General features: G+C 40.8%; 6 protein-coding genes across 11 annotated transcripts in view; 4 read left to right on the top strand and 2 right to left on the bottom strand.

Moving 5' to 3' along the window:
• The window catches only part of CEP43 (centrosomal protein 43), a 39,976-nt gene extending 27,750 nt beyond the window's left edge, over positions 1-12,226 (top strand). For both annotated transcript variants that reach the window (XM_020808529.3, XM_020808521.3), the window contains 5 exons: positions 481-698; positions 2,845-2,954; positions 3,915-3,948; positions 7,701-7,794; positions 11,292-12,226. In XM_020808529.3, the coding sequence (XP_020664188.3) occupies positions 481-698; positions 2,845-2,954; positions 3,915-3,948; positions 7,701-7,794; positions 11,292-11,366 (531 nt within the window). In that variant the 3' untranslated portion in view covers positions 11,367-12,226. The remainder of the gene's footprint in view (positions 1-480; positions 699-2,844; positions 2,955-3,914; positions 3,949-7,700; positions 7,795-11,291) is intronic.
• A 10,559-nt stretch (positions 12,227-22,785) lies between these two features.
• On the top strand, positions 22,786-38,928 carry CCR6 (C-C motif chemokine receptor 6). 2 transcript variants are annotated; one of them, XM_072994223.2, is made up of 3 exons: positions 22,786-29,713; positions 32,919-33,004; positions 35,936-38,928. In XM_072994223.2, exons 2-3 carry the CDS (start codon positions 32,996-32,998, stop codon positions 36,986-36,988), a joined length of 1,062 nt encoding a protein of 353 aa, XP_072850324.2. In that variant the 5' UTR covers positions 22,786-29,713; positions 32,919-32,995; the 3' UTR covers positions 36,989-38,928. The 2 variants fall into 2 exon arrangements, with proteins under 2 accessions (XP_072850324.2, XP_078239318.1); XM_078383192.1 differs by having other exon boundaries at positions 22,786-33,004.
• A 5,673-nt stretch (positions 38,929-44,601) lies between these two features.
• Positions 44,602-61,934, top strand: LOC110087055 (uncharacterized). The gene is made up of 9 exons (XM_020808481.3): positions 44,602-44,743; positions 46,402-46,664; positions 47,669-47,884; positions 49,349-49,558; positions 51,287-51,441; positions 53,372-53,534; positions 56,407-56,610; positions 56,993-57,195; positions 59,905-61,934. Exons 2-9 carry the CDS (start codon positions 46,418-46,420, stop codon positions 61,387-61,389), a joined length of 2,883 nt encoding a protein of 960 aa, XP_020664140.3. The 5' UTR covers positions 44,602-44,743; positions 46,402-46,417; the 3' UTR covers positions 61,390-61,934.
• Positions 61,935-66,183: 4,249 nt separating this feature from the next.
• LOC110087049 (uncharacterized) lies at positions 66,184-96,763 on the top strand. Of its 3 annotated transcripts, none has more exons than XR_013540507.1 (21): positions 66,184-66,303; positions 67,567-68,130; positions 68,861-68,957; positions 69,814-69,993; positions 71,421-71,516; positions 72,003-72,126; positions 72,676-72,775; positions 74,489-75,914; positions 76,454-76,580; positions 77,148-77,304; positions 79,406-79,621; positions 80,347-80,493; positions 81,859-82,008; positions 83,535-83,646; positions 83,822-83,922; positions 84,329-84,460; positions 84,633-84,734; positions 90,481-90,621; positions 91,715-91,783; positions 93,361-93,481; positions 95,252-96,763. XR_013540507.1 is itself a non-coding variant. In XM_078383191.1 (21 exons), the coding sequence occupies exons 2-21, from the start codon at positions 67,714-67,716 to the stop codon at positions 95,436-95,438; spliced, it is 4,209 nt and encodes a 1,402-aa protein (XP_078239317.1). In that variant the 5' UTR covers positions 66,185-66,303; positions 67,567-67,713; the 3' UTR covers positions 95,439-96,763. The 3 variants fall into 3 exon arrangements, 2 of the variants coding, with proteins under 2 accessions (XP_078239317.1, XP_078239316.1); XM_078383191.1 differs by having other exon boundaries at positions 66,185-66,303; positions 81,859-81,999; positions 91,699-91,783; XM_078383190.1 differs by having other exon boundaries at positions 66,185-66,303; positions 91,699-91,783.
• Positions 96,371-106,051, bottom strand: TTLL2 (tubulin tyrosine ligase like 2). Its single transcript, XM_072994213.2, has 3 exons — positions 105,916-106,051; positions 100,694-100,731; positions 96,371-100,061 (listed from the first exon to the last, which is right to left on the bottom strand). Exons 1-3 carry the CDS (start codon positions 105,984-105,986, stop codon positions 98,416-98,418), a joined length of 1,755 nt encoding a protein of 584 aa, XP_072850314.2. The 5' UTR covers positions 105,987-106,051; the 3' UTR covers positions 96,371-98,415.
• Positions 102,289-143,322, bottom strand: UNC93A (unc-93 homolog A). 2 transcript variants are annotated; one of them, XM_020809789.3, is made up of 9 exons: positions 143,270-143,322; positions 133,832-134,034; positions 132,227-132,408; positions 127,333-127,562; positions 126,059-126,193; positions 123,413-123,624; positions 121,814-121,949; positions 119,671-119,802; positions 102,289-110,172 (listed from the first exon to the last, which is right to left on the bottom strand). In XM_020809789.3, exons 2-9 carry the CDS (start codon positions 133,916-133,918, stop codon positions 109,901-109,903), a joined length of 1,386 nt encoding a protein of 461 aa, XP_020665448.3. In that variant the 5' UTR covers positions 133,919-134,034; positions 143,270-143,322; the 3' UTR covers positions 102,289-109,900. The 2 variants fall into 2 exon arrangements, with proteins under 2 accessions (XP_020665448.3, XP_072850284.2); XM_072994183.2 differs by lacking the exon at positions 143,270-143,322 and adding an exon at positions 142,729-143,258.
• Positions 143,323-143,876: the final 554 nt, after the last annotated feature.

The following is a 143,876-nucleotide window of genomic DNA, read 5'->3' as shown; positions in this document are numbered from 1 at the left end:
ACAATGTTTTCACATAACGATGTTTTTAATGGAACCAATTAACATCGGTATGCGAGGCACCACTGTATTTTGTTTTCCTTTTGTTAATTTAATGGTTTTAGTTGTGCTTTTGTTTGACAGTGATGGTTCAAAATCTCATTTGTATATCATTTTGAGTACACTTATGATGAAATTGTGATTGTCAGGTTTTATAAGTGTATAAAATAAAGCTTCCAAGTAAACCTGTTAGGGCTCTTTAATTGATTGTGATGGTATGGAACTTTAAAACTTTATAGTTAACCAGATTTCTTTACATTTTTCTGAAACTGGGATTTCTGCCTACGTTTTCATTTGACTGGAAATCCTATTATGTATGTGACATTGTGGCCATATAAGCTATGTACTGTTTGTTCTTTGGTTTACTATATTTAAAAATGGAAGGCAGCTCGACAGATACTGAACTTGAGAATGTTGTATAATGGAATATTTGTTCTTTTTAAGGTTGCTGAAATCAGTCATAGTGATACAAACATCTTGTCCGGAGACCCAAAGAACAAAGATAGCAGTCATTCATTACCCAATGAAATAAAACTAAATTCTCAACCAAACGATAATGTAGGTACCAAAGAAAAAAATAATCTAGCAGAAGATGAAGATGATGCTGAGGGAGATTCATTTTTTGATGATCCTATACCAAAACCAGAACGACCTTACAGCTGGTAAGTTAAATATACTTCTGACATAAATATTTCTTTATACTATAGATCTCTCCAAAATTTCAAACTGAAAGCAGAAATAATTGGAAAATATTTTCAAAACTTGGAAAATAACTCTCCTTTTTAAAATAAAACTCAAAAATAGCTGTCTGTCTGTCTGTCTGTCTGTCTGTCTGTCTGTCTGTCTGTCTGTCTGTCTGTCTGTCTGTCTGTATCTATCTATCTATCTATCTATCTATCTATCTATCTATCTATCTATCTATCTATCTATCTATCTATCTATCTATCTATCTATCTATCTATCTATCATTTAAATACTGCCTCAATGCTAGAGCACTTTTTGGGCGGGTTTACAACACCATTATGCAAATAACACTTTGCCCCTCAGGGAGTTGGGTACTCAAATTACCAACCTCAGAAGAATGGCTGGCAGAGTCAACATTAAGCCAGCTATCTGAACCCATCAGGATCAAACTCAGGTTGTGAGCAGAGGATTGACTGGAGTTCTGCAGTTTAACCATTGTGCAATGGGGCTTGCTATCTGTATCTTTATTTATGTAGGTACATTTGATCATAATCAAGCAATAAAGGTTTTGTGTTTCTGTAAAGGATGATAATGCTGGAAAACCAGGTTTTCAGTTCAATGTACTACATTTTGTAAATATAGCACAGCATCAAAAAAGTCTTTCTAATACAGTGGCTTTGTGTATCATCCAGTTAAGCTGTCAACATTTGATACTTTGTCTCTTTAAGCATGTTAGAATAATTATGGGAGGTATAGAAAATTGCTCTGAGACTGCCCTAAAAGTATAGTGCTTTAAAATTTGTGGCATGAAAACATTGTAAGATAACTGAGAACATAACAATTCTTTGGCAATCACCTGCTTTGTTTTGCTTTCTAATATATAAACAAGAGATACGAAAATAAGAAACACATAGCAGCTGCAAATAATTGTTTTGAAAGGGGTGATGTGGATATGTTTTCATAGACACTTTAAAGTTTTAGATGCTGGGCAGTGACAGATTTGATTGATTGATTGATTGATTGGATTTCTATCCTATCCATCTAGACCAAAGGTCTACTCTGGGCGGTTTACAAATTTAAAAACAATAAAACCAAAAAACATATATTATAGATCCAAGGTGGCGAAAGTATAAGACATTAAAATATGGGAAAGCCTGCCCAAATAGCCAGGTTTTAAGTTTATTCCTGAAAACCCGCTCTGCCAGATATCAAGGTCCTAAACCATTTCGGGCTTTATATGTAAGACCTTTGAAATCAACGTGGAAATGAATGGGCAGCCAATGCAAGGTGGCCAGAGTGGGGGACAAAGTGAACGACCGCAGCCAGACAAGTAGCAGATAACTACTGCTTCCTTGCAGGTTAGAAAAACAAAATTTAGAATATAAATAAATCATGTTTCTCACACTCTCATCAGAAGAATCCCACTCCCAAGGAACTCTCTTACATTGTGTTGAAGGATGTATCTATTCCAAAACCTCATGTTTTAGAAACAGCCTCCAACACAATGTAAGAAAGTTATTTGAGACTGAGAAAGACAGTGTATATACTCAAGATATTACATATCCTAAAGGGTCTTTTATATTATAAGTTAACCCAATTTATAGGTACAGTATGCTCACCTTCAAGAAAAGGAATGGAGCTAACCAGATGATGGCTACTAGAGACCATTTTCTAGCAGTGGTTCCCAAACATGGTTCCCAGATGTTCTTGGATTACAACTTTCAGAAATCCTAGCCAGCACACTTGGCAGTGATGGCTTCTGGAAGTTTTAGTCTGGTAACATCTGGGGACCCAAGGCAGGGAACTACTGTTCTACAGGTTCAAGGAATAGGTCTCCCTGTACATGATTGCTCACTCATACAGCTTTCTTCTGAATTATCAGTGATGATCTTTTGCAGGAGCTGAAGAATCTCACTCTATTTGAAGGCAGGCAGAAATTTTGTAAGAAGCCTGTATTGCCATTTCTAGTGGTAGAGTCAACTGCTCATTATTCGGTTGATGTCATTAGTACCTATTGTTGTCTTAGTGTACAACTATATAGCCCTTGTTTCTGTTTTGCTGGATAAAGTACCTGAATGAAAGTATGTAAAAATGACTTCATCTCCCATGACCTTTTTATTAAAGGAAAAATGACTCCAGTAAAGAAGGAAATGTTGCATCTCTTTCTGATGCACCACCCTTAAAGAGTGGCCTGGGTTCTTTGACTGGAGCACCCCTACTGAAGGAAACTGACAGTAAGTGTAATGTGTTGATTCCCTTGGTATTACGAAAAGAGTGAGAATTTGCAGTGTTGTTATTACTTGTAGCCACATTGCTTCCAAGTTACAGAACCTTATGAATTAATGACATGCACAAGGTCCTGTGATTAACATCCTTGCCCATGTCTTGCAAACTAAAGTCTGTGTCCTTTCTTCATTGAGTTAGTCCATTTCATGTTAAGTCTTCCTCCTTTCCTATTCCTTTCCCTTGCATTATTGTCTTTTCCTGTGAATTTAAAGTTTGCAGTTACATGCTGTAATGATTGTTATTGTGATTTTGCACTTTAATAACTTTTTTTAGTTCCAGCAGAGGCAATAATTTAATCTATAAAGAATTTCAGTCATTTAAAAAAAAGGAAGAGAATAAATGCCCAGTTGGCTTTGACAGAGGCACAGGATTATAGTGCTTTCTGCTCACACAGAACTTTTCAGTGCAGTCTTTGACAACAAATTAACATTAGGATTTTAGATTTATTATCTCTTTGATATCTTATCTGATTAAGAAGCCTTTAAAATGTTGGTGTTGTATGAGCCTAGTGGCCATTGCTCAACTTACTCATTGTTGATGCAAACTCAATTATGGAAGATGGTGGTGGATTCTAGATTTGGGTCCAGAGATCTAGGCAAGTATTTCTTCTGCAGAAGATAGCATACAGCACTTTTCATTGTCATATCTAGTCTTAAGAATTGTTCAGATTAAAGATGTTGGTTCTGTGTGTAGTTGAAGTGTAGCCTTTCCAGGAATTCATATACCTCACCATTTGGTCTGACTCTTGCAGCATATTAACAGCTATTCTCTTGTTAAATCTGCCATTTTTTGTTAGAAAAATGCCACGAAGGTTTGTTTTTATTATCAAGTAATATATGTTTCTGGTGGGTCTCTTTAATTAAAAATTGAATTTCAAGTCTTCTAATGTTCCTTTTAATTACAAATAGGGGAAGAAGATGAGTATGCTGATGATTTCAACAGGTAAGAATAAAATACATCCCTACAATGCTGTATTTTAGGAAGGTGTGATGCCTGGTTAAATTTAAATGTACTGTTTATATGGTTTGGTAAGTATGTGATGGGAGGGAGTAAGTGAAAAACATGGAATGTTGGTAAGAATGGTTCTAATTGGCCAGGAGAAACTATGAGTAGAGTCTTGATTCTGATATAAAAGAGTTGGATATGAAAAGATTAGAAGAGGATGGCTCTGCAGTTTGAGATGGAGTTGAAATGGAAAGGTGATAGATTGAAGAATTGTCCTGAAATAACTTAAAGCTTAGGAATAGACAGTGTTCTTGTAACACTGTTATTTTACTAAAACCTTATTTATTCTATTCATGATTAGTTTTATTGCGTTCTTACCTGAGGATTGGCTATGTGGAGAATATTATAGGGGTATGAGTGAAGGGACACTTGCATACCCATTGTGGCTATTGAAGTTCAGTGACAATGGAAGGTGATAGACTATTGAAGAGTATTAATAAAAGAATAAATGAAGAGTATTAAAGAAAATTCATACAGTGATTTAAAGAGACCATTATGTAAACAGTCATATGACAAGGCAAAGGAAGGTTGGACATTGGCATCAGAGAAAAGAGATATAAGAGTTTTGTGGTAGCTGTTGAGATATGAATTCATGATTGAGTTGAATTTAAAAGTTGAACATTTGGGAAACTATGATGCCTGGTTATATTTGAACCTTGAGGAGCTATGAGCCTTTTAAATATTAAACAATCCAATATAAAGTTATAATAAACAGTCTTCCAAGTGAAATTCAGCACAGAACAGTGGGGTGTTTTCACTCCTATACAGGAAAACAAGTATTGGCTGAAGTTAGAGGCCAAAGAGGCAATTACAACTGACAAGTCTAACAATTTTTGAAGTTATCCACTGTTGTGAGGGAAGAAAATAAAGCTGATTAAAAATGGCAAAGATTTTTTTAAAGGATGCGATCACTGAAAGCTGTAAACAGCAGGGAGTTGAATATGGAAAATTGGTCAAAGAGCTAAATCAAATTATATGGAAGAAACCTGAGGAAGTTTTGAATAAAAATCCTGTTTTTATTTTTGAAGGCTCTGTTAAATTAGAAATTCTGAGAGAACAAAATAGAATGAAGATTAGAGATGGGGGTATTCATATATGAATATCCCCCCCCAAACAGGTGCAGATAACGAGGATCCAGCCCACTGGGGCCAGACCGACCACTCACAATTCCTCTGTTGCCACGAGCTCCACGGTGCCTTCTTAGCTCTCCGTTGCTTGCGATGGTTTAGCCGTTCTGCGACCTGGCAGAGAGGCTCGTTGTCCCATGGGGCTTGTGGCAGCAGCGGAATCGTGAGTGGTCGGTCTGGCCCCAGGGCGCTGGACCCTCATTATCTGTACCTATGGGGGGGTATTCGTATAGGAATACCCCTATCTCTAATGAAGATGTTTGAAATGGAAACTAAAGAAAGAGAATTAATAGTAGAAAAGAGTGGGAAGCCAGGAAGAGAGAATTAAGATTCCATGCTGAAATGAAAGAGAGAGTTAAGGCTCTAGGCTGAAGGCAGGGAAAGGGAATTAAGGATTTATAATGAATTTAAAGAGAGAGAATATCAGTGGGAGATGGGGAGATTAAAATTGGAACAGGTCAGGATTCAAAATGAGAAATGGAGGAAGACAGAATATGAAGTTCTTACAAAGAGGAAAAAATAATCTCCAAAGATTTTAATTCCTATCTGTCTGGTGAGGATCCTAATTTATTTTTGACCAATTTTGAAAAGACTGCTCTAGGATTGGATATTTCTGAATCAGAATATACGAAATTTCTCCCTAGCCTTATAAAAGTGAAATTAGTCCAAGTTTACAACAACCTTCCTTCTAATGTTCTTATTATCTATGAAACTTTTAAAGAAGCTCCTTTTCAGATGTTCAGACCAGGACCTGAGCATTTCAGGAAGAAATTCTTGTTTTATCAATTTCAGCAGGGAAAGTCAGGGCAATTTAAAAATAAGCAGTTATGATCCCCATAGCAGAGCTCAGTAACTAAAGAAGAGACCTTGAAGCAATGCTATATAAAACAGTTTATAGTAAATGCATAGATAAGAAGTATTTGTAATGTCATAAATGGGGTTGTGCAAAATATTCTTGTGAGGAAAATTTACAAAGAAATCCCAGTATCTCAGGAAACATTGTGAAAATTGTGGAAGAGGTTTCTGAGGAGGTTCAAATGTGTTGAGTTGAAGTCATAAAAACCAGAAATTAGAGACTGATTTCCATGGGCATGCTATCTTAAATGATGATGATAGTCATCATCATCGTCATAGAACTGCAGGGCTGGAAGGGACTCCGTGGATCGGGTCCAACCCCTGTCAAGGAGGCACAGTGGGGAATCGAACTCTGACTCTGCATTGAGATGCTTAAACCATTGAGCTACCCAGCAGTTCTCATAAAACTCATAAAATGACTATGCTATCTTAAATGATAAAAGAGTTTTGGCATTTGCAGACACTAGAGTAGCAATATGACACTAATGTACAGTAACTTTTGTGAGAAAGGCAATAACTGATCCCTCAAAATTAGACTAAATAAAACTGTGGCCCTAAAGGGAATAAATAGGAGGCCAACTAAGACTTCCTTAGCAAAAGTTAAACTGGGGTGAAAAGAAGAAAAAACAAGTCAAACACTTACCTTCAATGTCCCCTCCAAGCTGTGTGGCCATGCTGTGCTGGATCGGGATTGCCCATTTGCTTCTGGTGACAGCCAGAACTCTGTGTGCACTGGGTGGGGCTTCCATGCAGGACTATGGAAAATTCGAGGGAATGTTAATTTTCTGAGTTTACTATACAGCTGCAAATACACACATTGCTTTAAAAAGCTATTCCAAATAATTACCCATAGCATAAGAATATTGCTTTTACCATATTTCTGAAAGATCTGCTGTTTTATTAATTTCTTGATATTCTAGTATTTTCTTGTATCCTTTGCATTATAATGCATATGTATTATTTAAACAAAGCTAACTGCATTGATCAATTCAGTTCTATATTGCAATTCAGTACAGTTTTTAAAACTGATGTGAAAATGAAAATCAATTTGGCTGAAGTACTCATGATTTCAGCCTTTTTTCATACATTCATTCTGCAAGTTAGTTCCTTGTGAAACGGTGAAATTTCTGGTACAGATACCTAGAGTTTAAGGTACAAGTTTATGAACTTTGTTTTATGCAGATGAACTACTTCTGTTTATTGGTCTAGGCAGAAATACTGCTTTATACCTATTTATATTCCCAATAATTATTTCAAAAAGAAATTAAACTTCTAAAATTATTTTGTATCAAGTATCTTTTCTTATATATTCCTGATAATCAAATGTAATCTTTGAGGCTTAAGATAGAATTCTGTTGGATTTTTATGTGCATGCAAGAAAACTGCTGAATTGCAACTAATTGTGATTAATTAATGACATGCTGGGCATGTAACCGGGCACATGACTGACACGAGACCAGGACCTCATCCATTAGCAGCGGTGACTTCCACAATTCATGTTGCGCGCGCGCGCGCGCACGCACGCACGCACGCACGCACGCACGCACACACACACACACACACACACACACACACACACACACACACAACCCAATAGTATTCTGATCTTAGGAATTTTTGTCCTATCCATTTCAGCTTATAAGTTGTTATTCACCACAGGGGACAAAGGTTCATCATTCTGATCTTCTAACTTTTCCCTTTTCTTAGTACCAGTCATCGGTCAGAAAAAAGTGAAGTCAGCATTGGTGAAGAAATAGATGAGATTTCTGTGGACTTAGAAGACTTCAATGCTAGTGATAAAGTATGACGTTTGTATCTTATATGGGTTGGATGTTTATGCACTTTAGTACGTAGTATATCATTACGGAAAGCTTTTGAGGCATAGAATTTCATATGTTTAGAATCTTCCCTATGCTTCTTGCAGGCATATGGTTATTTTGAAAAACTGTAGCTCTAAACAAGACTTGCTCTAACTTTTCCAGGGCTAGTTACAGGGAGGCCTTTGGCAGGAGGGTGGCTTCAGGAATCTGTGTTGTAATGCAACAGTTCCCGAAGTACCATTATTTCAGAACATGGTGAGAAATTTAGATGGTTTCTGTTCGGCCATTAAACACTAATTAGATGAGCAGGAAAATGTGCATTAAAGGAAAGCCCAGAGAATGCATCAGTGTTGGATCCCCTGCAGGGATGTATGGAACACTGTGGAACACATATATAACTGGGCCTTATTCAGTTGAGCTTTGAAATTTATCATGAAATTAACTACTGTTAACAGTGGTAAATACAGCAAGCTCAACATCTACAAGAACTGAACATTTCTGTTAGACTAAATCTTTAGAATACAAATCGATAAAGTTTTGATCTGCATTGCTTGAGTACAAAATCCAGCTGTAAAACAGAAGGCATTTTAAATGAAAATTGTATGTAATTACGTTGTTTCTCATGTTTTGGCATAGGAGAGGGGAATGCCAACCTCTAAAAGCCTCATTCTTTTCCCCAACCACCTTTCTCTATGAAGAAAGTAATGTGTGAATTGGGATGCTCCTACTTTATCTGAATAGGAGATGCCCCTAATGTACATCCATTCATTCTCTGAGTGCAGGAGCTGTAAGTTATGTGGAATTCTGTCAGCAAGGTGATGTCTCTGCTTTTTAAGATGCTGTCTAGGTTTCTCATTGCTTTCCTCCCAAGAAGCAGGTGTCTTAATTTTGTGGCTGCTGTCACCATCTGCAATGATCATAGAGCCTAAGAAAGTAAAATATGTCACTGCCTCCATATCTTCCCCTTCTATTTGCCAGCTGGTGATGGGACCAGTAACCATGATCTTAGTTTTTTTTGAGATACAATGGCTTAAATCCTCTTCCACAGTTTGTACCGAAAAAGGCTGATAACACCAGCTGTACCAATTTTTCAGAAATTAAACATTTCTGATTCCCCACCAAAGGTCCTAAGACTCAATTTGGAGATCTCTTTCTTCATGGAGAAGCTGTTGGGAGCTGTGACCAAAGGTGAAAGTCTTTAATTTCTAAAGATCACTGCTGCTGGTAAAATAATGCCAGCTATAATTTTTGGAAGTTAAAGATTTCCTCTTGTCCTGTGTCCCTCCACCAACTTCCCCACAGCAAAAGGAATCCCTAGGGATCCTTGATACCTTTGTAGGTATATGTGTGCGATCAGGAATTTTTACTTCTAAAAAATCACTGTGCCTCCCTATTAAAATTCCTTGCTTGACAGCCAAGTAAAAGCTTGCCAGAACACAAAGGTCTTTGCCTGTTCATGAAAGCATCGCTAAGATGGAGCCAGGCCAGTCAAAGGGAGTTCTGTAGTCCAAGAGCAGCCAACAAAAATGTGAACAGACCTCACATCAGGTGCCTTTCAAAACTTGTACAGTGGTGCCTCACTAGACGATGATAATCCATTCCAATGAAATCGGTGTTTAGCGAAATCATTGTCTAGCGAAAAGCATTTCCCCATTGGAATGCATTGAAACCTGTTTAATGCGTTCCAATGGGGAAGAATCGGCGTTGTCTAGCCAGGATCGGCCATAGGAAAGCCGCTTTGCAAACCGCCGATCAGCTGTTTAAATCGCTGTCTTGCGAGCGCGGAGGGAGCTGTCAAAATCGTCGTCTAGCGAAAAACAGTTTGTGAAGCAGGGACCAAACATTGTCCAGCGAAATTCCCCCATAGGGATCACTGTTTTGCGAATCGCTATAGCGATCGCAAAAAGTCGATGTCTAGCGAAAAAACTGTTATGCGGGCTGTCTAGCAAGGCACCACTGTAATTTAGGATTGTAGCAGATCCGGCTTTGCTGTAAATACCATATGGAACTTGTTCCCATTTGGCTCCTGTCGTTAGCAGAAGTAGCTGAATTAACCAGAAATCAAAAGCTTGCTCTGGTGTCAGAAACCTTTGTGCCAATTTGTTATTCATAAATGAAACAGGATTTTTAGGTCAAGAACGAACTGTGGTTTAAAATGTCCCTTGTGAAATAAAATGTATGTCATACCTTTTCATTTCTGCATAGCATAGCTGCTCACTGTAGCAGGACCAGGTTACGTTAAGCTGAGCAGTAATAAACAACCCATGTATACTAGCATACAGCTCATTCACAGTAAGCAGTATAAAGACTAATGTGCTCATATTGAGAGTATATTATCCTACTGTCTCTGTGTATGGTTCACGAGCTGCACAGTGGCAGAGAAAAAGGCAATTCAAGGGGTGATCAAGACGGCCCAAAACATCATTGGCTGTTCACTCCCCTCTTTGGAAGAATTGTATAAGAACAGATGTAAGAGGAAGATATCTAACATACTGAAAGACTCCTCTCATCCGGGATATCAGCTCTTTAAACTATTACCATCAGGAAGGAGATTCAGGGTATTGAAAGCAAGGACAAGCAGATTCAAGAACAGTTTTTACCCAAGTGCAGTATTGAGTTTAAATGCGGGGCCATAAGTTTTTGGTGGACTTTTTAATTGCTGAGAGAAAACGGGGTATCTATATTTGGATGATGAAAGTTGTGTATATTTTAACTTTTTTTTGTAGTGTTGTCCAGTTTTACCTTGGGGAAGAGCACCTCATTTCGTTGCACCCACTTGTGAGCGCAATGACAAATAAATTTCTTATGTCTTATGTCTTATGTCTTATAATAAACTTAATTCTAACAAAATTCTGTACTTGCAGTTCAGGTAGCAGAACACACTGTTCAGCAGTTCTCAACTGTGCTTTATACATGTAGCAGTGCAGTTTAATTCTTCATTTTGCTGAAGTATTAAGTATTTTTTCAGTGAATACTCTATTCCTGCCATCTTTGAAAATTAAGTGTAACCTATTTCACTTTTATGAACTTTGAATAGCTGTTTCCAGCTCAGTTTTTATTTTTAAATCCTGATCAACATTTTGCATTTTAGTTAAAGTTAGAATTGCAATTTGCATGTATATTTTTATCATAGTTCATAGTTTCCCTAATGAAAATAGTCAAATAATTTTAGAAAAGGATAACCATTACATATTAAAGTTTGTAATGGTTGTAAGTTGCTGACAGCTTTTAATAGGTCTTCCATTGTTATGTTAGTGGAAAATTTAGGATACTAGGGCTGCACTCTTCAGAATACATCTGATTTAGTTTCATAAAATGTGTATATCGGATTGTTGTACTGGTGGACTTGAAGAGGATGTGGACTTGAAATGTTGTTAGGCATTTAAAAGGAGATGGGACTTTTTAAAAGATGGGACTTTTTATAAACAGCTTTAGATTCAAATTTCAGTTAATGTTTTCTCCTTTTCCCCCCTTCTAGCTTGAAGATCTCACCCAAGACCTCACCATTTCTCATTTAAGTGGTGATGCTGATTACTTAGAAGATGTTGCATGAGTACAGAGCAGAAATCATCATTTGTTGCATTGTGAGCCTTTGTAGACTATATTTTAAGACAATCACTCTGCTGAAATGTCCCCTCCCAAATTGTGCCTTGTGTTTCAAAGGGAGAAAAACAACCACCAACGAATCTGGAGAGGGGAATAGAGCTTCTAAACTTGCAAGGAGTAGGGAAAAATGCTCTTGCTATCTTGTTCAGCTAAACCTTTCATGCAAGATATTGGATAATTCCCTGGAAGAAATCTGTTGCAGGCAACAGACATGAATAATTTGTAGTGGAGGAGATCAGCAAAGCAGATGAAGAGTGAAAATCAGAATTTAATATTATAGTTAACGTCTGACTTTTTGCTGAAGAAAACAGGATGATTCAGTATTTGAACTTGTTCTTCTGAGACCCAATTGTAAGTATTGGTTTTCAGTACAATTTCTCTTTCATAACTATAGAAGTTACTTCATTGGTCAGGGGATCTTCAAAAAGGATTTATTAGGATGCCTATCCTGAGGCATATGAAAATACACTAGTGTCAGAACTAAGAATCCCCCCATGGTTTCTAGTAATTTGGTCCCTTGTTGCAACATAGGTGCTTAGTTCTTTGTACCCAAGGTCACAAGGTACTTCTGAAAATTGCAGCTGGAATATGAGCCTTAACTTTAAACTTATTTTTATATATTTAAACATTTGTTACTCTAAGCTAGCCCTTTGTTTAATTTAATGAAAACTGCAAATGGTTATTAGCATGAGTTTTTTTCTTTGAAACAGCTTAATACAGAATAAAAATACTGTTGCAAGAGTGGCTGTTAAAAGTTTGGGAATGTTCTGTGATATGAATCTTTCATTTAAAATAATATTGAGTGTATGTGTGTGTGTCATTTTTTAAAAAAATATGGGATAGCATTTAGTCTGATTCTGTGCATCACAACCACATCTTTTTAAAAAACTTGAATATATAAAAAGAGGAAACATCTAAAGCTCCTTATCTTCAGTTCATGTAAAGTAGGGCTATAGAACTTCCAGTCTTCCAGATGTTGTTGGGCCCCAGCTCCCATTAGCCCTACCCAGTGTGGTCATTGGCCAGAAATTATAGGCATTGTAATCCCCTTTACAAATGAGACATCATCCTTATTTTACAGTGGTGCCCCGCATGACAATGACACTGCTAAACAACAAATCCGCAGGACAATGACTTTTTGTGATCGCTATAGCAATTCGCAAAACAGTGATTTCAATGGGGGATTTTCACTTCACAACAATTAGGTCTGTGCTTCGCGAACCATTTGTTCGCAAGACAATTTTTCCAGCTGATTGTCGGGTTCCTAAAATGTCTGCCCTGTGTTTTCCGGACCCATGCTTTGCAGGGCAGCCATTTTAACAACTGATCGTCGCTCGGAAAATGGCTTCCCTATGGGCGATCTTCGCTGGACGACCAGGTATTTTCCCCATTGGAACGCATTAAATGGGTTTCAGTGCATTCCAATGGGGAATTGTTTTTCGCATGACGACAATTTCGCTTAACAGCGATTTCAGGGGAACAGATTATCGTCGTCATGCGGGGCACCACTGTATTTTTAAAAGACAATTGTGCAGGATTGCAGACAGGGTACAGCCTACCAAAGACTGAAAACACAAAAGCAGTTGTCAGTATGAGGGGAAACAGCTGTAACAGTTGATGAACTCAAGAGCAGCCCCAGCCACCAATACAGTGGAAATTGCTTGGGAAAGTGGCAACAGAGGTTCTTCTTCATGGCCCCTGTGAATCACACCCTGGGCGATTCGCACCTGCGTGGAGCCTCATCAGAAGATTCTAGAGCTTCTGTGGTAGCAATAAACACACTAGAATATTTATTTATTTATTTATTGGACTTATATACCGCCCCATAGCGCTACAAGCACTCTCCGGGCGGTTTACAATTTTAATTATAAAGGCTACACATTGCCCCCCCAGCAAGCTGGGTACTCATTTTACCGACCTCGGAAGGATGGAAGGCTGAGTCAACCTTGAGCCGGCTACCTGGGATTTGAACCCCAGGTCGTGAGCACAGTTTTAGCTGCAGTACAGCGTTTTAACCACTGCGCCACGAGGCTCATATAAGTATCTTGGCACCAAGTGTCCCCTTTCAGTTTCTTTCAAATGCCTCATTGAGCGCCTCACTGCTTCTGTGACTAAAAGAGAAAGAGAGCTTATTTTTGATTCCTTCCTGTTATCAATCTTTTTTCTTTTAAACTATTAGATCAAACTCATTATCAGAGATTTTTCCTTTCCCCTCGCTCGCCCTCCTGCTGCAACACCCCCTCTTCAATCATCGTTTTTTTTATCAATTTTTTCCCTCCTTTTCATGGCCCCTTTGGGCCCATTTAAGCACTGTGTTGTCTGTGATAATAAGATCCCACTTTCTGATGGACATGCTAAATGCCTTTTGTGTTTGAGAGAACATCAAACCTCCTCCTGTACCCACTGCAAAAAATTTTAAGCCCGGAGTTCTTCGGTCTTGCCTCTTGAGGCTAAAACTCCAACTTTGGGAACAATCCTTATAACCAGTTCAAATGGCCTACCTCCCTGTAGGGCCACTTCCCAAACCAAAGCAATGGAAAAAGCTGTTACTGAATCATCGAAACAACGTCCATGGGCAACACCAGCTCATTCCGATTCTCCATCTGCATCGTCTAAGACCTCAGAGACACACAAATCGAAACCCTCGATACTGAAGTCCTCGTCTTTGAAGACAGCTTCTAAATGTCAGAGACCTACTGAAGCTGCTCCAGCCTGTTTCTCCTAAATGAGCTAAACATTCTAAGCCTACAGACATCCCACTACAACCACAACAACTCTCCGAATCAATTTTGGTCAAATCTCCCTCAGATGATGACAGACCTTGTCCCATCAACCCTGTTCTCAGTCTCCAGAATGGGATGATAGAGTCGACCGACTAATGTTCGCTCCTCCCAGTCCACAACCTTCCATTCCTTCCAGCAGTCCTTTGGTTATTCCATTGCCCGAGGATTCCCATCCCGAACGGCTCAACACAGTTCTAAATTCGATGCTCTCAGATAGCCCACCAATCCCTAACCAGAACCGTCGACATCAACAATCTCAGCAGCTCGCTTCATCGCATGTGGTTCAAACTCACGCTCAGCACATGCATCAGGTTGCCATTTTCCCCAACCAGTGCTCTGCTCAACAAACTGCACCAACTAGTCGACCAGGTGTTTTCCCGGTTTGATAATACCATCTAATAGTTAGCCTACCTCTCAACAACCGTCGGTGTCGAAGCGGCCACATCACCGAGAGGTGGCTATACCTCAACCTGCTCCCCACTTGTTATTGAAAAAAACTCAGACGGTTGAGCAGATTTCATCCACACATGAGGCTTTTGCAGCCCCAGCCTCCCGATACTTTCCTACTACAATAGATGACAGAAATCACTCTTCATGCACGGCATCGCCCGTGCCCGTTTATTCAACTGCTGTGCTATCACATCACAGAGACACAGGTTCTGATATTGAGAATCCTTTATATCCATCCTGGTCCATGGATACACACTCCATTCCACTACAGCAACACAGTTCCTGTCCTCTGGTAAATCCAAGTCATTGACACCAAGCTCAACATTGAGGTCCATCCCTACCAATCAAGATCCGTCGATGCTCAACCACCATTTTTGATGTCAGCGATCCTCGACATCGGCAGATGGACATGCCACCTCCATCTCATAACCGGCAATACTATGAAACTCAGCCTGTTGACACCAATGTTGATCAACAGTCCATCAACTCCAGATGCAACCTCGATGGCTCTGACCATGGATCTCAGCCTCAGACTCTATAGGTATTACTTACCTCTCCAGAGTCAGACATTGTAGATACTGACCTGCTGTCACTGGCAGAGGATTTCTAGGATGCCCAACTTATTATTCACATGGCTAAATCCCTTGATCTGCAAATCCACCAACCATCGACAGGACCAGCTGATCATCTATATGATCCAATCTCTTAAAATACAACCACTCCAGTACACATAGCAATGTTGCCATCAATACTGTACAAGGATCCTGGACAAAACCAGCTTCCTCCCATACCATGTCTAAGTGGATTGATAACCTCTATAAAATCCATGACCCAGAACCATTTTCCTCCAAAAACAACCAGCTCCAAATTCTATATTTGTCGAAGCCTCTCAATTGAGATCTCGACACCGACAATCTCTCATACCACCAGATAAAGATAGCCGACGAATAGACTCCATGAGTAGAGGGCTTTACTCTTCCACAGTCTTCACCATGCGAGTCACTAAATATCAAGGAGCCATGGGAACTTACCAACACTTCATCTGGGACAACATGTCCACCTTTATTAAATCCCTGCCAGAGGATAAAAAGATACTAGCTCAAACCTTCCAACAAGAAGGTCTGTCTGCTGCTAAACAACAGATGCTTTCTGCCTGCCACACTGAAGACACTACAGCCAACTCCATGGCCACTTCAGTAACCCTACGCCATTTTTCCTGGCTCAGAACAGTCAGCTTAGCTGAAGATGCTCGGGCACGTATCGAAGACCTCCCCTTCGATGGAGCAGGTCTTTTTCATGCAGAAACTGACGATATACTAGAGGACATACAAAAAAAAGTTGAGCAGCCAGACATTGGGGAGTTTACCCTTCCTACCAGCAATGTCCTCAGGAAAATCAATGGAAATGACTCTATAACTCGTACCAGAGGTTCCAACGAGACCCTCCACGATAAACCTCTTAGAATCCATACTTCAAAAAACAAAGAGCCAAAACCCGGCAACAGCCTGCCACTAGGTGGAATGACTGGAAACCCAAACACCATGTTTGACGTTCCTTTGACTGAGATTGCCACCCACCCCACCAACCCTGCCCTCTGGAAACATCTACATGGGAATCCATCACCACAGATTCCTGGGTATTCTACATCATCAAAAATGGCTACCGCATCCACTTCTTCCAACTTTCTCCGACAGCACATGTCGTTACTCCTCTGTCACAATCTCTGGAAGAAGAAATAACGAATTTACTTCTCAAAGATGCCATACAACCCATCAAAACAGCACCAGGTTTTTCTCTCGCTATTTCACAGTCCCCAAGAAAGACAGGAGCCTTTGCCCTATTCTAGATGTAAGATTATTAAACAACTACATTGTCACCACAAAATTCTGGATGGTTACTCTAGAATCAGTTCTTCCCTTCGAAAAACGACTGGTTCACCGTCATAGACCTAAGAGATGCTTACTTTCATATTGCAATGCATATTGCACAAAGAAAATTCTTTTGTTTCCAATTTGGATCACAAGCATACCAATTCAGAAGACTCCCATTCGGCCTTGCAACAGCTCCGAGAACGTTCACCAAGTGCATGGCGCCGATAGCAACCTACCACAGACTTCAAAACATTCTTGTCTTTCCGTATATCAACGACTGGCGCCTTGTAGCACACTCCAGTCACAAAGCTTGCTCTTCTTCGTGATCTTGGTCTAATTATCAATGAACAGAAATCAAAATTAAAATTTACAAGGACTATACATTACATAGGTGCACTCATAGACTCTACACAAGCTTGCACGTTCCTCCCTGCAAAATCTCTTCATCTTATTTTGCAGCTTCACTCTGCATGCCTTGATAACTGCCTTAACGGTGCAACGAGTTCTAGGCACCATGGCCTCTATGACGACAGTTGTACAGCATGTGCGTCTCAAAATGAGATCCCTCCAATTCTGGTTTCTGGCCCTATTCGATCCACTAACAGACTCTCCCCACACTCTCCTAAGAGTGACTCCAGAACTGGCATCTCAACTTCAATGGTGGCATTCCCATACCAACCTTTCTATTGGGTGACTGTTGCAACAACCTCACCTGCGAATACAAGTCACTACCAACACCAAATCCCTCACAGTCCACACCAAATGGTCTCACAGAGAAAAACTGCTCCACATAAATGAGTTGTAGCTACTAGCCATCATAAAGTCCTGCAAGGCTTTCAGAAACCTCCTTGTAGGAAAAATGGTACAGATCGCCACCAACAACACCACGGTGATGTACTACATTCTAAAACAAGGCGGCATCCGCTCCCCAGGTCTCCTCTATCTAGCGGTCGACCTCTGGGAGTGGTGTCTGCAACATCATATCTGTCTCACAGCCTTACACAACTCTGGTCAAGACAATGACCTAGCAGATTCGCTCAGCCGTACAGATGCCAAGCTCACGAGTGGGAACTAGATCAATCAGTATTTCGCCAACTATGCCAGAAATGGGGCACAGCGACTCTCAATCTCTTTGCCTCCCGAGTGAATCCGAAATGCCAACTGTATTGCTCCCAAGCAGGAATAGGAAAACATTTCCAGGCACACACGTTTGTCGGCTGTTAGCCCAAGACTCCTACCAGCTTTTTTCCGCCATTCCCTCTCCTCCACAAAGTTGTTGTCCGTCTGCAAGACAAAACCAATGCCAGAGTGGTCCGGTGGTCCAGATAGGCGGGGTATAAATAAAAATAAATAAATAAATAAATCGTTATAGCCCCTTGGGTGGCCGAGACAGACTTGGTTCTGAGTGCTCCGCAGTCTCTCATCAGACATCCACCATCTCCCCTGCCTGCCACACCTCACACAGAACAACTCCCAAGTCCTACACCCAGACTTATCTGTTCCGCACGTGGCAGGGTGGAGGATTCTCCCTCATTAATGAAGATTTCTCATCATGACAAAAAACCATCCACAAGGAAAGCCTACCTGTACAAATGGAAGAAATTTCAATCCTTTACCAAATGTTCCTCATCATCCTGCATCAATCAATTACTTTCCACTTTCTCCGCTTCCTCCTACATCTTAAATCCAAGGGCCCCTCCATCTCATCCTTGAGAGCCTACCTTTCAGCAATAATATCATTGTTGTTGTTTAGTCGTTAAGTCGTGTTTGACTCTTTGTGACCCCATGGACCAGAGCATGCCAGGCCCTCTTGGCTTCAACTACCTCCCGGAGTTGGGTCAAATTCATGTTGGTAGCTTCAGTGACACTGTCCATCCATCTCATCCTCTGTCGTCCCCTTCTCCTCTTGCCTTCACACTTTCCCTACATCATGGTGTTTTCCAGGGAGTCTTCTCTTCTCGTGAGATGGCCAAAGTATTGGCATCTCAGCTTCAGGATCTGTCCTTCCAGTGAGCACTCAGGATTGATTTCCTTCAGAATGAATAGGTTTGTTCTTCTTACAATGCAGGGGACACTCAAGAGTTTCCTCCAGCACCACAATTCAAAAGCATCAATTCTTCGGTGGTCAGCCTTCTTTATGGTCCAGCTCTCACTTCCATACATCACTATTGGAAAAACCATAGCTTTGACTATGCGGACCTTTGTCGGCAAGGTGATGTCCCTACTTTTTAAGATGCTGTCTAGATTTCTCATCACTTTCCTCCCAAGAAGCAGGAGTCTTTTAATTTTGTAGCTGCAGTGATCATGGAGCCCAAGAAAGTAAAATCTGTCATTGCCTCCATATCTTCCCCTTCTATTTACAGTACCTGGTGGTGATGGGACCAGTGGCCATGATCTTAGTTTTTTTGATGTTGAGCCTTAGACCATTTTTTGGCGCTCTCCTCTTTTACCCTCATTAAGAGGTTCTTTAATTCCCCTTCACTTTCTGCCATCAGAGTGGTATCATCTGCATATCTGAGGTTGTTGATGTTTCTTCCGGCAATCTTAATTTCGGTTTGGGATTCATCCAGTCCAGCCTTTCGCATGATGTATTCTGCATATACAGTGGTGCCTCGCTTAATGAGCGCACCGTATAACGACAAAATCGCATAGCGATCCATTTTTTTGGATCGCTAATGCGATCGCTCAACGTCGTTTAGATAGGGCGAAAATCGCTTTACGAAGATCGGTAAGCGTTTCGCTTACCGATCTTCGCAAAACGAAGCCCCGACGATCAGCTGTTCGGCGGACAAAATGGCCGCCGGAAGCTCCATAATGGCCACGCGCAGCGTTTTCGCGCCCTCCCCTTGCTTAACGAGGGCGCGAAAATGGCTGCCGGCCATAGGAAACCTCGCTGAACTGTGAGTAAAGGAGCCTTTTGGAACGCATTAAACAATGTTTAATGCATTCCAATGGCTTTCCCTGTCCCGTTCAGCAATGTTTCGCTATAGCGAAGGTTAATCTGGAACGGATTAACCTCGCTATGCGAGGCACCACTGTAAATTAAATAAGCAGGGAAAAATTATCATACCAACCTCCAAATTCTCCAGCAGCAAACTTCTTCAAACATTGATCAAAACATTTCCTGAAACGTTTCATATCTACCCCAATACTCAACCTCCCTGTCCACAGTGGTCACTAACTCTTGTTTTGAAACAGCTTGCCAAAGCTCCTTTTGAGCCATTAGCTACAACTGACTTGAGACTCCTCACCTTTAAAACAGCTTTTCTCAGCTCGACGAGCTAGTGAATGGGCAACTTTACACTATGACTACCCTTATCTACATTTTTTCCCGATAAATTTCCTTCCTCCCCAAAATTGTCTTTTATTTTCACCTTTCCCAGCCAATTGTCCTTCATTTTTTTCCGTCACCTTTTTCAAACCAAGAAAAAATACTCCATATGTTGGAGGTAAGAAGAGCTCTTGCTTTTTATCTCCAACGTACCCAGCCTTTTAGACAGTCATCTTGTCTCTTCATAAGCCATCGGCTACCTACAAAAGGCCGCCAGGTGACTTCTCAATCTATCTCCAGATGGGTCGCCTCTACCATTCATTTGGCTTATCAACCTCCTCAACAACCAGCCCTTAGAGTGGTTCGCCCTCACTCCACCAGGTCAGTGGCAGCCTCTACAGCCTTTCTCTGCGGCATACCTCTTCTGGATGTCGGTGCCTCTGCCACTTGGACACAGCCGTCCACATTTATCCATCTTTATAGACTTGACCTCTGGCAGAAGTCTGATGTGGCATTTGGTCGTGCTGTTCTAGCCTCTACCTTGGCGTGACACCCTACCTCTGGGTGAAACAGCTTATTAGTCACCTAGGGTGTGATTCACAGAGCCCATGAAGAATGACGGGTTACCCACTTGTAATTGTAGTTCTTCGAGTGGACCTCTGTGATTCACACATCCCACCCATCCTCTCCTCTGTCACGCCATTGTTTGCAACTGAAAGGAGACACTTGGCACCAAGGTACTTATATGAGTGGGGAGGGGCATATTCTAATGTGTTTATTGCTACCGCAGAAACTCTAAAATCTTCTGATGAGGCTCCGCTCAGGCAGAAATCACCCAGAGTGTGAATCACAAAGGTCCACTCGAAGAACTAGAATTACAGATGGGTAACCTGTCGATCAACAGATCAGCTTTGTGAAATAGCATGAATGGTTTAAAGGTTGATAGTGCTTCTGTGATACTTTATGGATGATAAAGATACAGTAAGTCCTGGTTACTTTATGAAACTAAAATTCCAAATGTATTTTCTTAAGTACTGTAAAAATAAGATATTAGATACATTCAAGTAAAAACAATGACAACTTCTCTTTTGAGTAGTCACTTCTTGGTGAAGCATATTTGAACAAATTATCTTGGATGGACTTTCAGAGATCCACATATTTGCATGGTTGCTGTGGACAGTGTGTCAGAAGTCCTCTTTCATTGTAGAATTACCCTGTATCACTTTCCAACTTAATGGTGTTTCTAAAAGGGTTTTCCAAACACGTGAGATATTTGATTTTTGCCAGTGCTGTTCACACATAGACACACCCTGTGAGTTTCCATGTCCAACCAGGAATCTGATCTCCTGAGTCCTATCACCCCATACTGGATATCCTAAATAAAATGCTATTTTTCCTCAAAGCCCCAGCAGGACTTGCAAAGGAAGAGTTTATGCTGTAAATGTTTAGTGACAAGATTAGAGATGGGCATAAATTTTAAAATGAATAATTTGTTCAAAAATCACTAATTTGTTGATTCGTATTTGTACAAATCAATGCCAGTGAATACAAATCAGTGATTTTAGAAATTTTTGATTTGTTTATTTGTTTGGCACCTTGAGACACCAATATTGCAGGGAAACTTTCTCTGACTATCCTCTACAATCCCTTAAAGTTTGGTGAAGATTGGGTTTTCCCAAGCCAGCTGCTAAAGGGCACTTTCCTGGGGGGGGGGGCGACCCACTTTGTGGGCAGATAACTTGGATGTCTAAAACCCAGTTTTTACCAAACTTGGATGGATTATAAAGGAGAATCATGGGTAACTTCTCTGTGGTTTGGTGTCTCTAGGTGCCTGGGGAGAACTCCTGGAGGAGGGCCTCCTTATAGGTGTATAGCATATCCAAACCTCAAACAGGCGTTGGCACAGTGCTGGTTCTCCATACCTCTAGACCTCTTAAGACAAGAATAGAAGAACATTGAGTAATTTGAGAAATAGAAGACTGGTTAGTCCTCTTGCCAGCCACTTCACAGAATTTACCTACACGATAAAAGATTTAATATTCTGGGTCATGGATATTGTTCCTGTTAAATCTGAAAGGTCCTTACCGAGAAGGAAATCGATTAGATATTGAGGTTGAACACTTTAGCCCCTTTTGGGCTAAATGAAGAAACAGATTTCTTATTATAGCACAGTCCCCATTATCGCTGATTATCTAACTGTCCATGACTCGTCTGCCAGCTGAGAATAAGTAGACACCATCCCTTCTGTATTCACACTTTAAATCAATTTTGGAGCTGGTATAGACCAAACAAGAAGCAAACATTCTAAAAGCATGGTATGTAACGTATTTTTCGCTCCATAGGACGCACCTCTCCATAAGACGCACCAAATTTTTAGAAGAAGAAAACAGGAAAAAAATAATCTGTTTTCTTCTCCTAAAAATTTGGTGAGCCTTATGGAGAGGTCTGTCTTACGGAACACACCCTAGGACCATTTGGAGGCTCAGCTAGCCCCCCCTCCCCCGGAGGCCAGAGAGGGCGAAATCACCACCTTCAGGGACTCATCTGAAGCTTCCCAAGCCTCAAAAGAGTCCCAGAAGGTGGTGATTTTGCCCCCTCTTTCCTGGTGGGGGGGCAGGGTGAGCCTCCAAAGGGTCCTAGGGTGTGTTCCAGGACCCTTTAGAGACTCACCCTGCCCCCCTGGGGTCAGAGGGGGCGAAATCGCCACCTTCAGGGACTCTTCTGAAGCTTCCCAAGCCTCAAAAGAGTCCCAGAAGGTGGTGATTTCGCCTCCACTGGCCCCGTGGGGGAGTGGGGGAAGCCTCCCAAGGGTCCTCGAAGGCAGACCCTTGGGAGGCTCCCTCCACCCCCCCTCGGGGCCAGAGGGAGCAAAATCACCACCTTCAGGTACTCTTCTGAAGCCTTCCAAGCCTCAAAAGAGTCCCAGAAGGTGGCAATTTCGTCCGCACTGGCCCCGTGGGGGGTGAGGGGAGCGTCGCAAGGGTCCGAGAATTTTCCAGGACCCTTGCGACGCTCCCTCCCCGACGGGGCCAGCACGGGCGAAATCGCCAGCTTCCAGGACCTTTTGTGAGGCTGGCCCCATGGGGTGGGGGTGGGGGAGCATCGCAAGGGTCCTGGAAGGCTCATTCAGACCCTTGGGAGGCTCCCCCCCAAGGGGCCAGTGGGGGCAAAATCGCCACCTTCACTCCATAAGACGCACAGACTTCCCACACACACACACACTTTTTTTGGGGGGGGGGGAAGTGCATCTTATGGAGGAAAAAATACGGTATATTGTATGCCGTCAACAAGCTGTACTAGGGGTTTGTTGATCTTGTTATGTGCATATTCATTAATGTTTCATATTGTTAACTGTATAGATAAGATAAAAGCTCTGGCTGTCCGAAGCTAGTTGTTTCTAAATTAATATTTAAATTTTTTATGCTTAGCTCCTTAAGAAGGCCACAGCTGACACACATCCAGCCTGAGCTTTTTTTTACTGTATCTCCAGAAAGTTGCTATTTAGATAACAAAATCTACATTGCCAGTTTTTACATATCTTAAGACGCCGTCTCCCATTTGTACTTTTGTGGATAAGGGGAGCAAAAGCAGGTAGTAGTCCTGGCCATGTTCTGCCCTCTCTTTTGCACATATGCAACAACCCAACTTAGCTACTAGAGAATGCTACCTGGCTAGCTCCCCTGCTCCTGATTCCAGAGGTAGTTCCCTCTTCAGAGCCTCTTTAGAGTGGTGAGCAGATGATGCCTCCATGTACCTGTGAGCAATGCATTGCCAGGGCCACCCTTGCTCTTCTCTAGCCCTACTCCCCCCACAAACACACCTCTTTTCTTCAACTTCCTTCCACACTGATACACACCCCAAAAGTGTTCACATCTCTTGAGGGGAATGTTCCCCATCTGTGATTTAAGAATCCTCTCCTCTTTTGTGGCACTGGTTAGCAAATTTAAGACATTTGTAGACTGTAAATTCGTATGGAGTTGCTGAAGCCAAGGAAAGCATCAGATAATGTTCTGCGAAATGACTGATTCTAATATTCATGCTGTGTTATACAGATGCCAAATCAGTACAGTACACTTCCACTTCTGCAGGGACTTATAAAGAATGCAATCAAAAATGCCTAAAATGGTCTTGGGCAATGAGAAAGGTTTTATGTGGTACTTCGAGAATAATAAGGACCATTCTAGCACATCTGGAGTGTTCAAGAAACAGGGTGTCTTGGCTGAAAACACACTTGCTGTGTTTTGATTACCGTGCTCCTTATCTCTGATAATGGGGGACAACTAGAAGAAAGGTTCTATGGATGACCTTAACAAGGGTTGTGAAAGAATGACAAAAAAAATTTGGCCAGAACCTTATTGTTAGCTTATGCTTGTGTAAGAGAAATAGCTTATGTCTTGGTAGCAAATTGCCAGTCATTAACAAGGTGCTGGTAGCTTTCCTTGACACATTTCAAAAGGTATGGTTATACACAGGTCCAGGAACACAGCACCTCATTAATTGGTAGCAATCTGCTGCCAGTACTTAACACAATTTATTTTATACAAGTGTAAATTGGCAATAGAATTCTGGCCATTTTGTTCTATTTTCATGTGAGTCATATTTAAATAGCAACTGATAGTGGCTGATACACGAATATTTTATAACTGTTTGGTTCCTCTTATTTGGGAATGAGTGATACTTTGAAATCTAATGCTCCGTTCACATGCACCCATGCGTATACATACACTCAACTTACCATATTTCCCCCTACATTATAATAAATAGAACTTTAAGCAAATGTTAGTAAGTTCAGAGAAACATGACCACTAACTAAATCTCAGACAGGAAACAGTGTAGAAAGCATTTGCAACAGACAGAACTTTCAGTGAGCACAGAATTGGCTTCAGTTAGAACAAAAGAAGCTGCAAAGCTCAATGTTAAAAAATGTGGTTTTCATTTTCATTTCTTGTTTTCCTTTTTTCCCCTTCCTTTTGGTATGCTTTAAGCTACCTGACTTTAAAAGATGCCCAACAACATTTTCTCTTGCTAGATAAATGAATTAGGCACCTTGTGCCTCTTGCCCTCTGTAAACATACATGTTCACTATGTTTATTATTATGTTGAGGAATTGTTGCACATCTCTTTTTTATTAATTATACTATGAATAAGTAGAAAATAGAAGTATAAATCTACAACCCTGTGTCATCTCCATGTTTCTCGTATTAGCTGGCTCCTCCACCTTCTTAAAAGAAATTAGGGCTTCTACTCCACCTATTTCATTTTTCCCTTCTTTACAAAAGAACTGAGGGTTGGTTCATAACAAACTTTAGCTAAAAGCTATAGTTTTGTTCTCCTAGACTAGATGTGGAAAATTCCTCTTCCTTCAATTGAGCATCATTCAGCCTGGGGAAATTTAGGTACTGTTTTGTCTTTTTACATCTTTGTAGTGGAAGAAATTGCTCTTTCTGCAGTTCTCCATTTCTCGCACACTAGGTGACCTATTTTCTTATCACGTACGTATACAATCTGTAATGAGAGAGTGCCAAAATCTGATGATTGATAAGATTTTGCAGCCACATGAACCAAACAAGCAAAGATCTCTGGAAAGGAATGCAAAGCAGGTGTTTCCTCTAAAGTAACAGCTCTTTCTTTTCATTAACAGTGCTATAACAGTCTTCCTTTACTGATTGCTTGTATGGGTGTGGCAGGTTCTTGTACCCATGGATTTCATTCTGCCTCCCATGGGAAGAAGTGGCTTGAGAATGGGATGAACTGTGCTAAATGCTTCTGACTCCTGGAAAAAAGAGGGTATTGTCCAAAGTCTGGTGTAGTGCAGCAAAGGCTTGCAGCATAAAAACTGCAGGGCTTTGTGATAAATGGGGGCTGCATTATGTCACACATTTTCAGATTTCCCTAAAGTAAGATGCAGTCCTCACAGTAGCTGGAACACAACTGAATTTTCTCAGTAATATTGGACACTATCCCTGTTGAAATGTGAAGTATTTGAAGGCAGTTCAGTTTTAAATGGGCAACTAAAAATCATTAGCTTTAAATATGAACTTCTCATGTGTTGGTACAGTTTGATTTAGTTGCCCACATTTTGGACAATACTGGAGCAGGGTTCTGATTATGGGGACTGTCATAATATGAACCTGCAATTCCAAATTTGCTACTATGCTGTCTGCAGTGCTTGACTAATTCTGGGCTCTTCAGCATATCTGTGCAAATGCTGAAGAAGAAATGTGAAGCTTTAATGCAAATATCCAGGAGGAAACTGATCGAATACCAAAACAGGATGTGCTGATAATCTTAGAGTGTGTGAATAGCTCCCAATTCAATCTATGTCCAAACATTTGTCATACAGATTTGGACAAACCTGCTCTGAGCTGCTGAACCAGTTTGTTCTTGGGTTTGTGTGGGTACTTGGATAGTTCTGGGTTTGTGTTAAAAACAAACCTTCACATGCAGCAAACGATGCTATGACTTGGGATGCAGGAAGCTATGCAGTGCCATCACTTTGGGGGATGTGATGGACCTTAATAGAGAGTTCAGTGTGCTTATGTTTCAGACAATCAAGCACTTTCTCAAGTTAGTGGAGAGTCATCTCCACCATAGATGGAGAAGGGAGCAATCTGCAAGACCACTAAATGCATGGCAGGGGATCCAAAGATTGACTTGCTGTATGAATGATTCTCCCAGTCAGTAACCTAGCTTCCAAGAATATGCCCCAGGAAGACATCAAAAGGGTTTTGTTGGTGGTGTTGGCAGAATACCAAAGGACTAACGTGAAGAGAAAGCCTGCTTTGAAGTGAAAAATATTCAGTTATTTTGCCAACAAACTACAAGAGCAGCGGGTACTGACATTTCTTTGCACCAACAATTAGATAAGGAGAAGGAAAAAACAAATGGAGACAGTGGAAAAATAGTCCCTAATGATACTGTGAACTATCCATTCAAAGCCCACATAAGAAAGAACATTAATCCATCTGCATTCTTTCTTACACACAGTCTTGTTAATATGGTGCAGGAGTGTTCCATAACACAACAGCTAGGCTAAAATTGGCACAGCATCCTTCTCCTTAAATGCAAGATGGCTGTCCAAGCAACTGCAGAGGGATATACAGTATATGCTCTAGTGATCGCACTTTAAGTACTCCCCAGGATCTCAACATTTGGGACTGTCCAGGAGAGTTCTGGGGTAATCCTGGTGGTTCAGCTTTTTGTCTCCTGTTCTAACCTGAATACAACCAGAGTGAACTTGTATGATGTGTTGAGTAGCTGGCATACATCAGGGGCAATTGAAGGTGTCTTGCTCTGTACTGTCATTGGCACACACGAACACACACACAAAGGTACAAATATCCCTGATTTGGTCTGGAAGCAATGTATATTGGAAATAGTCTCACATTTGTAGAAAAAACAGCAAATTAATAAATTTAAAAATTAGATTATTTGGATAGTATAAGATACATAACATGGAGAGATACAATAATTATATACTGTGGAGAAAATATCATTTGTCCATATGATGTTTATGTGTAAATAATGTTGTGGGAGATACCTAATGAAGCTGCAAAATATGAGGCTGAGAGAGTGCCACCACTGCATGCTATCTGAAGTGGCTGGCTCTGTTTAGAGACCCAAAAAAAGATCTTTAGAGAAGTAGTAGTTGATAGGATTTCTGTGAAACTAAAAATCTAGAGCAGGGCTGGGCAGCATCAATGGCCTAGGGGGTGCAATTTTATTGTTCCTAGAATCCGCCAAAGACTGCAGAACTCTGCTGCAATCTAACAAAGAAGACCCACTTGTGCTATAAAACAATTCTGTGCACCTTGTTTCAAATGTGAATCATATGGTCACCATGACATTTCCCAGAGCGCAGATACCTGCTGCTTCTGTGCTTTTAGAGTAAACACTGGGAGGGGGAGAGTGACGAAAGGGAAGCATGCGACTAGTATGACAATCACTCGCACATCTCACTCATGTGTCTCACTTCAGCTGTATGTTTCAAGTAAGTGGATACATGATTATAGCCTAAGGGGGCATGTTTACATGAACCTCAGCCTGCTTAAGCTGGGTGGAACTTGTTTTTAAAGAAACCACTAAAATGGGGATATATCATGATTCAGCTCATATTCAGCATGCACATGAAACATCTCACATCTAACAATTTGGGCTTGCTGATTGCAGTCTACAATCGCAATCTAAAATACCTTTACAGTCACACAAGGCGGAACTATTTGAAGGTGACAGACAGAGGGTTCTTCAGCTTTAAAAATAGCAGAACTATGAGTGTCCTGGGTGTTTGAAAGCAAGAGTGGGGTAACAGATCTAGGTCTTCTGATAGATCACTGGGTGTTAAGTACATTATAAAGTATTTCTTGCTCTTGATGGTTTAACAGGAGACAGTAGGAGTGCCAGGTCTCCAGGCAGCGGCTGGAGATTTAGGAAAGTGTTTGGGTTCCTCAATTCTCCAGGCAAGAGAGAGCTGTGCTGCAGGAAGGGAAAATGGATTTTGTATATAAGGTGTCTTCAAAGCTTGGGTATCCAACTCCATTCATTCTTAGTTGTTGCTAAATCATACTGGCTGAGTACAAGGCTGTTTTTATGTATGTTGCAACACTAGTGCACAAAAAAGCAAAGGAACAGCTTTGCATATTTTGCCACCTCACCAGTTGCCAGTCCCCCACCTAAATCTCAATAATGGGTAACCACTTGTTACCCATATAGCAGGATTTTACCCAGACTCTGGCCCCTTTATCCACATATCCTTCCACAGTTAGCTGGCCATATAAAGAATTTTAGTCACCACACACAGACCAGCTCTTGTATGTTCCCTCTCTGACAATGCAGGAATCTGCCTCTGATATCAGGTTTGGGGTCTGAAATCTAACTGAATGGAATCCTACTGAAACTGGCAACCCAAATAAGCAGTAATAAAAGGAATCTCTTCCTCACCCCACCTCCACCCCCTTCAGAAATGAAGAAGAGGGGAAATTTAAGCAGCAGGGAATTGTTTGCAAGAGCTCTAACCTCCATTCTTTTCTGGTGCTCATAACAAATTTCTGGACACAGAATATTTAGAATGTCGTAATTCTAAATATTTTTTTTTTATTTTGCAGCAGGTTCAGTGTGGTGGAACTCAGGATTCTATTAAACAGTAAACAGGATCCTGTAGGCGTAAATCCTACCCACCCTCAGCTTTAAACATTGCAGATTCTTTCTCCAAACATCTCTGTGTATTCCGTATTTTGCATTCAAGTAAAAAGTTTTATTTCTTATAAGGGCTGTGCAAATGATTGCTTATAGAACACCCAAAATCTGTTAGAAAAGCCTTATTTTACAAGGGAGATTAGACAGAAGCAACCCTCTACAGCAAAAAACCAACAACCCCCCCCTAACCTGAGTCCCCATTTCTCTGCACATCTAGTATGTATCATAAGTAATAAATGGCATAAATACAAAACACCAGAATGTTTATCAGGTGTGCATCTTTTGCCCAAGATAATCTGCATAATTTCTGCATACATACACCTGTAAGCGTGCAAAATGTAAAAAAGACTTGCATGTTGGTGGTGCACATTTAAAGAGGACAGGAAGAGCTTGGTTGCACCTGAAACCTCATGTAGCACATGTGAATTGGGCCCACATGGTTTTTTCCTCATTTTGCTGATGATTTGCTTTGGTTTGTGGTTGTGAAGAGCTGACACGTGGTAAGATTTGAAAAAGCCACAGTGACCGCATTAGCAAGGTAAGTGTTCCTTTCCCAACTGAGATAGAGGAACAAATACTGGCCCAGTGTGTGCTTTTTCTTTGCATGAATTACACCTTCAGAGACATGATGCTTTAGAAAATACCCCATACAATTATCTGCAACATTGGAAGAACACCTCTGGATCCAGCCTTTAATACTTAGGATAAAAGGTACCAAACTGAGCAGGTAAGTCTGACATATCTTAGCTGTGGTTGAAATTGGAATTCTTCCCGAATTTTCTTGTTACTGAATATATTGCAATGTTTCTGATTTTCTGTCTCCTAAACCTGACACCACTTTGCTTGATGGACACAACTATTATAAATCTGATGACAAAATTATTGTGTTTAACAATCCCATGTCTAGCATGGTTTGTTCTGCACACTACTGGACCAACACAAGCTGTAGATGTAAACACACGTTTCAGGTTACCAGGATCTACTGATGTTCTAGCAAAGGGAAACTTTTAAGGAACAGGATATCCATGAATACATGTTCAGCCTAGGAATGCATGATCGATGCTGATACCAAGCTGACGGGTCCTTTCACAAGTCTTGGTTTTCTTTAGGTAATCCTTTTCAGCACCCTAATCTAGAGGAGAAAATTTTTGGGGTGTTTACTAGCATTAGAGAACTGGGAGTCAAAATCCCAGCCCATCCGTTACAATTTAGCTAGAGATTTAATAGGAAAACAATCTGCCTCTAAGGAAGAAGCTTTTGAACAGAGTGGGAGACAATCAAATGGGAAAAATGATTTTGTCTACTCCATGTATGAAAGGTACAACTATGAAATATGTGTATTCCAAACCTACAAGTCTGCTATGGTTCAGCAGTCTTCATTCTTAGGGTGCGACTACTCAACAGGGAAAATTTGCTTGGACACGCCATGATCTGCATTTTAAAAACTGGGTTTCCAATGGATGACACTAATGTAGCTGTCCAGACATCAGACAATTTGCAGGAATCAGCAGGGGCACAGGAAAATAGTTGTGTTTGTACAGCAGAAGCTGCCTTTGACAAGGTGCTAATTAGCAATATCCACCTCTTGTTTACATTTACTTTTCTTTCTACAAGTTCTGATTCATGTCTCACTAAACCCTTCTTATTGTGCAATTGTTGAGTTCCAATCCTCTTTCATAAAATTATTGCAACTAAAGCAAACAAATTAATCAATATACTCATTAACACAGTAGCAGGCCAAAATGCTCTAAAATTATCATTGCATTCCCTTAATTCCCCCCTCCATTTAATGAGCTGAATATTGAGCCAACAGTACGATGTGGCAGCAAAAAAGGCAAATGCTATTTTAGGATGCATTGACAGAAGTATACTTGCCAAATCCAGGGAGGTACTAGTTCCCTTCTATTCAGCACTCATTAGGCTTTAGCTAGAGTTCTGGATACCACACTTTAAGAAGTATGCGAACAAACGAGCAAGTTCAAAGGAGGGCAACAAGGATATGATCAGGGGACTGGAAACCAAGGCCTAAGACCAAAAGAACTGGGCATGTTTAGCACTGAGAAAAGAAGACTGGGGGAAGATATGATAGCACTTTTCAAATACTTGAAAGGTAGTCATACAGAGAAGGAGCAAGATCTGTTCTCGATCATCCTGGAGTGCAGGACACGTAACAATTGGCTCAAGCTAAAGCAGTACAACAATGGAACCAATTACCTTGGGAGGTGGTGAATGCTCCAATGATGGAGGTATTCAAGAGAAAGACAACTGTCTCATAGATATACTTTGATTTGGATTCCTGCATTGAGCAGGAGGTTGGACTCCATGATCTTATAGGCCCGTTCCAACTCTATTATTCACGCTTACACGATTCTCTTCTGGCTGGCAGCTCAATGCCCAAGAGTGTGTGCTGATGTTCAAGTAAAAATGCACTAAGATTTCTTCATCCCTAACTAACAGCCAAGCTGGCTAGGGAATGTGGAAGTTGTAGTTCAGATCTGAAGGACATATGTTGGGAAGAGATCAATGGAGTAATAACACCGTCCCAGAAATCTAATCCAGCTAAAGAAATTTGGGGAACATTACAAGTGCTTTGGTAGATACAAAGGACCTGTTAGAATTTGACAGATTAGATGTTAATATGCATCAGCGGTATATACAAAGGTTGCATGTAGACTTACCTTCCTGCACTGGATCACACATGTTTCAATTACTCATACTACAACAAAAATATCTGTGCTAAGCCATCCATAATTAAATCACATTAATACAAGTCCATTCTAGTGCGTATATTGTTAGGTTTAGAGTTATTTATTTGTTTTATTTTTATTTTGTGTGTCTCCTTAAAAAGAACCCATGGCAGCTTACATCATTAAAAAAACCAATATTTAAAAACTAAAAGCAGTAAGTATAGAAACAGTAAAAAGAATTAAACAAATATGTTAAAAACTGTAAATAAAATCAATACTTAAAACACATTTAAAACAACAGCACAACAATCCATTAAAAACCTCTCAGACCATCAGCCATTAAGGATAAGACTGCTTGAAGAGAAAGGTCTTTGCCTGCTTGTAGAAGGACAACAAAGATGTCTGTGAAGATTCTCAGTCATCCAGGTGGGGCTATCTGGAAGTTGAGTCATGGCAACTGGACTTCATACTTATTAGGTTGAAACGTTTCGCAATTCATCCAAGTAGCTTCTTCAGTCTGAGGAGGGTTGATGGAGATCCTTGATATATCCTCCACATTGGTTTCATTCCCTGCTGGTCTGAATAGGCTCATTAGAAGGACAAAGGACTGCGGGTGGGTGAAAATCCCACTTCTGCAGTCCTTCTCCACCCATTGTCATGGGTCATTAACAGTCATTAACAGTGGTCTTTCTGGTCCTGTTATTTCTGGGGACAGATGAAAGGGCAGCATGATAAATAGATTTTATCTAAGGTGTCCACCCCCCCTTTTGAGTAAAGGATTTTCTATATGCACATGTACAGTCTTCCTTACCTCTCTCTCTCAAACCACCTATCTTCTTGGACAGCAAAGATGGGGCCAGCCTGGCCTCCTTCAGGAGGGAGTTGCAAGATCTGGGAGCAGCAGCAGAGAAGATCCTCTCCTATGTCCCTATCAGATGGACCTGTGAAAGTGGTGGGACTAAGAGAAAAGACCTCTGATTATCTTAATGCCTAGGAAGACTCATAAAGGGAGATGCAGTATTTTTTTAGAAGAACTGATAGTCAAAAATAATTAGATGAGAATCAAGTATGCTTTATGTAATCAAAGGCAGTGTTATAGTCAACAACATTATGTTGTGAAGTTTAAGGGGATCCCAGCTAATTATATTTCTTAGCTAGCTAATTTCCAGATATGCCCATTTAGAGGTTCATTTACCCTTTTCTTCTATGCATTATCCACTTTTATCTTTTTCTTATTTTAAATAGAGACTGCCTGCTAATACCTAAAATTGTCACTTCCACTGCCACAGTTTCCTGTGGTCAAAAAAAGAGGGAACACCATCATGAGCGAGGTAAGTTCCTGATTCCTAAACATAATTCTCTTTTTACTGAAGGTAGATGAGGAAACAACACCATATTATTCTATGACAGAAGGGGCAGAATAAACTGCACCATCTCAAATATCACAATTGATTTTTTTTCCTTTCTCTGAGATGGCAAAGCTACGAACTCCGGCAGGTAGTAATGCTCATTATATTAAGCTTGGAACAGTTTTATTACAACTTGGGCAGTGGATCCGCTTGTTAAAAACAACAACAACCATGTGTGCATTCACTTAGAAACCTTTGTCGGCTGATTTTGCTGAATGGTTAAAATCTTTTGTTTTGTTTTGTTTTTTTACACTCCAACAGACTGGTCTTGTTCACGGAAGGCAAACCTCTGTTGTGGGTGCCTTGTGAGAGATTGACTTTATATGAAACATTGAAACATCTCAGGAGGGAAGCTAGTGGGATGGGCCCCACAAAGTTCTTTTTAAGATCTGTTTTTCTGCACCACTATGGCATTAAAAAAATGAAAATAAATTGTAGAGGAGTAAGAAAAAGTGAATTGATTTGCTCTTACTATTGTTTCTCCCACTGGCTCCCAACAAGGATTTGTCCCTTTCCCCACTTCCCAGGCAAGCATTCCTTCTTGACCAGAGAGTGTTGGCAATTTAGAAATTAAATATTCATGCCTTTCAGGGTATTTATTAATTTTCACTCTGATGATCAAAAAGAAATTTGCTAGTCAGCAACTTATAATTAAAAAGGCAACAATATCCTTATGAATGGATTAGATAGGTATTTATTTTTAACTATTCAGGGGTTTTTTTGTCCACAACAAGCCGAGTGGAGTAAATTAAAGGTAAAGGTAAAGGTTCCACTTGACATATTTTAGTCCAGTCGTGTCCGACTCTAGGGGGCGGTACTCATCCCGTTTTTCAAGCCGTAGAGCCAGCGCTTGTCCGAAGACAGTTTCCGTTGTCATGTAGCCAGCGTGACTAGGGAGCACCATTTTACCTTCCCACCGAGGTGGTACCTATTTATGTACTTGCATTTAAATGCTTTCAAACTGCTAGGTTGGCGAGGAGCTGGGACAAAGCAACGGAAGCTCACTATGTCGCATGGATTTGATCTTATGACTGCTGGTCTTCTGACCTTGCAGCACAGGCTTCTGAAATATAAGATGTCTTGAGTATTAGCCAGTTTTTCCCTTTGAGAAGTGAAAGCATTTTAGGACACTTGCTCATGCCTTTATTTATTAGTACAAAAGTCAGGATGAGGAAAACAAGTATTTGTAAACAAAATGTCAAAAGAGCCAGTATAAACACAAATTCTACTGTCTTTCTTAGTAGTTTAACTTCTAGTGCAAATCAACTCACTCTCAGTCAGTTCCAATGTTAAATGCATTCATTCGAAGTATGTTGTTCTGACAGTTGATCCACTTTGAGGACGTTAAGTCCAAATGCGAGTGGAATACTGCAATATGTAGCCAAAATGTAAGATGGTGGGAAACCTTTCTTCTTGGAATGCAGCTTTTATAAAAACTGAACAGAGCAAAGGATAGTGGGAAGGAAGGATTGCTCATTTTACTAAAAACTGATGAAAGCTGAAATGCTCCAGATGCTGAGGATGATTTGTAGCTCCCAGTTCCTTATTTGGAGAACCTCTGAAACATAGCTGAAGTGTTCAACTGAATAACTACCTGATATGCCCATGCCTATGGATGGACAGTGTCACCGAAGCAACCAACATGAATTTAACCAAACTCCAGGAGGCACTGGAAGACAGGAGGGCCTGGTGTGCTCTGGTCCATGGGGTCACGAAGAGTCGGACACGACTTAACAACTAAATAACAACAACATACCCATGCGCTCAAAGTTAAGCTTTCAAATACCTTGTATTACGTATTTCCATTATTGGGAAACACTTCTTTTCAACATGAAAAAGACACAAAAATATGATCAAAAGTCTTGTATTGCTGCACAATGCACATTAAGTTATAATGGTTTTCCCAATAAAAAATTGGTCTCTGCACCTTAGAATAAGCTTTGAGCTATCTCACATTATACACCCACTCATGCAAAACACAAAGGCATTGACTAGCATCTGGATCAAAATGTTTCATATACACAGGACAATATCAAATGCAGCACACCTTGCCAATGGGAGTAAGGTTAAGACTAATGCGTTAAGACATACTTTAAAGTTAAGAACTATTGACTGATGCGTAAGCTGAGTTCCAACCTAATTCCTACATCATAAGATCAAGAAAAGCATCCGTTATGTGGCAGCATAAACTTCTGTCTGGCCTAAAGTTGTGTTTCACTCAAATAAAGAACTGAAAATTGTAAGAATAAGGAACCAACCTTGTCATTCTAACATTTTCCTCTTCTTGTGCTGTTGCTGTCTTTTAGCTCTGCCCTTTGAATAAGCAACAGGCATTAATTAAGCAGGCTCAGACACTGTTGGCTTCTTTCGAAAACATGAATGACACAGTCAAAATATCTTCCTAGTCTTATCAGATCCATTTCAGCATGATTCCTCATGGTTTTCTCAGACCCATGAAGAATATTAAGGCCAAAGCATTATCCACCCACTATATGTGGTTGTGGTGGTGAGACTGAATGAAATGGGATACAGGAGCTGGCACTTGCGGTACTAATACAGGTGACAAACTTCTAAAATGTTGCCTGAGGCAGAACAGCAAATGATACTCATTACCCATGTCAAGATGCACAATATCACAGACCAGCCAGTTATTTTGGGATTTGAAACAGAAAATCAACCTAGAACACCCACCTGCCTCTGGTGTTAAAAATATAATAATAAAGTAAGTAACTGTTAATTTACTGCCCTTCCATGACACCCAAAGTCTGCTGTCTGAGGTGGCTGCCTCTTCTTTTGCCTAAATAATGTGATGAAATGTGACCTTTAAACCAATTCTGCTCTCCTTTACAACAGGAAACCAGTACGGATTATTTCTATGGCACAGATTTTTATGCTCAGATTGTATCACCATGCAACAAGAAAGAAGTACGAAACTTTACAAAAGCTTTTCTGCCTGTTGCTTACTCACTGATATGTGTTGTGGGACTTGTGGGTAATACATTTGTAGTGTTAACATTTGCTCTGTATAAGAAGTCAGAATCTATGACGGACATATGTCTCTGTAACATGGCAATTGTAGACATATTGTTTGTTCTCACTCTTCCTTTCTGGGCAGTAAACCATGCTCTGGATGAGTGGATTTTTGGTGACTTCGTCTGCAAGCTCATCAAGGGTATCTATGCAATTAACTTCAACTGTGGCATGTTGCTCTTAGCCTGCATAAGCATGGACCGATACCTGGCCATTGTACAAGCAACAAAATCATTCAAGCTTCGATCCAAAACTCTAGCACACAGTAAAGTGATCTGTGTGGCGGTATGGGTATCATCCATTTTAATTTCCACTTCTACTTTTGTGTTCAGTGAAAGCTACACATTTTCTGCCAATGAGACAAACATTTGTGAACACAAATTTAGTAGAGAGTCCAGCATTGTGCTGAAATTATTAATCCTAATTCTTCAGCTTTTCTTTGGATTTTTCATTCCTGTACTTTTCATGCTTTTTTGCTATGCCTTCATAATCAAAACCCTAGTGCAGGCTCAGAATTCCAAAAGAAGCAAAGCCATTCGTGTGATTGTGTCAATTGTGGTTGTTTTTCTCCTATGTCAAGTTCCATATAACATGGTTCTTCTTGTGACAGCAGCAACGATGGGACAACCAGATAAAGATTGCAAGAATGAAATGCAAATGGCTTATGCAAAATATATAACAGAAGCTCTAGCTTTCTTCCATTGTTGTATGAACCCTGTGCTCTATGCATTTATTGGGGTGAAATTTAGAAATTACTTTTTGAAAATAATGGCAAATCTTTTCTGTGGGAGGTACAGGAAATGGGGAAGCAGCCATGGTTCAAGGATAAGTTCTGATACTTTCTTTTCCAGACAGACAAGTGAAATTTGTCAATAACATACTGAATCTTTGCAATTGTTATACAATGTCACTATTCATGGCATAAACAGAGATGTTGATACTATATTTTTATTCACTTCATATATGTAAAAATGACAGAATTTCATTCCATATGAAACTTTTTGAATAAGACATGTCTTCATTCTCCTGATAGGACTACACTTCTGGATATTTACAAGTTTACATCTTGTCTTCAGTCATACAAAAAACCCCACAATATTGCCATGCAAAAATGTTAGGATCTTCTCGCCCTCCTCTTGTTGCTCAGTTCGCAATCATTATGCCATTGTTGTGAGCTAGCTGTTAGAGAAGTGCCGTGAAATGCTTTGTTGACTTTGGAAGTGTAGCTATTTCTGCTTGCTCCCATTAATACAAAGTATTATAGCTATGTGGACAGAGGAATAAGCTCTGGAGCTGTGTAGATTTTAAGTACTACTCCCAGAATTATATTCTATAAAATAACATTTTTGTATGTGTGCAAATATTGTAATATTACTGCAAGGATAAAGGAATTTTAGCATAACTTATGAATAGTCGTGTTTCTAAAAAGGCAAAAACATCCTTCTAGCATAATACAAACTGGAAAAAAGAACACTGCACGTGCCCTCTGAAACGAAACTGCACACAGCAGAACCATACCTCCTAAAAAAAAGAGATCACAGCTTGGAAGGAATTAGTTACAGATAATATGCTGGGCTGTAACTAGTCAGTTTTTGATAATGAGTAATATAATATGTACAGTAGTTGTGATGCTATGGTGAAAATAATGTAACAAACATTTATGAAATTCATGTCTAGGTATCACGGTTTTATGCCATTCTTCTTTTAGACCTGGGTGATAAGAGAAGTGCTCTTTGGTGTCGTCTTTTATATTTTTGTACAGACAGTATTTGCAATATACGGTATCTGCTATGACCAATAAAGGGAAGGATAGAGAAATTTTCTATAGGATAAGGCATAAGTCTTTCAGCTGGAGTGACTGCATTTTATGATTTCCTCATGGAAAGAACATGGCAAAAACAAAGAGCAGTGATTGGATGGTGACATTATCTGAATTCCTCATGAAAGATGAGTGGCTGTAGGCTTTGTAAGCACCTAGGCTTAGCTACTGAACTCCCTCTTTTCAGGCCAACAAAAAAGCGTGCTGCTTATATACCGCCCCATAGCGCTTCAAGCACTCTCTGGGCCGTTTACAAGTTAATTATGCAGGCTACACATTGCCCTTCCCAGCAAGCTGGGTACTCATTTTACCGACCTTGGAAGGATAGAAGGCTGAGTCAACCTTGAGCCGCTACCTGGGATTGAACCCCAGGTCGTGAGAACAGTTTTGGCTGCAGTACAGCGGTTTAACCACTGCGCCAGTGGAAGGGGCTGGAGACTATTCTGGCAGAAGGTCTTTGGGAACACCTCCCACAACATGCTCCAAACTCACTGACAGAGAGAGCAGGAAGAATATTTGAACTATATTCTTTCACCAGCCAGAACTGGGGAAAGTTGCTTTCTCCCAGCCATGTTGGATTCTGGGGATTATTGTCCAAAAATGAAAGTTTCCAAGCTCTGCTCCCCACACCTCCCACATTTGCTGCAGGAAATGTAAGAAGCAACCTAAATTGTTTATTTCTTTAATTAATCACTGAATAAATCTGGAAGTTCTCTTTCAATGATTAATGCAAGTATCTTTGCTGAGATGTCACACATCAACTTGATTTAACTGCATGTTTATGAAATATAGACCTTTTTAGATGACTAGCTTAAGAATCCAGTGATGCTTTCTGGGAAATGGAATTTGTTTAAAAGAGATCACTGAATTTTAAATGGATTGCTTAAAACTAGTAACAGAACAATGTACTGTATTAGTAGTTAGAGAGTAAGCAGCTTTGCTTTTTAAAAAACTGAAGTTATAAATAAAACTGATTTAATTCTTCATGTGAGAAAAATTGATTGCTATGGTTTGTATAATATCCATTTTTAAATGCCAGGGAATTCAGTCCTTCAGAAAACATAGGAGTTTATGAGTGTGGAATAATGCCTCGTGTACCCATGATTCAAAACATCAGGAAATGGTCTGATATTGCCTTTCAGTATCATTGCTATCAGAAAAAAAAGATGCCAAGCGTTGTTGATCACACCAATTTCAGCAGTCAAGATGGTCTACAGGTTTTCCTTTTGGGTTCAGTCACTACCATTCAGAAAGAGACAATGAGTAGCAGAAAATCTCAGAACGTGACTTATTTTTGCACCAGTTAACTTGTCATCCAAACACAAAGCAATTATCATAGCTGGTTTTTTTGGTACCCTCGTTCAATCAATGTGTATTGGCACAAATAAGGACAAATGAATCAGAAACTTCCAAAGAGCATATTCTAACTTTTTCTTCCTGTGTAAAAGTGCCCTATTACCTGCTGCATATTTCACCAAGTACAGAACAGGTTGACTTCAAAGAAAGAAAAGCAGGAAAACAATGTTGTTTGAAAAGAAGCAGGTTGGTTTTTGAAATTTATTTTGGGAATTATATACCTGCTACCTTTCAATGATGGCTTATAGAGTGAATAGGGAAGGAGAATACACGCGCGCGCACACACACACACACACACACACACACACACACACACACACACACACACACACACACACACACACACACACACACACACACACACACACACACACACACACACACACACACACACACACACACACACACACACACACACACACACACACACACACACACACACATAAAGGACTTTAAAATTGTTTGTCCGAACTTCCCCAAATTTGGCACAGAGCAAAACCAGACTAGTAACAGTTTGCTAAATTTGGTCCAGAACCAAAATCTGTTTGGAAAGTTACATTTTTTAAATTTAAACCATTTCCTTTTTGAGCCAGCTGTGCTGCGCAATTTTATGTCTTGTTCTGAAAAAACTGAAATACAAATAGTGACCATGTTGGGAGGTCTGGCAGTCTCGTCACAGTGCCTTCCTGCTGTTGAAACAAAATGTGAAAACACTCTGTTCTATATGGGAGCTTGGAGGAAGGAATATAAGATTGCCTATCTTGTTTTTCTAATGTGAGGCTACTTTCTTGTATGTTCAAATTGGATTCAATGCAAAAAATCTTTATAAAAAATTTACTTTATTGGTTAATTGCTTAAAACTATAGGTCATTGCAATGTATCAATGACAGCATCAAATATATGTAGCACTGTCATATCACAATTTCACTTACAGTGGTGCCTCGCAAGACGGGCACTCCGTTTAACGACAAATCCGCATTACAACAAGGTTGTTGCGATCACAAAATGACATTTTGAACGGGGGAATTTCGCTGTGTGATGATCGGTTCCCTGTTTCAGGAACCAATTTTCGCTTCCCGACGATCAAAACAGCTGATCATTGGGGTTTCAAAATGGCTGTGTTTAGGAGCCATTTTTCACTGCACAGGCACCTGAAAATGGCCGCCCCTGTGGATGATCTTCACTGGATGGTGAGTTCTTAGCCGATTGGAATGCATTAACCAGGTTTTAATGTGTTTCAATGGCTTTTTTATTTTCGCTTTACAACGTTTTCGTTCTACAGCGATTTTGCTGGAACGAATTAACGTCGTAATGCAAGGCACCACTGTATATAAAAAAGGTACGACTTCCCTTCTTCTTTAGAGTTTTTGGCATGAACCTTCTTTGCTGCCAGGGCAAATTTTGTTTACTTGATGGGTAGTAATTACATCCCTGCCCACAAGCAGCATACAAAGGGAGGGATGTCACACAAAGTTCTAAGTATGCCTGCAAGGATTGTTAAGATGCAAGGGCATCTTAACAAATAATGAGAAGCATCTTCAACTTCTCCTAAACCACAAATGCAAAGTCTTTGGTCAAAAGGGACATTTTCATATCTTCCTACTAATATAGCTGTTGGCATACGCTGAGGTTGGGAACACTGAGGTTAAATTAACAAAACAGTCCTCCAAGCAAAATGATGTTTTATATAAGGGGAACCAACAGGAATAGGACATTTCTGAGATGCACAGAGGTCCTGCCTCTTAGAGTAAATACAATTTTTTTTCTTTAACCAGATGCTTAGCTCTATTTGAAACAAGGGTAGGAAGGGAGTCTGTGTCAATCCCATAGTTCTGCAAAATAGGTCTAACTAAATTCACCCAGGATTTTTTTTGATGGATTCTGGAGCTGTTCTGTGTAGCACTTCTTAGGAAGGCGAGAATCATTCATGCTGGCCAATTTCAGCCAATACACGGTCAGTTCAATTTGAGAATGTATTTCAATTGAAATCAGTCCTGCTTCCTTAGATATGCAGAAGGTGTGCTGTGGGGGACAGTTAGAAGAGATTGAATAAAAGAACTTTGGATTACTTCTTTGGTGTAAGTCTTTGACCAGATAGGCAGGGTATAAATAGAATAAATAAATAAATAAATATATCCCCATATATCTGCCCCATATGTTATTTGGGATACTATTTTCCTGGCAAAAACCTCAGCTGCAGGGGCCACCAACCTCCCGCCATGGGTTGAGGTAAACCCCAAAAGAGACTGAGATGCTTCCAGATTAATTGCTTTCAGATGATATTTACATAAAAGTTGGGCATTGAAACAAAGGCCAAGATATCTAAAATTGTGTATGGAATTTCCTCTTCTTTCCAAAAAACTACAACTTTAATTTTGGTGTAATTGATGGTCAGAAGTGCACAGGTCAGATTCTCTTGCACAGAATTTGGTCAAACCCTGCCTGTTCTTCTACTATTACTTTTCAACAGCTCAGGGCTCTAATTTGCCCATTAATATTTGGAGTACAGTTTAAGAGACTACATTGAGAAGTCTGATGGGTCTAAAATTGTTTGGGTCAGCTTTTGAGCCTCTTTGGTGAATAGGGACAATTATGCTTACACCCTAGCCCTGAGGTATTTCCCCATGTACATGAACATTATAGCAAGCACTGGACACCGTCAAGCGGTATTTGACTTAAACAACTCTCCTGGGAGCATATCTTCACCAGGGGCTTTGTTACTGGGTAAAGGGCTGATCAAATCATTTATTTCATCTGGAGTGACTGGGTCCCCAGTCAGGGCAAAATGAGAGAGAGAGAGCAGAGCCATACAAAAAGGTGGTTCTGATTTAGTCCCAGAAATGGTGTGACTATAAAGAGCTGAGAAATGGGCTTGCCATTGTGAGGAGGGCATTTGATTGTCTGAGGCAGTGGTCCCCAACCTTGGGCCTCCAGATGTTCTTCAACTATAACTCCCAGAAGACTTCACCACCACCTCTGCTGGCCATGATTTCTGGGAGTTGCAGTCCAAAAACATCTGAGTAACAAAGGTTAAGAACCACTGGTCTAAGGTACCAGAATAAGTGTTCGTTCCCTTTGACACTAATGACCAAAACCTGGCCGTATCTCTTTTCAAAGCTGCTGCACCTAACTCTAACCAAGATTTCCTTAGGTGTTCTTCCTTCTTCTGCCAAAGCAAGATTTTATATTCTCTGCGGAGCTGAACACAGGAAGAAAAGTTTTCTTATGGATCCTCCAGCCTCAGTCTCCTCATTGCTCCTGCCAGGATACATTTCTGGGTGGCACACTGGGCATCCAACCATCCCTGATAGCACTTTCTGTCTGTGCAAGCAGGCTTAGAAAGAAGACAAAAAAAGGTTTAATTACTTTAACGACTTTTGTCAAACATTTCCAAAGGGTTGGGGGAAGTAAAGAATTGTTCTCTTAAAAATAAGAGATTGGGAGACATTAGAAATAAATTTATCTGTTCTTGTAAATTTCCAGTCCATCACAACTTTCTCCATGAACTATCAAATTTTCCTTACATGGCATTATTGTTAATGATTTTCTGATTGATAAAGAAAGTGACAGTTGAATTGACATATGATCGCTTTCGGGCCTACTAAGAACTTTAAAATGTCCAAAGAACGGCAATACCAAATGTGAAAGAACCATATATTCTATCACACTTGCAATGCAAAAAATGATTGTGCATAGGCTGCAGTTGATTTTTAGAAAGATAAAAATCTTTATTGGCTCACCAAAAAGATACAAATATGATGAATATAACTGTACATTAAAAAAAACATGAAGACACAGAAAAGCGATAAAATAGAAAGGCAATATATACATGCTGCAATTTAGGAGGGTGCTAGATTTTCTTTTGTATCCAAATTTCCTTTTATTTCTTGTTTCTTCCACTCTTTTCTGAAGCAAACCAACCAACCAACCAAAATCCAGCCGTTATGCAGTCTTCTCCCAGTCAGGAAATGGAGAGGGGAGTCTCCTGCTCATTCTAAGATTTTGCTCATAGACTCTAGCAGGGAAGATGGAGGGGGCCTATCTTACCCTGCAACCTGGTAATAAGAGTTCATAATTTGTAGTTTGGGCTGTGAGTGATACAAATCGCCAGAGCCTTGCAGTGTTATTTTGTACCTTATTATTGCACATATGCATCTGAGTCAGCTTTTTGCGTAACAGTCTGGTTCCATTACAAATGTACTTCCCAGCAGTACTTTTTCGTTTTTCTCATGGAGGGAGGAGTCTGCGTGGTGGAAATAGCAGCAAATGAAAGATGATGCGGGTTAGGTGGGGATTAACAGCAGCAACGGAATTAATTCACAAGCACTGATGCAGTGAGGCGAAGGCCACAAGGGACCAAGCCCCAGAACTTTCTGACCTTCTTTGCCATGCCCTTTGACCTCTGTTTTTTTTTTTTTTTTTTTTTTTTTTTTTTTTTTTTTTTGGGACTTAACCACATCCCTCACAAGACCTGGGAAAGAACTTGATTTTTCCAGGAAGGTTGTACTGTTGCAAGGTATCTCTGGTGTAATGCGAAGTATTTGGGAGTTATTTGGTTTTGAATGGGCAATTAAGACCCTTTCTCTCTACAAAAGACTTGCTCCTCATCTGTCCATAGACTGACCCAGGTGCCAGCATTTGTGGACCCTCCTTGGGATGGGGCTGTCTGTGGGGCCTGCCCAAATTTATCACTATACTGTATCACCTCCTATGAGTCCTGTTTCTTCCCGCTTTCCAGGACGGCTTACTCGGACTTGGATGAACTTAACAGGAAAAGAAGAATATAACGGGGAGGAAAAAAAAAGCCCGAAGAAGATGAACCCTAATAGAACAACAACAAATAAATAAATAAATAATCTAATAGAACAAACTGAATAATCGCTTCCCCCAAAAGTCTCTGTTTCGATCACCCTCACAATCCCAGTCCATCCCCAGGAACAAAGGGTGAGCGCTCAGCCACGCAGTCTCGAGATGGATGAAGTTCTGCGCCCTAATCCCCCTCCTTACTTGATTGGCGGAGTTTTTGGATTTTCAGACCAATAGCATTGTAGAACGTCTCTCATCTCAAATTCATACTAGTTTTTTTTTTAAAAAAACCCTCCGACTCAGTCCGGGCTCAGCCCAGAACGCGCGCGGACCGGACCGTGGGCGCCTTCCTACCGGCTGTCTGTCGATCTGCAGCGCTTTCGGGGACTGCGCTTAACCTAAAGCCCCGCTCGGGCAGGCGGGGGGGGGGAGGGTCTCGGGCGTTCTCTCCTGGCGCTCAAAGCCTTTCTCCGGCGGGTTCCACCTGTTTGTCCTCTGTCCCCGCCCCCGCTTTGGAATAGAGGCGGGGTCTAACCCTTACTCCGGGATTCCAACCCGGGGACTTGGCGCTCCCGCAGGGGAAAGGCTTGAAGCGAAACCCGGCGTGGTCCTCCGCCGCCTTTTGCCTTCCCTTCCGAGGCGTGACGCGGGTAGCGTTCTCTCCCGATTTCCCTTAAGAGGGGGTGGAGAAGGACGTGGGGGAGAAGAATAGGAACGGCGAAAGGGGGTCGGCGCCGAAGGACCGCGGTGTTTGTCCAGGGGCGCCGAGGGGAGGGCTCTGGGCTCTTGGATACAGAGTGGGACCCAGCGGGAAGGAAGAGACTCGGGAGAGGGGGGACTGCGGGCCAGTGGCCCTCGGGGAAGTCGCAAGGAGTGAGACATCCCTGGAGCTGTCAGTTACTTTGTCACTGATTGATTGATTGATTATATTTGTACCCAGACGTTCTCCTTAAAAAGGAACTATGGTGTCTTAACATCATTAAAAGACAATTATGTAGTGCCCAAAGCTAAAAACAGTAAGGCTACAAGTACTAAAAAGGATAAAACAAATGCTAGCATAAAAAGCGGTAAACAAAACCACATTCAAAGCAACAAAGCACAACAATCCATTTAAAATCCCCACTCAGGCAACCATTCACTGGCCTGAAGAGAAAAATCCCTTGCTGCTTGCAGAAGGATGGCAAAGACGGGGCCAGTCTGGCCTCTTGTGGGAGGGAGTTCCAAAGTCAACAGAGCAGCAACAGAGAAGGCCCTGTCCCGTACCCTCTCCAAACACACCTGCGAAAGTGGCAGGACTGAGAGAAAGGCCTCTCTTGATGATCTTAACATTTTGAGCAGGCTCACAATGGGAGATGCAGTCCCTTGACCCAAGATGTTCAGGACTTTACCGGTCAAAACCAGCACTTTGAATTGTGTCTGGGAACAGTTTGGCAGCCGGTGGAGCTGTGTAATGTGGTGGGTCGGTGGGTCATGTGATCCCTGTGTGACCAGCCCCAGTCAGCAATCTGGCTGCTGCATTTTGGACTGTTGAGGTTTCCTGACACTTTCTAGAGGCAGCCCCACATAGAGCGTGTTATAGTTGTAACTCCCACAAATATCCCAGCCAGCACAATCAGTGATCATCTTGCCTTGATTATTCTGGAGGCTGTAGCCCAAAAGCATAACAAACACAGAGACATTAACCACAATCTTCTCGGACTACAAGGGGAGAGATGCCTAAGGCTATTTTTCCATCACCCTTTACATGTTCCATTGCACTGGTGCCAAACTTCCAGTATCAATTTGTCTCAGGCTTAAGCAGATTTCACCAAAGCTATTTACTGTGTTTACTTCCAAGTAAGTGTGTTTAAAATTGTAGCCATGCATTTTCATTCTTCCCTTCGCCCTAACACACTATTTGTATCTAATTATTGGAAATGCTTATGTAGTGCCCAAATGGCAAAGTTTTCAAGGCAGTTTACAAATAAAAACACACATTGTAAGCACATATAAACAGTTGCTACTCACTCAGTACACTCTCTTCCAGACCCTACTTTTTCCTTTTCTTTCTCCTCTGTTGTTCGTTGCCCTTTTTCTCTTTGCTACCCTTTCCCTCCTCTCTCTGATCTCCTACTTTTGCCTCCTCCTATACCAAGGATTTACCGCCTTGTTGAGAATCTCCAGCTTGAGGAGGACAAGAGAGAGATAGGCCTGAAGGTCCGGTGGTGGATCACAGTGAGCACGTTTTTCTGAAAGGTGCTGTGCTACTTTTGCATCCACACGACAGACTGACTAACCGTCATTCACTCCCCCCCCCCCCTCCACACAGGTCTTTGTTTCCAGTCATGTGCACCTTTGACAGCATCCGTACGATGATTGAGATGACTAGACGGAGACTAAGGAGATCTCGCACTCTGGATGAGATCAGGAAAGATGCTTCTTTTTTTTATCCCCCTCCCGATGGGGGTTGGGGTTGGGTTGTGGTGCTGGCAGCATCCATCCATTCGTTATTTGTCAGTGGCTTCCACAGTGCCTTTGGAGTTTATATGCTGCCCCTTCTTCAGGCCTTTGAGTCAACCAGCTCAAAGATTGGTAGGTTGCCATGGTATTTTGATGGAATCTGGCAGGGAGTGAGAACCAGGACTACATATTTGCAGTGAGATCTTATAAGGTGTTAGGGAGTTTTGATACCTTATAAGCCCTTACTGTACCATTTAAACATGGGCTTAAGAAATAAACAAAATAATCGCCCTATTTGACTGTTCAGAAGCAATCATAATACTAACCAGGCCTATGGTGTGGAGGTGCAGGAGGGCCATTTGATCTGGGCCTTACCTCACAGGGGTCTCTGTTCAGCCTAAAGTGTAAATTTGAAGCTAAATAAAATGTTACTGTCATGCATGCAATGATATATACCATTTTATGTATACCATTCTTTGCATTAAAATAGTTTTTACCTGTCTTTTCAACAGTGAGGAGCCTCAGAATGTGAAATGGCGTAGGCCTTATCTGAGCTTTCTGAACTGCTGGATAGCTCAGTGTTTAAGGCATCTGGGTGCAGAGTTCGATTCTCCCCGGTGCCTCCTTGACAGGGGCTGGACTCTGTTATCCATAGGGTCCCTTCTAGCTCTGCAGTTTTAAGATTATAACATAGACAAAGGAAAGGTGAGGCTGTAGCTTTGACCCAAATGTCATGCCTGAGACACAAGCCTACGTCAGCTCCAGCCTCCACATTCCTATCTGTAAAAGGGAAGTCTGTGTGGAAAGAAATGGAGCTGTTTTTACTGTTTTAAATGCATGGGCCTTCATTCTACATATATTTGTAGTAAGAAGGGGGAGCCTAAGTATGACAGGTGCAACATCAAGGGATAGGGCTTCATGGTGTAACTCTGCTTCTATGTTTTTTAGGATTACCAGGTTCCTGAATACCCAAATGGGGCAAATGTATCTCATTTAGAGAAATGGCTCCCCATATATTTCATAGATTGGAATAATTATAATTTGTGGAGCAAGGATAGCAATAATTAATTATATCAAACAGTGATATATAACCCTTTTTCTCCATTTAATGACCACTGTTTGCCTTTTTTTAAAAGCTTGGATTGGATCTGTGAGCTATGCTTTCATTATGATATTTGGTCCTGTTTCTGGAAAACTTCTGGTGAAGCATGGAGCAATCAAAGTAGCAATAATTGGAGCACTCGTTGTCATGTTTGGTATGGTGTGTTCATCCTATACCTATGATTTACGAGTACTGTTCCTAACTCAAGGAATCATTGTTGGTATCGGATCGAGTCTAGCTAGCACTCCAGGTAATCTAGTTTTATTTCCTTGTGAGTTGAGTAAATCAATAGCCAAAATTAAAATCTAAATAAATTAGTTACATTTTCCTGAAAAGTTCAGGATTTTGTTATAAGCATGTATTCAAATTAATTATTTATCAAAATTATGTTTTAAAGCTACTTTTAGAGCTGTTTTTATCTTCATGCATATTTTAGACTCCATTTATCTTTTATCAGTTGCTTTGGTAGTTTTAGAGTCTGCTGTTGTAAACTGTATTTTCTTCTGTATTTTAGTTGTATTCGTATTTAAATTTGTATTGCATGATTTTATTTATTTCATTATATAAATTATTCTATATGCCTGAGAGCTCGGAGTATAGAATAATTAGGACAGACTGACTGACTGACTGACTGACTGACTGATTGATTGATTGACTGACTGATTCAACATGAATTAAAAGGTTGTTACCGGAGATAAAAGATAATACATAAGGCACAAAGCAAGTTTCCTGGAGACAGAGTTCTAGAAGCTTCTTTCATTATTAGTTTACCATTTTAATAGGTCCATGTGGATATGGGCTTCTTGTGGTATCCTGATCCTAAGCAATTTAAGGTTTTGAAAATGAAAAACAGGATACTGAAATGGGCCTGGACACAGACTGGGAAGCCTACTAAGAAGTCTTCCATATACCCAGTCTCAGCTGGTATGAAAGACAGTAGCTAGGTTTCCAGATGTATTTCCAGACTATATTCAAGGGCAGGCTGTTAGTGAACGCATTGCATAGTCTAAATAGGATGTCGAAGGATGATTACAGTTATTTCAGCAAAGATTTATATCTTCTCTTAGGCTTAGTATGTTTTTGATGTTTATTTAATGTACATTTTTCAGTGCCTTAACTTTTTAAACATTGTTTTATGGTTGCTTTTCACCTGTTTTATTGTGGGGGCTGCTATGTGAAATCTTGTTACAGGGCATAGAAAGATTATTAATAAAATAAACATGTAATGCTTTAGAATTTTTTGACTTAGTAGATAGGCAGAATAACATAAATATGTAAATAGATACTCCTTTCCCTCCAAAGTATGACTAACTAAAAACAAGATATTAGTGGCAGAAGTGTGTAGGTTTTCAGTGTGGTGAGATCCAAGAGTGAGTTTCAGACTTCCACAATTGTCTTTACTGTATGCAGAACCTCCCAATCTCCTTTCACAGACTAGTTTCTTTTGTGAATGAAAAAAAGCGGCGTTTAAAAGTGAATGGACTCAAGTGTCTTTTTGACTGGGCCAAGGATGCACTTGGTCCCTTCCAGGGCCTTAGATTTCCTTGTTATTTAATGTACATATAGAAGTGAAGTGTGTTAAGGTTGTATGCACTATGCACACAAATTGTGCTAACATGCCACTATGCATCTTTAGCCCTTGTGAAAAACTCCTGTGGAAACCCTTGAATTGCATGTGATTTTTAATATTTTTATTGCCATCTGTTCCTCATAGGCCTGATAATGGTAAGCCTTTACTTTACTACAAAGCGCTCATTTGCAACTGGGATTGTCATGGCTGGAGGAGCTGCAGGAACCTTTGTACAGAATAAACTTCATCAGTACTTAATTGACAAACTTGGATGGAGAGTTAGCCTACGGGTATACAGTGGAATCCTAACTATATGTATTTTTGCTGGATTTGCATACAAGCCTCTTCAAAAACGTATGTAATTGCTTTCGGCCAATTTGTTGGATTTCCTTCCTTCCTTTTTATGATAGTCTTCCTGTAGACAAGTTATTCCCATTAGGGCAGCAAGATTAATCTAGCTCCTTTAAGCAGAAGAGGAATTTTGGCAAGTGCAATGTCTCATTCAAAATTAAACAAAGTTACACTTGCTGAAACTGCTTTTTGGACTTTGCTCTTCAAGATGCCCTCCCCTAAATGCAATCATCCCGATATGCAGTCAGCTTTCCAAGGTTTCCCCCCCCCCCTCATCTTCCTCTTAATTTGTAACATGAACCTAGAATCATCTTTATTGCATAACTGTTGGCTTGGTAGTCAAAGTGAACAATACATTTGTCAGGAATTTTACATAGATGCTCACCAGGGTATGAAAGAAATTTGCTTTTCACCGGGAATGATTTTTCTTTCCCATGTAACTTGTATTTGTGTTTATTGTGTGCCATTAAGTCAGAACTGATCTATGGTTACCCTAATAGGGCTATGAAAGTAAGTCATGTATTTAAAGAGAGGTTTTACGAATTCTACTCCTCTCTGTGAGGTACTACTTATCTTGGGCACTGGAAAGGCTTATGATATCCCTGAGAAGGGAATGTGGAGGAGAGGAGAAAAATGAATAAGCTACAGTGGGGTCTCTACTTAAGAACTTAATCCGTATTGGAAGGTGGTTCTCAAGTTGAAAAGTTCTTATGTTGAATCTGCATTTCCCATAGGAGTGCATTGAAAACCATTTAATCCGTATCTGCTCTTTTCCGTCCATAGAAACTACAGTGGAACCTCTACTTAAAAACGTAATCGGTTTTGGAATGGTGTTCTTAAGTTGAAACGTTCTTAAGTTGAAGCAAAATTTCCCATAGGAATGGACTGAAAACCAATTAATCCGTTCTGGCTGTTTTTTTGTTATGTAGAGGTGCGTTCGTACATTGAAGCATTAGTTCCCATAGGAACTAATGCAAAGCTGGTTAATACATACTCTACCACTAGGGGGAGAATTTTTTTTTTTAACCTAAGATGACCTAAGGTTAAAAAAAGAGCAGGAAAGGTTTTTTTTCCTGTTCTTATCTTGGATTTCTGTTCTCAAGTAGAAGCAAAATTTAGCAAATGGAGCTGTTCTTAAGTTGGATTGTTCTTAAGTAGGGACGTTCTTAAGTAGAGACCCCACTGTATTAGAAACAAGGATGATGAAGAAGTAGGTTATGGATACTGCAAGTCTTTAATATCAAGTTACTTATGTTTGTAGGGCTTAGGCCTCTCTTAGACTATTCCTTCTGGGGCATTTGGGAGGACAAAAAAAATGCTACTCTATTTTTAGACTCCATGAACAGTAATTCCTTCTAAAATGGTGCACAGGACCCCATACCTTATTCTTTCCACCCCCTAAAAATTATTACAAAACTGGAAATGGCCACTTCTGGCTTTTTGGGGGCGGGGGCATGTTGCAACCTGTGATAATACCATGGGAGAGAATATTAACATTGGGCCCCTATAGGGTATTTGCTATTGGCATAGTGTAATGCTTGCAGAATCAGACAACCTTCTGATTAATTTCAGTCTTTCACACATATCACATCTCTGCATATTGGCTGTTTAATAAATGTAATCTTGTATGACTGTGATTAAAATACTTTATTGTATTTATTCCTTTATTCTGGTGGGATGCTAATATAAATAACGACAGTGCTTGCTTTTGTTTACTTTTATATTTTAAAGATAGAGCTCATCCAAGTGTAGTTGAAAAGTTTAGAACATCCCCATTAAGACGTTTTATTGTTGATTTAAGTTTGTGGAAAGATCGTATCTTTGAAGTTTGGGTCTCTGCGCTTGGACTGGCTAAATTTGGGTTCTTCATACCTTTTGTTCATATGGTAAGAATTCATTTGTACATTCTGATTATCTGTGATAATCTGTTGCAGGGATTTGAATTTTTGGTTAAATTTAGCTGCACAGCAAACGTTTAGGGATTCACAGAACAGATTAGCTTCTAGTTCCCTAATAAAATCCACCCCTTTCCTCATCAACCAGCACTTACTGTTTTACTCTGAAACTTTGTGATGAGAAAGAATCAAAAAGTTTCTTTTACTTACAGTGAACAGATAACAGCAAACTGATGAATATAATTGCTTTTTGGAGCAGACCTCAACAGACTCTAGAGAGAGAACATAGGTTGATATGTGTTGATAATAGTCAATTATATCTCTCTACTGTATATCCTCTTGACAGCCCAGTGAAATCCCCAGAAAAGCTAGACCATGTAGCTTGGTTTAAAGAAAATATGGCTGTTGAATATGGATAGTAAGATTGATATAATTCCAGGAAATATAGTTTCCATCTTTGGGATGCTTCTGGAACAGGTATTTTTGCCAGATGGACAGATGGTAGCATGGATAAAGGAATTCTTTCTTCACCTGTACTAACCGCACTAGCTGTGCCGTTGTCTGGGGAAAAATGATCATGTCAGGAGAATACACACTGTGGTAAAGTCTTGACCACATAGGAGGACTGTCTTTGATAAGGACTTGGAAACTTACATTGCTTCAAAATGTGTTGGCAATATTCTTAACATATTGTGACAGCAAAAATTATTTTAACTGTATGCATTAGTTACTAGTTTTCTTCTGGGCCAATTCAAAGTAATTTTTTACAGTTCTACTAAAACGAGACCAAGTTATCTGAGGAGCACCTGCTTACATTAGTTTCTCCATGTGATCCGAAGCCATCTGAAAAAAGGGTCTGCTTAGATGTTCTATATCCAGTAACCCACAACTCAGACATTCTTTGCATTACTACCATTTTTTTTGGGAGCTCCATCCCTGGAATGGTATATTTGGCACCACTGTGAGCTTCTTGAAACATGCTGATTTTTTTTTCACTGAATAGAAGAATTAGATTTTGAGGGCTTGACTGGACAGGAGGTTCTCCAACAAATAAGCATGAATGGTGATAGTTTATTCTGAAGGGGACTGGGTCTTACTGGTATCCATGTCTACACTGCATTTCAAAAGTCATGCCATTGAAAACTGCTTCTCTAGGCTTTTCAATAAAGAAATCCTTACAAATTCCCTTCCTCAATGTAGCTTTCACTTTGGGGGTTCCTTTTCCTTTGACCATTTGAAAATGCCAAGTGTAGAGTAAATTGAAGGCCTCCAGTTGGAAGTATATGGCACAGAAATGAGCTCTCCGTAGGAGACATTGTAGTTGTCTGTAACAAAATAATACCAGTCTCCCAGGAAGAAGGAAAAAACATGGAAGGCAGAGAAAAAGGTATCTTCTTATTTGTATTCTTTCATTGAGCAGAGGGTTGGACTCAATGCCCTTATAGGCCCCTTCCAGATTCATTATTCTATGAGTTTGTGATATAAAATCTTGTGTCATCTTGTCAGCAGGGAAAAAACTGAAATGATTGGTGTTGAATCAGGTACTTTTAATTCCACCCGGAATTTCCTTTTCTGTTCCTATCACTTAGGCCCCAGCTTTAACCAAAACCACAAATAATCAAAGTGGTATGTGAATAAGCAACAATAAAACACCCACCAGTAGGGTACAGAGGAGGAGAAGGTTGATGGTTCTTCAATGATTATGGCATGACCTCGGCTGACTGCATGCATGCATGTATGTTTGGTTGGTTCTTAGCAACATACATTTAAACACCACATCACTTTCAAAGAACTTTCACAGTACTTAATGATCTGGCTAGCTCAATTGTAATTGTCTCTTCTACTAAATATGACTGTTTTTCAGAAATACAGACACATAAGGCAAATCAATATATAAATAACAACTGAGTTTTTATTACAGATTAAACTTGCAGGTGACTTGGGCATTCCACCTGATGATGCATCCTACATTATGGTAGGAATTGGAGTAAGCAGCATGATTAGTTGTCTTATTTTTGGAAAGCTATGTGATATTGAAAAAATTGATCGGCTTTATCTTAACCAGGCATCCATATTATCTGTCGGTAAGTGCTTAGCTTAAGGTTCCATGACCCTGCCAATAACAGTCTGTTACTTCAGGAATAGGATGTTTTTGATATGTGCATTAATGTGCTTTGGTTACAACTCAGAAGTGTAGAATTCTTGGAATTGTAATTCGAAGCCACAAATATGCACATCTCTACATTTTGTATAGTGGCCAAAATCCTTTTGCTTAGCATAGTAAATCACACTAGAATAGACCCATTGAATCAGTGGGGATTTAGTGAGCTACTTTGGCACAGTAAGTTGCAGTTAAAGTGGGCTCATTGAATCAATGAAACATATGGAGGAGGTGACAGATGATTCAGTGACTCTAGTGTGATATACTAAATTAAGCAACAGGATTTGGACCAATGTATCAATAATTTTCAGGACTACAAAAAAGCTCCCCCCCAAAAAAACCCAAGCGTATTTCAGCTTAGCACTGTGCCTGAAGTTAACGACATTCTCCTTCCTCAGGCTGATCTAGCTTGAGGTTGTCTATCTACGTATTGTCAGAGACTGAAATGTTAATAGGAAAAAAAATGTAACACAGTTCATTAGTTATTAGCAAGCTCAAAAATCTCACAGAGTTGATCTTATATTAATTACTAACTGATGTAAAAAAAACCTGACAGGACAGATGGCATGTAATACATTGACTGTAAGTGCCACATTTTGTTCTAAAATTGCTTTGGGGTCTCACAACCTCATCACTGGTTGGATGTGTAGGATTTATAATGCAGTGTATCTGGAAAACACATAAATTAATTTTTTTTTTAAAAAATAAAGCATCATATCTCACACCAGTAAAATTCACTTTCATCACTGATCTTTTCTTTCCTCTCTCTTCCCCCTGCTCCTTGTATATGCTCTTCACTCACCTTTCAACCACCAAGCATCATTTGAGAGAGAATGTGATAAAGTCTGGAAAAATCCTGCCAAAATGTTTTTTTAAAAAAACCTTTTGGAAATGTCCTTATTAATTCCAAAATGTTACCAAAAATTATGTTACTTGGCCCACCATTCACTTGTCTGTTGACTCAGGTCTACCACTAAGAGATCATTTTGAGATTGCTCATAAGATTGTGAGGTGTTTACCTTTTAGGCCTCATAGGTCGTTAAATATTGTCCACCCTATATTAAAACGAAACCAAACCAAGCTCTACCATAACTCAGCTAAGGGAATCATGAGGAAAAGCAGCTGGCTAAATTAGGTTTTGAGTTGAGAACCCCAAAGGAAACTGATCCCGGGACTGCAGGCTCAAGGTCAGCACCATGGATAGCAATCCTTCAGCAAAGATCTTAAAAAACCCTTGCCCTGGCACTGGCTTACCCTCTTTCCTGATCAGACTATAACTGTGTTATTTGATAGTCCGTGCCTTAAAGAAACAGGCCAGGGAAAGCCCCTCTTCCTCAAGTGCTGATGCTTTTAAAGGCCCAGTACCCATTTCTATAGATACTGATGATTCTTAGTGTTCTTCTGAGAGTTTGACTTCTCACTGGAAAACTACGAGAGCCACTTTTTGCCACCAAATGCTAGCATTACTTCCCAGGGACTGCTGGTGGAGACCTCATTCTCTTAGGGCTTTCCATCTTATATTATAAAAACAAGAAATCCGTAAAAGTTTGTCAACCTCTGGCCTGGCTTTTGAGCCGCTAGGGCACACACGGCTTATGATGTCAACATCATACACCGATACACTTCTGGAATTAAACCACAACCAGAATGTTTTGCCATATGTTGTTGAATTGGATGATACATAACTGCTTTATTGGGTACATTCCACTGAATGGCACTAATTATTCATCAATGGTGGCATTCTTACCTGGTACAAAGCATTGTAGGAGAACCTCACAATTAAGATAAAAACGAGTAATTTTTTTTTTTTTTTTTTTTAGCCTGAGTGGAGAAAATTGTTGTGCTGGGTCACAAGGAGAATCCTAACTTTGTAGTAACTTTTAAAGTGCATAACTGCTGCAATAAAAATTAAAATAAAAATAGAACTGGCATATGAGTCTCTTTGGCCATGTGCTCCCCTTGAGCTCTGGTTCTTTGGGAGTGTTGTCCCTGGGTGGCATTTGTGAGACCATCGGTGCTGGCGTTCCTCAAAACATGGCACATTTACCCCACATGACTCGAGAGGGTGTTCTTGAGAAAAAAAAAGTTTTGTTCATAGAAATCTGAAAAATAGCACTTAGCTCTTCTGAGATTGTCCTTCTCTTCATTGTAGACATGACCAATAATCATGACTACACTGCTTCTGGTGTGTGTCTGTTTACTGAAAACTGCTATATTCAATAGGATAGAAATCACAGCTTTAATGTTTAAGAATGAAAAGAGCAATGGTCATTGGTTTTATAGAGAAGCTTATGAAACATTTAAACCTATACATGGCTTTTTATACCAGATCATAGTTGAGGAACAAATGGAGTACAGATTGTAGAAGTATTCTTCCCCCCCCCCCAATTGTATTAATTTTTACATCCTCCTCCCCTGACTCCCTGATGTGGTGGAGTATTAAGCCTAAAACTTTTTAAAAAATTAAATGACAACTCCTCAAATTCCCTCATGAACATGATTAAGCCCCAAAAAGTAAATTGGCTAGCTTAAGTGGAATTTTTACTTTTTCAGTAGCATATTCCTGTACTACAAACTGCTTAGGAAACTGTATTGTGTATAAATAAAAAAAGTACTGTGTCATATTGAGGAAGGTTTGCTGCTGTTGAAGAAAAGAAATTTTGTTGAGTAAGCAGAAAAGTGCTTGTAATACTGGCGTTTATGTCAAAGTCACAAGTAATAGAACAGCAAACTCTTTTTTTCCATAGAAAAATAACCCCGTGCCCTTCAATGTAATTTTCTGTTTTGTTTTCCAGGTGTGGTGTACTTCATTATTCCTTACTGTACAACCTTTGCCTCTCTAGTAGCAATTTGTTCTCTTCTGGGGTTTGTAGATGCAGGAAACTATGTTCTCCTACCTGTCCTTACTTTTGATTTGATGGGGGAAGAGAAAATGCCTGTTGCCTGGGGATTTATGATGGCTGTGAATGCAATTAGTTGTTTTGGACCACCCTTTGCAGGTAAACCAACATGAGCCCATCATTTTTATGAATAGTTTTAACTTGGCATTGTTAGCATATTCAGAAGGGCTATTTCCGTTACGCTTCCTTGCCGAATAATCTTGCATTGCTTATCCCATGTTTGTCTTGTTTTACAGCAACAGAAGGAGAAGCACTCTTGTTCTTAAAATCTGTTGCATCTGTCACTGTAACATAGAGGCTTCCCAGAGGTACAATCTGGCATAAAAACAAAATGCACATTCGAAGTGTGCTTTGTTGTAATGAAAGGTTGCCCACCTCTGTCCAACAATATTATAGTACAATGTGGAATAAATTTTTTCTTTGATCAAGGAAGTATAAAAAGTAAATAAAAGTTTTTCTTTCGTTTTCTCTTTTGTTTCAGGTGCAATGTACGACGCATTTGGCAGTTATACCATTGGCTTTGTAGTAACCGGGATTGGCAACATTGCAGCAGCCAGTATACTTGCTTTTATTCCATGGTTGAAAAATGAAGCCAAACAAGCAAAGAAAAACTATCTTAATGCTTCTGTGTGCGAAATAACAAAGACCATTGTTCCGTGGCAATCACCAACTCCTTCCTTAGGGGTGAATACTACTGTTCTGGAATCTATATGTGTATTTTAAACAAGGTGACTCCAGCTTTGCCATAGTATCCTGTATGAGCTGGGGTGAGACTCCACTGGCCAGCTGAATCGGAGTGGTTTGGCTTTACTGCAGTCTCTTTTACTGTGTATTTAGTTTAGGGGATCACACAAAGACCACATATTTTGGGGTCCTAGTGTTCATATTGCACCTCAGTTCAGTGTGATTTGATATGTGACCCATGTCCCACTTCCTTTGATACTGCCCACCTGATGACCTCCAGCTGCCCATTCTTATCAGTTTTGCTATCTGTGCAGAGGTGATCCAGCGTTAAACTAAAGCATCAATGCAGTGATTAGATGATCTACTGCTAAACTTGGAACATTGTTTTTAAAAAATAAATAAATACTTTGGGGTGACTAGAGAGAAGGATAACCAAGGTGGGTGTTCTAGCTGTCCCATACATCACCATAACACTACCCAGAGTCATGATTCACATTCTTTTGCAGAACAAAACAAATGTTCACACATGGAAAACACTGTTCGAATCATTCTGACTTTTAAAAAGTTGAAGCCCCCAATAGTAGGGGAAAAACCTCCAAATCAGAAGAAAAATGGGCTGGATTGATTCACATTGGCCTTTGCTTCATGTGATCATTAAAAAGTATTTTGAATTCACCTGTGCTAATTGTGGAGCAAATCTCACTGTATTGTCATTGCAGTCACAGCTCGAGTCCATCTGTGTAGACCTAACATGCACACAGTCTTGGCCACAAGATTAGTCTTGACACCACGATATTCTTGTTCTTTTTTTGTGCTGACTACAGGAATTAATATTAGTTGTTATGAATATTTTAAGAGATTGCTTCTGATTTCTTATAGGAAGCTTGGAGTTATTTATCTTTGCAAGTCATTATGACAGACCCATTGTTATGCATTTTGCTATTTAAGAGACAGAGCTTCTAAATTATGTTTATGGCACAGTCCATATATTTAGAAATAGCCATCAAGGGATGGCAGACAATGTTGGAAATGCACCTCTAGGCCTAGTGAGGAGGCTGCATAGTTCTAGACAAATGTCTGTGATGGAAGACTTCATCTCTAACTTAGAAAGTCTTCGCTAGGTCAGAGGAGAGCTGCAGACTAATTTCAGAATATGGAAGGGCTAAAGAGGTGGTGGCTGGGGCTGTATCCTCCCATCTGAAGTATTCAAAGTCCTGTCAGCTCAAGGACCAAATGATGTGCCAGGGTTCACCATTGAATCTGGGTGGTAGCAGCAGAACCAATGCTGTCCCAGTGAGTTCCAGAGGACCCAACGTGCCTTCCCCAGCCACTGGATGTTATCAACACATGTCCTAACTCATTCTCATTTGCATGGGAAATCTAATGCAGTCCATGCGTGCTTGCAGCGCCTTTATTCTGTTTCCAGAGTTGCTCTTGCAGCTGCTGCTGTAGGGCAGGTGTACTCCAGTAGCACTATCGTCTATCCTTTGCCTTTGTCTCCTAACCTTTGCATCTGAAATCTTCACTGCCTGTTGCCCCTGCTGGCTCTGCCCTGCATGGCCCACTGTCTCCTCCACCCACATAGTGGTTCTCTGCTATCTCACTTCAACAAGATATATCAGAAGATGCCTCTTCCTTGTGCTCATCTCACTATGTGGTGCAGTTTGCTGAATATGTGGCTGCTTTTTTGAGCATGTCTTCCCCCAGCTATATGCATTTCATCCAAGAGTGAAACCCTTGGATGAAGATTTTACAATAGAGGTTTTCTGCATCGGTGCGCTGTGATGTCTGTGGATGTGTTGTGGTGTGTGTTTGCTTGCACATGCGGGCAGGAGTATTCAGATATATTTGTATGGCCAAGGATGGGTCTGTGATAGATTCATGGGTCCTCATAAGAGCAGACTCACTGTTTTGCGACCTGGGGGGGGTGTTCATGTAGTGTTCTTGCTCTTGCTAGGCTAGTGTGTTGGTCACTGGATGCCACTTGTTTGTGTGTGTACACGCGCACACATGCAGAAGTAATCCCTTTCCCCATTTGACATGCAAATTTTTGTGTCCGTGGTAGTCCAGGTACAGTAGATTGCTGCTTGGTTGCCTTGAGCTCTGAATGGATTTTATTTATGTATTTGTTTTTAACGAATTTGTTTTTAACAAATTAACCTTCTTTGTTTTTAACATCCCCCCTTTCCTCCAATATGGCCCTGAGAGTGGCTCATAAAATCACTAAAATGCATAACATTAAAAACACAATAGATTGATTAAAAAGCAACTGCCTCATTTAAAACAATTTTTAAAAAAGTCAACACATCTCATGGCATATAAACCATTAGAAGTCACTTTTAATGCTCAAGAGTGGAGTGGGAGAGTTTCCTATGCCTGAATTTTAGCATGAGGTACTTCCTTGCTAAAAGCACAAAGTGCCACTGAGATCCATCATTGCTTGAAGACATATGTGTTTCAGTGGCCAATCTGTGGCTTCTTTCTTGACTCAATTCCCCTCGTGTTTGGTAACCAGAAGGCTTTTTGGTTCCAGTGTAATTGATGAGGGCAGAGGTCTCCTGGCTTACTTTCCCATCCACACTTAGCATTTAAGAATATACTCTTAATTGCCCTCATACCTAAGAACAGTAATGATGCTTGTAGTGAGGGACAGGAAATGTACTTATATGTTTCTGCATCAGATAAATAATTTCATTTCTTTTCTTACAGAGTCTCAGTTCCTCATACACAAAATCTATGCTAATGATGTCACCGGAGGACAATACATCACAGTTTTCAAAAAGATTTAGTATGAAATCAATTAAAAGCATATTGAAATCAGAGACAACCTCTTGTAGAGGTTCACTTTCAGAACGTGGGGCTCCAGCACCCCAGAGAAAAACAGAGAGGACCGGTTCCTTAGGTACTTCAGAGAACGATAGTAAAGGAGCTGAGCAAGGAGAGAGTACAGTCGGTCTGAGAACACAACCACCACCAGAGGTAGCTGGGCCAGATGTGGCATTCATTCAAAGTGACAGTTCAGAACATGTTCCTGAAAGAAAAGAAGAAGGTTTCACATTCTTATATGATTATGCTGGGCGTCAAGAACAGCAACATGCAAGTAGAACTGAACTGAGGTCATTGGAAGAGCTAATCATACCAGAGGGAGAATTTCCTGAAGGTAAGCCTTCAGAATCCATAAAACAAGTAGAACACCTTCCGTATAGGAAAGAGGTGGTTTTCATACCTGAATACAAAAAGGAAGAAGAGAAGGAAGAGGAAGAAGCAGAAGCAGAAGAAGAAGAAGCAGAAGAAGAAGAAGAAGAAGAAGAGATTGAGAGTTCAACTGATTTGACAGCAAGACAGGTAGAGCGTCCTCCCCATAGAAAAGAGGATGGTGTGGCTTTCTTAAATGAATATGGTGAGGAAGAAGAGGGTGCAACTGATGTGAGACCAAGGAAAGCATCATTGAAAAGTGAGGCTCCACTGCATGCAGTGCAGACAGGGAGAATATATTCTGTTCCACACAGAAAAGAAGATGGAGTAGCCTTCTTAGATGAATATGATAGTGATGATGACATTTTTGTGAGTGCAACAGATCTAATGCCAACACAAGGATTATTTAAAAGTGAAGCTCCAGCACATGCTAAACAGAAGGAGCCAATGCCTTCTATTCTCCACAGGAAAGAAGATGGAGTGGCCTTTTTAGATGATTACGACACCGATGATGATGAGCATCTTATGGGTGTATCAGGTATGAGACCCATGCAATCATCATTTAAAAGTGAAGCTTCAAGACATGCAAAGCACACACCTTCTACTCCCCACAGAAAAGAAGATGGAGTAGCCTTCTTGGATGAATATGATAGTGATGATGGCATTTTTGAGAGCACAACAGATCTAATACCAATACAAGGGTCATTTAAGAGTGAAGCTCCAGCACATGCTAAACAGAAAGAGCCAATGCCTTCTATTCTTCGCAGGAAAGAAGATGGAGTGGCTTTCTTAGAGGACATTGGCAGCTATCAGCAAGAGCAGCTTGACACTACAGCTGTATTGAGGCCAGAAGAAGATGTAGCCAAATTGGGAGATGCATTGGTAGAAAAGGAAGCTTCAGCATCTATAAAAGGGGTAGAATGTGGCCCTTGCAAAAAAGAGGATCCAGTGACATTTGATGCTGCTCAAGATGGCAATGAACAAACACAAGAGAAATGATTAGATTAATAACAAATATCAATGAAACTTGATATATTTAAATATTTGACTAGTAATGGCCTTCGTCTGTTGCACTATATCCTTGTTTGATGACAAAGTAGCACTTTTCCAACATTTTCCCCTAAAAGAACTCCTCCTAGTTTTAATTACTTTTATACTAAAGATGTCCAATCAGTTTGATAATAACTGGATTCCAAGTGTAGAAACACTTTGACAGTCTTTTTAACATAAAGATACTTCCACGATGTTATTCCTTCATAGCTGAATTGGCTTGTCATTCGTTGTGCTGAAAGGTTTGTGTGGGGGGGGAAGAGACAGTTTAGATAAATGTATAAATCATTTATCATATTTGCTGATAGAACCTGTTGTTTTCTTCTGTATTGAAGGATCTCTTAGATGGCGTAACATTTCACTGGACTACAATCAGTATAGCACCATTGTTAAAAGACTGAGTAAAATGCATAATACATTGTTGTTTTGCTTTTTAAAATGTGTTGAATAAATATGATTGGCAGTCCAGTATTAAACATAACATTAAAAAGTGATCTGATGGCTTTATGAGTTATCTTTTCTGTGAAGGGAAGACATTTGTATGTGGAAAATACACAGAGCCTTGGTGAAAACAAAGGTAAGAAAGGCAGACTCAGGAAGTTTCTTATGAAAAGAGATGATAAAATATTGTCCTTAACCCTGTAACAGAGATCTTGGAAGGGAGAGAGAATTTAAGAAGCACATATTATGCCATTGGAGTTCTAACCCCACTTTTAAAATCACTGTGTGTTGTGGGGGATAATTTAAAGTGAAAACAATGTTTAAACTGGCACTGCCCACATACAATTGCCCTAGTCTGTATCAGGCGTACGTATGATTACTTGAACATGAAAATCAGAATAGTCTTAGATTATCTTAAACTGAAATCTAGCCACAATTTAATGTAGATCATTCCTCTGTAGCCACAAGCGTTCAGGACCCTAGTACTGTGAAGTATTTTCTTAAATGGAGGAGTACAGTCTCTAAGGAGTATACTGAGAAACTAGAACATGTCCAGTGGAGGCTGATAAGAAGCTCTTGGAAATCAAACCCCATGGAGGAAATGTTGAGGGAATTCGGCATAGTTAGCCTAGAGAAGAGACGACTGAGAGGTAGGTTGCATGACAGCTGTATTTGAAAAGCAGTCAGGTGGAAGACGGAGCAAGCTTGCTTCCTCCAGCTCCAGAGAGTAGCGCTCGAAGTAATGGATCGAAATTCCAAAGCATTATAAAAGAGGTGATTTTGGCAAACCTCCTGACAGTAAGAGTGGCTCGACAGCAAAACAGTCTTGGGAGGTAGTGGATTCTCCTTCCCTGACGGTCTTTTAAGCGGAGGTTGTTTTAGCGGGGGGGGGGGGATCTCCTGTTTCTCCAACGGGATCTGGGCTCATGAGCCTTGGGGGTTTCTTACAACTCTACAGGGTTATGATTTCTAGTAGACAAGCCTCCAAGGGGCTGGCTTTGTTCGTTAAAGAAGCCTGTGAAGTAGAGATGCGGGGCGAATCATTCCTGCACGTTAATAGAAACCTAGCCCAAGGGTTTAGGTCTCTGGCTGCAGAGCCAGAGGTTGGGAGTTCGATTCTGCGCGGCGCCTTCTTGGCTCGAAGATCTATAGGGTCCGTTTCAGCTCTGCAGTTCGATGATGATGATGATGATACCTTCTTGTCCCTCCCAGAGCCCTCCTGTGGAAAGTCGTGCCGTACCCGGAAAGCTTCTTCCGCCCGCCTCCCTGGCCGACCGTGTGGGGCGGGGGCGGGGAGGGGTGGGTGGAAAGAGGGGCAGCCTTTGTGGAGCCACGTGGGCCCTGGTTTGTTGCCCTTAGCAGAGGACGCGGAGGCTCGACGGCGGAGCCTCCGGAGAAGGAGGGAGGGCTCGCGGGGGCGGCCTCGCAGGCACCCACGCTGTTCTGCGCGGACGTCTCGGGGGCAGTGGAAGCGAGCAACCCGCGGGAGCCTCGACTCCCCACCTCCGCCCAACGGGGACCCTTTTCCATGGGGGGAAGTAAGTCGGACGCCCGTCACGCCTCCCGCGGCCGCCGCTGTTAAGCGTTGCTACTGTAGCTACGGACGCGCGATCCGGGCGACACCCGGGGCTTCTTTAAACAATGCCAAGGAGTCTTTAGCAAGACGGGCTGTTTGGCATGAGCTTTTGTGGGCTGCCCGAAATGAAATGCTGAAATCTTAGGCCCCGTTAAACTTATTTGGGAGCTTATGCCGAATGAAACGTGTTCTTGGGTGCCGCACGACTCCGTTGTTTCGCTGCAACAGAGCAAAAGAGCCCCCCCTTCACACATTGCATCTTTTATTGTTTTCCTCCGAGTGTCCGGAACCAATCTTTTGCTAGCTATTTCTGAGACTAGAACCCTATTCATGTTTTGTGGTTATGTGCCATCAAGTTGGATCTGACGTATGGAGTTTTCAAAGTGTGTGAGATGTGTAAGAAGTGCTTTTTTTTTTTTAACCAGTACCACCTCCGCAGTGAGTTTCTGTGGACAAGCAGAGATTAGAACTCTGGTCTCCTGGGTCCAGGTCTGTCTGTCTGTCCGTCCATCCACTGCTACACCACATTGGCTCTCATTCACGTTTTATCTGGGAGCAGATGCTACTGAACATGGCCACTATGTTTAATGTTTCTAAGATTTTGTGTAAATCTGGGTAGAGTGGGCGGCATATAAATTAAATAAATAAATAAATAAATAAATAAATAAATAAATAAATAAATAAATAAATAAATAAATAAATAAATAAATAAATAAAGTTTGAAATCATATATTTACCATGTATAACTCCTGCAACCAGTGGAATCTAGCAACAAGTGAAACAATGCAATCCTATGCATTCTCCCACTTAGAGGTACAGTGGTGCCTTGCAAGACAAATGCCTCACAGGACAAAAAACTCGCAAGACAAATGGTTTTTGCAATGAGGGGGTGATGACTAGCAAGACAAATGTTCCTATGGCCCTGCTTTGCAATAAGGTTTTCCATTTTTTGTTCCTGCCTCATGTTTACTGATTTTTAAATGTTTTTCTGTGATGTTTAAAAAGTTAATTTTTTTGCTGAAATTTTAAAAATTATCTGCACAATATGTATGGCTTTAAAGAGCACTTAATAAACCCTTTGTAAACCAAATGTAACTTTGTTTTGACTTTTTTTTGCCCATAGGAATGCATTAATTAGATTTCAATTCATTCCTATGGGAAAACGCGTTTCGCAAGATGAATTTTTCGCAAGACAACATTAACCGCAGAATGAATTAAGTTCATCTTGAGAGGCACCACTGTACATCCCATTGTGTTCAATAGGATAATTCTCCCATGTAAGTGTATGTTGGATTTGTTGTTCACCTGTAATGAAGTCAACCCCTTATCAGGTTTTCATATTTCAATTCTGCCAATATCCAAAGCACACTGATGCTTTTGAGTACAATTGAGAAAAATGTGATCCCAGACTCCAACATCAAGGGTTATTTATTTAAATTAGAAATTTGGAATTTTCTGCATGGGATTAATATTTTCATCATCTGAAACTCAGAATTTCAGCTGAAATGCTTCATATGCATGATTATTTTCTGATGTGGTTATAACAAAGGCTCTACTTCATACTCGCTGTATTTTTAAAAGGAAGTGTGTATTCATGATTGTTCTTCCTGACTACAGTACTAAGGTGAAAAATGATAAAAAAATGGGAGAGTCAACAAAGAATGATGAGGAATATCAGGCATTTTCAAAATTTCATTATATGTCTGAAGCTGAAATGCTACTTGAATTTCTTGTTCATATGCAACACATAATGGGGAAATAAGATTCACTGAAAAAGACAGTAATGTTGGGAAAGATGAAGGCAGCAGGAAAAAAAAAAGACCATATAGAAGATTTGTTGTTGTTGTTATGTGCTGCCAAGTTGCCTCTGACTCATGGTGACCCTATGAATGAGCACTCTCCAAAAGGTCCTCTTCTTAACTGCCTTGCTGAGCTTTTGTAAAGCCTGTGGTTCCTTTAGGGAGTCAATGCATCTCATATTTGGTCATCCTCTTTCCCTGCTGCCTTTCCCCTTTCCCAGCACTATTGTCTTTTCCAGAGAATCCTGTCTTCTCACAATGTGCCCAAAGCAGGACAACCGACTTTAAACATTGTTGCCTCCAGAGATAGCTCAGGCTGGTTTGGATCTAGGACCCACATTTCTTAGATCACACATAAAGCAAAGCAAAGTAAAGCGTGCTGCTTATATACGGCCCCATAGTGCTACAAGCACTCTCTGGGCGGTTTACAAGTTAATTATGCAGGCTACACGTTGCCCCCCCCAGCAAGCTGAGTACTCATTTTACCGACCTCGGAAGGATAGAAGACTGAGTCAACCTTGAGCCGGCTACCTGGGATTGAACCCCAGATCGTGAGCACAGTTTTAGCTGCAGTGCAGCAGTTTAACCACTGCACCACGAGGCTCGCATAAGAAACAGAATCCACAGAGGAGATGGATTGATTGCATAAAGGAAGCTGTGGTCTTGAGTTTAAAGACTCTTAATGAAAGCACTGTTTCAAGTTCATTAATTTTTAAGGCTAGAAATTTAAAAGTGATTTGATGGCATAAAAGAAAAATGTACAGCGCAGCTAGTTAGGCTTGGGACTGCAGCCAGTGAAGGAAGAGGGAAATTAAATGCCCCTTTTCTACATTTAAATATTGTTGCAATAGCCTGGTGTTACAAATTTATTTGGTGGTGGTGCAGTACAAGACTCTCTCTCTTGTTATTCCTTTTTCTTTCAGTACCAAAAGTGTATTGCCACTTTCAACCTCAATTGTTTGGTGGTGATAGCTTAGACATGATGGGCTGATCCGCTTGAACAACACTACCAAACAATATTAAGTGTATGTGCGTGCATGCATACATGTGAGTGTTTGAAAAATAACTTAACTTTTATGAAGCAAATGCTTCTTTGTGTTGTTTTTCACTCGGATTTGGTGCTTCAGAAAATAAGCAGTTTGGAGGCCTTCTGGTTAGACTTTGGTGTTGACCCCAAGCTGAAAGTTCGAAATCCAAAGCTGTATTTATTTATTCAGACATACAGACACGTTCTAGCTTTCTTCTAGGGACTTAGACTTCAAGGGAACATTTACTTTGTCTCAGAAAGCAACAGAATTGATATAAAGGGAGGACATTCAGGCTTCAGCCATATACAATGTACATTATTAGTATCTCTGCAGAGGCCTCTAGGAACATTACAGTGGGGTCTTGACTTGAGAACTTAATCCGTATTGGAAGGCGGTTCTCAAGTCAAAAAGTTCTCAAGTCAAATCTGCATTTCCCATAGGAATGCATTGAAAACCATTTGATCCGTATCTGCTCTTTTCCGTCCATAGAAACTAATGGGAAGCTGCTATTCCGCCTTTGACCACTAGAGGGGGAATATTTTGTTTCTTTTTTTCTTAGGTCAAGAAAGGTTCAGAGAAGGCAGGGAAAATACAGTCCAGGCAGTACAGTACCAGGCAGTCCGAAGACTGTCTCCCAATCCACTCTCTAAACGCTGGGAGGAGTGAGGAAGCAGACAGGCACCCTTTTCACTGGCCAACAGTTAACTGAAAGTTCAAATTTTGCACTTTCCCTGCCTCCCACGTGGTTTTTTTTTCAGTTCTTAACTCAAATCTAAGTACTTAAGTCAAGTCAATATTTTCCTATGAGAGTGGTTCTTAAGTCAAAATGTTCTTAACTCAAGCCATTCTTAAGTCAAGACCCCACTGTAGTTTGATTTAAGACATATATTGTTATACAAAACCCTTTCTCTTTGTATGTGACTGAGTACAAAATATTTATTAGTGGGAGCTTTGAGAGGAAAATAAAGAGGCAGAGGTGCAATGTAGGTGCAAATCCCTCACTTTATCACAACTGAAATTTGTGAAAATTCAGTATGATTTACTAAGTAGAATGATGGACTTCAGACAGAAGAGTTTATCCTGTATAAACCTGTCTATGTCATTTCATATGAAAGTTGTTTCCTCTCTGCTTTCTTTTCTTCTTTTTGAAACCCTGTCATAGGAAGCCTTATGAGGATGGTTATGCTTTTAATGCACATAAAATGATTTGCATAGTATGATTCATTATTGAATATTTGATATTTAAGTCTGTGTGGGCTCACCACTGCTTTTTTTTTCCTAGTGGTTATGAAAGAGTGAATCTTGCCCTTCAGTGCAAAAATACTTTCCCCATTAATTCAAAATGGTGGACTTCAGGATCAGTTTAACAATTTCCTTTTTTTCAACTACATTCACTCTATATTCTTAACAAGGATCTTGAATCTGGGAAATGGAAGCAGATATTCTCAAAGCTAATGACTGTGGATCTCAGTGGGCTGCAGAAGATTCCTCAGAACAAGTAGCCTATCATGATACAACTGATGACAACAGAGGATCTTCATCTTCTTTAAGTCAAGGCTGGGTAAACAGCACAGTTGATGTCCTCACAGAACAGTGGACGTCTCCGAACAGCAGCACACTAGCAAGAGATGGCCTGTCTGTTAACCTGGATCATGCTGAAGAATTTCAGGATATTCCATTTAATTACTTGGCCACTTCTCTTTTTACCCCTCACGTGTCACCAGCCACTCAAGCTGAAATGCCATCTGACAGGAAAAATAATGAAACTTTGCAAACCCCAAGTTGTGCTGCTTTTGCTTCTCCTTTGTCAACTCAAGAAATCATATTCTGTCAAACAATGAAACAGGTACGTCTGCTTAAAATAACTTGCCTTTATTATAACCAGAAACTCTCAATGACTATGTAATTTGCTGAGGTTTCCCTGAGTTGATAAAAATTGTCATTTGAAATAAGACCTGGAGACTGTAGTGTTTGAATGCCATGGAATGCAGCACAACACTTTCTTTGCAGATGGAGCTCAGAGAAATACAGAACACGGAGCTGTGTGTGTGGTAAACCAGTCAGAGGACCCATTTGCTAAAAAAATTCTATTAGTTGAGAACAAAAAGAGCCAGTGGGAGCTGGACAGCAGCAGGCACTGACATTGATCCTGCTGTTTTGCCAGTTAATCTCAATACCAGTTGTTGGGGACCAAGGCTGGCTGGTAGGGAATAATCTAAGGCAAGGATGAGGAAATCTCCAGTGTGATTATCTTAACGTGTTGGAGGATGCAGTCAAAATTTGCAACCAGGTCCTTGATAATTACAGTGAACCTAGCTTGCGCATGGAGCTGTTCAACTGTAAGGTCTTCTCATTATTTTGCGTATGTGGAAGAATGTGCTGGCTAACTTCTTTGCCTCCTTTAGATCCTGGTATTGAACCTTTTAAGCAAGCAACAGTGAATGCATGTATGCAGCGGAGAGCAGGATCTGAAGATTTAAATCCAACTGATTCTGTGGACCAGTTGGGTTTAGATCACTGCTTTCAGATATCAATGTTTGCTGGGTTGTCTTCGATAATACCAGTTCTCTTCCCAGACTCCAGAGGAGCAGGAGCAGCTCATGAGGCACCAGTTAGAACACCTGCAACGGCTAGTAGCTGAACAGCAGAAAATCATTATGTTCTATAATCCAGGTATTGCAAGAACTGCATTCTTTCAGGAAAGCACTGTATTTTTTAAAGCATACTTTCAGACTGTCATAAATGTGTGATCCTGTGTGGATCATTTTGATTAAGGATGTCAAATTTAACTACCAGGACAGATGCCAGAAATTTTAATGAATTTCAGGAAATGTGAGTAGGTGGGATTCTTAAAATGGTGTTTCGTTTTCTCTGTAAAAACAATTTTGATACCTATCAAAATATGTCAACTTTTTGTTAGGCTTATTTGGTTATTCTCTTTGCAGGATACAGCAGCCTGGTGCTGATCCTGTGATTATTTAAATTAATAACCTGGGCACTGGTAGTAATCTGAAAGAAAAAAACCTTCATTGTTTATTATTTAGGAAATCCAGGTGATGATAATGAGAGAGGAAATAAAATCAGTACACGTTACAGAAGCCCTTTGCACACAGAGTATGCTGGCAGCCATTATCTGCTTCTGTAACTAGGAGGATGAAAAGGTGGGAAATTATTGCACAGATAGAAGGAGGAAGGAAATAAACCTAAGAGTGTCAAACATGTAGAACTAGAACAGGTCAAAGAGGAAAGCAGACTACAGTTGTCTATCTGCCTATTACTTCCCTCCCATGGTTCTGATCACATTGCATGCATTGGTGTTGATGGTAAACATAGATGGAACATGTATTGAGAAGCAAACTAGAAATGGTGTTTTCAAAAACATGAGAGGCAAGGAAAGGCAGCTAGCTTGCCAGTATGGGCTAAAAGGGAACTAACTGCTCATTGTTACCTGTTCTGTTTGTTCTTCCAGACTTTTCAGTTTCTCCTGATATTCTGCCCTATTTATTTGCTTTAATTCTATCCCTTCCAGGAGTCTCAGCCGCCTTATGTCATGCCCAACTCCCTCTGGGGAATTCTTTCCAAGTTCAGAATCAAGGATGTCCACAGATCAATCCCTTAATAATCAAACCAACTTTACAGACATGCACCACAAGGACCTCAGGAAACAACTCCTTCAAAGAAGCTTCAGAGGAACATCCTGAAGAAGCAGGTAATAATATGAAATGGAATATGAAGTACTGTACATTTTTGTAGACTGTATCTGTCTTTGCTCTTTGCCTCCAAACCCAACCACTACCACCATCACCACGTGGCAATCGAAACAACTCATTTGTAAATGAAACAGACTGCAGTCGTCCCTGTAGTCATTGGGGATTTGGGAACAATATCAACAAATTTCACACAGTATTATAAGCAGTTGCAGATCTCAGAATTAACACCATAAGAGCTACAAAAAATGGCAATATTGGGAACAGCATGCATACCGTTCTGATATTTAACAGATAGTTTTTTGCTTAAAACTTGTATCTGTTATATAATACAAGTCAGTATTTTTATAATTTTGATTGACTGTGCCATGTTTGCTTGTTTGTTTGTTGAATAATTATAATAGTTTGTGGTCATGTCCATTCTGACTTACGCCAACCTTTTCCAGGGTTTTCTAGGTTGAAATTACTGAGAAGTGGCTGACCATTCCCTTCTTCTAGGGGTGTCCTGGGACTGTACAGCTTTCCCATGACTGCACAGGCTGGCTTTTCTCCCAGGAGGCACAGAGGAGAACTGAATTCTCAACCTCTGGCTCCACAGCTAGATATGTAAACCACTGAGCTATCCAGCCAGATAAACCTTATAACATACAGTATTTTTAATTAAACAAAAACATAATATGACAGCATGGTATGGTGTGTTTCTCTACTGCTGACTGCCAATACTGTAGGAGAAGGATCAAGGAACTCACAGTCTGATATTTCGTGTTAGAGGAAATGAACAAAATTAATTGTCAAGCGCTCTGAAACAGTCATGCTCTCTGTAAATATATTGTGCCAGTTCACACATAGAGTTCTTGACCTATGAGGTTTCCCTGTTGTTGTTGTTGTTGTTGTTGTTGTTGTTGTTGTTGTTGTTGTTGTTGTTGTTGTTGTTGTTGTTGTTGTTGTTGTTGTTGTTGTTGCATACATTGAAAAATGTGTTGGGCAGCCTCTTTGCTTCCTTTAGAGCCTGGGGTTAGCTCTTTTCATAAATTGTCCAAAATTGAGTCAATTTAAGTATGTGATGTAGTGGGACAAGATCTAGTGGGGCAAGATCATAAGGTTCCTTATCATATTGATCAGTCTATGTATGAATGGAGGTACCTAAGTAGGAACTTTGCACATGGGATGAAGGTACATAGCTCTTAGTTTGCCTTGCAAATTCATTCCCCCTTTCCTTTTATGTGTGTGCACTTATCTGAGTGCTGCAAAAATGTTAGTAGTTCAAAATAATGCCAGTGGTTTTCCTTACTACCTCTATGAATTCTCTTGCTGGTTCTGCATGGGAGCCTCTGTGATACTGAGTAGAATTACAAAAGCCTACATTTATGTAGTTCTGATATATTCAGGATAGTATCCTAATTTTTTTAAAAAAATCTTGTCTAAATAGGAGCAAATATAGAACCTATACCTAAAAGTTATGAAGCCACTACAGAAGAGTCTTTCAGACAGAATGCTGAACGAGAGAACAATGCTGGAGTAAAAGGTGACGATGGGAATATTTCTGTTTATGCATGCTTTCATATTTGTCCTTTTCTCTGAAATTGCTGTCCTTTGTTTACAGAGAAACCATCAATGGCATCCCTGGGCAATTCAATTTTTACTGTTTCCTGTAGTTTTGGAGGAGGTAGCCATGTTAGTGCATGCATATCAGGCAAAAACCAAAGAAACAAAACAAAACAAAAAAGGCAAAAACATGTGGCACATATTTTAATGGTGCCACATGTTTTGTCTTGTTTTGTTTTGTTTTGTATCTTTGTTTTATGCTAGCATTTTCTGTGTGTTTTTCCTCCGAAACATGAATTACAATAATTGTTCCGACTCTGATAGGTTTGTTTAGAAAACGTAAATTTTTTTCAATCCATTTCCCACTTCTACATGGAAATTTGCCTTTATGACACGATTACCTTTCCCCCGCTTTAAAAGCTAATTAATTTAGAAGAGTTTTTCTTCTTTTGTTTCCTGATTGAAGAGTCTTGGTTTGAAACCTTGCCCACTATTAGAGAAGAAAAAGGAGAAAAACAAATATTTGAAAATTCTTCCCCTTCCCCTTTTGGAGTGAGAATGGATACAAGAAATAGAAATGGAGATGACAGGTGAGAGGGCATTGTGTACAAATATACATAAAAATAAAACTTTTAAAGAATAACTTTAAAACTGGTTAGTGTCAATTTTTTTTGCTAAATGCTATATTGATCTCTTTTTCTGTAGGCATTCCATTTTACCTTTACAACAACCCTGAGATATATATTTTTCTATGAGATTACAAGTAACCAGAAATTATACAGTCAACTCTGTGATTGAGCTATGATTTGAATCTCCAGTTTAAATCAAATAGATTTTGAAGTGTTCGTGTTTATAGGAGCAGCATTGCTACAAGCTCAGAATTAACAGACCACAATACAAACAGTCCTGCACGAGGCTGGTGATAAATGTGAGCTAATTAGATTTGGCATAATGAGAAGAAGTGGGGCATCTTGTAAAAACACCACCAGGATGCCCATCATCACTTCCCTTATCAGCATTCTGTCTCCACCTCACTTTCTAAGCTGAATCCTAGCATACTTCGCCTCGGCTGTAATTAATCATAACGCTGAAGGACTGTTGCACATTCTTTGTTCAGACCTGCTGTTTTATTTCTTTAGACCAATCCGACCTGGAATTGGAGTCAGACAGAGAACATTTGAAGAATTTGTTGAAGAACAACTTAAAATAGATTCCCAGAGTGCAGAAAAGCTGCAACAGGTACTGTCATGCCGTGCGCCATGTTAGTAAAACGATCCAACTTTGAAGAAATCTCATTAGGGCTTTCAGTGGCAAAAGCAACTCACCCTTTCAAGTCTCATTTTTGTTGGTATGTCTTTCCATTTTTATCCCTCTTTTCAAAATATAGGCCCAAACTAAATAAGACTCTTTACAGTTCCTGTAAGAGGAAACGATTGTCAGTTTGTTTTAAAATGAAGTTGCTTCAGTCCTCATCTGGCAAATTACCCTGCTTTTGTTTTATATTTATTCAACTAGGGTATATCAGTTTTGTTTGCATTGTGGCAAATTTTGTAAGAGGAGGAAATACATGTTTATTTTAACATGTAATCTGACACCGTTGCAGCTGTGTGTTATACAAATACTAGCCTTGATCTTAACCAAGAGGCTTAGAAGCAATTGGTTAAACAGTTACTAATATTCTTGTTGTTCTCATTCTACATTGTTACGACACAGTGGTGTAAGATAGTCACATTTTTACGTGCAGATTTTGCTTCTGCCTTTCTCTATATTTAGACGAAGGTACAATGAGGGGAAAATGTCTATTCAGTCCTTTACTCAAAAGTATAGGATTGTGGAAAGACTGAAATAACTGAGCATGTTTAGCCTTGAGAAAAGAAGACTGAGAGAAGATATGATAGCACTTTTCAAATACTTACAGAGGAGGGGCAGGATCAGTTCTCGATCATCCCAGAGTGAAGGACACATAATAATGGGCTGAAGCTGCAGAAAGACAGATTTAGGTTGAACAGCAGTAGTACAATGGACTCAGTTACCTCAGGAGGTGCTGAGTGCTACAGTGCTGGAGGCATTCAAGAGAAAATTGGACACGCGTCTGTCAGATCTGCTTTGATTTGGTTTCCTGCATTGAGCAGGGGCTTGGATTTGATGACCTTATAGGCCCTTTCCAACTCAATTATTCTATGGTTCAAAAAAGAAAAATAAAGAAACAGGAATGAGCTAGTTTCTGTGGCTGTCTCCACTGTAGGGTGGGTCAGGAGTTATGATGCTAGATTACTGAAGATCACTAAACCTCAATTCAAAGTGCAAAGATGTTAAGAATACTAACAGTGGTTCCAGTGGTAACTGTGACATGAAATGGTGCATAGTACAGCCACGTCATTACAAGGGATTTTGCAAAGTTTCAAAAAGGGAGTGAGAAGAGCTGAGATTTGATGTCTGCTGGAATAAGGCCTGTGGTTTCTTCCTCCTGAGAACATCTGTGCTATGGTGGCGGCCTTGGTTATCCTTCAAATGACAGGAAAAGATTATAGACAAACATCACAAGTACAGTTAGGTTCAGCATTAGCATTTGCCATGGAGATACCACAGGGACAATATTGAGTTCAGCATCTTTCATCTTTCCTTCCCCCCCCAAAAAAAATTTTTTTTTGTTGTTTACACAAATTAGGCCTAATACTAAACTATATTCCAGTTCTGTTTACCATCTTCATTCGCTTAATGTTCTCTTCCTGCTGCAGCCATCTGAGCTGGTGTGTTTCTGTGAGGCTGGACAATCAGACAGTGGGAACGAGCATGGAATGGATTACCTTTTTCGTTCATTCTCTGTTTTTAAAGATGACAAGCATAAATGGAGTTGTTGTAGGAACATACATGGATGCTCTTGGTGTTATATATTATTAAGATTTCCATGTTAAATATTACTGCTGTCTTGTATCATTGTATCGCTTGTAGACCTCCTGTGAGACTAAAGCAACTGCTCAGAAGTCATTTCTGAAATGTGGGGAAGGAATTGCAAGGTTTGAAAAAAATAAAGGAAAACCTGATAAGACTCTGGCCAGAAGTCACAGAAGAGTCAGCTTTGATTGCCGAAATAATTCCGTGTGGCTTGCTGAACAGAATACAGGAGAACTTCTGGGAAAATGTCGGCAGTTGAAAAGACAAGTTAGTAGCCCCTCAGTGCTGTTTATGAATGATAACATTACAGATTGTATCATTTCCAAGGATGACAGAAGAAATCAGTATAATAACCATGGTGGAAAGCAGGGAATTAAAAAAGGCAGCAAGAGTAGTCACGATCCTGATGGTGAAGAGTTGACAAGTGAGAAAGGATCTGGTTTATTATCTCAGATTAATTGTTCCAGCTGTTCACAAAAATGTAATGAAAATGAAATCAAGGCACAAATGACTGGAAATAAGGAAGCCTCATATCCTGGTTGTCAACCACACCAGAAAGTTCTGGAGGACAGACCCATAGATTCTAAGGTTTCATTCCAGCTTACGAAGAGCACAGAGAAAAGTGTATCACAACAGGTGGCAGGAAAACCCATGGATGCTTCAGCAAATGTCTCTGAGTTTTACAACACAGAAATCAATCAAACCCCTCAAGAGGATCAGAACTCCATATTTCAGGTTATTCAAGGTGTCAGTAAGGACAGACAGTGTAAACATGAATATCATGATGCTGTGGGTAAAAGCCCAGAGATCCAAATAGAAATTAGTCCTGGGTTTAAGAAAGTTAATGATCAAATAGTAAAAATTACATCTAATCCAGATAGAAGTCAGGTGACTATGACTGCCGATTTGCAGAGGGAGCACCACAGCAGTGCAGGCACTACTAACAAATGGGAAGGAAAAATCTTCTCTGATCCAGACAGCACTTCTACCGAAAGTGAAGGTGAGCCTAAATCTCATTGCTCTCGGTACCCATTAAGACACAGTACCCACACTAGAGCCATCACAAGTAAGAGCTTAGATCTTTCTGATGCTGACTATGCCACTGATGAGCCTAGTGGAGCTGAAGATCATTTATTGAAAAACCATGGGATATTGCTTGCCAAGAGGTGTGGTGGTCGGGAACCAGCACAAAAACAGGACACTTCTGTTGTGACAAGCAGCAGCAGCAGCAGCAGTGACTCAAGCCTCAGAGATGGTTGCCTGAATCATGGAAAAAACTACTCTCCTTTTAGAAAATCTCCCTTTCATTCCTCACAAACTGCAATAGGAGGGAGAGACCCTGAAATACAAAGGAATTTTATGGGCAACAGTGATAACAGAGAATTTAGCTTGAAGCCTTCTTCTTCAGCAAGCCATCTTGTGGCCAGCCTCTTCCCTGTGTTTAAGAGTAAAGCAAATCCAGAAGATAAGAGAGCAACTGAAGGTAAGACTTTAAAAAGGCATCAGTGACTTTTCCTTTAGACAACATAGCTTGCATTCTTCCAAGAATAAATACATGGATCCATCTGCTAGCTAGTCCTTTGTTGGCAAATTCAGTAATGGATTGCTTCAACAGTAATGCACAGCTATTGGTTGTTTGATTTAGTTGTGATTTTTAAAAAAAATATATGTGAACCCAGCTCATTTTTGGTTTGTCATATATTGCAGCTAGGAAGCAATCATATCCCAAATGAAATTGGTCTAAACTGTGATTTGCAGATTGCTGTAGTGCCTCTATGTTGGACAGCATGAATTTCAAAGCAATTCATGGTAACTATTTGTATCATTATATTGCACTTTACAAGTGCACTTGTGGGGCCTGAACTCTGATAATATTTAAAGTTTCTTTCACATTGCAATGCATTTTGATAGGGAATGCCAATGAACTTTATTAATACTTGCACAATCTAATTTTGCTCCCTTTTTTGCACACAGTGTCTGTGAGTGACTAATCATGTGATGTAACTATGAATGTCTTTGTAGAGCATGCTCAGAACAGACAGATGGACAAGTTAGAGGAATATGAAGGGGAGGCTCTAGTGCACCAAAAAGAAACCTCTTTGCTGGCTCAGATGAAAGAAGAACAAGCAAAAGCAATGGCTGTTCTCAGGTATGAAATTAATGTGTATTTATTATTCGTTTATTGTAATTGGACATACATATCTGGTGTTGCTTCTCTTCATTGAAGAAAAATGACAATAAATGTCATTTCATATGCATATGTTTGAAGTGGTGCTATTTAGTTTCCAAACAATATTTGCAATGCCCAAAAGCATCAGAATCCATGGATGCAATTAAAAAAAAAGATGCTGGCAGAACTAATGGAGACTGAAAGAAAAGATTAAAAGAGTGAGATGTTCCAAAGCCTATACAATAATTCAGCCTTGAACTGAATATACAAATCATGTCTCATCAGACCAAAGATAAATCCAGGCATGTATTGTAGCTACTTCGTGCTTAATAACTCATTTTTATGGGTAATAAAAGGCAGATTACGCGATATAGTCAATTAAGTAAATAATAAACACAGTCTAAACATGCATGTTGAGGAAACTGAGTTCATAGTAATAAGTAAAACACAAACAGCCCAAGAAATGCAATTAAACCATTTCCTTCCTGTATATGTGGGATTCCAGGTTTTGTTTTTATAATTACCAAATAGTTTATCTTTCAACAGACAACAAATAAACCAGATTGAGGCACACAGTCCTGGGAAGATGCATTCCCTGGAAGAGTGCAATAGTGACAAAGCTCTGAAAATGGAGAAAAAAGGGGGAAACATTGAAAAGCACACAATAATAATTAAAAAAGAAGGAGAAGTAAGTGAAATACAGGTAAGTGGCATTCTGTGCTACAATCCTACTGAACGTCTGGGTGTATTATTTCAGATGGGTATATAGAACTATTTGATGCTGTGTTCTCATTCATTTTGGAGTAGAATCTAAGTGCAATTTTTGGTAATCCACTCAGGTTAAAACAGGATAAACCAAAAGAAACACACAGCAGACTTAAGTTCAGATGACCTTGGAACTGATTTCCATGGGTGCAAGAATTTCAGTTGTAATGAAGACAGCCCCATGGCCATTCTAACATTGTGATGTCAGTTTTTATTTGAGTCCAAAATTATTGAAATCTGAAATGCACAGTGAATTTGGCTGTCCAGTTAACTATTGATCCGTCACCTCTCGCTCCCATAGATATTTTAATAAAATCTTTCTGCATTTTATTCAGAACTCCTGAATGGAACAGAGAGCTGACTGAATAGCTCAGTAGTTTAGATAGCCAGCTGCAGAGCCAGAGAGATGGGGAGTTTGATTTCCCACTGTGCCTCCTGCAAGTAGAGCCAGCCTGTATGGTTTGGGGCTAGCTGTACAGTCCCAGGATGTCTCCAGAGGAAGGGCATGGCAAACCACCTCCAAGTACTCAATTCCTAAGAAACCCTGGAAAGGGTCAACATGAGTCAGAATCAACTTGATGGCACACATTCATTCATTCATTCATTCATTCATTCATTCATTCATTCATTCATTCATTCATTCATTCATTCATTCTGCTCAAGTAATAGCTACTTAGCTGCTACTCTGGATGGCTAAAAGAAGGACATGTAATCATAAACAATAATGATAGCAATAAGAAAAATAAAATAATGACAAAAACAATGAAACAACTGTGAAAATTAATGGCAGACTTGTGGCAGAAGGGATACATAAGATTACTGATAGTTTAGAAAAGGTAGCTGTGCAAGCATATCGGGCGAAATAAGATTACTTAATTATTATATCAAGCTTTGTTAGTCTTGAAATTGAAAACAGGTCCAGTAGAGAGATAACTGGAATATGGAGTTGGAACCCCTGAATGACACTGTCTCCCAAACTTGGTACAGAGTTTGTGTCCAGCAGCATTCTATAGCAAACAGGGGAGACAGCGAAGGAAGGCATGTGGTTCCATCTGAGTATTCCAATTACTACTGGTTTCACAAGCTTCACTGGAACAGTGCACTAATTCAGAAGGTGAATGTACCAAAGTGGGCAACGACTGACGCAAAGCTAAGTGCAAGCCTTAAAAATTACATGGCTAATCAAAATGCAACCTGTGATATTTGGCATATTGCCCAGGATTGATTTATTCATTTATTGATTTATTGATTGATTTGAGAAAATACTGTTTGTTTTCATTTGCTTCAGGGAGGACAGCAATCAGCTTGAATCCACTTCTGACAATCCATATATATTAGCAACATGAATACAAGTGTTTGTAGAACATAAAGTGTATAGTAGAATGTTTATTATTTTTCCCAGATACAAATTAGATATAAATTTTTGAAAATTAAATTTTCTTTTTTTAATCATTAATTAAACAAATGGGAAAATCTTTTTTACCGTTAGGTCTTCCTGCAAGACAGACCTTCTGAGTGCATAATGTTCCCATCGTTCTATTAGTTCTTTTGTGCCTTCTTGCCCACCTGTCCTCTCATGCACTGTAGATTTTGACATCACCCTGTACTTGTAGGTAACCAAGGAAAATCCATAAGTCAGCATTGTCTTGACGGCACATGATTATTATCAAATGAAACAGAATAATTGTGGAGGAGGAATAGAAGTTTGCAGTTGCTATGGGGCTATTTCCCTTTCCTCTCTCTCACCTTTCAAAAATCTTTTTTATTAAGCCATTTATTGTGGAAGTCCAAATTACTGTCACTCTTAGCATCCTTCTGAGAGACATTTAGTTTTAGAACCATTTGGGGCTTCTTTGGGGGAGGGAGGGTGGAACATAAAAGGTAAACTCTCTTTTCTGCAACTATAAGCACCAGGAAAGTTATAAGTACAGATTCAGCTCTAGCCTATACAGGAATGAGGAAATTTCTGTATAGAAATGCTGCTGCTGTTGTTGATTTTGCTGCTGCTAATCCTACTACTATTAACCCCCTGATGACAGAAGTTAAAGCAGCAAATAATTGGGCTGCAGGAGGCGTTTAGGAGAAATGAGACCCAGTGGCATGCTGCTCATGACAAATTAAGAAGCCAAGTTGAAGCTTTGACCAAGCAGAACCTGGAGCTTCAATACGAGCTCAGAACCTCTGAGCATCAGAAGATGGAAGCGGAAAGAACGCATGGGCACATGGAGTTTCCTAGCAGAAGAACAGAAACACCGGTACAGTAAACAGGCTCACAGCCTGTGTTTGGGTTCTTGATTTCTGTCCCTATATTTATGTCTGAGGAAAGACTACAACTCTTGTATGTGGCTGCCCCACTGTCTGAATATTCTTCAGGTGGGGAACGACTGCCGTTCAGTTATACTGCTAGAGCAGGCTTGTGAACTTTTCCTGAAGGGTTGAAGGAAGGTTGAACTTCCCATTCTTTCTTCCCTCATTGTCAGATCTATTTGCAGGGCAGCACCAGAACCCACTGTGGTAAATATCAGACCTAGAACATCCTCAATGGCAGGTTAGTTTGAAGTGGAACCTACAGGGGGAGCCCTAGCCTTAGGGAGAGTGAGGCAACTGCTAGGGGCAGAAAAGGCTGAATGACATAGAGTGGCTATTGCTGCATATGGCAGGTGACCTGCTCTGCTTCTCCTAAGTTACTTTCCTGGCCTCAGGTGCAGGGAAGGTGCTGTCTTTTTGCCACAAGTGATGAAACAATATTCACGTGCCTGTCTCATCATCACCATGGAGTTGGGCAGAGATGGGGCAGGCCTTGTCCCTTGCTGCAAAATGCTTTGAACCAGCCAGTGCCATACAGGGACATGAAACCTTGGGGAAGTTTCTCCCTCTTCTTCCTAGCAAAAACCTACGTAGTTAGGGCACTGCCAGTCTCCATTTTTATTTACTTGTACACACATGAAACATTGGTAATATGTAGTCTTCTCTTTATCAGGTCGCAGCAGCTATTTTGAGTGGAGCATCACCTCCAGAGGACCTGCAAGAGGGAGTGCTGCGAGGGAGCCTTGGAAGTCCTGGCAGTGGGCATGGAGGAAGGAAAATGCCACTGGACGTATTTGTCCCGAAAGATAGGAACACACAAGTAAGACATGTGATTTTGATGCAGAGAAAATTTGAAACAATCCCATAATATATACAATCAGAGCTTATGTAGTGTAGCGTGTGGGCTACAGAGTCTGAAGATCAATCCCAGTGTGGCATTGAAGATGCTAACTTTTGTGCAGAGATGAAGATACTCAGGAGCAATTCAGGAAATCATAGGTTCAACTGTTGTTTCTTCAGTGAACTCATTGAGGGGCTGTGAGTGGGTTCTCTATTACCTTGAGGAGTAATTCTTCCCGGGGAGACAAAAGAGGAGTCAGAATTGAAAATTAAAGTATTTTTATTAACAATTGGGTTCACTATTGGGTTCACTTCTTCTTCTTGGTTACAAACAACAGAACTTTGAACTGATAACTGGGGAGGAGAACTCTCCCAAAACCATAACATGGATTTTTCTTCATTCAAATCTTTTAATAGTAAATTCTTGCTTTTTCCTCCTCCTCCGTTGGTTGCCTCATGAAGTTGTTTAGTACTGCACACAGGGTCCCGCAACAAGGGTGGCGGGCCCAGTCTCCCTCTCTCTGGACTCTTTCCTCTAATTCTGGTGGGATATGATGTACCAGACGTGCTGGACCTTGTTTCATCGGGTACACCAGCACCTTCCATTCCTCCGGACTCAAACCAGGGATGATGGGTCTCATCTTACTGCTAGCTCGGTTTTCTTCCTCTTCACTCGTTAGATTCACTGAGGGTCTTTTAACTGGAACTGAAAAGACTTGGACATCTCTCTCTGTTTTCCCGGATTCGCTCTCTCTAAAGACAGACACTTTCTCCGTCTCTTTAGAAACGCTTCCTTCTTCAGTTGTTAAGAATACATCTATCTTCTCTCTCTCTTTTAACACCTCAGGTCTTTCTACTGGTTTCTTCTCCCTTTCACCATGAACTGGTCTCCTGTCTCCTCCCTCTGGTCTATCTAACGGTCTCAACTGCTTTTCTTTCGCGCACGCTCCTTCCTCTCGAGCTCTTTCTACTTTCGTCTCGCGACTTTCCTCTACCTCTTCTGCTTGTCTTTTTGCCTCGGGTTTCTTTGGTTTTTCTGATTCTACCTCAATTACCTGAGGGGACGGCTCACTCTTAGTGGTCTCTCTATTCTCCTCCTCACAGGGGCCCAAGCTATTCTCTGCGCCATTCCCTCCAATATGTGGGATTACTTAACTTTATACTGTAAATGCTTCATTAACTAATTCTAGTGATTATAGGGCTGTTTTAACTATTACAACTAGATAATGAATTATGTTGAATGTCTGAAAACACCACCTGTGCATCCATTAATTAAGTAATCATATATTAAGAAATATGTTGTGGATTTCCAAGAGCCTATTGTGTTTTTTTTAATGACATCTAGGCAACAAGAAGTGAATGGCAGAAATCTGAGTTATTGAAATCCACGACAGGAGAACCAGGAATGAAGAGCCCACCTAAAACCCTTCATAACAGAAGTGTGACGCCGACAGGACGAAAGACGCCTCATCAGACACCATTTGAAGTAGAGAAAGTAACACAGAGTCTCTAAATAGCCTAGCTTCTTAAGTATCTGAAGTTGTGCTTTTTCCCTACGTTTTTACAACACAAAACCTGCTGCTTAAAGATTACTGCCCTGCCTTTTTTCTTCCCTTCCTCGCTAGGTTTTAAGGAGGTCCAGCAAACCTGAATGTAATGCAGGGGTGGCAGAGGGACTAAAGCAATAGATGAATAGTGACTATCCTTGGAATGTCTGTGGAAGTGAAAGTGGTGTACATCTCACTTTTTCCTTTTGTTACAGGACAATCGAGATGGAGATAAGGCTTAAAATAGTGCTTCTCAACAACTGCCTTTTACCTTTGCCTTCCTTTAGTTGTTGCTTCTGACCTGTATTTCATGGCATAAATTCCAGATATAAACTTCTTGAGAGCTGTAGCAATTTTTGTAATACTGATGAGCATCCTGAGGCTTTCCTTGTAATGGATTTTATCAAAAGGAAGAGGCTATGAGGCTGACTCCACAGGCATTTAGCCCACTATTTGGTGCACTGCAGGAATGGGTGGGTTTGCTCTTAAAGATGGATATCAGACAACATCTTTGTTGGATCAAGCCAGCCTACCCCCCAGAGCCATCATTTTTGTACCTTCCTGCACCCCTATCAGGGACATCTGCTTTTTTGGTGCATGTGGAATTGCTCTGTTTTGGTTTGGGCACATCTGAGGGCTGGAACTGATCTATATCAAGCCTTCTGATTTGAATTTGCCAAGGTTGTGAAGTGACTTATTGTGAAGTTATTTGGCAAATTCATCACTCCTCATCGGAGAGGCAAGAGAAGTGGGGAAAAAATTTGACTGTAGAATGGACTATTGCTGAAGAACTGCATCAGCTATTTAAACAAATAATAAAACAACATCTTCTTTGCTTTATAACAGTCCGGTCACAAAACTGCCTTCAGTTGAATCCATGGTGATGGCTTTGACTCGAATTCGTGTCTCAACCAGCCCTTTAAGAGAAGGCAAATAAAAGATTTTTTAAAATAACTGCTACAGCTCATCACCGGTCATCCACATATAGTTAAAAAAAAAACAATACACTACACCTCTGCCAAGGGGCAGAGGAAGTGATCAATTGGCTGATCACCTGAGGTGGCTTGCTTATTAAGTCATTTGAGAATATTGGCAGAAGTGATTTTTGTGTGAACCACTGGGCTTGGTTAAATCACTTAAATCAAGCCCAGCCATTCAAAATCATCCCAGACTAGCTTGCTCCCTGCCATTAATGTAACCACACCCTCTCAAAATGATTGCTTAATGAGAGAAACAATCACAATTGTAGCCCCAAATCACCCAGAAAGCTGACACTTTTCAGAAAACATCTTAAAAGTTTTCTATATAACCCCATAATTTTCCCCTCTAAAAACATTTTTTTCTTTTTCTTTGGCTCAGTTATAGCTTTGTAAAATATGAGAAGATCTCTTATTAATTATTTTTAATACCCAGATAGTATCATTTGTGGGTAGGAGGGTTGTGCTTTAATTTAAATGTGGTCCCTTTATTGTAGGCATCATCTCAGGTGGATCAGATTCAGCAACAGAGTTATGGAAGGAACTCCCCATTGTCTTCCTCTAACCTGAATGTATTTAAGGATACCAGTGAGTCTTCATATGTGAAAGGTAAAATATATGTGTATAGTAGGCATACAATAAGCAGAAACAGAATGTCCTGTTTTTCAAAAACGTTGCTTTTGCCAGCGGCTAGCAACGTAAACAATGTGTTGGACTCAAAAACAGGCTTTGAATCAGGTTTGATAGGTGACCACTGATAGTATAAATATTTTAATCCCTCTAGGTGCATACTTTTCCACCTCAGACAGTTCAGAAGGTGCAGCTTTTTTAAATAGCCAGAATAATGACATTCTAAGATCCACAGTCTTGGATAACATGGAAAAGGTAAGTTAATTTACAAGCATTAAATACAATCCTTTATACAGAAAACATGCCTAAAACCTTAAGTGTGAAGATTGCCTTAGCTAAGAAATGCTAGTGATTCCTAATGGTGGTTGTTCCCACTCAAATTCTTGTCTGGTTCTTGTGAAGGAGGACAGAGCTGTGTAGGACACACAACCTATTTTGCATCTGCTGGACTAGGCTACTTCCTCAGGTGTAGTGGAGGACACTATCCCATTGCTAGAGCTGAACTAAAACCTAATCGCTGTTTGCTACCATCTGTAAAATGGAATGGGAAGAAGATGCCAGCTTGTTGTTTGCTTTAGGCAGCAAAACATTCCAGATCAGCCCTGCTTTAAGCATACGTACTTGTTGAGTGAGTTCAGATTTCTGTACAAAATCTCTGTAGGAGAAGGAGAGCCTTCAGAGATGTAAGAAGACCTCTGGAGAAGTGGCTGCGATGACTGGTTCCTCTGGAAGAAGCAGTGTAATCTCAAATGGCAGGACAACACCTTCAGAAAATATTTCTGCTGCAAGAAAGGTTTGGTCTCTCAACAGACTGTTAGATCTTTTCTCTACACATTTACATTATCTGTATCACTAATATTTGAAGTGTTCAGCCCTTAGCTTGTTCTAGAATAATGTATCATATTTCTTATATGGGCTTTTTTAGAAAGGTATGTGCAGACAAATCTATGTTTGATTGTTGATAGACTTCTCCTTTGAAATCAATACTATCAAGAAGAACATCAGTACATATTGAGAGCAAGGAAGATGGAGAAGTGAAAGAAAAAATAGAGTATCCAGATGGAAAGGTAAGGAATGTTAATTATGTGCTGTCAAGTCAATTCTGACTTATGGTGACCCTTTTCAGGGTTTTCTCAGTAGAAAGTACTCAGAAGTGGTTCATTCTTCCCTTTTTCTGGGGGTGTGCCGGGATTGGACAGCTTGCTCAAGACCACAGAGACTGGCTGTCCTCGCAGGAGGCACAGTGGGGAATGGAACTCCCAACCTCTGGTTCCACAGCCAGATACCTAAATCACTGAGCTATCCAGCCAGGAGTTTTAAATACATATTAAAGAAGAAAAACATTAACCTGTATCAAGCATGTATATGCAACATTTCCTGTGTTTGCATTCAAATCACCTGTGATTTTTCATTGTGGTCTTTCTGCATCACATGTGTATGTAATATGCCTTCCCAAATCCCTGTTTTGCAAATTTCCAAGCTAAAAAATTGGGGGCTGGATTATTCAAGCCATCTCTCAATATCTTGGAATTGGATCACCTTGCAAAAAGAAATTGAACTATTTCAGTTGTTGGGGAGAGCCTCCAGATGTACAGTTAACAAAATGAAATGGAAAGTTCTCAGCTTCATGTGTGAAAAAGATGTCATGTCTTTTTGTCTGAAGCAGCTGGTATTCCAGCAACTCGATTTTTGTTTGAGCTATGTTGCAACGTAACCTTAAGCAGTCAGTCTCTTTTAATTTTAACAGATATCTGAAGCAGCAAATAGCCAGGTGGGAAAAATTCAACCAATAGTGGTTAGGTAGGATTGTGACCTTAAAGATGAATGTTAATAATTTAATTATTTGTTTCAGACTCTTATCAATTTTCATACAGTATTGCAGATGGGCAAACTCAAAAAAATGTGAATTGTAGTAAAAATGAAGAACTGCCAAGTCCACCATTTATTAAAATTCAAGCAATAAAGATTCCAGATTTGCAAAATTATTATAAGGATTAGCAGCTCAGCCAACAAGTTACAACCGGTAACAACATAGGAACTGAAATTTGGCTTTCATTGGAGAGTTTGGCAGAAAAAATTGACAAGCATCATGAACTTCTATTTAGCACTCCTAAACCCAAAGATATCACTTGTATTTCTAGTCCTTTTCTATTCAATATTAATCGAATTTGAATCTGGCACTGTAAGAGATTAATTCCCCAGAGCTTCCCCTTTGTTTTTCTTCTTACTCATTCTTTATTTTTTGTCAATAATAAATATAAGCAATTTTAAAGCCTAGAAAACAAAATGACTTTTTGATTTGGAATATTTATTTATTGGTAAATTGCCTAAAACTGGAACGCCATTAAAAGAACAAATAATAAAGGCTAAAGCAACTTTGTTCCAAATTTTACAAGGGTTGCATTGAATGGTGATCCCTACAGTTAAATGAAAATCTGTGTAGGACTTCTGAGTCTCTAACCCTGTTCAAGAAGAGGAGGAAGAAGGTCTTGCTTCAAAAAATCTGCCTTAATGTTGGTTCAACAGTTGCTCAATTCCTCCCTCTCCTTCTCCACGCCCCCATGTGTATTTTTGTGTGTGTCCTTGCTCCGGACCGCACGGTGGATTAGCCACTCCTGGCAGGAGGCAGGATGACAAGCCTCTCTGCCAGGTCAAAAATTGGCTAGTCCACCGCGAGCTCCAGAGTGATAGGAAGGGAGCCCGGAGCCTGCAGTGGGATGGTGAGTGGACAGCCTGGCCCCAGGGCCGGGCCCTTGTTATGATGGGGGGGAAGGCATCACTTAGATGTTGGAGGAATTGAGGTAGTGTTGGATTTTACTGGTTCTTAGAGGAGCCTCATGGCACAGTGGTGAAATTGCTGTACTGCAGCCAAAACTGTGCTCATGACTCGGGGTTCATTCCCAGGTAGTCAGCTCATGGTAGACTCAGTCTTCTGTCCTTTGGAGGTTGATAAAATGAGTACTCAGCTAGCTGGGGGGGGGCAATGTGTAGCTTACATAATTAACTTGTAAACCCCGCAGAGAGTGCTTTAAATGCTGTGGGGCGATACATACGCAGCATGTTTCCCTTTTTTTTTTTTGGGTAATTTTATTTTGTTTTATTTGTAATGGACTTGCAAACAGGAGGGCTAATTGGAGAAGCTCCCTACAAAGACGAAATAACTAACCAGTCAATAGCATGAAGCCTTTTTGGCATTGTGATCCTGTTTGTAGATACGAACTCGTTTTTAAACCATAAACATTTTTGTATTAAGCAGCAAGACTAGTAATCATAGCTACTTGGAAACCTGGGGCACATTTCACAGTCTAACAATGCCTGGTTCAAATCTGGCAAGTAATCTTAATGGGAAAAAATGACTTAACTATAGACTCTGAGAATGCCTCATGATCAACTAACTGACTTGCTGGATACATCAGAATGGTTAAGAATTTTCTATACCTTGGTTCAGTCCAATCCAAATGGAGATTGCAGCAAAGAAATCAGAAGACTGACACTTGGAAGGGCATTCATGAAAGAATTAGAAAAGATCCGTCAGTATGAGGTTATGCTAGTAGAGACTAAGACAAGACTACCCATATTATAGCCCATACTGAAAGCTGGTCAGTGAAGAAAGGTGACCAGCATTAAAATCTGTTCATTTAAACAGTGTTAGAGGGGGAGGGCTTTATGGATACAGTGGACTACCAGGAAGACTCTTGGTCAAATTTGGCTCTTGGTCAAATCAAACTTGAACTCTTATTAGAAATTAAAATGACCAAACTGAGGATACTGTAACTTGGACATACCATAAGAAGGCAAGAGCCACTGGGAAATACTATAGTGTTAGGAAAGGATGAAGGTAGTAGATAAAAAAGGGCCTAAAATGAAATGGATTTGACTCAACAGAGGAAGATGTGGCCTTTAGTTTGTAAAATATGAGCAAGCTAGGGTGTTTTTGAGGCCAAAAAAATTATACTAGGGCTTATTTTCAGGTTAGGTCTTATTTTCAGGGAAACAGTAGATTACAGAATCACATGCTTCCCCTCCTTCCTTCCTTTTTCCTCATGGATTCTGACCACCAGCCTTATCCAGTGTTAAGGCTGATATTAACCCTTTATTTGGGCACTGTTTATATTCCCAATAGGAAATAAAACCAGAGTATGAAGTAGCATAGCAAACCTTCAAGAATGAAGATGTGGTTTATGTTAATTCCAGTTTAATGTTGTATTCTTTGATGGTGGTGATATATGCATGTGTTTAACTCTTTGCCTGCCTGCATCTTGTCTGCTTCATATGTCTTGCCTGTCCTTAGCCCCTTTCCAGCCATTTAAGCTCAAACTCTGTATTTGCACAGGTCAGTGTACATTTCAAATAGTATACAGGGAAAAGTGGCTGGGTATAAACAAGACAGAAAAAGAGACTGAGATTATGGAAACTTTGTGTGCTAAATGGGCTAAGCAACTCTTCAAAATTTTGCTATAATGATAATAATAATAGCAAAAAAAGATGTGTGTATCATGTAGTTAGCCTCTGCAATTTTGTGTGCTGTTATTTAATAGATATTAAATGTGTTGATTAAATACCACATGTTTGGCACTGACAAGCCATAGAGGAAAGTTAGAATTTGTACAGAGTCTAAACGCCTGGTTGTGCTGGAGTACTAGCAAGACAGCTGGTTTCACGCAGCACCTTTGCAGAAAATGTTCTGCAAGAGTGTGTTCCCCATCTGCTCATGGAGTGGTCTTGGATGATTTCCCAGGAGCTCTCTGCATGAAACAAAGCTGACATCTTGTGGCGCTGGCATGCATGCAATGGAGGTCATGTTATGCTGATATACAACTGCTGCTCACATATGTCTCTGCCATATGGTAGTTCATCAAAGTGCTGTTTGGGGCACTCCGGGTAGAATTGGAAGTCTTGAGGGGGGACACTGATTATGCTGATTTGCAGAAGAGAATTTTCTGTGCAGTTTGTGCCAGTTACAAATCTTGAAAATGAATGGCAGAGGGATGACTTTCATACGCTGAGGCTTTTAAAAGAAATTTTGTGGATGATGTTCAGGCTCCTGAAAGGAGCTGGATAATTGTTGTTATTTTGAGGCAAAGACTCTTCTTTCCTTGCTTGTCGCTTCTTGTCCTAACACACTAAAATATATGACCTCCTTCAGAGGTAGATCACACTGACATACACCCCTGCTTGCTCTTTCGTTGTCCGGCTGGGATATACTCAACTGCAGGCATACTCAATCTGATCTTATCTTTATGCATGTGTATTTATTTATTTATTTATTTATTTACTTACTTATTTATTTATTTATTTATTTATTTATCTATCTATTTATCTATCTATCTATCTATCTATCTATTTATTTATGTTTATTTGTTTATTTGTTTATTTAATCCTATTTGTACCCCCCCTAATCTGATCAATACGACCAGTCTAAATGTACTGTAAATGTGCAAAAAAGCAGCACAATAATGGGGATGGGAGAGAAGAGAAAAACAGGAACAAAAAGAGATACTTTGCTGTAAATAGGAAAGCAAGGTCATATCCAAGCTACAAACCTGTACTGTATCAGATTTTTAATTTTAAAATTTATTGGTGAAAACAAAATAAAAATAAAGAGTAAAAATAAAAGACAAAAATATGATGGCACTTTAAAGATTGCCTTTTATGTTTTTTAACGTGAGCTTTCATGGGCAAGTCCACTTCATTAGACCTAGTTTAAAATGCAGTTATTTAAATGTAGCAGCAAATTAATTGTTCCTCTTAGAATTCTTGGACTTGGAGCTGGTGAAGGGGGTTATAGTTTTCCATTTGACATCACTTCTCTTCACAGAAGGGATGTGTTTGCATTGGCAAATCAGCCTGAATCAAATTATTGCAGCCAAAGGTCCCTTGAGGATGGTTCCTCTCATTGTTCTCTCAAGTCTTTATAAAGTAAATGTGCTGATAGCATAAGGACAGTAGCAATCTCTTTACCTATCATGGATCATGAGGACTGAACTACATCCAGAACCAGTGTAAGATGTTTTTGTAGTCTGGACTTACAACATTTAAAACATTTAAAATTCAACATTTAAAATACAATTAATATATATATAAAATTGCCATCGGACCCACACCTAATATTATTTCAATTAAAAGCCTTCTGGAACAGGACATGGATGGTGCCCCTTCCCCAAACTATCTAGAGAAGACCAGCTAAAGCAGTGGTTCCCAACCTTGCGCCTCCATATGTTCTTGGACTTAAATTCCCAGAAAACCTGGCCAGCAGAGGTGGTGGTGAAGACTTCTGGGAGTTGTAGTCCACAAACATCTGTAGGCCCAAGGTTGGGGACCACTGAAAAGGATTCAATGGTGAACCCATTACCTCAGGCAACAAAATATGTTCAGCTGTTCCTCAGTTCACACATACTTGCTAGAAGATGGGCTTGGAATAATCCGAGGGCCAAATTCATTTGCAGACCAAGTGCATGGAAGTCTCTTTATCTTTTGTATAGATGTGTCCTTCTAGAATTAAACTTAATTCTAAATGTAAGCTCACTCAAATTCCAGTCTCAAACCTTTGTGTGTAACTTTGGCTTGTGTGACCACTAAGAAGGTATATCAATACAACACATGTTGTATCCAGGTGAACAACAAAGATACATTTTGATATTCTTCTTCCTAGTGCCTATGTTTTCAACCATTTTGCCAAAACATAGCGTATCTTTACTTTTTAGGAGAGTGTTCTTTAAGCAAAATATTCCAGTTAAATTTGAAATTTTGCTAAAAGGGGTGGGAATGGGCAATCTGCGTACAGCCCCGGTTTCAGACATCTTTGTTTTTAAGGTAAAACAGCTTTTAATGGACGGACGCCGAATTACTACTTACCCCAATGGCACAAAAGTGGAAATTGGTGCTGATAAAAGGACAACTGTTGTTAATTATTATAATGGAGATATTAAGAAGATCTTACCAGATCAGACAGTGGTATGTGGATTTATGTATTTCCCTTGGTTTCAAGCATGATTTGTAACCGTGATTGGGCGACTACTCAGTTCTGATTAAGTTAATTTAGGGGAGAAAGAGAAATGAATTGTTGAGTTGAAACTGTGCTGAATAGCTTCCAGAAATGTACTGGTGCCCTCATTTAAGATTTCTATGTTCTGTGATTTATCAATAAACAATTAATAGGCTACTGTCTTCCCCATCTCCCAATGCATATTGGCAAGGGTCTCCATGTGCTGTGTTTAAAGAAATCAGTGTCAAAGAAACGCAGCTCCTTCACCTAAAATGCTTGAATTCTGTGGTCTCTAGGCCCAATTTTCTTCAACTCATGCAGCTTATGCTGGATATGGAAAAAACAAAGAGCAATTCATACCTTTTCCCATTGACTTCTGGGTATTCCACATGGCATCTTACCTTTGTATGCGTCTGCAAATTGCATGCAGTTGTATATCAAAACATGAGTGGGGCTTTTATTTTGAAGTGTACTTGTAGTATGTAAATCTCCAGGCTTGGGGCCAGGGGGACCTGTTTTTGCTAGCTTGTTGTAGAATCTGCTGTATCCATGTGCATTTTAATGCTAACATGGTGGTGTTTCTCTCTGTAGCCCTCACAGATCTCATAGAAATCAGTATCTGCAACAATCTGTTGTACAATCTACACTGCCAGTTGTCATTTATTGCTTTCAGAGAGGTAGTCATATAAGCCTGTTTCAGTATGTATAAAAAAATGTAAACAAGTTGTGATAATTCTAAAAATTAATAGATTTATTTCAATGTGAAACCCGATGCATTTAGAATTCTCTCCCCCCCCCCCCCAATATATGATACGAATGGTTAGAGGAATTAGATTTTACAGTAATCTACAGAAGATCACATTGAAATAAATCTGTTAATCTTTCAGATAGCACAATGTTTTTGTTTTTATTTTTGTTGTAGATTTATTGTGTGTGAGAGAGACAATAAGTTCCAAATCAAAGAAAATCTTCTACAATTGTTAACAATGTTGTGCTCAAGATGGAGCTAAATGATAAGTGACTCATATGTCTCATTCTTACTGCAGATTTATTATTATGCAGATGCACAAACAAGCAGAACTGTTTTCCCCCATGGCTTGGAAGTGCTGCAGTTCCCTAATAAACAGATTGGTAAGTGATGCTGCCATGAACCTGAACTGATTTGAGGGGCTACAGTTACAAATACGTATGCCTATTAAATAATGAAACAATGCAACTTTTTTTCCTTTGATGTGCACAGATGGTTTATAGGTAAATCACAGAATACAGAAATCTTAAATGAAGGCACTAGCGTATTTTTTGCTTCATTCAGAGTAAAGGTGAAGCTACATTATTGATAGGGAGCCAGTTTTTGTGGGCTGCCTTTGAATTGGTTGGGGTTAATTTGAGTGATCTAATCAGGTCTGATGCTTCACACAGAAATTGCTCCTGTAGCCCATCTTTGCCTTTTCTTAAAGGACTAGTTGAAAAACTTTCTGCAGCTGAAGCCACCACCATGGATTCAAATGTGGGAAGATTCTTGACCAGTCATAAAACAAGGCATAATTGATGTAGCACATCAGCGATAGTTCATTACACAGTCTGTAATATTTTTTCATTTCACCTACCTCTGCCAAGGACCTAAGTGGCTCACATATTAAGTCATTTCAATGTAGCATAATAATAATAATAATAATAATAATAATAATAATAATAATAATAATAATAATAATAATAATAATAATAATAATAATAATAATAATAATATTGGCAAATTCAAACTAGAAAGGTTGTTTTGGATCAGTTCCAGCAGTCACACATGCTGGAACTAATCCAAACCAGAACAATCCTACCTGCACTAAAAAAAAAGCAGAAGCCCCTGCCATGGGATCAGAAAGATATGGATAGGACTGTTCTGAGAGTGGCTGGTTCACTCCAACAAATATATTGTCTGATTACCATCCGTAAGATCAAACCAGTCCATTCCTTTAGCAGACCAAACAACAGGCTAAATGCCTGTGTAGCAAGCACTAACTTTAGGCACTTCACAGTGAGACAAACCTAAGTTGAAATTCAAGCTATACCATGAAGCATACTGGGTTGCACTGGAGAAATTTGCATAGCATATCACAAGATGTCACAGAAACAGTACAGTGCCCTTCAAGAAAAATTCTCACAGTGGTTTGTAGATGTAGGTCTATCCAGAATGAGATTATGGACATCACAGATAAAATGTACAACACTGGAAATTATTTTCTCATCTCAGTTGTATTAACAAATTTTCTCACATGCTCCAGAGAGAAGTCAAACACATTTGAACTATTTTCCAAGTCATAATCTGTTGGTTCCCCCCCCCCCCGTGCCAACTTACACAGGTTCCATTTATGCAAAAATATGTTTTGATTGGGGAGTACATCAAGGCCAGTTTGTATTTCTTCTAGAATGTATGCTGTCTAACTTTTAATTTTTAAAAGTGTTGTTAATTGTATGCATCTCCAGTGACGTTGTGTATGAGAAAGTATAAACCTCACACATGGGCCTTGAATCATATATCTGCAAAACATGAGCACCTATTTCAAGCATACAAGATGGGATAGGATGCTGTTTGGGTGGGTGGGTGTTCAATAAGATAATCACTTATGTATGTATTTTATGCACTCTCTATACCCGTGAAGAAGCCATGGCCAATCAGGTTTCTAAGGAGATTGTTGTGGTGTCCTTTACTACAGAAAAATACTATCCTGATGGTACTGAAGAAATTGTGTTTCCAGATCAGACTGTGAAATTGCGGTATGACGGAGGTCTTGAAGAAACTCTTTTTCCTGATGGCACAGTAGTAAAAGTAGAAAAGTAAGTAATAAAGGGAACTTGAATCAAACATAGAAAAGGGGTGATTCTTTGATCAAAGGGTTATGTCAACATAATCTTAACACTAACGAGGTTAGAAAGTTTGATGGAGTTCTGAAGGGACAAGGCAAGTGATGTGTGAGAAATTTTTTAATCCCCTGAATTTCCCCAAAATCTGCATATTTTGACTCTTGGGTTTTATCCAAATATTCACTTTCCCCTGTTTAAACTATTTATAGATGTCAAACATGGAGTGGAGCAATAATTCTCACTTAGTACGATCCTGTCATATTATAAAATGAATTCCCACCAGAGCTCCCAGGTCTTTTTCATTCATTTATGTTTGGGAAATGGGTAACAGAGGAGGTTTGATGTTATACTAAATGGCTGCTGAACCTTGAAAGCAATGCTTTTATGATTTATGGATAACCAAACTTCAGAAACACTATCAGTTTCCATCTCATGAACAGTAATGAGCAAACCAAAGAAATTGCAGCTGTTGGGTCTCATCCTCCTTTGAAAGAGTTTGCTCCACTGAAAGGGTAACCTGCTGTATTTAAAACACTGCCGCTCCAGATGTAGTTGAACAACTCTCATTATTTTGTGGAACCGAATTTTTCATGTAATAATATATTTGTACTGGTAACTTGAGGCCTGTTTCACAGGACATAATTTATTTCTGTGTTACTGATTTTCAGTTATATTTCCTACAGCATATGCAGTATTCTTTTATTGTTGAAAATGACTTTCTGTGCTTCACCTTGAAAGAATGTTTCAAAACAAATGCTGTCTAGTGACCTCTAGTTACGATGTCTAGAGATTCAAAGATGCAGGGGGGGAAACCAGAGTTAAGAAGCTTAGTTAAAAGGGAGGGAAAAAGTGGTGGACTAAAAGTTGGCTCACAGTTTGATGATTAAATATATTCTCTGCAGGTGAACTGTGGATTCTCTTGGGTCTACACATCCCTAGATGCAGCTTGTACTTTAGCTATGTGTAGCTAAACTCCCCTTCTGAAATTCCCTTTAACAGAAATCTGTTCCTCAGCAAACATAGGCAGCAACAGAACTGAAGATGGGCTTTAATGAAACAGGATACATAGGCTACACTCTTAAAAATGATAATTTGAATTTGCTGATTTGCCAAATGTCCTCTTCATTCCTCTTTCCTACTCCTTTCAGGAGGCTATCTGTAAAAAAAATTGGGGGAGGGGAGGGAAACCCTCAGGTCTGTTTGCTGATTAATGAGACAGATTGAAGTGACATTTGAAGACCAGGGATGACCTGTATGGGAGACTCAGTTCCCTCTATTAGAGATGGGAGTTGGTGCAAGATAAACTCCTGCCCCTTTTGCTGCTCTCTTCTCAAATATTAAGATGAATAAATTGTCCTCTGTACACTGGAGGAGTTTGTGCTTTTATTGAATCCAGCATTTTAACATAATGTCTGGACTTTTGTAGGTGTTCACATAAAGTTTGTGTGACTTGCCATGGCTAATTTGCAATGCCAGGTCATGGAGCAAGCTAATTTTTTGCTGTGCCCCTATCTACAACATTTGGGATCTATGCTTAATAATACCAATTACCCTAGAGCTATAGATTTGTACAGTTGGTGTGTTTTCCCTAAGTTCCAAAGCCCCAGAAACAGGACACTTGGGTGGGTGGACAGCTGAACTGGACTCATGTGTAGAGTGCTTACTGTTAGGTTGCCCATTGGTGTGAACAAAACTATGGGCACAAGTGTTTTTGATTGTGGTATTTTATTTATTGCTTTGCAGAAGTGGTGTTAAAACTATCCGATTTCGTAATGGGCAAAAGGCGATTCACAGTGCTGTGTCCACAAGAAGGGAGTATCCTGATGGCACTATAAAGACTATATATCCAAATGGTCAACAGGGAACCAAGTATTCCTCAGGGCGGGTTCAAATCAAAGATGAGAGAGAGACCCTCATCGCTGACAAGTAGTAACTTATTCCGCTGGGCAGTGCTCCAAGAGCCATGTCATGTTATACTTTATTTTTATGTCATCTTTTTATCAGAAAGATCTTCTAGGGTGACTCACAATGGCTAAAATACAGATGTAGCTTTCAATTTACAACAGATTAATTTCACTGTTGTTAATTTAAGTTAAAGAACTGCTTCATAGCTCAGCGGTTTAGGTATCTGACTGCGGAATCAAGGGTAGGGACTTCGATTCCCCACTGTGCCTCCTTGATAAGGACTGGACTTGGTGATCCATAGGGTCCCTTCCAGTTCTGCAAGACTAAGATGATGATGAAAACTATGGCTTATCAGTAACCTCTTTTAAAAAGCCAGGCAGAGAAACACCATTAAGGTTAAAACAGGAAAGTCAGCTCTCATAAGAGGTTTGGTGACAGGTCTGTCAGAAGAAGTGAAAGACGGAGACCATACACACACCTCTTTGAGTTCCAAAGTCTAAGTGTCATCATAGAAAACACTTGGTCTTGCCTTCCCACCAGCCTGCTCTTAGATAACGATGGGCTGTAGTGTAGAACCTCTGCTCTTCTGTCAGTTTCAACTGATGGGCAGTCTTGCATGGAGGCAGAAAATCCATCCGTCAGGTACCTTTAGCCCAAACAATTTGCAGGTTTGAAAGTGAAAACCATCACCTTGAATTTGGCTTGGAAACACATTGGGAACAATGAGAAATAAATAAATACTTCACCTAAGCAGTCCCCACTCCCACCAGGGTTTCCTGTAGGTATTAGAAAAGATAGGGAACAAAGTGGAAACTTAAGTCAGCCAATCATCCAGAGCATTTAACAATGCTCCCTCTGTACATCTTTTCTACCTAAATAAGACCAAGCCCAGTTCAAAATAATATCACCTCTCTCTAATCAAGCATGACAGATTGGAATAGTATTGTAGTTGATAATATGGGACACAATGAGAGACAGAGTTTGGAGAAATTTCTAGCCATATTTTATTGAGGATTGTGGGAGCTATAGTAAAAAAAAAAAACTTCCAAGCTCCATTCAGGAACCCAGTGGGTCTAGTGGAAATCACCCCCCCCCCCATCTATTAGTGCAGGTGACCAAGCAATTTGAGTTCTAGATGGGAACCGCAATTCTGACTGTAATGGATCTAAATAATCTGTTCATCAACAAGCACTTGATGTTTTATCAGTGACATCCACTCAATCATCTCATCGGTCCCTCCCACTCTACGAATCATTGAGTCCAGCCCTTCTCAAGGAGGCTCAGTGGGGAATCAAACTCCCAGCCTCTGGCTCCGCAGCCAGATATCTAGACCACTGAGCTATCTTCTTTTTTTTTTAAACAAAAGACATTAAAATCAGCGTAACAATTACAACACACTAGGCTTGCACACAAATGTTTCTATTATTCAGTGATTTAATAACCTTAATGTAAATAAACAAAATGTGTAAACAACTGATCCTTTTTCTTTGTTTGCTGGAGTGGTGTGAGGGTTAAATGACTTATCTGAAGTGTTCAATGTTGTGGATGGGTGAAATTAGACAGTTAAATGAACATCTCCCCCAGTAAATGTGGCACATTAATTTTAGTTACACAAGAAGAGCCCTGCTGGATCAGGACAAGGACCCATCTAGTCCAGCTTCCTGTATCTCACAGTGGCCCCACCAAATGCCTCTGGGAGCACATGAGACAACTGGATACCTGTATCCTGATACCCCTCCACTGCATCTGGCATTTGGAGGTACCTTCCTTCTAAGCCTGAAGATTGGACATCCCCATCATGGCTTGTAACCTGCTTCATCTTGCTATCATGAGATCACACATTTTATCTTCTCATATTTTAAAGACCTATGCCAGGTCTGTCCTCTTCTTTATATATTTGGACTGGTAAAACATTGGTTTTGGCCAAATTCTTGATACTAAGCACAAAAGAATAAGCTGATTGTTCATGAAGATACAAACAACCCATCTAATATATCTACTTTTTAAAAGCCCATGCAAGAAGCTAGCATTCATCATAGTTTTAGGGTTGCACAAGATGCACAATAACTGGTCTCACAAACACACAAATGTCCCACGAGGCAAACCTGCTCCTCACTTTGTTGTGACAATGATACAGTGGGGTCTCTACTTAAGAACTTAATCCATATTGGAAGGTGGTTCTCAAGTGGAAAAGTTCTTATGTAGAATCTGCATTTCCCATAGGAATGCATTGAAAACCATTTAATCTGTATCTGCTCTTTTCCGTCCATAGAAACTAATGGGAAGCTGCTATTCCGCCTTCTGCCACTAGAGGGGGATATTTTTTCTTTTTTTCTTAGGTCAGGGAACAGTGTTAAAAGCACTTCTGATGAAGCTAATTTTGAAGCAATGGACTGAAAACCAATTAATCCGTTCTGGCTGTTTTTTTGTTATGTAGAGGTGCGTTCGTACATTGAATCATTAGTTCCCATAGGAACTAATGCAAAGCTGGTTAATACATACTCTACCACTAGGGGAAGAATTTTTTTAACCTAAGATGACCTAAGGTTAAAAAAAGAGCAGGAAAGGTTTTTTTTCCTGTTCTTATCTAGGATTTCTGTTCTCAAGTAGAAGCAAAATTTAGCAAACGGAGCTGTTCTTAAGTAGAATTGTTCTTAAGTAGGGACGTTCTTAAGTAGAGACCCCACTGTAGCGTTTATTTTGTGTGTGTTGTGTTTGTACTCTGTTCAGCAAGGATGAACCAGGTCATCCATACTTCAATTTCTGCTTGTAGTAGAACTTATTTTTGAAGTGCATAGGGCAGGGGTGGCGGTTCCTTAGATAGTGCAGCCTGCAATTTCCATCATTTTAACCAGCATAACATACACAATGAATGATGGGAGATGCAATCCCACAACATCTAGTGTGCCACACTTTGCTTGCCTTTATACAGAACATGGCATATATTGTGCAGTGTATTGCCCCCCTGTTGAAAACGGAGGAGGATTGCTCAGCCCATTTATCTATAGGTTAAATAAGCTTTTATTTAATTTCTGGTGTTTTGGTTGCAATTCTTTGCTCACTAATTTGTGAATTTCTTGAATGACACTTCTGACATTGATGCCATCCCTAGATGCTTCAAGGGCTGCATCGTTGAAAGGAAATATAAGTACAAAGTCACCTACTCGAGGAAATGGCCTTTTGTCCTTGTCTGAGAGAAAATATGGAGGGATAGATGGCTTGTTTGTATAGAGCTCGGTTGAATTAAACCAGTGGGTAGAAGGAGCTGGCTTACATAAGGAATAATCAGTTCTTAGCATCTGTTTGCTTTGAAATGATGGCTTTGATTGGAGGGGCATTTTTGGCATGTTCATCTTTTCACGTAACTGAGAAGTTAAGGTTTTCTTGGGGTAAGCACTGCCGGTTCTGCCAGTTGGGCTTTTTTTATGAACTTGTAAGAATGATGGGGAAGGAGAAGTAGTGGCTGACTTGGATCCTTTTGCACAAGCCAGGAAATCCAGCGAGACATCTGCCTGGGTGTTCAATAAAGATTGTGTTCGGCCAAAGCATGAAACTTTCCGATCTGGTCCCTGTTTTCTCCTCAGAGCATCCTCTTCCTTATAGTTTAGCAATTCAATAATGTCATGGAGCAGCCTTCTCTTCACAATGGCATCAGTGGCACAGTCTAGACGCAAAGCTGGGCTGTGATTCACTTCTAGAAGCCAGGGTTTCATCTTGTCATCCACAAGAATGTCGAACCCAAAGAGCTCAAAGCTATTAGAGGTAAATGGGACTGAAGGGGTGATGGCAAGCAAAGTCAGTGTGACAATGTGATTAATCCTCTTCCAGAGAAGCAGGTCATCCATGTGGCAGCTACGTAGGTAGGCTCGGAACCGGCTGAAAGTCCATTTGCAACCGGAGCCAATTACATCTTTCTCCTTTCTGTACGAGGGTCCAAATTTATTGATGCTTGTGTTTGTCAAATGGGCGTAGATGTTGTCTAAGGACTCAAGGTCAAATCTTTCTGTTGCAAACCTCACCAGCCCTTCTTCATAGGTGTAAATAGTGAGGGGACAAAAGCTTGTGACACAGACATAAAGCCGGAGATCCCACTTGTATCCAGAAATAAGCAAAGGGTTGCTGATGTATTTCTGCACTATGATCATGCAGTCATAGATGAAGTCTTTAATGTCTTGAAAAATGAGTATGCCCCTACCACGAGACCGGTCAACAGGTTTGCATATCCAGTAGCTCAGCTTTTTCCCTGGTATTTGCCTCTCCTTGGTGTATTCAGTTATAAACTTAATGTAGTCATTTGGCATGATGAAGGCAGGTGGACTGAACTCATAAAGGTTTGTTCCATAAATTCCCTTCATGCGTTTGAGATGTCTTGCTAGATAATCCTTCCTGGTGATCCTGATGGTTTCTGGATGGTGATTGAGTCTTTGCCATGGTTTAATGTTCCGGTGGTCTATCATCCGAAAAGGGTGGTTCCGCCAGTCGAGGTTCCAGTCTTCATGATCTTGCTCATGTTCATCATATTCAATCCAGCCACGTTCCAATAAAACTTCCCGGACTAAGTTGGGAACGCTGTCTTGTAGCCGAAAGACCAGTGGCTTTGCTGTCTCTCTTGATTTAACTTCTTTTGCTACTGTAGAGTTCTCCCCCGCTGAAATATAAAGAGAGGGAAATGGGGCTGAAGCAATTAATGGCTTCAGTAGGTGTGGATCATTTCTATGAGGATTCTGCCCTGACTGCAATCTGAAACCTTTGCATAGAATTGATGTCAAAATCTGTAAAGCAATATGAAACATTTGTCTTGCTCCAAGGCAAGGCAATGGGCATGCATTGACAGTACAGTATTAAGGCAAATACAGCTTGCAGTTCCTATTGATATTAATGTATCTGGGCCGGGCCAGGGTGAGTCATGAGCAAGTCTCTGTAAACCGTGGGTCTTGCACACCAGCTGACTGGAGCTAGAGGACAAAAGGAAAGTCAGTATAGTGTAGTGCTAAAAATACCAAACTAGGATTTGGGAAATCCAGGTTTGACTTCCCACTGAGTTCTAAAAATTAATTCAGTGACCTTGAGTCACTCAATCTCTTTCAGTTTGACAAATATTAACCGCGGGGACTGCCTCTCTTGTTTTGCACCTATCAAGATATTAAGAACTTCAGGAGAACCCATGCTTCCTCCATAAAGTACAGTATTCATGTATTCAGCTTGTGAAAACTAAAGCATCTGAATCTGCTAAAGACTTAAAAGAGAATTTTTTTAAAAACACGAAACCAAACCAAATACCTTTCCTTGGATTCCTTGCTTCAGCCAGATTTTCAGTGCTGTGAATATGCAAAATTAAAAAGTCAAATATTGTAGATTGATACATGCCCAAAAGCATAAAGAACTTTATGATCTTCCATCATTACAGTACAGTAGTTCAGCGATGCAGATACAGTGTAGTTACAGCTACTGCCCATGACTAAGTGTATGTTCAAGTTATAGAATAAAGATTTACAAGATTGGTCATCTAGAGCAGCCATCCTCAACCCCTTTTTTGGCCAGAGCCATAAACACAATATGAAAGAAATATAGGCTGAATCAGGATTGTATAAGGCACATAATGAACCTTATAAAGTAGTGAGTGAAGAACTGTTTCCAGTCTGTGCCTTCCTTCAAATGTCCCAGGGCCTCCAAGGGGCCATGTGGCCCCTGTTGAGAATGGCTGATCTGGAGAATTTTGAACCCCGTCTTACCTTGCTGGCAAGAGCTCTTGGGAGTTGTAGCTTTTATTAATAAAAGCCATTTTCTTCATATCAGCCCCCTTCAGGAGCCCAGTATTCTCAACAGAGTACAAGGAAATGTTGGGGGAAGAGTGAATGAGTGGGCAGTAGTTTTGGAATAGGTTTTCTTCCTCTCTGTCTGTTGTTCTGTGAAGGCCAGCTTGAGAGACCAGCTGAGGAAGGAAAACTTGAAGCATCAAGCAAGACTCTCCAGCTGCTAGAAAAAATGAAGAGTGAAAGCCAGTACCCCCCACCCAGTAAAACGTAATATCTCTCTTGGACATTCCAACCATTGGTGCAACTAGGGAAGGCTCAAACTGCTTAGCCAGCCATTTCATGCAGCTAAAGAGTGATGTAAAAGACTTGTGTTGTCATTGCTAGCTAGGGCTTGTATTCTTGATGTTTTCCCCCATCTCCATCTTGGTTTACTAAGCTGTACACTACTGTGATGGACTCTCTGTGTGTGACTGTAGACAAATGCCTGCCTTTTTCTTACACGGGCTTTGAGGGATGGTCAGAATTAGCCTGCTATAATCTGTCTTTCACCCTACCCCAGCCTCATTTTTTCTTTTTATTTGCTGGTGGGATGGTGCTTACACTGCCTGCTAGCCCTTCCACCATTGTCTGAAGTGTGCATTTAGAAGTAAAATCCTCCTGTGTGTCTTTTTCTAAGTATTCAAGACCTACCACATCCTTGAAATTGATGGTTTTGTGTAGACTCTACCACCACCTCAAATCACAGCCAGCTGTGTTTCCCCATTTACAGGAATGGAATTTATTTCACAGAGACCCAGAAATGGACAAATACCATCAATGATCCAAGCAAGGATCAGATTGGAATATCATCAGAAGGGCAAAATATGAATCTGTGTTCCTGTTTTTTTTGGGGGGGAAAGAACAGGTTGGGAATGTAGAGGTCTATACTGTATGTTCCTCCTAATGTTTAATTGAAGAAAAATACTTTTGCTTGCCTTTAACTCTTGTTATATTTTTTCCTCTCTTTCCTATCTAATGTTGATGTCCTGCCCTTCCACATCTAAAAATAGATTGTAAGTTCCTTAGAACAGGGCCGTGTATAGTTGTATGTATGCCAAGGACATGATGATGATGATGATGATGATGATGATGATGATGATGATGATGATGATGATGATGATGATGATGATGATGATGCCGCATTTCTCCCAACAAGGGACCCGAAGCAGCTCACAACATTAAAATTCACACAATTAAAAACACAATAGATTAAATATTAAAAGACAAACAATATAGAATTTAAAATAAAATTAAAAGATTAAAACATGGAAATATGGAAAAGATTAAAATTATCTGCTGAAATAGGGTTCAGAGACTCAGTTGTAATTGTTAAAAGCCTGCCTGAAGAGATGGGTCTTTAGCTTTAGTCTTTAGCTATACAAGGACATTGTATAGACTAACTTCATAATGACTCAGGGCTCCTAAATTCTTCACTGATATGATAACACTTATTATCTCTATAAGCTGACTGGATAGCTCAGTGAGTTAGGTATCTGGGTGCAGAGTTAGACCCTGGGAGTTCATTTTCCCCATGTGTATCCCAGAGGAGTCAGCTTGTGTTGCCTTGGGGAAGCTTCACAGTCCCAAGGTAATTCTGAATACTTTCTACTTAGAAAAACCTGAAAAGGGCTGCCATAGGTCAGAATCACCTTGAAAATTATTGTTATCTCTATTCCACAAAAATCTTCACGGTTCAGACATGTAGGGAAAATCCAGTTGCAGCCATATGAGAGGACCAGGTTGCTTGCTTGCTTATTTATACATTCATTTATTTATTCTATATCAGTGATGGTGAACCTTTTTGAACCCGAGTGCCCAAACTGCAACACAAAATCAACTTATTTATTTCAAAGTGCCAATACTGCAATTAAAACCCGAATGCTGAGGTTTTAGGATAGAGAAAAATGACTGGTCCTGCACTGCAAGGGTTAAATGCTTGGGTCCCTCCCCCCCCCATTGGCAGTATTAACAAATAGATACTTACTGGCCCTCCAATCCCCCATTGGGCTAGACCGGCAATGGTGGCCATTGCACCCCTCCGCTGGACCACTGCATCAGCAGAGGGGAGTGCCAAAATCTGGGATCGGAGGATGGGTAAGTATTTATCTATGGTGGCTTACGGCTCATGTGCCCACAGAGAGGGCTCTGTGTGCCAACTGTGGCACGCGTGCCATAGGTTCGCCATCACTGATCTATATTATTGCCCATATGTTTTTGTAAATTGTTGTTCTTTGTAAATCAAAGGCCAGAATCCTTTTGGACTTGTGCAGCATAGGTAGGCATTGTCTGCTCACTGACCGTTGCGATACTCTGCTTCCTCAGTTCAGAAAAGCAATCACCTGCTTAGTTGTGTGCTTAGTTGCACAATGGCCAGCAAATCAGAAGGGGGGAAAACAAACCAGCTTTTTTAAAGTAATTATTTTGAAATTTTAAAATGGGAGACATATTAGCAATAACCCTATTGTCACCGCCCTATTTTATCGTTATAATCTTCTTTCCCTGTTACATTCCTGCAGAAAGTACTGGATCCCTGTATGGTACCATTTACATTATAAGGCAAGCTTTCACAAGAAAACTTTGCAAACCATATTTCCTTTGTAGCTGTACAAATCTGATCTTCTCCAGGGTTACAGCCAGCCTTTTGCCAGAGTGGCATCTTGATCCTTTCATGTCAAATTGGAGAAGCTGTCCTCCTTCCATTCTGAATGCTTACCCTTTGCTGTGAAACTGAGAATGTATATTTCATAGATTCTAAATTGCCATAGGAAACCATGGCACGCTGCACGCCATGCATTCCGGCATTCTTTTCCTTTGTTCTTCCCTTATTCTCAATAGAATATTCAGTGAAATCCTCATCTCAGACATTGTGCTATGTCTAGGTTCTTCTTGTCAGAACTGTTTTTGAGATGATGCGCTTATGGAAAAGCAGCCTAGGCTAAGCCAAGAATTTCTGCTGCCTCAGGTGGAACACCAAATGACATCTCCCTCCCTGCTGTATTCAATTTGTGCAATGCCTAAGGCCGACCAAGTTCCTTTGGTAGAAGATTTCAAAAGCTTGTCTTTCCAGAAATAAAAATGCAACCATTACAAAGGAAATTTGATTTTGCTACCCTTTCTTCACAGTAAACACTATTGAAGAAATGATCACATTAAAACAAACATTGAATTAACACGATTTAAAAGCTATGTTTGAAAAACACAACACAAGGAAGTGCAACACCCGCTATAAAGACCCTTGTCCAGCACTGCATCAGTGGTCAGTGGCTTTTCTTTAAATAAAATGTGTTTGCCTGGAGTTCCAATAACCTGGGAGTACCAAGCAGGCAGGCTCATATGGGGAACTTTGGTCCTTCAGGCGTCTGGACCAAAGCCCTGTGCTATAGATCTATAGATCATAACCATAATGTCTATAGGTTGTGGACTTTAGTGGCTATGCAGCAAATAAAGGTGTATAGAAAGCAGGACACGATGTTAAAGAAGCACGGGTAGACTTTATAAATAATAATAAAACTTTGGATAATAAAATGAAAGAAAAAGACTGGAAGGCAATTAAAAAAGTTGTCACAAGAGTTTAAGCAGATTTTTTTTTCAGCAAAGAGTGAATGGCCACTTCTCAGTGATACTCCAGCAGTAGATTTCCTGCAGTGGAAGAAGGTTGGAGGAGGTGAGCTTCCAGTCCTACGATTTGGTGAGTGAGGACTTGGTGAAACTTTTCAGGGAGAAAATTGCAAATGGAGATGCCATCATTAAGGAGATATGGCATCATCATGAGCAGCATACCACATGCAACAGAAAAGGGCATCCAGTGATGATGCTGGCATGTGGGCAGAATTTTAGAACTTTCCACTGAGGCTCACCAGCATACACAGACCATGCACTGCCTCCGGTTAATAATCTAATGACTATATTCTGAATTAACTGCAATTGCGGAAGAGTTTTCAAAGACAGCTCCACAAAACAGTCAAAGTCCTGTTGCTTGCTGTAGTAAATCACACAATAGGCATTCTGAATCAGTGGGGATTTGGTGAGTAAACTCTTCTGTAGGGTCCCTTGATTCAGTGGGCCTGCTCTAGTGCAATGCTATGCACCAGGATTTCAGCCATTATGTAATTACGTCTAATGTGAGTACCTTGTGTGATGTAGTGGAGAGAGTAATGGACTAGGACTCAGGAGACCTAGGTTTGATGCCCTGGCTCTGGAAACTCACTGGGGATTGGCAATGGTAAAAAAAAAAAGCTTAAATTCCTCACTTACCTTGAAAACCCTATTAGGGTTGCTGTACATCAGATGTGACTTGACGAGTATGTAACAGACTTTTTTTATGTACTGTACTTACCAATTGTCAGAATCAATAATACGAATATAAATTCATTGCTTATTTATAGGCCTCACTAGCAATACATGAGTTACACATGAATCCTACCCCTAATCACTGTCTCATAAGTGCCCCATAGTGGATTCATATCAGGCTGCTGATTTCAAACTGCAGCCTGATATGAAACTTTACAATGAGCCCTGGAGGTAGACAAATATGTTTACCAATATGGGGTTGAGTCTGAGTTTGTAGCTTGTCAATGGTTACTTCAGGGCCGTATATTTCTTGGGTCTCACTTCTCTCAGCCAGTTTTGTCCCCAGTTTATTTTTGCTTTCCTCCTCTCTTCTCTAAGCAAGCCACCTGCTGACCTTGTTCTAGAGGATTCACGTACCTTTTCGCCCTGGGAGCGTATCCTCTGTGGTGCTGGTTCTCCTTCAGCATGGCTTTGGCTCTCCTGGTCATCAACACAACACACTGAAGCTCAGCTCTGCCTCAGGGAGAGGGCATGAGCCGACATGGACTCTTCCCTTCCTTTGACTTTTTGAAGGTTGAGAGAGGAATCCCTGAGCTGCCAAAGCCAGCATCCGCTTCAGTGTTCTTGCCTGTCTGTTTTAAAGGAAATGTGGGTCAGGTCAGGAAGGCTGTTGCTTAGCAATGCAAAACAAGGGCAAACTTCTTTCACTGTTGCTACAAGAACCTCAAGCTTCCCCTCACACTGTCTGGCTAACCTTCCTCAAATCACGTGTATGTTTACTATCACTGTGAACTGTCCCCATGCCCCCCTTCTTTATGATGTAGAAAGTGTTTGCAGAAGCTCCTGTATTAGAACAACACAACTGAAACTGAGCCAATGTGGCTTAACAACAAGTCTTAGGTACTTTTATGGGTGGCAGGGAGTTAAATACATTCCTAAGCAGTTCAGGCTAACAGAACCAGTCCACAACAGTCTTTTATTGGGGGGAGTGCAGCCCTGCCTCCTCTACCAGTTCCAATACTCCCCACAAGTGAGCCAAACACAGAGTCCCACATCAAGGGTGCTGGATGCAGGTACTCATCTGTCCCCAGAGTAGTGTAGCCTGGGCACCTTCCCCTGCTACTCCCCTATAGTCACTGCTGGTGGCAGCCACTGCATACATGCATTTTTCTTCCTTGGAGGCATGGCCAAAATCTATATGGACAGGGCTGGGCTCACTGGAGTAGCAAGGTGTGGAAAGAGATTGGACAGGAGAAGGAGGACTGGCTTGCCAGTGTGGGATCTGGTGTCTGTGGGAACCTTGCTGAGGGACCGGTTGCCCCCTGCTGCTTCCTCTGATGGCATCGTGCTCTGTGCTGGTTCTCCAGCCACTGCGCCTCTCGCCGTCTCACCTTGTCCTGTTGTATTCGGAGTGCTTGCTCTGGTGGCATAAAGAACTCCTTCCAATGCCTGACATCAGGGTCCCACTGACGGATTGTCTCCCAGTTGGCCATTGAGCACTCCAGCAGCACCAGTACATCCTGGGCCTCAAACGCCTCCCAGTCAACCATCCTCCTCTTCCTCCTCACTCTCCTTCTTAGATCCTCAGTCCTCCATGCTCACACATGTGGTTTCCAAGGTGTCATCTGCATTGCTGCTGCCAACACCTCAGCCCACAGGTGAACTGTGGGTCCAGAATCTTGCCCTTACTCTCGAGGAGGTGGAGCACCCACTCTCGCTAGCAGAGGGAGTGGGACCAGTCCCACAATCACCTCCAGAGAGAAGTGAGTTGGGGAAATCTTTGGTTGCTATATCTTTTTGAAACTCTGGTCCTGTGCTTCTAACCTCATCCAGATTTAAGGGATGAAGAGCGTTCTGTAGCTTTGAGGCAAGTGATGAGAAGGAGTTCACCTGCTAAATGTTCATGTGTCTGAAGGTGCAGAGGCAGAGGGGCAAAGATGCATCTGCAGCCTTAGACATCGCTAATGGTGAAGGGAAATCCTATGGTACGTTTGAGGTGTAAGATCCACTCCATTTCTTCTTTTCTTCATTTTATAAAGTTCAGATAGCTTATGCTAATCAGTTATCCTTATGTTAATCAGTTATCCTAGAAAAGCCTGAGATGTTACCACAATTGTAACTTTCTTTAAATTTAGGTGGTGACTAAACAGAAACAGTAAGTTGAAAACAAATTATGTTGCCAGTTGTGGGAAGAAGAACGTGTAGTCCGAGTCCTCAGTGCGCTAATTGCCCCCTCTTTCTCCAGTGACAGATCCTGCCCTAACCAGCTGTGCAAGGTATTTTCCATAGCAAGCAGAAAAGAAGCGCAGCCGTTTGGTCTCTAAAAATCCAAATACTGGAGTTTGAAATTGGACTTCAGTTGCCTGTTTTTACCAACTCCTGCCAATGATAATTAATACCCAGCTTTGCTGATCTGGGGAATGCCATGTTTCTTGGTGTTTCTGCTGTCAAGCACCTGAGGAACCATTTGCCTTGGCTAAAGTCACTGGATAGTTATTTGTCTAGACTGGAGGGAGAACGGCAATGTGTTCTATATCCCCAATTATGAAAACTGATACTGGCACCTCTGATTCTACAAGTTGGGAGTCTCTATCATCATCATCATCATCATCATCATCATCATCATCATCATCATCATCATCATCTTAGAACTGCAGAGCTGGAAGGGACCCTGTGGATCATTGAGTCCAGCTCCTGCCAAGGAGGCACAGTGGGGAACTCCTCAACACCTCTTGAGGCACTTTGACACAAACATTCCCATATACAAATTGCAATTTAGGGAGCAAGTTATTTTAAAAGCTGCTTGCCAGCTGGGTTTTTTTTAAAAAAAAAACCTTACGTTCATAGCCAAATAAATCAATTTTACATGTGTGTTGTGTCCGCCGACATCAATTTAAATAATGCTAAAGTGTGGTTCATATGACCATTGTGATTACAGCCTGAGCTATCCAGCAGTTTCTGGGCCTTTTGTTGAACTAGAGATCCCGTGAGTTTAGCATTTAGCCAGGAGAATTGCTTCAAGTCTTCTATTTCTCCCTCAGTTTCCACTTCTGTAATATGTAGCACTATGACGAGATTCAGAAGCTTCTGTGAAACTTTAATGAGCTGAAGCCATAATTCCACAGGCAAGCATAAAAGACTCTACATTCACTAGGGGGAATAACATAGTTCTTGTGAGCAAGAGATGCAGAACAGTGTAAAAGCAATTAATGAATTTCTGTTATACAGGGGGCTGGACGCCTCAGTGGAACCAGAGGTTGGGAGTTTGATTCTCCACTATGCCTCCTGCAAGTAGAGCCAGCCTGTGTGGTTTTGGGCAAGCTGCACAGCCCCAGGATGCCCCTAGAGGAAGGGCATGGCAAACCACTTCTGAGTTCTCAATACCTAGGAAACGCTGGAAAGGGTCACCATGAGTCAGAATCAACTTGATGGCACACAATCATTTTTCATTGTACAGATAAGAAACAGAGGCTGATGAAGAGAAAATATCAAGCCTTTTTAGTCTTGAAATTGAAATCCTGTCCAGTAGAAAGACAAAAACCCCTGGGTGACACTGTCTCCCGAGCTTTGTACAAAGTTTGTGTCCAGTAGCTTTTTACAGCAAACAACTGAAACGGAGAAGACAGAGAAAGAGTGTGGTTCCATCTAAGTATTCCAATTAGTACTGGTTTCACAAGCTTCACTGGAACAGTGGTGTATGAATTCAAAAGGTGATAAGAGCTGAACATACTAAAGCAGGCAACGATTGACATAGAGCTAAGTGTAGGCCTCCAAAATTACATGGTAAATAGAAATGCAACCTGTGATATTTGGCCTATTGCCCAGGAATCTTTTGTTAGGGACAATATTCTTTGTTCTCATTGGCTCCAAGGAGGACAGCAATCAGCTTGTGTCCACAATGTGACAATTTGTATATATTAGCAACATGGATGCATGTGTTCTACTAGAACAGTGGTTCCTAACCTTGGGTTACTCAGGTGTTTTTGAACTACAACTCCCAGAAACTCCAGCCAGCACAGCTGGTGGTGCAGGCTTCTGGGAGTTGCAGTTCAAAAACACCTGAGTAACCCAAGGTTAAGAACCACTGTACTAGAATATTTATTATTTCTTCCCAGATACAAATTACAGTAGATATAAATTTGAAAAATATTTTTTTATTATTATCAGTGAAACAAATGGGAAAATCCATTTTACTGTTATATCTTCCTACAAAACAAAGTTCCTAAGGGCATAATGCATCAGTCGATATAGCAGTTCTTTTGTGCCTTCTTGCCCACTCGTCCTACCATACACAGTCGATTTCGACATCGCCCGTACCCGTAGATAACCAAGGAAAATGCATGTGCAAAATTAAGCATAAGGCTGGAGCATAGGTTTGTTTTCTGTTGGTGACCTTGATGGGCTAGAACTGGGTGTCCTGAGCCTTTTCTTGAAATTCGATTGGTTTCTCCTTTGAAGAGCTGAGTGCTGCAGGAGAAGTCTTGGATTCCAGGTACTCCACAATTCCATAAAGGACCATAGCTACTACCAGTACAGCCAATACGATATACAGTTTGATATAGACACATAAGAAAGTGCTGTAGCCAAAGGCGATGACAAATCCCAGTGATTCCCATAGACGATAATTAGCAAATGCAGCTTCCTTGTGCTTTTCAAATAAATCGCTATAGAGAGCTGTAAATGTAAGGGGGGGAAAGCCTAGGTAAAATATTGAAAGCCAACATTCATGTAGGTTCTTTTCAAACGCATGCTGAGAACCTTTCTAGAAAAATTTAGATTACAATAAAATGTTTTCTCATTAAGCAGGTGGTTAGTAGCACACCACTATTTTGCTAAAACCAACCAATCTCTCTCTATATATCTATTCATCAAAGCCCTCTGTTTTGTGAATGTAGGATATTGTGCTTCTGTATCCATGCTTCAAAATGGCAGAAAATGGCTCAGTATTGCTGTGCAATATCATGCCCACATTGCCAGCAGGAGAAAGGATGTCAAACTATACTTAGTAAAGGGCAGCCTGAATGTTGACAACACCAATGGCAGCAGTCAAGATGGTCTACACAGGATACCCTCTCGTGCTCACTCCATTCATAAAGAGATGCCAAGCAAGGGGAAATCCTAGAACCTGACTCTTTTTTTCATCAGCTAACCACTTATCACCTGAACCCAAAGCAATTGTCTTTTCAATTTATGTTAGATTTTTAAAAAAATATATTGGGCAATTTGGGGTTACCTATTTCTGAATTGGGGATAACACAATTCTACTTTTAAATAAATTATAATTCAAAAGATCTTTGTTTAAACTTCCCCCAAATTTTCACAGAACAAGAGCAAACTGTCTGCTACGGCTACGCCAAATATGGTGTAAGTCCAAAGCCCAGGTTCAAAGTTATATGTATATTTTGTTTGGCTTGTCCCTATTTTCAGAATTGCCTTGTCGAATGTTGATTCAGTCTGCTGCCCGATACCAGAGGTGTAACTATCGTGAACCTCTAATTATGACTCTCCACTGTCCCCCTAACTAGGCCTTTCATCAAGAAAGTAATAGCAAGCCAAGGATTTTCTCCCCCTTGCCTTTAAAACAAGGGTAGACCATTGTACTTGAAGCAGCCCTTGGAGAAGATCAAACAGGAGAGATTTAGTACACTGCTGAGATACAAGGAAATTTCATGATTTGAAATCATAAAGCTGGAAATCCAAAACAGGATGCAGCCATGATGATTCACAGGGGTAAAATAAAATTCAGAGTCCAAAACCCTTATATCTTTGCCTCTCTGGCCCTTAAAGCCATGCTTTACAACCTGGCATTCCATGGGTTGGAACAGCTAGCCATGTATTCAGACTTCCATGTACTCTTCCATTCCATTTCTTTTAGAATTCAATTTTATGAAAAGTTCTATAGCACTTGAAAGTTTACATATCAGGTACCTTTCCAATTTATCCTAATAAGGTAGGACCCACCTCCAGAACAAACAGGGGTAAAGCAAGTGATGCACTCTCCATAAATATCCTCTAGGGGGAGTTCCTGATCAATATAAGATTTCAGATTCATGAAAAGGGTAATTGGTTGCTTAAAATCTGATAGGTGCTGCTGACTTTTCAGCCTTGCCTTTGCTAAGTTTCCAACTGTGTAGAATCTCAGGAATGTGCCTGATTATTAGACTGAGCTACTCATGCATGCCTCACTATTTGAGCATCCAGTTTAATCTGTGTTCTGCTCAGTTTTAGAGGGCAGGACTCAGTTCTATACAAGCCCTTCTGAAGGAGGCCTGGGGCAGAATGTTTACTGGAGGCCCCTCCTTACCTCCGACTTCTCCCTACAGCTTGTGTGTTGGTTATCATTTCTTCTGTCAGGTGGGGAACACAGGGTATTTTTTTTTAAAAAGCTATTATTTGCCATCCCCCTTCACAGATTGCTGCCTTGTTGTGGCAAATGGGCTTGAGTAATTGAGAGAAGCTATGGCCTATGCCATGCAGGGACACCCAAGACGAACAGGTCATAGTGGAGAGTTCCGACTAAACGTAATCCACCTGGAGCAGGAACTGGCGCGCCACTCCAGTATCTTTGCCAAGAATACCCCATGAACAGAAATAAAAGGCTAAAAGATATGAGGCTGGAAGATGAGCCCCTCAGGTCGGAAGGCGTCCAACATGCTACTGAGGAAGAGCGGAGGACAAGTACAGGTAGCTCCAGAGCTAATGAAGTGGTTGGGCCAAAGCCGAAAGGATGCTCAGCTGTGGATGCGCCTGGAAGTGAAAGGAAAGTCTGATGCTGTAAAGAAAAATACTGCATAGGAACCTGGAATGTAAGATCTATGAACCTTGGGAAGCTAGATGTGGTCAAATAGGAGATGGCAAGAATAAACATTGACATCCTGGGCGTCAGTGAACTAAAATGGACAGGAATGGGCGAATTCAGTTCAGACGATTATCATATCTAGTCCAGTGGCCAAGAATCCCATCGAAGAAATGGAGTAGCCTTCATCGTCAACAAAAGGGAGGGAAAAGCTGTACTGGGATACAATCTCAAAATTATAGAATTATTTCAATACGAATCCAAGGCAGACCTTTCAACATCGAAGTAATCCAAGTTTATGGACCAACCACAAATACTGAAGAGGCTGAAATTGACCAATTCTACGAAGACGTACAACACCTTCTAGAACTGACACCAAAGAAAGATGTTCTTCTCATTATAGAGGACTGGAATGCTAAAGTAGGGAGTCAAGAGATAAAAGGAACAACAGGTAAGTTTGGCCTTGGAGTTCAAAATGAAGCAGGGCAAAGGCTAATAGAGTTTTGTCAAGAGAAGAAGCTGGTCATCACAAACTCTTTTCCAACAATACAAGAGGCGTCTCTACACATGGAAATCACCAGATGGGCAATACCGAAATCAGATTGATTATATTCTCTGCAGCCAAAGACGGAGAAGTTCTATAGAGTCAGCAAAAACAAGACCTGGAGCTGATTGTGGCTCTGATCAGCTTCTTATAGCAAAACTCAAGCTTAAACTTAAGAAAGTAGGAAAAAGCGCTGGGCTAGTCAGGTATAATCTAAACCAACTCTCTTATGAGTACACAGTGGAAGTGAAGAACAGATTTAAAGAACTAGATTTGGTGGACAGAGTGCCTGAAGAACTATGGATGGAGGCTCGTAACATTGTACAGGAGGCAGCAACAAAAAACATCCCAAAGAAGAGGAAAGGCAAGAAAGCAAAGTGGCTGTCCAATGAGGCCTTACAAATAGCAGAGAAGAGAAAGCAAAATGCAAGGGAGATAGGGAAAGTTACAAAAAATTGAATGCAGACTTCCAAAGAATAGCAAGGGGAGACAAGAGGGCCTTTTAAAATTAACAGTGCAAAGAAACAGGGGAAATTAATGGAAAGGGAAAAACCAGAGATCTGTTCAAGAAAATTGGAGATATTAAAGGACCATTTTGTCCAAAGATGGACATGATAAAGGACAAAAATGGGAGGGACCTCACAGAAGCAGAAGACAGCATGAAGTGGTGGCAAGAATACACAGAGGAATTATACCAGAAAGATCTGGATGTCCCACACAACCCAGATAGTGTAGTTGCTGACCTGGAACCAGACATCCTGGAGAGTGAAGTCAAGTGGGCCTCAGAGAACATGGCTAACAAGGCCAGTGGATGCTTTTGAATTGTAGTGCTGGAGGAGACTCTTGACAGTCCCCTGGACTGCAAACAGAACAAACATATCCATTTTGAAGGAAATCAACCTTGAGTGCTCACTGGAAGAACAGATCCTGAAGCTGAGGCTCCAATACTTTGGCCATCTCATGAGAAGAGAAAACTCCTTGGAAAAGACCCTAATGTTGGGAAAGTGTGAGGGCAAAAGGAGAAGGGGATGGCAGAGGATGAGATGGTTGGACAATGTCATCGAAGTTACCAACATGAATTTGACCCAACTCCAGGAGGCAGTGGACAACAGAAGGGCCTAGCATGTTCTGGTCCATGGGATCACGAAGAGTCAGACTCGACTTAAGTAAACAGCAACAAAATATTTGCCATCATAATGTTAAGATTTTGTAGCTAAAATAAAAAGAACATATTTATACACAATGACAAGAGATTATAAGTAGATAACCTTTAAAATAACATTTGGAAAAGATTCAGCCAGGTCCTTCCTTTAAAGATTTCTTCAAATTACTGTTTGCAGTAGCTTCATATCGTATTGCACTTCTCTACAGAAGAGGTTTCTGCAGATTTCAGTGGCATGCTCCTCCTTATGATTCTTGAAAAACATATGTCTTCCCATCTCTCCTTGAACATCAATTCCCCCCTTATTTTACATTTGCAATTTAAAATAAAAAAACAAATTTAAAAGTGTAGGTAAACATCATATTACATTTAAACAAGTCCATTTTTTCTTGCCTGTAACTTGTAACAGTTTGCAAAGCGGAACACAGGAGGGGCTTGTCAGACAGACAACCCTTCAAAACATAAGCCAGACTGGAGAACGAATGAGGTGGGTGAGATCTGAGATCAAAACAGATGTCTCCTAAGAAATCTCAAAGTTAATGAGTTGGTCCCAAAGCATAATCTAAATAAGTCCTTGGGGAGGGACCATCAGACTGTCATTTTTAAAAAGTAGGAATTAAACCATAAAACTATTTGTTTTAATGTTGTTAGCCTCCTTGAGTCCCCTCATCAGGAAAAGGCAGCCTACAAATAATATGTATTTACTTATTAAAGAAATAAACAAAAAGCAAGTCAGAGAGGGGTCAAAAAGTGGTAGCTTAGAGCAGAGTTCCCCAACCTTTTTACTAGTGTGGACCGGCAAAATTTCTGAGGGAGGTGGGGCGGCCCTTTCTGCTTGCCCTCTCTGATGCACGCGCATGCGCAGGAGCGCCTGCCCACCCACGGTGGCAGCGGAAGCCTGGGAGTCTTTTTCATTTTTATTTTATTTTACCCAGCTCTTGCCCACCCCCATACCCCCGTCGCTGCTGCCACTGCCAGGAAGAGAGCCGCCAGAGCACTGGCCCTTGCTCTGCCTCCTGGCTCTTCTCCACCCACCCCCCTCCCCCCGTCGCCGCCACTGCTGCCAGGAGGAGAGCACCCGGAGCACCCGGCCCTTGCTCTGCCTCCTGGCTCTTCTTGTAAAGTAGCTCCATCTCTCTCTCCCCTTCTGGCTTCGGCTATTGCCATCTCTCCCACTCCCCTCTCCCCACAAGTAGCTCCACGTCCCGGCTTCTTGCAGATGAAGGAGGACATAGGCAGGCAAGGGTGGGGGGTGAGTGGCGCCCTGATGCACGGCTTTGCTAGCTTGCTCCCCACCCTCCCTCTCCAGGGAGCAGCCAGCTAACAAGAAGCCGCCCCCCCTTGCCTTCCTGTGTCCTCCTTCATTGGCAAGAAGCCGGACACATGTCCGTGGCCCAATTCTGGCCAGCCTGTGGACTGGCAGTGGGCCGCGGACCGGGGGTTGATGACGCCTGGCTTAGAGGATAGTGGTCAGAGCCATCTTCCAGTGAGAAGAGGAGAAAGAAAGAGTGAAAGGTGAAGAGAAATTGTGACCTTCGGCCACCCACAACTCTGCTCGCCCTGTCACGACAAAAGAACACTACAACCTCTAGTACAATTCGTTCTGTAATTTTTCTTTCCCTTGTTAGGTTTTGGACCTCATGATAATGGTATTCTGAAGGAAAATAGCTGGCAACAATACTAATGGCTCCCCTGAATGTCACCTCCTCCCATGTGGCTTGTAGCAACTGCTCCCTTTGCTCCCTCTTAAAAATACACCCCTCACCATCCCCAACTTTGCAGGATCTAGTGCAGCCTTTCCACCATCAGTGTAAGTGATTTAGCCCAGCATCTAATATTACCTCCAGGCTTGTAAGTATAAATATTGCCAATATCTAGGTCCTCTTTCTTTTCTGCTGATAAAGGCGTCAGTGTGCTTCACTTGGGATAGAGGCAGTTCTGAGTTCAGAGCTGAACAATGCATTTTCCCCCAGCAACAGGACCAGACTTGTCCACCCTTCTTTCTCACACAATATCTGAGAACTACTCCAGGTGAAACTTATTGTCATCACATCACCTGCTAGAACAGTAGTTTCTATACTTGGTGCCCCAGATATTCTTAGACTATCTCGTGAGTAGGCCTCCTCCTCCTTCATTCCATCTCAGGACACCATGCATAACTTCAGTGTGACTTCAACTTCCAATTATATGTTCCACTCTTCCCCACCACTGCCTGGTTCTTACAACATGCTTTTCAGCTTCCTCCATGCTGGAAATCTGAATCTGGGAATCCAGGAAGCTCATACAATTTTTGTGCCCTTTTTTGTGGGGCTCTCAAGGATATCACATTAATATGAATTTCCTGTAGTCCTTTCTTCTTTCTGTCTTTTTGTTCCAAAGATACCATTTTCATGATGTTCTCAGGGGAAAAGGCAGATATTTTATAATGGAACAAGTGTCTGCGGGTCATTCTCCAAAGCAAAATGGTGACCTCTTTATCCTCCAAAGCAAATTAGTTCAAAAATGTTATGCTTTATATGATAATGTAAATGTTGCAGAACAGCTCGGGTTTTTAAAATTCTCCAATCTTAATTTTTTCTCGTGCAGTGTTGTTTTCTATTTCTCTACTCCTGAGATAATAAACATTTTAATTAGTTTCTAATTAACTGATCTTTCTTCTGATGTCTTAATATGCAACATGCAATGCAGGGAGGAACTTTCACGGTAAGAAGTCATAACAAAGAAGTTTCAAAACACAGTGATGTGTGACAAGAATGAATTAGTTTTCTAAGGTCTGCTCCCTCACCATTGGGCCCCTTCTCTCTTTGCTTTTCAGGAGCCTTTCAACGTGTTTTGTTATTTCATTCCACTTTTTACTGAAAGGACAAGTTGGAATCTAACATTGGATCATGGAGTTGTAGAGCTCGAAGGGACCCCAAGGATAGTCGATTCCAACCTTCTGCCAAAGCAGGAAAGAGGATATACCGTATTTTTCGCACCATAAGACGCAGTTTTTCCCCACAAAACAGGGGGGTGGAAAGTCTGTTCGTCTTATGGAGCGAAGAAAACAGATTATATTTTCCTGTTTTCTTCTCCTAAAAAATTGGTGCGTCTTATGGAAAGGTGCGTCTTACGGAGCGAAAAATACGGTAATTCCTCTTTGCTTTTATTGGCAACCTGGTTTTTCTTGGTCTGATTTACATTGTTTTATGCTGCTGCTGCTGCTGGTTAAATGCTATCATATATTGATTTTAAATGTTTTATGGTATTAACTATAAGCCAGGGGGGAGAGCCTTTTGTTTTAAAAGGTGGCTTGTAAACTCTTTAATAAACATACATAAAATGAATATAATTAATCTGTAGTCTTTAAGGCAGTTTAAAATAATAAGAGAAATCAACAAGGCCATTAATTCTGTGATCCTCTACATAATTAGCCTGGCAAAGCTGGGTAAACAATAGGACTTACTTCTGAGTAGACATACAGAAGATTTGACTGTAAATCGCTTTATAAAGCTTAATCATCCTTTGTTCATTTGTCTTTAGCTTTTCTTCAGTTTATCAAACTGAGCACTCACATTTGATTTGGCAGCACTGAAGGGGCAAACTGGAAGCCATCAGGAAAAATAAAAGGCATTTGAACCTGTGTAAGATAGACTATGGCAAATATGTAACTCAGCTCAAGAGGAAGCATAAATATATAAAATATTTCCCCAAATTAACAAGTTATTAAACTTTACAACTCTGCCAGGACTTATTAACACAACTGCTTTGAGGCGTGTCCTCCAATACTTTGTATAAAGGGCATAGTCTACTGAGATTGGATAGATTGTCTCCTGCACGATTACACAATGAGGAAAATACACTATTTTTGCAGTTTATCAAATCAGAGTTCCTTGGGTAAACCACTGTAATTGTCCAGACAACGTAAGAACATAAGAAGAGCCCTGCTGAATCAGGCAAAGGGTCCATCTAGTCTAGCTTCCTGTAGCTCACACTGGCCCCACCAGGTGTTTCTGGAGCGCATGAGACAACTGGATACCTGTCTCCTTATACCCCTCCCCTGCATCTGGCATTTTGAAGTACTTTCCTTTTAAGCCTGGAGATTATAGACCCCAATCATGGCTTGTAACCTGCAATTGACTTTTCCTCCAGGAATCTGTCCAATCCCCTTTTAAAGGCATCTAGGCCAGATGTCATCACCACATCCTGTGGCAGGGAGTTCCACAGACTAACAACAGTTCACATGAATCAGCAGGGCAGAGGCAGAGAGTTCTGTTCAACATCAGAAGATGCCTTAAGGTGCTAACTGGCCATTTTCACCTCACTTTCTGTTTATTTCATTTTTGTTAGTGACCTAATGAAGCTTGGTTCATTTGGAAACTTTTCTTTTTTTTTAAAAAGACCCTGCTTGGAGACTAGGAGCACTCAGTTGAGGGGAACTTACAGCCCTACGAGCATCCCTTTGCATCCATCTGATCAGATCACCACATTGGCAGAGAGTGGACAAAAATGATATAACCATCCCTGCTGGCTGAACGACAACAACAAAGATGATTCCCCAATAAAAAAAATTAAATAAAGAATGAGAAAAATTCCACGATGGGTTTCTCTGCATTGAGCTTTACATCGGGTAGTCATCAGGTTTGAATTTCAATTCATCTGTGCCTCATCTGCTGTAAATTATGAGGTAAATGGCCAGTACAGTTGCACCCTAAGAGACTATCTACCTTTTCCAGGTATGACAGTTTGATGCTACTATAACTGGCATGGTTCTGCCCTGTGGAAGTCTGAGATTCATAATTTGGTGATATACTTAGAACTCATGTGCTATAGTTCAGGGTAAGGCACCGGAGCTGCCTAGCAGAGAATTCTGAATACCTTGTCAGAGTACAAGTCCCAGAAATGCATAGGATGGAGCTATGAACTGCTGGATAGCTCGGTGGTTTAATGTCTCTGGCTAGAGAGCCAGATGTTGGGAGTTCGATTCTCCACTGTGCCTCCTTGAGAGGGACTGGACTGAATCATCCACAAGGTCCCTTCCAGCTCTGCAGTTCTAAGACGATGACACCAGTTAAGGTAGTATCAAACTGAGGTGAGAGTGCCATTCTGGAGCAGTGCAGTTCTTTCCTAGGAGTAAAGCCCACTGAACAAAATGGGACTGATTTCAAGTGCACATACTGTATATGGTAAGTTACACAGCAGAACGCCCGCCTGCAGCAGGGACTGCCCTACATGCTCTTCCCAGGCTGGGCGCTGAAGGCACTATCCCAAGGGAGGCCCAAAGGGAGAGAGCAAAGAACTGCCTTCTCAGCAGTTGTGTCCTGCCTCTGGAATGAATTACCATCTGATATTCACCTGGGTCCCTCCTTGGCATTTTTAAAAAAGCTTTTAAAAGCACATGTATCCCATCAGGCTTTTCAAAACTTGCCAGCTGAAGAGCTCTGTGACCATCAGCCTTTTATTCAATTGCCGCCAGTTTTAACTTTGTTTTAATATTTGTTTTTTGAGTTTAATTTAGTTAAATTAATATATTTTAGTTATGTTATTTTTATGCTATTGTTGCTGCTTGTAAACCACTCAAGAGTGACCATTGGTCTGATGGGCAGTATAAAAATCAATCCGATAAATAATAAAGGTGTATATATAGCACTATGCCAGTTGTTACCTTTTTCTGGCATAGGAAAAGCTTACCATTTGTTTGTGTCTGCCAGATAGCATCAGCCACACCCCAGAGGGCTGGTAATATGAAGAAAACAGCGAGATGCTTTGGGTGAGGTTTCCAGAGCAGGAACCCTAGGATACAGGCAAGGTTGAGAACTGCACCTGTTGGATTATAAAAGATCATAAGAAAACAAAGAACTCTATAAAGTGGCAACCTAAGAACATAAGAAGTTACTGTTAAGCTGCATCCAGCCAAGTCTCACACTTGTTGCTTTCTTGTCCCTATTTTTGTTACCATTGGGATGATTCTGGAAATAAATAAGCAGGATCAGCACAACTACAGAGACTAGCAGCCTGCTAAAGCAACCCTCCCTACATGGAACTCTCCATATGCTCCTAGACTTCAAAATCCATTATCGTTGTCAGTTTCCTAGCATGGGAGATCAGCCATGTCTCCTGGGAGGGTTGGCCTGTATTGCTTACCCATGTGACTGAGGGTTTCAAGCAGGATATATGCATTTTATATACAATTCTTTTTCTCAAAGCTGCCGAGCATAATACACAACCAAATCCCTCACTGTTTATAAATAACTTTAAAATCACAGCAATAGCAGTTTAACAATATAGCACAATACACCCATTTGTAAAGCAGATTACATTGACTGGTTACATTTCATAGACCAGCTGAACAGATATTTTCAGTGGTCCTCTAAAATCCAGCCACATTGGCCCTAGTTTGTTCCATTATCACTGCTAGACAGCACTCAAAGATTCACACAGCGTCACCTGCAAATGTCTTGCATTCAAGACAACAATCTCCAGATCTCCATATGACTTCTCCTAGTGGCTTCATATAACTTAAAAAGCATTGGGGAGATAGCTGATCTCAGCAGGACCATGTCCCAGAGGACCCAAAGGGTGGGCAATGCCTCTGCATGTTGTACCGTGTGGGATCAGCCCCCGAGGAAGGACTGGAACCACCCAAAAATATAACCCCAAATCCCAAACTTGATAGCTATCCCGCATGGATACTGTGGTCAGTGGTATCAAAGGCTGCAGAAAGATCCAGGAAGACCAGCAGGGTTACACTCTACCACTCTGCTTCTCTCAGGAAATTGTCTTGCAGGGTCACCAATGCCAATTCAATCCCGTGGGCTGGCCTGAACCCCGATTGAAATGGTTCTAGGCTATTTGTTTCCTCCAAGAATGCCTGCAGCTGGGCAGGAGCACCCTCTCAATACACTTTCCCAGGAATGGAAAGTTGCAACAAGCCAATAGTTGTAAAGATCATCTGTTGCTAAATTAGATTTATTTAGAATGGCCTTATCATGCTTTTCTGTGGCAGCAAGATGTCTTTGGCTGACCGCGGAAAGGGGAGTTTGGGCTTAAGCACCAGTAGGTTCCAGCACAGCAGGTAAAATATCCTCTTGGCACATGTATACTCAGAAGTAAAATCCACCACCCAGTCCAGTGGAGCATGCTTCTTGGAAAGTGTACATAAGATTGCAGCCTTCATTTGCTTTGATGTTCGCGTGGTACAGCCAAGAGAAAAACCTCAGAGCTGGAATATATTGAGGTGGAAGAAAGAGAGATGGAATTCCTTCAGATAGTCAATGTTGCTTTTCTTGAACATACTCTCTTAATCAAACTGCAACCATTAGGGATTATCTACAAGTGAAATTTAAAGTGCTAAAGATCAGGTTATAATATGGTGTAGACTTGGTTAGAGAACAGGCTCCATTCTTACTGGAGAATACATGGTCGACCATGAGAACTGAAGAAGAGTCTTAGTCAAACCACACATTAAAAGAAACACATATTTCTTGCTATAGCAATATTTTCTTTTCAGGCTTGTAAATCTTCCAAAGCTGCCTGCCTGAGCAATCAGGCTTGCAAACGATGCCCTTGTTTATCTTCTGGTGGCTAACAAAAACAAACACAAGTGGTTCTGAACCACATGGAGAGAGGCAAGTCTGTGCTAGAACAAACAGATATATTTTACTTCTTAAAAGAGCTCTCCTTCTTATAATGTGCTAACTATATTGCCTAGTTTGGGCCTCCGGTGACTCTGTCAGCTGTGTTATGGCCAGGTCACCAAAGGTGCAAAGCATGACCATATCCAACCATCCTCGTACCAGGTGAGCCTCTCACCCCTCAGTGAGCCTTTACCTACCTAGTGCAAAGAGAACCTTTCTGCCGGTGAACTGGGAAATCTTCCCAAAAAGCATGGAGGAGAGTGAATTGGCAGCTGAAAAGCAGATCATCACATAACCAACCCAATTTATACCAAGTGCACAGGTCACATATGACTAAAAAAGAAGAGAGACAGATACAGTTTATAGTATTGCTACCGTTATGAAGACTATTATTGTTGCTGTTGCTCACAGCAAATTCTTATGCTTTCCTTTGAGATTCAAGCTTTGTTTCTGAATGCTGGGTGAATGCAACACAGATGAGATCAAAATAGCATCACTTCATTTTGGACCACAGAGCTTTTGGCATTAGCGTGAAGCTTGCTGTCACAAAATAACATGTTTTAGAAACTGGGCCACACTTTGCCCACCTCTAATTAACACGGAGGAGTTTAGGCTGGATCTAGAATCTGTTTTCTATAGATGGATGGGCTCCACTCATGGAAGTTGCCTCTTCCTTATTTCAGAGGAAGAGGTACATTCTCCATCACAATGTACCTCTTTCAACAGAGTCTCCTGACTCTCAGCAGATCGTTTCCAGGGGCTGTTATAGAGAGGTACTTCTGCCAGCCTGGTTGAGTAGGATCTAATGATGGATTCAACCCAATACATCTACAGAGGGGAATGTTCTGGTGGTGATTGTGTGGCTAGGAACGGCAGCATTAAGGCAGAAAACACCTTAGGACCTATTTGCACGTTCAGTTATCCTGGGGTAGCAAAGCCTGAACTCCCTGATTATTCAGCCTGGTGACATTTGGTAAAATGATACTTTAAGGACAATGCATACTCCATCCAATTTAAACACTTCTCCTCCTACAATGTAATATCCTCATACATGTGTGTCTTGACACACTGACTTCCAAATTTTCTCCGTGTTTTCACCTTCCAATGGCCAATGACAAAACAAAGCAAACACAACACAATATGCATGGGTGAGGAAATGCATATGCTCTTATAAAAAGGTATCTCTCAGCACTAAAGTTCAATACTCTGTGTTCTCTGTAAACTACAGACCCATTACACAGATGAGATAGCTGCCCTAGACAGCAGTTTTGTAGTGTCATTAGAGGGGAGCAAATTCTTTACTTTGTTATTTTTATATTTTTACTGCAGAGGCAGCCAGGAAACCTGACAGCCTCTGCATTAAAAATATAAAAATACTAAAATATTACTAAAATAATTTCCCCAACATTGACTACTACTTTGTATCATGAGGACAAGAGGGAAGGGCCATTTGCTGCTCAGATACCAAAATTTTAGAGGAGCAAGTAAGTGATTATCTGTTCCCTCCCCAATCTAATAGGCCACAGCAGTTCCATTGGAAGTATTAGAGACATAAGGAACAAGTGTACTACAGGTGGTACATGATTTTCAGTATCACTGTCTGTGCCCTTTTGTGGCATCTGTGTAGTTCTGTCTGTTCAGGCCTTCTCTTCCTTGATGACAGTTTCTAAACAATTGTCCTTCTTGATTATGTATACTTCTTAAATGGGTGGCTGTGGCTAGCAGCCATGCTAACTAGGTGATTCCAGGAGTTGTAATTCAAAAGGTTACATTTCCAAGCTCTAGTACATTCCTACCTTGGTGTAGTCACCAGCAAGGAACCCTTGTTCAAACCCACTATACATGGTCAGAGGAATCAAGAGACACTGGCGTTTGTCTTTAAGATGTTGGAACGTTGCCAAGAAAGTGGACCAAAAGGACGGCATCTTTTTTTCTTCACTTTCTGCTTGGTCAGATGAGATTCGATCCAGAAATACAGAGACTAGCACCACAGCAAGCACTCCACTGGCTGAAGAATGGAAAGATGCATTTCAATAAAAAGAACATTTTAAATGACAAGGATTTGATTTATTTTTCATCAGAGCCGAGTTACAAGGTCAGAGTACTTAGCCAATAAGTGACTCTAATGTAATTCCAGCCTTAAAGGCCGAGAAAGTTTAAATAAACTCCTTGCTTGGAGCCAAAGCCCTCAGTAGAAGGGCATACACCATGGACTGTCTCCCTTTGCTCAGCTGTCACATGTTATGACAGCTGGAGAACCCAACTGTGCTGTTGCATGAGAGAGATTTCTTACCCTTCCAGGTCAGGTCAGAGGTTACTCTGAGATCAGCATGCATGCACTACCCTTGCGTCTGTCAACATTGCCTCTAGATGAACTGGCTACACGAGCTTGTGTCTTTTGACTGGTCTTTTCCAAAACACATGTGAAGAGGGAAATTTGTCTAGAGAACTGGGATATTTAGCTTTATTAAATTAATGGAGGACTAATTTGTATGCGAGGAAATGGCCTCCAAATAACCTAGAGTTGGTTGTTGTGGGTTTTTCAGGCTCTTTGGCCGTGTTCTGAAGGTTGTTCTTCCTAACGTGTTGCCAGTCTCTGTGGCCAGCATCTTCAGAGGACAGCACTCTGTGCTCTGGTGTAGTTGGCTTGGGAGTGGAGTATTTATGGCTGTGAGATGGGCTTTTGTCTTTTTTGTAGATGGGTGATTAGTGTGTCTTGTTGTGGGTGTACTGTTGTGATAAAAAGGAGAGATTATCTGTCACTGTGGTTGATGGGTGTCATTAGCTGGTCTCTCCTTCTTATCACAACAATACACTCACTGATCTCTTACTGAGCCACACTTCTCTATTCTCCCTACAGACAGGCTAAGAAAAGATATGTCAGACAGGATGTGCATTTTTGGCAGCTGACTGGATCCTTGTCTTATGGTTCCCCAAATGCTATGTAGCTATAGCATGTTGAGTTGTGGCCATTTCCATTCCATCTCTGTTCCTGACAGAACAGGTTTGCCTTCTCCTCTTGCCTTCTTGCACTCTTAGGTGCTAGGGTACAACCATTGTCAGAACTATTAAATGCTTGATACCATTGCATGTCTGCTGTCAAATGTTGGAATATTAACTGAGACACATCAAATGTTGAAATCAAACATCCTTTACAGTCAAACACAGGTTTCAAATATTTGGATAAATATTGAGAAATATGTGAGTATCAATAAGGAAATGTTTTAAATTCAGCACCAGCATTTGGAGAATTCTGAGGATAATTTATTTCACCACATATAGAAGCTCTCTTCACCATCCTTGAGAAGAAAGATCATGTGGAGAGGGGTTTTGTGCGGATTAAACTACCTTATCATAGATGTGTACAAAATAATTTGAAAGTTATGAATCATTTATTCTGTTCTTCAAAACTGGACCTCATTTTGGGAACAGAAGAAGCATAGCTCAGCTCGCTAAGCAGTGCATTAGGCAGCAACCGGCTTTTGTAAGAAATAGACAGCAACAAAGCCTCAATGTACTTAGGGTATGAACCAATGGGGTACTTTCATATTCAGGGGCAACAGAATTCAGAAATCTTTCCCTGACTGCCCTCTCTGCCTACCCTTTGTAGATTTAAAATATCCTTCCCCTACAGAGCAAGTTTATAGGATGGAGGAGGATGCAGGAGAAAGGGTGATCCCTGACTCCACATTGACATGTAGAAGCAGCAAGATCTGATATAATTTTGCTGCTGGATCCTGACTTTAGTCCTAAACTAAGTGGTCTAGATAACATTTTCTCAGCTGTCTGGCAGAAATATTCTGTGTTTGTGTCCTTTATTCCTCCTGCCAGGACAATAAATCTTTTGAACTAAGACGTGGAAGGCCAGGCTTGGTCAAACTGCCCCGTTCTTAAAAGGACAAACTTCATATATACACACATGCATATACAGTACATGTGTATGTGGGATGCGGGATTTTACTTTTTTAAAAGATGGGGGAACTAAAATGAGTTGTGATATCTGATTCCCCACCACCACATAATAACTGCTTCAGAAGGGGTTGATTTTACTTGGGATGATAGTACAAGGGAAGCCACTCTCTACCACAGCACAACTGCTCCGTTTAAAACAGAATCTTTGTCCTCCCCAAGTGTTTTAAAAGTGGAAACTGAGATATGGATCCCTTGCATTTTTTTCTGTTTTGTAGTGACAGCATGAGGATGTTTAAAATCGCACCTACTTATGGCCCAAGATTTCATTTAGGGCTTGCATTTACAGCGTTACTCTTGTTTAATTCAAGGCAGCATACATGGAATGGTCTCCTGTCCAGGCAGAGATTAAGTAGACGCAGACTTTAGCAACACAGATGAACCGTTTCCCATCAACCTCATATGAATGTGTATTTCACATATGACTCACACAACGCTGTCCTGGATGCAACATAAAAAGATCCTACACATACCTGTGTAGGTTCCCAGCAGTGTGTATCTTAAAGCATCTGTTGGTCTGTTTGAAGTTCCACTGCTATTCGTCACATTGGATGTAGTCTCACAGTCTTCTGCACCGCAGTATGCCAGCTCTGCGTCCGAGGGTTCGGCTAGTTGACACAGAAATGAAAGAAAAGATGAACTTCTTAGTGGCCAAAATACAGATAAGAATCAAAACCATAAATATAATTGTTTCCGGATTGCGTTCCACATAGTACTACAGTTCCTCAGAAGCTCATCAGGATTTTAATCTTCAAGAAGATCAGTGATGGTGGAGAAGAAGCCTGACAGTCAATCCTAAAATTCCACCTCTGCTGTTCAAGAGGTTCCATGACAGGTGGACATGATTGAAATGGCAGACAAATCAATGTAGGAACAGATTGCCCTAAGCCTCATATCCTGGGAATGAATTTATAAGTCGTCACCATAGGGCATAGGGCACTCGTCTAAATTGTCTATCCTGATAATTCCAACAATGACACAGTCTAGTCATTCCCAGAGAAAAACTGTGACCAGAACTGACTGACTGACTAACTGGCTGACTAACTGACTAAATAACTAAATAAATAACTGCTTTCTGGGCATGTGGCAGAGTAGGTAATCAATGTTGCTCTGTGCTGATGCATGCACTTTGTGGGTGCTTGTTGTCTGATTACCTTTCCTTAAGGGTATGATCTGCTACTTAATCTCCACCCCTTCACATCTGAGTGCCACTCCTGTTTAGCTTTCTTGGAGTATCAGCTGTTCCTACCCTCAGAAAACCATTGCCAAATCCATACAATGAAATAGATGTATAGATAAAAGCATGAAGGTTTGAGAATGGGGGAGGGGGGAGGAAGAGCAGAGGTCTATTGGGTGAGGGAGCGGAAAATAAGCAAGAGAGGAGGGCAATCAGAATTGGGATGGAGATGTCAGGGAACAATTCTAGATGTATGTGTATAGGCTGCACTGGGATGATCAAATTTAGCAACCCCAGTGATTAACTTGGCTGCATCCCTAAAATTAATATCCTTCCCACACGTGGATGCAAATACGGGGATGATCTATTAAATCCTGGAACAAAAAAAAAAAAATAACAGTGTAACCTCAGAAGGAATGAGGACAACACTACTGTATGAACAAGCTCAAAGATTCATGGTTGGTGAGGGGGGAGGTTATACTTTTAAAAGAAGCTGGTGGTTTCCCTTGTGTTTACATTAAATAACAAACAACACAACCCTTACATCTTGTTGTATTACTGTATATTTACCTTTGTTAGGAGTCTGGTCAAATACTAGAGATGATATAAGATTCCCCCAGACTCCAGAAGACTGGAATATCAGAAAGAAGATTCCAAAATATTGGTTGACAACATCTCTTCCTACTTTCCCTGCTTTCGGAGCATATGCGTTGGCCGCAATGGTGAGATAGGTACACTTAGCTGACCAAAGTGGCGCTCCTCCCAGACCCAGGATCAATGATGTAGGTATCAGTGTAGCCCTGTCAGAAATATGCTCTTTAGTTATTTATTTTTAAACAGTTACCTTAACCTGAAAGAGAGACCCAATGTAGCTACCAAATAGAAGTTGTGCCCTACTTCAGATGAGCCCCAAATTCTGAAATGAATTACGGTAGTCTGATTTGGACCAAATAATTTGAAGCAAATTGGTCAAAGTGAAGCAAATTTATGAACTTACTCCCCTCTTTATGGCCTACCAGGGGTCCAGATGTCATGTATATCATATTAAACAAAACAAACAAACAAACAAACAAAACTTCGTAGCTGTTCTGATTTTCCATTGCAAGTCAATAGAGGCTTCCAGACTGCCAGACTGACTTGGATTTGGGGCACAAATTGAATGGAACCCATGCCATATCATTTTGGATTAAATCAGGATACATTCCAAAGACTCAAATTGACCTCTAGAACAAATGGGAGGGCCAATTCGATTTGATCCCTACTAAATACACCACATTTCTTTCTGTGCAGTAAAGTGGAGACACAGAACATGTGGTTCTCCAAATGTCATTCAACTCTAAAACTCATCAAACCCCTAGCTGATTTGGGGGGGGGGGGGGTAGGATACAATGAAATTAGTAGTTAAACAGCTTTCAGAGGGTGGAAGTTTTCCCACCTACAATTAGGGGATGTTTTAAAAATAAAAATGCCATGTGTAAGATATACAAGAAATCACACTGTATGGAAAGTTTGCTGCCAACACACATTAGACTGCCTCCTTGTCATGCTTTTAGCAAACACCATATCTGACAAAGGCACAATATGTGAAATTCTCCGCATGTATTAGAACTTTCACCAGGAAGAAGCATTTCATGCAGGCGTAGGGAAGCAGGGGATAGTTAGGCTCAGTTCAAGTTAAGTGAATAAATATTTGAAAGCATGGACCCCAGGAAACTCATGGGAGGTTCTTTTAAAAACAGCAACAATAGCTGGTCATTTTGTTATCAAGCTGTGGCAGAAGGGAGACAGAGTCTACAGAGGGCTTTTGTGATTGAATTATCAGTGCTTAAGCTGTATGTGATAAAATAGATACTGGACACCAAGGGGAAAGGAACAGGTTCTGGAGCTCCAAGAGAGCATTTTCTAAAGTGTCACCACTGAGCTTAGAGTCCTGGCAAACTATTGTGGGAGTTCTGGAGAAACAACAAACTGAGAGTCAAATGGCCTGGGACTTGCTTCTTGACTTCCTCCCCTGTGCTATGATCCATATGGGGGCTTTGCAACCACTTTTTAGATAGGAAAGAAGTGCTGACAACTTTAGTCCTATGTACTACCAAAGGGATGTGGTGGTGCTGTGGGCTAAACTGCAGAAGCCTGTGCTGCAGGGTCAGAAGACCAAGCAGTCGTAAGATCGAATCCACGCAACGGAGTGAGCGCCCGTCACTTTGTCCCAGCTCCCGCCAACCTAGCGGTTCGAAAGTATGCAAATGCGAGTAGATAAATAGGGACCACCTCGGTGGGAAGGTAAACAGCGTTCCGTGTCTAAGTCGCACTGGCCATGTGACCACAGAAGATTGTCTTCGGACAAAACGCTGGCTCTATGGCTTGGAAACGGGGATGAGCACCGCCCCCTAGAGTCGAACACGACTGGACAAAAATTGTCAAGGGGAACCTTTACCTTTACCTTACTACCATCCCACATCAAGAGATCAGAAATTGACTTTTTAAAAACAATTTGTTCCCATTACTTTTTGATCACTACAATCTTTTCAAAAAGGTTTATTTATTGCCCTTACTCAATGCCACTCAAGGGACTAGTAGGACAAGATGTGGCATTATTCCTCACTTTTTGTTGTTTTACAACTTTGTATAGTTGCTATATGGATGTTTCCATCACATGGGCCCATAGTATCTGTGATATTTTTGTACCTAGTCTGAAGGCTGTAGTGAAATGGAGGTGTTAGGATAACATAACATTAGGCAAACCTTTCTTTCCTTTCCCCCTCCTTTCAAGCGTCACTATAAATACCTATCATTAGATGCTGCATGTGCTGGCCTTTGCCTCCTTTAAGCTGGCAAAGGGCCTTGTTTACTCAAGAGGGAGAAGCTACTAATCACCTAGGCTACAAAAGCAGCTGCTATAAGCAAGCCCAGCTTAAATAACAGGCTGGATGATGTAGCTGTTTATTTACTCTGCTATCTGTTTTGCTCTGACTGGAACACTTTGCTGTCTTGTTTTGACTAGAATTATATACTACCAATTTGGGGAGTTGGGCCATAAGAAGCCCAAAAACTCAGATCCTGAGAAACAGTGCGACCTATAGGATAGCATTGAACTTTGCCTAGCCTTTGGAATCAAGGCTGGCCTCGTTGCCTCCTCATTGCCCAGCTGAGGGGGTGATTAGACAGGTATTCATCCCACTGTTTGTGCATATTTATTCATTTTGATATTTATTCAGTCAACTACATAATATTAGCACTAATTGCAAGTACTTCCAATTTTGGCAGGGGTACGAGGCATGTTTTTTCAGTTGGCATGGCTGTCTCCATCCCTCCCTCCCTCTCTCTCCCTCTCTCTCCCTTCCCCCCTCTCTTTTTTTTGGAGGGTAGCATTTCCACTCACATTATTTTGCCTTGCTTTTGGGTTGCCTGATCAGCTAGATAGATCCTTTGAGGCCATTGTTGTGTGTGTCCAAATGACATCATTTATGATGCACAGAATGGTCATTGGGGCGAAAGTCAACCCTATTCCTTTTGTTCCCATCTGTTCACAACAGTAAGGACTACAGCTGAAACATACTTTTTACATTGCATTTTTAAAAGTATTTTTTCCTCCTGGCTTAGTGCTATAGTGCCAGACTTACTGCTATCTGCTAAACTAATGGCATGCATTCAATGCTTACCATGTCTTGTCAGTATAGTGCTATTTCATTTGATAAATGTTTTTTAAAAGATAAAGAAGTGATTTGAATGCCAGGAAAAAAGATAGGTAAGAGGGTTGTGTTAATGGTAGAGAAGCTTGATGAAGAAGGGGTGTGTGTGCAATGTGTGGACCTCTGGAATAATTAAATATTTTTGTGAAGAACAGCCAGCATGTGGAATTTAAATGCCAGCATGTGGTACAGAGAAGTTCACATCATTCTGGGACAAATTTCTATGTAGTCATGACCTGAGATGGGTCATTTTCACTCTCCTTGCTGAGCAGCGAATGTCAGGCAGAAACATTTCCTCTGTTATTGCCTCTCGTTTATTCTGTTATCTACACTCACCCCATAGACAGAAGAAACATATTTATCTCTGCCATGTAACATTATTTATTTATCCCTGTGGTTCCTAATCATGGGGAACCCAAGTGTTCTTGGACTGCAACTCCTAGAAACCCTGGCTAGCACAGCTGGTGGTGAAGACTTCTGGGAACTGCAGTCTAAGAACACTTGGGTTACCCATGGATGGGAACCACAGATTTAGCTGACATACAATGAACTGGGAGCCTGGGAACTGCATTCCCTCCCAGCCCCTGCAGGCCACATAAGACTTGTAGACTACAGGTTATCTCTATACTTTAAAGCAAAAGACACAGCTTAAGCAACTGCTTACTGTGGGGAATTTTTAAATTTAAAATAAACTTCAATCCCTCAAGAGCAATAAAAGGTAAGATTAGAATGGCTATTTGCCCTCTGTATTCTAGTGCATCTTACTTTGGTATCTTTAGAAGTCAGCCTTAAATCTCTGTAAGTGATTTTTATTTATTATATAAAACATATTCTATTCTATTTATATTTTATATGTAGGTAAAGATAAAGGTTCCCCTTGACAAATGTCCAGTCGTGTCTGACTCTAGGGGGCGGTGCTCATCCCCGTTTCCAAGCCGTAGAGCCAGCGTTTGTCAGTAGACAGTTTCTGTGATCACGTGGCCAGTGCGACTAGACACAGAACGCTGTTACCTTCCCACTGTGATGGTCCCTATTTATCTACTTGCATTTACAGTACATGCCTTCAAACTACTAGGTTGGTAGGAGCTGGGACAAGCGACGGGAGCTCACTCCGTTATGTGGATTTGATCTTACAACTGCTGGTCTTCCGACCTTGCAGCACAGAGGCTTCTGGAGTTCAACCCGGAGCACTACCACGTCCCTACATTATATATATAAAACTATCATCTAATTATAATATAGTTACATTCTACATGTGTAACATTATATAATAACAAGTAGTACTTCTATATCCTACGAATAATATAAGTAAATCAAAAGATAGATCTCACTTATTTTCCATCAGTTGATGATGGAAGCCCAAGATGAGTAATGGTGCCAATGCCCAACTCATCATGTGATGGAAAAACAAGCAGTCTTAGGTGAAGCAGTCTTTGTTCTTGCCCAAACACTTTCCATTGTACCTCTTTCCTGATGCCCTGACTTATTCCAGAGACCATAGTAATACTTCCATTTCCAAATCATTCAACTTGGTGCTAATATTAAGAACATTAAAATAACCTTTTAAGATGTGTTGCTCATATGTAACACTTATAGTCATAGTAAAAGATTCTTATTTTTTTTTATCCTACGCCCTTCATGAAAACAAATACTTATCCAGTTACTATACATCCAAATACTGTCATAGTGGGTGCTTCATGCATTGTGAGCAGGTGATATTATTGTCCCAAATTTCGTTACAGATCTTACAGGTAGCAAAGAATCAGTATTACCAGCTGGGATAGAAATTGCCCAGAGAGTATGTAATGTAGCAGCACATGGAGCCAACGATGGTCCACTTGCAACCAAGTTTCTGAATGAGGATTGGTGGGAGGAACATGGAGGAGATGATGAGACCACCATAGACGACGCTCAAAGAGGCAACACCCAGCCCATCAGCGGCATTGAGGCTGCTCTGCACAAACAAAACATAATGAACACCTAACAATGGGGCAGGTGAGACACAGCTTATGGGTCAGAGGCAACCAGTTCTATTGCTATCGTTGCATTGCAACTACCCTTAATGCTTGACAATGTAACTAACTGTGGAGAATGATAAGAATTACAGTCCAGCAACATTAGGAAGGCCATATGCTCCTCAACCCTGAAATACAAGGTTTGGGGCTTTCTATAGGGTGAAAAAAATGAATGAAGAATGAAATTAATGAAATGTAGATAAATGAAATTTGGGCAATTATACTTGAAATGGAGGAAGTGGATATGGGCAAAATGTCTTTCTGTTTCTTGTGATACTAGAGGACTAGCAAACGCAAGCCTGCTGATTTGGGACTGGCTGTAAGTTTGGAACAGGTGAGAAGTCATATTTTATTCATAATTAAGTTATGGAATGAACTGTGTGACAGTCACTAATTTAAAAGAAGACTAGACAAAATCATGACAGTTAGGTCTATTGTTGGCCATTAGTCAAGATGGATTCACAGAGTCCCCATATTCAAAAGGAGTCTACCAGTGACTGAAAACTAGCAAATTGGAAACAAGTACTTTCTACTAGTAGGAAGCAACCCAATACTAATAGTCAGTTCAGGCAACTCCTTTCTTCTGCAATGCATCTAGAGGCCTCCTATTGGCTATTGCAAGAAGAAGCTAGATTCTGCATGAGACGGACCTTTAGCCTAACTTCAAAGGGTTCCTGTGTTATTCTAGTGCAATGTTTCCCAGACATGGGTCCTCATGTGTTCTTCGACTACAACTCCCAGAAATCCTGGCCAACACAGCTAGTGGTGAAGGTTTCTGGGAGTTTTAGTTCAAGAACATCTGGGGACCCAAGGTTGGGAACCCTTGTTCTAGTGCTGTCTTCCATAATAGAATCTACCTCCCCCTTTTATCTTCTTTACATATAGCTTCTTGAAATATATGGTCCATGACAGCACATATTATTGCAAAGAACATTTCCAGAGATGTACCTATGTTGATTTCTGGCAATTTAAAAAAAAACCCAAAGGCCAAAATCATATCACTTATGCCTGCCAGCTTAAGGACAAGCTATACTTTTCAGTGGTGCATTGATGATAGTTAAGAAGTCAATTTTTGTATTTTTTTACTTTGATGTTTGACTTAGCACACAACAAGAAATGCATGTTTCAACTTCAGCTTCTTAACGGGTGGGCATCAGTAACAGGATTCTGACCAAAAAGATTTTTTGACTCCTAAAGACTGACCTAAGCTTTTATATGGCATAAAACTATGGGGGCTGCAGTCCACTTTGTCCATTTCTTGCATCTAATGAAGTGGCCTGTAGTGCATGAAAGGTTGTGCCAAATAAATTGGACCAGACTCCGCTGTCATTGTGGATTAGGCACCCAAATAAATCCACCTACCTGCAGGCTCTGCAGCCCTCCATATGCTGTAAATAGAAATAAGAATCCAAAAGAAACCACCAGAACATTCTTCAGATGTTTCTCCATGTTTGGGCCACACAAGATGCAATGTGTCAGTGGAAGGTGTTCAGAAAATCATTCCAGATGGAGAAATGGCAGGGAGAATGAGAAGAATTGGAACCTAGGCTTCTGCTTCATTTCATCTGTTAAGGCAAAGAACTCCTGTTAGCTACTTGAATATCTACCAGTGTACTTTATCTTCTCCAGTGCTGAAAATCGCGTAGGAACTTGTTACTTATTCACCTGCTTGAAAAAACACCAAGGATTCCACAGGTTGCACTTTTATCTGCACAATACTTACCCTTTGACCTGATTCCAGAAGTCTCATCCAAGAATAAAGCAATTTTTTTCCATTTCAGTCCCCTGCAACATTAAATGCTTTCCTGTGCTGTGAACTGGCACAGCAGAACTGGCACAGCAGAAAGAATATGTTTTTAACCCAGATTTGTCAGCTGGATATGGCTATAGATTCGCTTTAAAGGTTAAAGATTACAAAGTTGTACAGGATGCCCAGCTGTATAGCAAGTTTGTTTATTTGTTTGTTTTATATGCCTCCCTTCTCACTATAAGGGGACCCAAGGCTGCTAGGTTATTTAGTGAAGGAGGTGTGGAACTTATTTTATGACAGTGCAATAGAAGACAGTAATATTTTCTATGCAACAGCTATTATGAATACCCTGCTTAGAAAAATAGGGATCCTTTATATCTTGCTTCAGGGTCAGTTGGCTCCAGGGAATTTAGTATGTGGATATTTTCAGAGTCTAATCAAATATGAAGTTCACTTTGTTCATGCAGAAGTGTGTAACTTTGGTTGGACAATCAACTCATATGCAGTGGTGCCTCGCTTAACAAGTGTCTCGCTCAACGATGAATTCGCATAACGATGGCCTTTGCTGGAAATTTTGCCGCCTCACCTAACGATGTTTCCTATGGGGGATTTTCACATAACGATGTTTGGGACCTTGCTTCACTTAACGATGACAGTTTTAGGTCCCCTGTTTCGCTTAACGTTTTTTTTTACAGCCCTGTTTTCGCTATTTTAAAAATATTCTAAAATGTTTAAAAATGTTTAAAATGCTTGGAATCGTTAGTGCGCCTAATAAAACTTTCGTTAAAGTAATTTGGCTTCATTCTGAGTCTTTTTGAATTTTTGGTGATTTTTTTTCACCATTGAAATGTATTGAATAGGATCCTATTGGAACGGATTAACCGGTTTTCAATGCATTCCTATGGGAAATGGTGTTTCGCTTAACGATGCTTTCACATAACAATGTTTTTAATGGAACCAATTAACATCGTTATGCGAGGCACCACTGTACTTATTTTTTCTTTTGTTTATCTTTTGTTTATCACAGGCAACAGATTTGAGATGCTATCATGAAAGGTTCCCATCATTGTTAGTTACTTAATTTGTTGCTATTATATTTTTATAGCCAAAAATGGGGAGAGATGATCTGGGGATTTTCTTTGCCACATGTGCTAGAATAACTTGGTTGGCTTTGGGTAATGTGCCTTTTCACTAGAGTGGACAGGAGGCTGTTTGTGGTTCCATTTCAGGTAACAAAATGTTTTGAACTAGCTCTGAATATTCATACAGTTATTCTTATCATGAGCTATCAAATTGATTTCAACTTATGGTGACCTTTCCAGGATTTTCTAGGTAGCAAGTAATCTGAACTACTTTACCAGTCCTTACTTCTAGTGGCACTTTTGTGCCCATGCAGCTTGCCCAAGTGTACATATCAGGCAAAGGCATGTAGTCCCATCAGCCACACATATTCCAAGTGATCTTGGCGAGTTATTCTCCCAGGAGTCTCGGTAAGGATTGGAACTCTCAGCCCCAACCCTGTAGCCTGGTGCTCCAGACCTACTGACTTTTGGTGGCCAATGAATATCCGTATCATCATCATATGCTGTCAAGTCAATTCTGACTTAAGGCAACATTTCTCAGGGTTTTCTAGGTAGAGTTCTCAGAAGTGGTCTACCATTCCCTCCTTATGGAGACATCCGGAGACCGTGCAGCTTGCCCAAGGCCACATAGGCTGGCTCTTCTGGGATGCACAGGAGGGAACTGAAATCCCAACCTCTGGCTCCGCAGCCACATACTTAAACCACTGAGCTATCCAGTCAGCTGAATATTCATATACATTGTTTTAAACTGTAAAAACCAACTGTCTTGAATGTTTAGTGTTTAACAGTATTTGGACTGTTTTAGCATTTTTTTAAAAGTTGATTTTATTGATTGTACATTCCCTTGAGATCTATTGATGTAGGGCAAGTTAAATATATTTAAAGTAAATAAAAATGAATCCCCCAGTGAGCTAGGTACTAATTTTTACCGACAGGCAGAGCTAACCTTTAGATAAGCTACCTGAACCCATCAGGATCAGTCAGGTTGTGATCTGAGGCTTGACTACAGTACTGGTGACGTTGGGCCCGTCCTGACAATTCAAGCAAAGCAGGGAGGAAACCACCAAAATTGCATGACTGTTGTTGAATATGTCCCAGCAGTAACAATGCAAAGCTCGTGTGTGTTCTGTGCCGTCAAATCAAAACTGACCATAGTGGCTTTAATAGGGCTTTTAATGTTAGTGAGATATTTAAGGAGTGATTTTACCAGTTCCACACCTCCAGTGAGTTTCCATGGCTGAGCAGGAATTCTAACTCTGTTCTCCAGAGTCATAGTCCTTCACTCTATCCACTACACACCACACTGGGAATCCCAATGCAAAGCTTGAGGAAAATTTATTATTTTTGACCTACAATGCCCCACAGGCTTTTCCTGTGGGTACCCCGAGGGTGTCCTGAGTGATCTGTTGTGCACTCAAATTCTCATGCAACCTTCCTCTACTATGTTTCTAATGAGGGAATGGAAGTATTTCAGCTAGGGAACTGAAGTATTAATAAAATACAGTGGTGCCTCGCATAGCGAGGTTAATTCGTTCTAAAAAAACATCGCTATGGGAAAACATCGTTAAGTGAAACGAGATTTCCCATAGAGATGCATTGAAAACCGGATAATCCGTTCTAATAGGAACGGATTATCTGGTTTTCTCCCTCCCCCCTGGTTTGGATCTGACCCGCGGCGGCTACCTCAGCAATGGCTGGACTCCCTAGAGTCCAGCCATGGCTGGGGTAGCTGCCGCGGCTCGGATCCAAGCCGTGGGGGAGAGTGGGGGGTCCGGATGCCTTTCAGGCATCCCGGGCTTGGATCCCACCCCCTGCCAGTTACCCAAACCATGGGTAACCGGCGGCGGGTGGGATCCAAGCCCGGGATGCCTGAAAGGCATCCGGATCCCACCACCCTCCCCCCGCAGCTCAGATCCAAGCCATGGGGGGAGGGTCGGAAGCATAGCCGGACTGTTCGGCAGCCGCCGCGGCTCGGATCCGAGCCCCGGCGACTGCTGAAGAGTCCGCTCCCAGTCTCCCCTCATGGCTTGGATCCAAGCCGTGGGGGAGGGGCGGAAGCATAGCCGGACTTCAGCTGGCTAAGAGGCCGGCGATCGGGCAGGAGGAGGTGGGAAGATTCCCCCGCCTCCTCCTCCTCCTGAGCGAACGCCGCGTTTTCAGCCGGCTGACAGGCCGGCAATGGGGCAGGAGGAGATGGGAAGATTCCCCCACCTCCTCCCGAGCGAACGCCGCGTTTTCAGCCGGCTGATAGGCCGGCGATCGGGCAGGAGGAGGTGGGAAGATTCCCCCACCTCCTCCTGAGCGAACGCCCGCTTGTTCAGCCGGCAAATGGTGCCTATGGGGAAAACATCGCAAAAAGATTTTTCCCCATAGGCAACATCGGTATGCGATCGCAAAAGCGATCGAAAAAAAGCCATCGTTATGTGGATTCCTCGTTATACGAGGCACTCGTTATACGAGGCACCACTGTACAGTGGTGCCTCGCTTAACAAGTGCACCATTTAATGACGAATCCGCATAGCGACATGTTTTTTGCGATCGTTTTTATGATCGCATTGCAATGTTTAGATAGGCTAAACATCGCATTGCAATGATCGGTATGTGTTTCACTTACCGATCTTCGCATTGCGATGTTTCGGAAACAGCTGATCGGTGGTTCCAAAATGGCCGCTGGAAGAAGAAAATGACCACCCGCAGCGTTTTCGCACCCTGCCCTCGCTTACTGAGGCAGCGAAAATGGCGGCCGTATGGGGAATCTTCACATAACTGTGAGTTTTGGCGCCATAGGAACGCATTAAATGGAGTTTAATGCGTTCCTATGGGGTTTTCCATTCCGTTTAGCGATGTTTCCGGATAGCAACGTTAATCCTGGAATGGATTAACGTCGCTATGCGGGGCACCACTGTACTTGATGTTTCTTTATTGTAAAAGCCAGCACAGAAAGACACTGTATCCTGTTGTTTAAATGTGGAGCAGAAGAACAACCATGTAAGTCTCCTTCCCCTAATTTCAGCAGGTTTCTCATTGTTCAATCAGATGCATAGCCAATCTTCCAACCAGTGAGAGAACAGGCCCAGTCTGGGAACTGTGCCAGAGTAAGGGAGAGGAAACTCTTACGTGTTCATTCTTCTGCTTCATAGGATCCTGGCCTTGATGTTTTACAAAAACTGAATGTTTGTGACAGACCATAAGATTCAAGGAGCTCCACTCTAACCACTCATTCACTCAGACACATTGATCTTAGAGTGGATAAGTATGGTGATAGGTAGGGAACCATTATGGTACCAACAACTCTTGTTGTTGCTGTTTAGTCATTAAGTCGCGTCCGACTCTTCATGGCCCCATGGAGCCCCCTTCTCCTCTTGCCTTCACACTCTCCCAACATCAGGGTCTTTTCCAGGGAGTCTTCTCTTCTCATCAGATGGCCAAAGTATTGGAGTCTCAGCTTCAGGATCTGTCCTTCCAGTGAGCATACAGGGTTGATTTCCTTCAAAATCAATAGGTTTGATCTCCTTGCAGTCCAGAGGACTCTCAAGAGTCTCCTCCAGCACCACAATTCAAAAGCATCAATTTGTCAGCCAACAGTCTTCTTTATGGTCCAGCTCTCCATTACTACTGGAAAAACCATAGCTTTGACTATGTGGACTTTTGTCGGCAAGGTGATGTCTCTACTTTTTAAGATGCTGTCTAGGTTTCTCATCACTTTCCTCCCAAGAAGCAGGGGTCTTTTGATTTCATGGCTGCTGTCATCATCGGTGATCATGGAGCCCAAGAAATTAAAATCTGTTACTGCTTCCATATCTTCCCCTTCTATTTGCCAGGAGGTGATGGGACCAGTGGCTATGAGCGTAGGGTGTGGTTTTTTTTTTTTTGGTTGTTGTGGGTTTTTTGGGCTCTTTGGCCGTGTTCTGAAGGTTGTTCTTCCTAAAGTTTCGCCAGTCTCTGTGGCCAGCATCTTCAGAGGACAGCACTCTGTGCTCTGGTGTAGTTGGCTTGGAAGTGCAGTATTTGTGGCTATGAGATGGGCTTTTGTCTTTTTCTGTAGATGGGTTATTAGTGTGTCTTGTTTCGGTGTATTGTTGTGATAAGAAGGAGAGATTGTCTGTCACTGTGGTTGATGGGTGTCATTAGCTGGTCTTTTGTGTGTAGTGATCCCCGGTCCTTGTGGCTGGATAGAGTTCGTTGACATTTTGCACACTGTATTTTTGAGAGCTGGGAGCCAAGTTTTGTTGAGTTTCAAACTTTCCTCTTTTTTGTTGAAGTTCTGCTGGTGCTTGTGGATTTCAATGGCTTCCTTGTGCAGTCTGATGTAATGATTGCTGGTGTTGTCCAGTATTTTGGTATTTTGAAATAGAATTTCATGTCCAGTTTGTTTTAGGGCATGTTCATCTTCAGCAGATTTTTCTGGTTGTTTTAGTCTGCAGTGTCTCTCATGTTGTTTGATTCTGGTGTGGATGCTTCATTTTGTGGTTCCAATATATACCTGGCCACAACTGCAAGGTATCCGGTATACTCTTGCAGTGGTGAGGGGGTCCCTTCTGTCCTTTGCTGGCTGTAACACTGGTTGTATTTTTGCGGTGGGTTTGCATACTGTTTGTAGGTTGTGTTTTTTCAAAAGTTTCTCCATGCGGTCCATGACCCCTTTGATGTATGGAAGAAATACTTTATTTGTGGGTGGCTGTTTTTCTTCTTCTGTTTGGTGTTGTTTTCTTGGTTTGATGGCTCTTGTGATTTCATTCTTGCAATAGCCATTTGCTGGTAGGGCCCAGTTCAGATGGTTGAGTTCAGTGCTGAGAAACTGAGCTTCACAGTTCCAATTTGCACGGTCTACTAGTGTTTTGATTATACCTCTTTTTTGCTGTGTGTGGTGGTTGGAGTTTTTGTGTAGGTACCGGTCTGTGTGGGTGGGTTTTCTGTAGACCTTGTGTCCCCTAAGAGCCCGAAAAACCAACAACAACCATTAGATCCAGGCCGTGAAAGCCTTCGTGAATACATTAGGTTTTTTTAATTTTGAGCTTCAAACCATTTTTTGCACTCTCCTCTTTCACCCTCATTAAGAGGTTCTTTAATTTCTCCTCACTTTCTGCCATCAGAGTGGTATCATCTGCATATCTGAAGTTGTTGATATTTCTTTTGGCAATCTTAATTCCGGCTTGGGATTCCTCAGTCCATCATTTCACATGATATATTCTGCATATAAGCTAAATAAGCAGGGGGACAATATATAGCCTTGTCGTACTCCTTTCCCAATTTTGAACCAGTAAGTTGATCCATATCCAGTTCTAACTCTTGCTTCCTGTCCCACATATAGATTTCTCAGGAGATAGATAAAGTGGTCAGGCACTCCCATTTCTTTAAGGACTTGCCATAGTTTGCTGTGGTCCACACAATCAAAGGCTTTTGCATAGTCAATGAAGCAGAAGTAGATGTTTTTCTGGAACTCTCTGGCTTTCTCCATAATCCAGCGCATGTTAGCAATTTGGTCTCTAATTCCTCTGCCCCTTCGAAATCCAGCTTGTACTTTTGGGAGTTCTTGGTCCACATACTGCTGAAGCATACCTTGTAGGATTTTGAGCATAACCTTGCTAACGTGTGAAATGAGTGCAATTGTACAGTAGTTGGAGCATTCTTTGGCACTGCCTTTCTTTGGGATTGGGATGTGGACTGATCTTTTCCAATCTTCTGTCCACTGCTGAGTTTTCCAAACTTGCTGGCATATTGAGTGTAGCACCTTAACAGCATCATCTTTTAAGATTTTTAGTAGATCCACTGGAATGTCATCACCTCCACTGGCCTTGTTGTTACCGAGGCTTTCTAAGGCCCACTTGACTTCACTCTCCAGGATGTGTGGCTCAAGGTCAGCAACCACACTATCTGGGTTGTCCAGGACATCCAGATCTTTCTGGTATAATTCCTCATTGTATTCTTGCCACCTCTTCTTGATGTCTTCTACTTCTGTAAGGTCCCTACCAATTTTGTCCTTTATCATGTCCATCTTTGCACAAAATATTCCTTTAATATCTCCTATTTTCTTGAACAGATCTCTGGTTTTTCCCTTTCTATTATTTTCCTCTATATCTTTGCACTGTTCATTTAAGAAGACCCTCTTGTCTCTCCTTGCTATTCTTTGGAAGCCTGCATTCAATTTTCTGTAACTTTCCCTATCTCCCTTGCATTTGGTTTCCCTTCTCTTATCTGCTATTTGTAAGACCTCCTTGGACAGTCACTTTGCTTTCTTGCATTTCCTTTTCTTTAGCATGTTTTTGTTGCTGCCTCCTGTACAATGTTACGAGCCACCATCCATAATTCTTCAGGCACTCTGTCCACCAAATCTAGTTCCTCAAATCTGTTCTTCACTTCCACTGTGTATTCATAAGGGATTTGGTTTAGATTATACCTGAGTAGCTCAGTGGGTTTTTTTTTTCTGCTTTCTTCAATTTAAGCTTGAGTTTTGCTCTTAGAAGCTGATGATCAGAGCCATAATCAGCTCCAGGTCTTGTTTTTGCTGACTGTATAGAGCTTCTCCATCTTTGGCTGCAGAGAACATAATCAATCTGATTTCGGTATTGCCCATCTGGTGATGTCCATGTGTAGAGTCGCCTCTTGTGTTGTTGGAAAAGAGTGTTTGTGATGACCAGCTTGTTCTCTTGACAAAACTCTATTACTGTAGCCTTTGCCCTGCTTCATTTTGAACTCCAAGGCCAAGCTTACCTGTTGTTCCCTTTATCTTTTGACTCCCTACTTTAGCATTTCAATCCCCTATAATGAGAAGAACATCTTTCTTTGGTGTCAGTTCTAGAAGTTGTAATAAGTCTTCATAAAATTGGTCAATTTCAGCATCCATGGTTGGTGCATGAACCTGAATTACTGTGATGTTGAAAGGTCTGCCTTGGATTCGTATTGAAATCATCCAAACACACTAGTATGACCCAACTAAGTAGTGCTTTCAGGGACCTCCAAAAACTTCACAAGGTTAACTGTTGAACACTATTATACCAACCCTGCAAGGTAGAACTGCCACTACACTCACAATATATCAAGTTTCCTGGTAGCTGGTCAAGTCAAGAATTGGTTTTAAGTACCACAAACCCTCTTAGCCAAAACCTCAAACAACTGGAGGGAGGATGTTTATATTTTATTAAAGATAGTGAAAAAGACAAAAAGGTAAACAATTTAAAAGGTTTCAAAAAGGTATCAGAAATATTTGCTGCAAACAATAATTTAGAGTCTAAGACTGAAGCAACACAGAGAAATACTGTATACATGAAAATAAGAAAGCTAGTTACATTCACACACTAGCATATCATCAGCATGGTCTTGGAGCATGTACAGAGTGCATCCCTCCAGGCACTGCATGACAGGATAGCAACTGAGCATAGAACCTTGTAAAAGATAAGTCAGCTACAGTACTGAATAAATTTATATACCTTAAACTTCACTTTCTGGGCCCTTCAAGATGGTTGCCAATCAGGCTTCGAGTTCTCTCAAATGTTCATGAAGACAAGACCATTTCTGTCTCCCTTCCTTCAAGAGCTGAAGTCACTTTCCAGTTAGCACAATACTATGGAATGAGTGAACATGGCCTTGATGTTCTCTTCACCCATTTTGTTACTGGCAAAAACTGCTCTCACTTTTCTCCCAGTCAGCTGTTCACAGGCATTACCAGAAAACCCGAATTTTCCAGAACGGTCCACAACCCATATCCCCCAATTTCTCTGTTTCTTCACAATGCTTTAAAAGGTATTCTGATTTGTTGCTGTCTTCGTGTGGAATTGAACAGCTTGCCAGAGCAGATCCATATAATATCTGACTGTTGTTAAAAACAGAAGAGTAAGAACAGATTCTCATCATGCCTATAGCGCAAAGACACAAAATAGCTGAAAGCAATCTTCAGATCCAAAGTAGAAATCAATGCAAACATGCAAAATCTAAAACAGAGGCCCCTTCTGACACTGGAGCTCTGAATACCTGAGAGTGAGTTCGTCAAATTGCCATGACTTGTCTGGCACCTGTTTTCTAGAAGGTAGTGATGAGATGGTGCTTAATATAGAACAGCACTGAGGGGGCTCGGATTAGGTTACATTTCAGCCTGCCATCCTGTGAGGAATAGACTGTGAACAGCAATTTCCCAGAAATTCCCTAGGTGTGTCTCATTCTTGATCCTTGGGGCAAATACCAGCAAAACGAATCACTTCACTCTCAAGAAACATTCGGAAAACCTGTAATAAAATTCCTCAGCAAGAATGCAGGTTACCTCTTCCATTCTTTAGGGAGCTCCAGCAAAGAAAATCACTCCTCATATTAATACTGAGGACAAAAGCAGGTTTTGCTCATTGATCTAAATCATGCAGCTAGCTCATTCTGGACTGAAATTCAGGATTGCATTTTCTACTTCCCTATGAGCGAGTCCCTTCAAAGAAATGCATACCTCATTGTCCAGAAATCAGATAAGGCTGAAATGTTTTGTTTTATACTGAGCTGTGAACACAACCCACCAGGTTGCTATGCATCAGTCTTGACACTCTTTCATTCTTTCTGTCAGGGTACATAAGATTAAGTTATCTCCTAAGAAGCA

This window comes from Pogona vitticeps, chromosome 1 (assembly GCF_051106095.1).
Source record: "Pogona vitticeps strain Pit_001003342236 chromosome 1, PviZW2.1, whole genome shotgun sequence".
Lineage (NCBI taxonomy): Eukaryota > Metazoa > Chordata > Lepidosauria > Squamata > Agamidae > Pogona > Pogona vitticeps.
This window is presented reverse-complemented; position numbering and strand designations above follow the sequence as displayed.

Excerpts from the sequence above, each read along its gene's own strand:
- LOC110087055 (XM_020808481.3), top strand. The coding sequence starts at position 46,418 with ATGTGCACCTTTGACAGCATCCGTACGATGATTGAGATGACTAGACGG. Across the intron at positions 56,611-56,992 it reads TTTTGGACCACCCTTTGCAG|GTGCAATGTACGACGCATTT; the intron begins GTAAACCAACAT and ends CTTTTGTTTCAG. Across the intron at positions 57,196-59,904 it reads CACCAACTCCTTCCTTAGGG|AGTCTCAGTTCCTCATACAC; the intron begins GTGAATACTACT and ends CTTTTCTTACAG.
- LOC110087049 (XM_078383190.1), top strand. The coding sequence starts at position 67,714 with ATGGAAGCAGATATTCTCAAAGCTAATGACTGTGGATCTCAGTGGGCT. Across the intron at positions 68,131-68,860 it reads TCTGTCAAACAATGAAACAG|ACTCCAGAGGAGCAGGAGCA; the intron begins GTACGTCTGCTT and ends TTCTCTTCCCAG. Across the intron at positions 71,517-72,002 it reads GAACAATGCTGGAGTAAAAG|AGTCTTGGTTTGAAACCTTG; the intron begins GTGACGATGGGA and ends TCCTGATTGAAG.
- TTLL2 (XM_072994213.2), bottom strand. The coding sequence starts at position 105,986 with ATGACCAGGAGAGCCAAAGCCATGCTGAAGGAGAACCAGCACCACAGA. Across the intron at positions 100,732-105,915 it reads TACGCTCCCAGGGCGAAAAG|CACTGAAAATCTGGCTGAAG; the intron begins GTACGTGAATCC and ends GCATATTCACAG. Across the intron at positions 100,062-100,693 it reads AGCAAGGAATCCAAGGAAAG|CGGGGGAGAACTCTACAGTA; the intron begins GTATTTGGTTTG and ends TTTATATTTCAG.
- UNC93A (XM_020809789.3), bottom strand. The coding sequence starts at position 133,918 with ATGGAGAAACATCTGAAGAATGTTCTGGTGGTTTCTTTTGGATTCTTA. Across the intron at positions 123,625-126,058 it reads ACTGCTGGGAACCTACACAG|CCAGTGGAGTGCTTGCTGTG; the intron begins GTATGTGTAGGA and ends TCCATTCTTCAG. Across the intron at positions 119,803-121,813 it reads AAAGGTTCTCTTTGCACTAG|GTGCAGTTCTCAACCTTGCC; the intron begins GTAGGTAAAGGC and ends ATAATCCAACAG.